The sequence below is a fragment of the Paroedura picta genome, chromosome 3 (genome assembly GCF_049243985.1).
Source record: "Paroedura picta isolate Pp20150507F chromosome 3, Ppicta_v3.0, whole genome shotgun sequence".
In the NCBI taxonomy this organism is placed as follows: domain Eukaryota; kingdom Metazoa; phylum Chordata; class Lepidosauria; order Squamata; family Gekkonidae; genus Paroedura; species Paroedura picta.
Genome location: NC_135371.1, coordinates 35,039,057 through 35,141,106, shown reverse-complemented (window position 1 = coordinate 35,141,106; position 102,050 = coordinate 35,039,057). Strand labels below are relative to the sequence as shown.

General features: G+C 43.4%; 1 protein-coding gene across 1 annotated transcript; it reads right to left on the bottom strand.

Moving 5' to 3' along the window:
• Positions 1-11,018: 11,018 nt before the first annotated feature.
• LMCD1 (LIM and cysteine rich domains 1) lies at positions 11,019-72,242 on the bottom strand. The gene is made up of 6 exons (XM_077325255.1): positions 72,067-72,242; positions 49,647-49,735; positions 36,067-36,322; positions 24,042-24,377; positions 19,920-20,135; positions 11,019-18,280 (listed from the first exon to the last, which is right to left on the bottom strand). Exons 1-6 carry the CDS (start codon positions 72,091-72,093, stop codon positions 18,122-18,124), a joined length of 1,083 nt encoding a protein of 360 aa, XP_077181370.1. The 5' UTR covers positions 72,094-72,242; the 3' UTR covers positions 11,019-18,121.
• Positions 72,243-102,050: the final 29,808 nt, after the last annotated feature.

Genomic DNA, 102,050 nt, shown 5'->3' with positions numbered 1-102,050 from the left:
GGCGACCCCTTACCACCTTTATTTAAGTTACTGCCTGAGCATCATTTTGCCTGAAAGACGATTTATAAATGCATTAAGTAGTGGGTTCAATAAAGACTCAAATATATCTTTTCCAAAACAGCCACCTCTTTTACTAAACACCAACAACTGAACACAGAACATCAGACACCATAAACTTATATACATCTGGAAGTTCCCATCAAGGCCTGTGATTGGCTCTAAGCAGACGTCTCTCATAGGTCCACTAAAGTGACAGAAATGCTAATTCTGTAAATGTAGGCAGACTGTAAGTGGGTAGACAGAAGGGATTGTGTTGGTGCCTGGCTCTTGCGGCCCTTTCTTGCATGCCCAGGGAAATGCTGGTCATCACTTTGGGGTCAGGAGGCAAATTTCCTCCAGTCCAGACTGGTCAGGGATTCTGATGGGGTTTTTTGGGGAGGGGAGAATTAGCTGGGCATGAAATTATGGTCACTGTGGGTGGACAGGTATTTGTGAGTTTCCAGCATTCTTCGTGGGCTTGGACTAGGTGACCCTGGACTCCCTTCCAACTCTGTGACTCTATGAAAGTGACTAATGGCCACCTGTGTGCTTGCAAATAGTCTACAATACCAGGTCCTGTCTTGGCGTTCCTAGTCTCTAATAGTCCCCCTAAACAACAGAATACATGGTAATTTATAAAGTATAAAAAGAGCTGTTTTTTTATACCCTACTTTTCACTACCCGAAGGAGTCCCAAAACAGCTTACAAACACCTTTCCCTTCCTCTCCACTCTGTGAGGTAGGTGAGGCTGAGAGCTCTGAGAGAACTGCTCTGAGAGAACAGTCCTAAGAGAATTGTGACTAACCCAGGGTCACCCAGCTGGTTGCTTGTGTAAAAGAGGGAAATCAAACCTGGTTCTCCAAGATTAGAGTTTGCTGCTGTTAACTACAACACCAGGCTGGCTTTCGAGATGTAGGTAGGGCTGAGAGAGCTAGCAGAACTGCTTTTTGAGAACAACCCTAATAGAACTGTGACTAGTCCAAGTTTACCCAGCTGGTGGCAAGTGGAAGAGACAAACATCAAGCCCAGTTCTCTGAATTAGTTGACCACTTTTTAACCACTACACCATGCTGGATCAAAAGTATTGTGTTATTTTTTAGGAAGTTTGAAAATGTTTGAAAATGCCAGCTTATTTATAAACTAGAAATTAAGCCCGCTGTAGAAGAAATACAGCGGGTGCTAGCGGATGGGGAGGCAGACTGTAGGAAAGAAAGGAAGAAGAGGAAAGGAGGTATGGGAGGGAGAAAGGAGGGCAAGGGGTGGTAGAAGGGATGGATAGAAGGGAGAAAGCAAGGAAGGCAGGAAGGAAGTAAAGGAGAGAGACAGGAAGCAAGTGAGAGGGAGAGACAGAGAGACACAAAGAAGATGGAGAAACAGAGGAAGTCAGGAAGTCAGAAGGAAGAAAGGAAGGCAGGCAGCGAGATAGATGGAATGGGAGGGGACAGGTGTGTGTGTGAAGGGTGGGGGGAGTCGCGAGGGGGGCGAATAGGGAGTGGGAGGTGGCAGGGGAAGAGTGTGGGGTACAGAAGGGTGTGTGCGTGGGTGTTTGGGGTGGGGAATATGGTGGGAGAGCATGGTGGGTGGGTGGCAGTGTGTGTGTGTGTGTGCGCACGCGTCTGGGTATGGGGGAAGGGGCAGCAGCGCGATCGGGCGGTGGGACCAGGTGGGTTGGGCTGTGGAGGATGAGTGTGTGTGTGCCTGGGTACGGGGAAGGGGCGGTGATGCGATCGCATGGGGGGGCAGGGGGTTGGCTGTGGAGGATGGGTGGGTGGCAGAGAGTGTGTGTGCATGCCTGGGTGCGGGGAAGGGGCGGCAGCACGATCATGCAGGGGGCGGGGGGGTTGGCTGTGGAGGATGTGTGTGTGTGTGTGTGTGCGCGCCTGGGTGCAGGGAATGGGCGGAGGCACGATCGCGCGGGGGGGCCAGGGGGGTCTGGCTGTGGAGGAGCGGCTCCTGATTGGGCCCTCCGAGTTTTTATCCCAGACATGGCCCGCCCTTTCTCCTCCTATTCCGCTCTGCAGGAGCGGTTAAAGATAATTGAGGATTCCTCACATTCTGTTAATAGATTATTTTGAATAATATCAGTGATTTTGTTCCCATGGGTTTTTTTCTTGTGAACGCAAGGACTGATGCCCACAAACGCGAGTTTCCCCATAAATGTCAGAATCCTACTGGGGGGGGGGGGCGTATTTTGTTTTGTTTGGCATATTAGGGGGGGGGAGTTAGGGGAGAAAGTTAGGAGAGTTAGAAGAGAAAGGGTAGAAATACTTGTGTTCATGGAAAAGCTGCTGTGGATTCAAGCCAATGGGTTGCAAGCTAATAGTGGTATCACCCACTAGCACAAGGAGCTTTCCTTTAATGCAAGAAGCTCTTCTGATGATTCACTGTGAGTGCCTATGACATTCGTTTTCTTCCTTATTTTATATATGCTATATATGTAATTTACATGTGTCACACGTCCTAGTTCATGCCTTCTACCACTCCAAATTGTACATTTCCAGTGTACCTCAACCCTAAACTCAGTATACACCAAAAAAAAGAGACTGCAAAGAATATGCATACAGTTCCATTCTTTGTACAGCCGCGATCCACACTATATTCTTCAGATAATTACTATCAGGGAGGAATTAAGATGTATCCCTGGAAAGATGATACCTCTATGACTGTCTATGAATGACTGGATGTGTAGAGCTGCTGGAAGAAGGTATGACCCTAGAATATAACATTTAGATTATGTAAGGTAAAGGTATCCCCTGTGCAAGCATCGCATCATGTCTGACCCTTGGGATGACACCCTCCAGCGTTTTCATGGCAGACTCAATATGGGGTGGTTTGCCAGTGCCTTCCGAAGCCATTACCGTTTACCCCCCAGCAGCAAGCTGGGTACTCATTTTACCGACCTCGGAAGGATGGAAGGCTGAGTCGACCTTGAGCCAGCTACTGGGATCGAACTCCCAGCCTCATGGACAGACAGCTTCAGACAGCATTTCTGCTGCTTACCACTCTGTGCCACAAGAGGCTCTTAGATTATGTACAATAGCCCATTATCTTCACTCCATTCTGGTGCTAGTTGTAAACTGCTAATTTTAAATGCTAGAGCAATTTTACTTTTGATTTATTAAGCCTAGCCCTTTATGAAAGTGGGCAGAAGCACTGATTCATTGCTCCATTAGTGTGTGGATATAGGAACCACCTGCTTGTGATGCCCAGTGCATGTGTTTCTATGCTCTCTGTATCTTGATTGCATGACTCCACATGCATACCATTAGGCATTAGATTGTTTGGATGTGCTCCATTTTGAATGGCTAGGACCGCCACATCTCTGATTAAAACAAAAAAAATTCGTGTCTACATTTCTTTTAAATTCAGAGCAGTAGAGTAATAATATCCAGATGTTTTGAGCAAGGCTAGTGTAGCAGATTGTTTAATACACTCCACCCTGTACTTGAATGAATTAAAGGAAATATCCCAAAGGGAGTGAGCAAAAGTTAGTGTAATACCTCTGGTGGTGCCCTGCATAGTGACTGTAGCTTTAAAGGACTGGGGTCAAGAGGACTTTACGATGATAAGGGTTGCATTTCTAATTGCCATAACATAGTACTGATGTGAGCCAACTGAGCTCATGCCAATGCTTAATTCACATAGCTGATTATCTTCCTGTATCTTTGACCAATTTAGGAATAATCAATTATATGGGGATGCAGTGTAGCAATTATATTAATAACAAGAACAAGAAAAAAGGGGAAAGCCATTTCTTTTCGTATTTCTTATGGCAAACAGTTTTGAACTGCTCACTTCTGTTGCTGGAATGGACAGTTAAATCTTTATAATTTATAATTTAAATGAAATTTACACCTAAAAAAATTATCTCTCTCATACACACACCCAATATAAGGCAGAAGGCATAACAGATAACACATGGATGTTGCATACAAAAAAAGTTTGAGAAAACATAGGAAGATATGAAATTAAAAACACAGGGGTGAAAGAGAAGGAAAGCAGAACAACATCCGAAACCAGCAAGTTAGCATCTTTATTTCATGGATTTTAAAATCCATAACCATTATAAGGATCCTGGTATTACAGCCTTCTTGCTGTACAGAAGAGGTTAAATCCAAGAGCTAAGGCCACTCAACAAATCTGTAGTTGTGCTGAGATTTCAGGTGGACACTTCCTGCTTGTCATTCATGTTCTTGATTGTATCAGCTATGGAGAAATGGCCTCCACCCAAGAATTGGCCCCAATATTCTAAGCATTGTAACTACACAGATATAAACTGGCAACTGGCAGTAAGGAAGAGGGCTGGAGGAATGAGCCATTCAGCCCCATGCACAGGACACTGAAGCTCTGGGTTATGGTAATAACATTGGCTGAAGCAGGAGGATGGTTTAACCCAGGGGTAGTCAAACTGCGGCCCTCCGGATGTCCATGGACTACAATTCCCATGAGCCCCTGCCAGAGAACGCCTAAGGAGGGTGGAGTTTGGGGAGTGAAGGGACTTCAGTAAGCAAATGAACTGACCTCAGTCACCTGGAGATTAGTTGTAATCCCTGGGGGTGTCCAGCCACCACCCAGAGGTTGGTAACCCTACCAATTACCCAGTAGTTCCCCACTTGTGTCTAGCCACCTGGGAACATTTGGAAAGAATGGGAAGTGGGTGCCATTACATTTAAAAAAAGCCCAGTCATGGGGGCAATGAAAGAAAATGGCTGCTACAGGGTGATAGCTAATGTATTTGGAGGTTTCAGCTTCTCCTCTTACAATGGAGGTGGTTGTTTCTGAATGGATGCCCCCTGCAGACACAGAGGTTCTTCTGTTTTAATTATGTTTTAATGGGATTTTATTGTTCTTATGAATTTCTGCAAACCGCCGTGAGACATTTGAGAGTGGTGGTAAACGAACGAACGAACGAACGAGTGAATAAAGCAGCTCTTGCTCTATTGAAGCAGGAAAACTGCGTTTTTCCTTTAGGGATGGAGAAGCCAATGGATGCCAGGAAATCCATCAGTGGCAGCCATGGCCCCCAAGGGGTAACCCCTCTACCTCAAAGGCAGCACCCCTTTCTATGCTGCCTTCACGTACCAATTTTGCTTGCCCACTTTGTTATGTGAGCAAAGGTACACTGTGGAAGTGCTTGTATGTGTTTTTCCAAATATTATTTTTCTTACCAGGGGTCTAATAGGCACTTAAATTCCTCTGAAATCCTCCTAAATAAACCACTGCTATGCAAGTCCTGATTTGTCACTGTATAGTTTTTCTTTCTTTGTTCACTTTTCCTGCAATCATTTTTTTTCCCTTTGAGGTTCAAAAGAGTTTTTTTTTATCTCCTCAAGCTGTCTTGCTGAGATTTCAGAGGGTAACTGTAGGGAGGATTTGCTCTGACCGAAACTCTATGAAGTACCCTTTTAATACTGGGACTCCAAGATACACTCCTAATCTCATCGCTGTTCAATAAATCATTCTGAGTCACCAAACATCAGGTGGTAAACCTAGTGCTGCTCTACCACTTAATAAAATAATATATATATATTTTAAGAAATAAGTAGTTTTTCTGTTAAGGCCCTCTTGTCTCTCTTCGTTTTAATGACCTGCGGTGAGACTTGAACCAGCTTTTTCTAAATCAGTCAATTCTTCTCTCTGTGCAATGAATCTCTCCCACATAGCACTAAAAAGAAAGGGAGGGGAGGGGGGAGAGGGGAGAGGGGGAAAAGGCCTGGTTGTAATTCCAGTCTGCGGTGGTGAATATGAAACAGATGAGGCTATTATATTTCATTCCCCTGATTAATTTAGCTGTGCCAGTTAGTTTCTTTTTTTTTTTTACTTCCCCAAACACTGTTTGCCCTGGAGCCTATCATAATACTGAACAAATCTGTTGTTTGAGTCGATGTGTTCATTTATTGCTTTTCTTTGAGAAAGAGCATGTAGAACTGAATTTTGTCCCGGGACTTAGCCAGATGCTAATAAGACCATTAAAACCCACCGTGCAATAATGCGTGGGCATAATCTACATTGACCTAGTGTGCACTGAAATGCAGACCCAGCACATGGCAGAGCTCTTATGATCCTAGACAGTTATGCATGGGTTAGCCATAGAATGTCTTCACGGAGCATGGGAAAGCAGATACTGAAGAGAGGTTAAGCAGAAGGAAGGAGGAGTCTCGTTGGCCTGATCTTCTGCCTCATGAAGAGAAACATCCATCTGAAATCCACTTCCCTCTGGATGAGTTACTTATTAATTCTATGCTAGATAAAATATGGTGCATCAGGAAGGCATGTAAGTCATTCCTCCAAAAAACTGAGATACCCTCCTTTGTTCTTAATTATTATTTTTTAAAAAGATTTGTAATTAAAAAATAATAATGGCAAGATTTTATAATGTGGAGAAAAGTCTTAAAACTACTGCCCTTGCATGTGATCCAAGAAGCATGACCTACCTTGAGTTACCAGCATACATACTGCAAAAGACACTCCCTACAGATACATCGAATGGCAACCCTGAATGAACTCATAGCACAGGTGGGAGGAGAATTTAAAGGATATGACTATCTACTGATACTTACTGCCCACTAATGTAATGGATATTAAGACTGTGTACAGATTGTCTCTGGGTCTCCTGCAGCAGGAGAGACTTCCTAATATGTTTCCCCACAGTAACCCCAGTGCTGTTTCAACGGCTTGAGAACTGTAACAGCATGACAAAGAAATAAAAAAGGTAGAACAAGAAGAAGAGTTGGTTCTTATACGCCACTTTTTTCCAGAAGGAGTCTCAAAGCTGCTTACAATCTTTCCTCTCCCTGCAACAGATACCCTGTGAGGTGGGTGAGGCTGAGAGAGCCCTGATATTACTGCTTGGTCAGAACAGCTTTATCAGTGCTGTGGTGAGCCCAAGGTCACCCAGCTGGCTGCATGTGGAGGAGGAGCGGGGAATCAAACCTGGCTCACCAGATTAGTAGTCTGTGCTCCTAACCACTACACCACGCTGGCTCTCTTGGCTTGGATCTAAAGTCTTGGCTGAATCTATATAACTGGATATTGTGCTGCTGCAGTCATTCACCTCCTGGATTTTCCCCAAGAAACTATACGAGAGCACAACACATGGTTCTTCCTTGGTTCACATGGTGTAGCCTTGCTTTCCTTGCTCCTTTTAAAAACACAGATTATGCTTCTAATGCCAGAGGGTTGCTTCTAATGCCAGTAACACAGAGAAATGAAAGAAAATGGGTTCTGAAATCATAGTGCACTGACAGGAAAAGTGGAATTCTTCAACTAAACCCTTAGTAGTTATAAATGATTTCCCCTAAATGTTCCAGAGTGTGTTACCTTCCTTTTAATTTCAGTCATTTTTGCAACAGCTATGTAACACAGGCCAATATTATTGGAGGGGAGAGGGGAATGCCTTGTTTATAGCCACACTGTGAGGTCCTGACACTGAGCAATAGGAGTGCCAATGTGGGTAAGCATTAAGATGATAGTGTTTGTACAAAGAAAAAAGGCACTGTAGAAAAATACTGTAGCAACAGCCCCTTTTCTGGAAACACTGGCAGGGGGAAATCATGCTTGTTGCCAGGAGCATAGTCTCAGATAAGGGTGGCCATCATGGAGGCCAGGAGTGTGGCTCCAGCAGCCCTGCTTGTGTGCTGACTCTCAGTAGAATGGATGGGGGAGGAACAAAGGGGAAGTAGGCATTGTGACATCAGCTGGACATCACTTCCAGCAGGAACCTAGGGGAGATGCTATTGTAGATTTCCCAGAGTATTGTGCCAGTTTGATGACAACTCTGATGAGTTTGCACCAGAAGTGACAGCATGATATTGGTGTCCTGAGCCCTTAATTCTCCCATTGGTCAACATTGAGCTAGCAACTCCAGCTGCCATTCAAGTTTTCAGGACTTCTCCATAGGTGGCCCAGGGGTGTCAGCCCACCTTCATATTCAGCTGTGTGCAGAATCAAGTGACAGATATTACTCCCTGCTCTGTGTGGCTACTGTGAAAAGCCTCTCTTGTGTAGTCAAGACATCCCAGAGACAGTGGTTGGAGATAGAGGAAACATCCTGTTTGCACAAGAGAGAAGGGCAAGTTAAAAGCATATAGCCGGTGTGGCGCTAGCTCAAGTTTATTCATTGCTACTCATGCAAGATACTGGGCAATCATACTGAAAATGGTTCCCCAACGTATAATATGGAAGAGTGGATATGGTTCCCCTTCTTCAAGCCATTAAATAAAGCTCTGGAGTTTGTTCATGAATAGCCCCTTGTATTGAGGTATTGCAAGGTGACACCTCTCATTTAAGCACCAACCAGACCACTTATCAAAGACGCTGTTATCATGCAGCTTGAGTTCACATCCTGGGATCTGATAGGAATCCCTACACTGTGGAAATATTATGCTGCAGATAGTGGTAAGTAATTCATCAGTTACAAACTACTAACTACATGCTTAACCAAACTGGTGGTGTTTTTTTCGTTTGTAAAACAATAGTTAACAGTGCTTCGCTGTTAAAATAACAGCCTAAGGGGTGGGTGGGCAGAGACTGGGCGGGGCCTGTCCGAGGCAGGGCCCAATTGGGATGCACCTCCCTCCTCCCCCCAGTCTTCCCTGTCATTTTAAAATGGTGCTGTGGCCACGAGAGAGCTCCAGGCTGCTGTGCCATTGCGATCTAACTGGAAGGGCCGGGGGGGGGGGGGGGAGAGGCAGGAGGTCTCCCTTCTTCCTCTGGCCTTCCCTGTCATTTTAAATGCTCTCCCTCTCTGCAATCCCCCCCCCCCGCCCGAGAACCACGCTAGTGCCCGCTGAATATCAGGGTGCAGTGGGCTTTATGGCTAGTTTAGTATATTTTCCTTTTATCTTTCTTCCAAGGAGCTCATTCTTCTCTCCACCATTTTATTGTCACAACTACCTGGCAAAGTAGGTTCCAGAGGCACACAGAGGGATTGGCCTGCGCAAACTTCATGACGGAGGATTTTACCCTGGGTTTCTCAGACCCTAGTTCAACACTTGAACTGCTACACTATCTTGGCTCTTCGAGTGTTACTGGAAAATAAAAGTTTTATGCTTTGAAAAACAAGTGGATTTGGAGACAGAAAACGGGTTTGGCAGATCTTGGTTCAATGGATTTTTTAAAATCTTACTTTGCTATCACACAGTGCCTTTCTCAGCCTTGTCTGTCAAAAGAAATTTGTTCTGCCTGACCCAAGGGACACAGCTGGCAACCTATCAATATGTGTATTTTATACGAAGAGCTTGATTCACTAAGCTGAAGCTATACTCAAACGCACACGTTCTGTTTTCTAAGGGCTTCTGTCTGGCTCTGCAAAGGCGTAGCCTCAGAAATAGTTAACCCCCAGAAAAGAGGTAATTTAATGCAAGCAAAAGCAGTTGGAGGCACCGGACCTAGTACAGGGCTTCACCCAAAAGAGATTTGGGTATTCCCTAAACAGCCTTTGTTTGACTGAAGTGGTGAAAAGTATGGTGAGAGATGAGGAGAGCAATTGCTTAAATTCCTCCCCTCCTATCTAACCTGTCCACATTATTAGATTTTTATGGAAGACATGTGGCAAGAGCTTCATGCTAACCAAGGAATCATTCTGTACATGACTGGTAATGCTGGTTTGTCTGTCATCCACAAAAGGTAAATACAGTACTTCTTTTTTCTAGGTGTGCTATTAAGAAAAAAAAATGCAAGAATCAGATTATTGTAGTTTATATGGAAACCTGGCCCCACCACCAGGAGTGCGGGTGCAGGAGGAATGGGGGTGGCAGCAGCTGGCCAGGCCCAGTGCTGAGCTACACTCACTCCACCGCTGCCCATCTTCCATGCCCAGCCCTGCCACCAGGAGTGCAGGTTCAAAGCTGCGCCTGCTCTGTCATGGTGGAGGGGCGGGCAGATGGACTCGTGTCCTGTCCATAATCATTTCCATTTCTCAGAGCATGCCAGAAGATGTGATTTCACATCAACAATTGTGTGTATTTCATCTTAACTGTAGGTGGTTGTATGTACCCTAATACAGAACTTTCTTTGTATGTTTTTTTAGGCGCGGGGGGTCATTTTACATTCAGGGTAGCCTGAAAGGACTGACTCTTCAGCTGCAACTCTGGTATGAAAGCCTAGCTAGAACAGGGTTGTTTACTATTGCCTCTGTTTCTCAGAAGCAAACAGCAGCTGGGAAGTGATTTGTAAATGTAACAGCTAGGTGGGTGGGCAAAAAGATACTGGCCCTGCAACCCTTTAATTGCTGGGTTCTCCACAATACGACTGCATGTTTGAAGTGTCCGCTGGCATGCATTCTCCTCCTCATAAGTATGCTGCTTCTTGAATTTTGCTGGTCATAAAATGGGAACACATGCGGAGACATATGTACATATTGTGTTCATGTGTATGGAGTAGCTGGTGGTGTTGTCTGTTGGAGTATGCAAGATCTGTAGTGAGAATGATTCAACTGAATTTGAAAATATCCTACAGGGGGCATTGGCAGAGATGTGTAGTTAGCATATTTAGATTAGGTAATCCCTGGTGTTTTTCAAATAATCTACTCCTTTGTCCTGATTGGCTCAATTGCACACTTCCTAGACCTTTGAACTAACTTCCTCCCTGATTACCTCCAGATGAAGAACTGTTATTCAGTTAAGACAGATAAGACTCTCTCTCTCTCTCCTTTATCTTTACATACTTGTTTCTGTTTTCAACAAAGTTATTTATTCTTTAAGCAGCTCCATTCCTTTGTGAACTTAAATTCTGCCAACATTATCTTTGATAATTTTACAGTAAGCATCTATTTAGAAGAGAACAAAACCCAACCACAATGCAGGATGTAAGTCTGCTAAGAATTCCATATATGAAAGTAAAAATAAGCTATACCAGATTTATCTATATGTAGCTGTGCGCCAAATAAAATATGCCTTGCATCCAACTGAAAAGTAATCAGTGCTTCTTATCCCTGTGCAGCAGGGTTTCAATGGATAAAAAAATAATGTCCCAAAAGCTTTCATTTTGAATATTTTATTTAGTGAATACTTTATATTTTATTTCTTTAAGCAGTTAGAAACATGTTCATGTCTTGTCAGTTAACACTTAAGGGGAAAAATGTTAGATATTTGTAAGTTACACAATTGAAACGTACATAACTATTATTCACATACTATACATGTTGACTTGATGGGCAGACTCTCCCAATTGCTGCTGTTCCTGTAGTTCCCCCCCCCCCCCTCTCTCCGAAATGAAGTGGGGCTTCATAAGGGAGCGGGTCTTTGAACTGTGCCCTATCAAATCAGTAAAGCAGGTTCCAATGGGAAGAATTCCTAAAGCACCATAATGTCCCAGTGACACAAGACTCAATCATGGGCCCATTCTTTGCACATGGGAAAGTGTACTTTCAATATGCTTTTGCAGCTGGATTTTCCTGTGTGGAATTCAAGTGCATTGAAAGTGCATTATCTAATGTGTGCCAAATGGACCACGTGGCTGCTGGAATATACAAGATCTGTAGTGTATATGATAATAACATAAGAATAGTTTACAGGGGAATTGGGGGAGATATGTAGTTAGCATATTTAGATTAGGAACGTCCTGATATTTTTTCAAATAATATCTTTTGGTGTCCTGAAAAGCTCTATCGGAGGCTTCCTGCTCCTTTGAGCAACTTCCTCCATAATCCCCTCCAGAACAACAGTCAGTTAGTACTAACTCTCGGTCTATCTCTTTACAAAGTTGTTTCTCTTCTCAATTGCACTATTTATTCTTTATGCAGCCAGTACTCCACTCTTCTTTTGCATATTTACACTCTGCCAACAGTGCCATTTCAAAGTAAAAAGTCCCACAACTATCAATTATTTGCATAGAACATCTCCTAATTTTGTTACCATGGCAACTTCCCTGTGATGGTACTGTACTATCATGAGCTCCTATTTCATTTGCAGGCTGTGAAAGCAATGGGATTTGCACAGTGCAACCGTATTGTTTACAATTCAGCCTGAACCACTATAAACATATCACAGCAAATCACCAATTAGTTGATTTCTTACTTCTGAAATAGAAAGGTTGGGTGGACCTCTAGGGCAGGGGAAGTCAACCTGTGGTCCTCCAGATGTTCATGGACTACAGTTCCCATAAGCCCCTGCCAGTGTTTGCTATGGACATCTGGAGCACCACAGGTTGACTACACCTGCTCTAGGGCACAATCCATCTCATTACAGAAATGAAGAGGTCAAAAGTAAATGAAGTGACTTTTTTCTGTGCAGCCAGCTGACCTTTTGTGTATGGGAAGAGACTGTGGCTCAGTAAGAGAATGCAGAAGGTCCCAAATTCAATCCCTGGGATCTCCAGTTAAAAGGGCCAGATAGTAGGTGATGTGAAAGTTTTTACACTGAAACCCTGAGAAACTTGACAGGCCAATGATCTGACTCAGTACAGAAGGCAGCTTCATGTATCCCACTGCATATATAGTGTGAAATGTGGGCTGCTGAGGACAGTACTATGACAGACATGCTTTTAACTCTCATACTGCTTCACTGTTCCTTCCTGGTGTCCTGGCTTGTTAGTCCCTGTTGCTCTAAGTAAAATAACAGAATGCGGGAGAGAAAAAAATGACCAAATCAGTGGACATCTCACTCTATACTGGACTTCTGGGGCTTTTTGAAGGCCATGGAAGGGTTTCCTGAATGGGTGGGATATATATATATATATATTTAGCAGGTGATATGATCATATATGGTCATGTCGACTCACTCCCCCATCCAAAATGGCCAATGATGGGCCTGGAGGGGGTGGGAAGGAGAGGGGTCCTGGTAAGGCATGAGCAGCTATACTTTCCAACTAGATTCAGCATGATTGCGCCACTTCTGGAGTTTCATGAAGCCTGAAGAATGTTTTAGGGGTTTCTCAACAGTCAAAAAGTTGAGAAGGCTGCTCTATACAAAGGACATTGTTGCGGGGGGGGGGGGGGGGGGAGAGAAAGGGACACATTGAATTTTATGATAAGCCTTATGAGAATGGTTAGGGCCAGTAATTTCTAAGCTTTGCAAGAATAAAAATAAATAGTCTTCTTACAAAGCTATCCACAAATATTAGTCTTGTCGGGTTTACTGCTGACAATTTAATAGTGTTATGGACATTTATTGCAGCTCTCCATCTCACCAGAGTGCAACAAACCAATTAAGCTTCAAATGCTGTTAATCAGATTGAAGCACCAGACCAGGCCCTAATTTTCCAGCAACTTGCTAGCTGCTAGCTTGATATTCTAAAATTCAGGACTTACTATGAAGCAAATACCAGATACTGAGCTTCTTCCAACTGCAATTTTCTTTCAGTAGAACAACACTTCCAGCAGTGGAGGCGAGGTCATTTTTGCTAATGCACCTTTTTCCACTGCAGGCCCCAGTTTGTTCCCATGCGGTGTGAGAGAGTTCTCCACTGCCCAAAGTGGAGTACAAGTTCAGTGTACTCCAGAAAACACAAGTTCACAAGTCCACTTTGTACTCCAAAGTGGAGTACAAGTTCAGAAAACGCCATTACATGAACTGGGCTCACTGTTTTTTTCTGATGCAACCCATTGTTTAGAAGTGCTATCAGAAAATACAGCCATCTTTATCCAATGCTACAGTGTTGGTACCCCTTGTGGAAATATTTAGAATCATGATATTAAAAGCCTTTGAGACTACTCTACTGCTCACTCCGTTCTCCAATACTGACTTCCCTGCTGTCCCCTCAGAAATTCCTATGCCCAGGGCTAGGGCTTCCCTTCTATTGCCATTTGGAATGTTGAGGTGGTAAAAATCGGGGCGATTCTTACTGAAACTAGATTGAAAGCCCATTCGTGAGAACGGGCTTTGAAAGCCCCCCCCCCCCACGCCATGGCTGCCCAGCAGACACATAGAGGCGGCATTTCCCCTGGATGCAGTGTTTCTGGCCCAGTTGGGAAGGCCTGCTTCCTCCCTCCCACACTGGCAGCGGCCTGGCCTTCCCCTGGGGCCTAGAATCACACCCGAAGCCTCTTCGAGGCCCCAGGTGTGCTTCTAGGCTTGAGGGGAAGGCCTCCTTCTTTACTCATGGTGTCCTGCCGCTTCCCTGTCGCTTTCTGTCCTGTCCTGGTGAGGGACTAGATTGTGCCCTCACTGACTGGCTAGAACTGCTGTCTGTCCTGGTGAGGGGCTTTGTGCCTTCCCATTGGCCCCTCACGCAGACTGGTCCCGCCCACTCTCAACCCTCTTAGCCCCTAATGAATTATGAAGAAGGGAAAGATGAGAAGTGGGAAACAGTCCCTCTGTTTCATAGAGGAACATAACTTTCTATGCCATACATATCCAAAAGAAAACTGAATAGCCCATTATACAGATAGAGTTAGTAGAATTCTGGCTGATATATCCCTGTTGAAGGGATATATCATCCAGAATTCTACTAACTCTATCTGCAGTCTTCTGCAGTCAGAGCTTCTTCCATTAGGAGAAATGCAACTGGTGGAAGGGCAACATTGTCCCATTCCCTGCCTTCCTCTTCACAGAAGTATTCCACACTCCATAGCATTTTGTCTATGGGACTCTAATAATGGAGCATCAGCTTCTTGAAAGTTTCGACAGCGCACAGAACCACCATCTGTTTGTAAAAGACCATCCACAGATTTGAAAACCCCCCCCCCCGGTAAAAAAAAAACTCCCTAAACAGAGTATCCATCACATTGGAGAAGGCAGTTATGCTAAAAAAAAAAAACCTTTCTTGTGCTAAGATAAATGCAGATTCTTTTTCTATAATGGAGGAACAGTCTAAACATATCATTCCACTGAAGGGGATCAGATTAGAAATCTACCGCCTCCTTTGTAGTGTGTAGATCAATTTTTCAACTTTGTTGCTATGAATGAGTTCCATGTAAGGCCTCTGGTTCAGTGAAGAATCTTTGCTTTGCCTGCAAAAGGTCCCCAGTTCAGTCCCTGCAATCTCCACTTTAAAAAGGACCAAGTAGAGGATGATATTAAAGACCTCTGTCTTAAGTTGCTGAAGACCTGCTCAGTCTGAGTAGACAATACTGATCTTGATGGATAAATGATCTGCTTCAGTAGAAGGTAAGTTCATGTATGTATCTGGTCAGGGATTAAAAAATCACTGATCTTGTGCAAATGAATGTTTTAACAGCAGAGGTATCATATCCCATAGCGAAGATTATCTATGGACCATGGAACTCATTCATAGGATCAAAGTTTAATTTGCAAGCTTATCGGGGGGGGGGGGGGAGGAAGGAAGGAAGGAAGGGAGAAGAAACCACTAGGTTAAAATTCACAGCACTCTTTTTATTAGGGCACTTTTGATACCAAGGTATTGGGTTTATATATTTTTTAAAAAGAGCTCTGTACTGATTTTATAGTGATCATCTTCACATCCTGCAAGGATTCTGTTAAATTACATATAAAATGTTCTACCATAGCAACGATCACTTGCTAAGAAGGGCTGTTTGAGTGCAAATGTCTCCTGAGAAGACAATTTCCACATATTCTATTGACTGACCAAGTTATACGCTTGTAAATGTGTTCAGGGGAACCAATTACATTTATTCATAAATGCATTTCAGTATGCAGCCTCAGGGTACAATCCTGCAGGACTTTCTCTAGTATAAAGATCACTGAAGTGAATGAGCTTGAAAAAGTGGTCGCAGGGGCCCAGTTCAACAGGGCTTGCACAGATGTGCTGGTAAGACTGCCTTATGGCCCTGATCTACCCTTGCTGGCTCTGCTGAAAGTGAATCCATGCACTACAGACCTCTTATTATTGATAATGAGTAACTGGCAGCCTTGGACTGTCACTTTTACTTTCAACCTAGAGATTCCCTAACTGAGCCAAAGCACTAAAAGTTATGTGGACCTGTCTTGTATGCAATGGCTTCCCCTATGAATATAGTTGACTTGTCTACTAGATTTTGAAAGTTGTCTAATGCTAAAATGCATGAGAAAACTTTGTGCTAGATAGGAGCTCCATGTACACTGGCACAATTTGAGAGATCTGTAACCATGCTGGAAGAATATTATGTAGTTTGAAATCTTGAGCTTTTAGACAGGGGAGATAAGGCTGGAAACACTCAATCTCATGTCAAAAACCAAACTGATGAACTCAACAGAACATCAAATTATATTGATTCTGCCCACAATTATGAAACATGTTTCTCAGGGTAACTATTACAATGAGCTAAGAAAATGGCTCCAAGTAGTCCTACCAGTATGCAATGCTTTTTACTCCTATACAACCATTTGAATACACTGGTAATGTGTTATAAATTGTCAAAAAGGTTTTCTTTTCTTTTCTTTTCTTTTAAACTAATGCATTTCAGATAGTCATAATACATTGCAGCTGAACCACTCAATATTCCCCTTTGCCAGGTACTTGCAGTTGAGCATTCTGCATTCAGAAAAGAAAATCTCGAGACCTTACAGCAAAGTACATGGAGAAAGAATGCTTTGAGATTTTTTAAAGTACATCTTAAATGTTCTATTGCTATAGATCATGAATGTCCAACGAGCTCTACATTTTTTTCTACACATTCTTTAAGCTGAGTTGGTTTGTTGAGTGGATGTTTAATCAATAACAGTCAACTTGCTATATTTATAAATCAACTTTGTTTTCCAGTTTTTCATATCCAGTAATTTTGATTCCTTTTGTATTCTTAAAGAAGCATACTAGAACCAAACACCATTTCAAGGGTTAGCAACACTGTACAGTTTCCATAACTCACAAAGGCTGTCTAGATTACCCATTATAAAAAAGCTTAAACTGGCAATTTACAAATGTGATATCAATGTAAATTATATTACTAATCTCAAGGGAAAGAACAGGAAACAGGGGATTTTAAAATTTCTATAGGTTCTGATCAAACAAGCCAATCCTTATGTGTTGGACTGTTATGAACATGACTATTTTAAGGTCAAAGTCGGTGGACAACCCGTTTCCCTAAAATCTCAGTAAGTGGGCAAGAAGCCCACCTTTGCTTTGTGTGGAATATTGTAAATAAGTAGAAAAGATGTTCATAGTTCCAGGTATACTTAATGGAAACACAGCTCTTGTCCAGGTATTTATAAATCCCCTACAGGTAGCATTAGTAAATCCATGGGGTAAACTCGGAAAGTCATACCATTGCTTCGTCTCTGGAAGAACCAGACCACAGCAAGTGGAGAAACTGACCTAATGGAGCTTCTCGAGAATTGGTATCATTTATTTCCCAACCTATCCATAACATGATCAGCTGCCTGTGGGGGGATTCTTAAAATATGAACCATTCCATTGTGCCAAGGACCAATCAGAAAACATTTTCTAGATAGCATGAGGGGATATGGTAAGAAAGGCGACTTACTATGCCTGAGATGCAGATCAAAAATGGCAAAAGAAACGACTAAAACCATCCCAGGAAAGCCAATTAAAATAAAGAGAGAAAAGGCTAACTCGATTCCCTTTTACCGTAGCCATAGCTACCGTTTTCATAAACCGGGGGCAGTGTCCATTTAGCCTGCACAGGCTAGTCTTTGTAGCGTTTTCAGATGTTAAAAGAGTTTACTGTGACAACCTACTGGAACTCAAATAGCCATCATTTGTTAACAAAAGATGAAAAGCAACTTATTGTAACAAGCAAGGAAAACCTTTGCTTGAACTCCAGGGTTCTGTATGTTTTGTTCTCTCAGGTGATCCCTAACCCATCAGTTCATGAGTGCACATCATGAGCTTGGCTGGAGTAAGGGTTTAAGCTGCAAATATAGCACTTTAATAAGGAGCAAGATCTGACAGGCAAGGAATTGAAATAATTCTACACAGCCTAGTTTAGCTTTTAAAAACCAAAACAAATAAAGATGCTGCCCCTTTAACTTGAGCCCAGTGGCTCCTAGGTTCTACTGAATGTCTCCAGAAAGGGCTACAACAATCCATTTCTTAGATTTCACACACAGCCTACCATGTGATCATTCTCCATCCAGTTTCCTGTAATTTCATGCCTGTCAATAGCCAAAGAAGTCTGAACCCCACACCGTTCCTTCCCTTATGACCCACTCCCTACCATTTTCTGGCCCATAAAATCTCTCTGAGCCAGAAAACAGACTTTGGGTTTAGAAAATACACATGCTCTTTAAAGTTGTTTGTTTTTACTGCAAGTTGTGCACAGCAAGTTGGCACCCTCCAAGACGAAGGGTTTGCCAGCAAGCAATGTCTCACACTCCAAGCAGGTAAAGTGCTTCTTATGCCAAGTGAAGCCTTCGGCTTGCTGGTAGTCCTCGGAAAAGATGATCTGTGGAAGGAAACAACTTCATCTATCATGTCTTAAACGGGCCAAGTCCATAGTACAAACAAAAAAGGAATAGTTGACAAAGAATGAACACATCATTACTATTTAGCATGGCTTAGAAAAGGAACGTGTAAACAGACACACAACAGGAACATTTTGGCCTGGTTAGTACTAAGCCACATAAAAGGTTCATATTTAAGTTTTTATAGGGTATCTTCCACAGAGCTTAAAGGTATATGAAACTCAAGCACCTTCTTAAAATGGTTACTGAAATTTAACTTCATTTCAAATTTACTGCAGTATTTGGGTTGTTTTTGTTTGTGCTATGTGCCATCAAGTTGCTTTCAACATATGGCAATCCTATCCATTAATGACCTCTAAAACATCCTATCAGTTCATAGAGTCCATCTTTTGTTGTGTCTTCCTCTTTTCTTGCTGTTTTCAATTTTTCCCAGCATTATTATTGCTTCCAGTGGGTCTTACCTTTTCATGATGTGACAAAAGAATGATAGCCTCAGTTTGTTTAGCTTCAAGGGAGAATTTAGGCTAGATTTGATCCAGAACACACTTTGGAGGTCCACAGTATCTGTTAAGCTGTTCTCCTCCAAAGCAACATGTCAAGTGGAGGTTATCTATACATAGATGCAACAAACAAAGCAGGGATCTGCCAGTATGCTCCTTGAATGGTTTAAGCCCCATGAGAAACTATTCTTGCCTCTATCAGTTATGATTCAGCTTCCTCATCTCCTCTGAATCTGCATGCATAAACATGACACTCATACAAGCTCAGTCATGAGACAGAGATGAAGTTTCATCATTTAAAACTGCAGGGATAAATCTTCCTGGTTTCTCAGCATGGAGGTCAGAGAAGTTCCTTAGTCCTTGCAAGCCATAAGTTTACCACCATATCCACATAAAACTGATCCCACCAGCTTGTGCTTTTTTTTTTTACCAAGCACCCTTCTTTTTTCAAGAAAAAGGAGCATGAGATCATCTGCTGCCAGAAGAACTGAGTATGAAACAGGAAGCACTGACATTCCCCACTCCTCTCTGAATAAAAAAAGCAAAGGAGGAAAATGTTCAAGGTTCCCCACCTTCTGATCCTTCAAACAAAGAGGAGCAGCTCATCTTGAACAACCCGTTCTAATTCCAGTCCAGTTTAAAGGGAGAGGAGGAATCCTGAAATATGGAACTGGATCCCTGCTCTGATACAAAATGGACCACGTGTGCTATCCCAAACCCCATTCCATGCTGGTCACCCATCAACTACGCTGAGGGCAAGAGAAGAAAAATCTTGTACAAACCTGTACGTCTTTTTAGCAACCACCTCTTAAGGAAGGGACTTTGAGCGTCACAAAACCACATTGATTTCCATAGTGTCTGCAAGACAGAGCTCATCCATCATGCATTTGGTTGAGGCCATGATCCAAGTAACATCTAGGAAGGCCCCTCCCCCTAAAATTCCACGTAAACAATCATTCGAATCAGCCTAGGAATTATAACGACGCTGACTGCAGTTCTGGAATAATTTTTAATAAGTATATCTTGTTTTATTGCTTTATTGCCCCAAGGTGGCTGTGCCAAGTGGGGTGGTTTTATAAATCCAATGAATTAATTAATCAAGCATCCCCAAAGATCATACCTCATCACAGGCTGCACAGCGTGGCCTAATGGTCTCACAGTAATGGCGTCCGCACCAAACAGCTCCACTGTTCCAGAAGTAGATCAGGTCGACGAGCGGTTCAGAGCACTTGGAACACACAAAGCATGCAGGATGCCACTGGTGATCATACCCTGCTCGGTCTGCATAAACCACAGGGCATTCTACGGGCACAGGATGCTTGCAGCGGTCACAAACCTAGGGAAGAGATTAAGGCCCACAAGTTATCACCATCCACACTTCTGCAGTGAACAGCTAAGCATTATTTACCTTCGGCACAGCAATACAGAAACCTCCTTATTTTTTGACAGTTCTGGTTCACAGTCACATTAGATCCCATTACTGCCTCCATATGGAGGTGCTTTTGTGGGGGCAGATGGTACCGCAGCTGACACCAGGGCTCTTGCAATAAAGTAATATGGGAAACCCTCAATAATATAGATCACCTCTATAAGCTGGTGAATGGAAAAGGTCTTATCACTGCTGGTGGACCTATCCTACTGGATTCAGCCACAGGAGAACACAAATGGCTGATGGCAATTGCCTTCCCAGCCTTTAAGAAAAGCCAAGCAGATTGAACTAGATGCTGCCATAACCAAGAGGGTATACCGGAAGTGGGTCATCCTGCAGCACACACTCTTTGATGATCTTTCTTCAGGAGGCAAAAGCTTTTTCAAGAACCCTCTTTGCCATTTGCCTAAGGATAGTCTTAAGAGGTCATCCACAGAACAGGTTTGAAAAGAGGCTAGCAACAAAGCACATGTCTCCTCCGAGGATGATGACGTTATTGAAAGTTACCTTAACCTAGACTTTGCCAACCAGGGTTTTCTGAAACCCTGTGGTTTCTTGACGGCCCTGGAAGGGTTTCCCAAATGGGTGGGAGTTAGTTTTTTATACATTCTTAAAAAATTGTTAAATATTTATTGGGTTATGTGACCATATATGGTCATGTCAACCCGCCCACCCCCTCCCAAAATGGGCAGTCATGGGTCTAGAGGCGGTGGGAAGGGGGTGGGGCCCCTAGCAGACATGTAAGCAGCTATGCTTCCCAACTATATTCTGCACGATCATGCCACTTCTGGGATTTCTTGAAGCCTCAAGAATGTTGCAGCGGTTTCTCAACAGTAAAAAAAAAAGAAGAAGTTGGGAAAGGCTGCCTTAACTCATGTACCAAGATATGATTTTTCTGGAAGAGAAGAAGAATTGGTTGTTATATGCTGCTTTTCTTTACCTGAAGGAGTCTTGAAGTGGCTTACAGTCGCCATCCTTTTCCTCTCCCCACAACAGACACCCTGTGAGGTAGGTGAGGCTGAGAGAGCCCTAATATTACTGCTTGGTCAGAACAGCTTTATCAGTGCTGTGGTGAGCCCAAGGTCACCCAGCTGGCTGCGTGTGGAAGAGGAGCATGGAGTCAAACCTGGCTTGCCAGATTAGAAGTTGGCACTCCTAACCACTACACCAAGCTGGGGTATGCAGCAGCTTACAATACATATAGATATGTCAGAATTGGAATACAGATTTGACATTCCTAATCAAGACCCAGTGAAAGTAGACAACATGCTATCCCATTGTCCAATGAACAGTAGAGGCCATATGCATCCCTTCCTTAGCAACAGACCCACTCTTTTATCAGCCTAGCCTTCTTCTGTGCAAGCCATGCTGAAATGAAGTTTTCATCTCTTCTTCAGCTCCCATTTGTTTCAATGAGATGTTTGCTGTAGAATTTTCCACTGGATTGAATCCCATGCAGTGGGGTGTGGATGCAATGTAAGCCACATGCTGACACTGTCTTGCTTGAAGACTGGATTACTGTGCTTGATTGAATTCTGTACCCTTCGACCTTGGATTGGAATGACTTTGCATCTTGCAATGTTTCCTGATTTTTGTTTACTTGGAAGAATGGCACAGGATGCTGCAACCTGATCCCAACACCTAGCCAGTTATTCCACACCGCCGGAGTCCCCAACTGTCAGACTAAACTCCCAGACTGTTGCAAGAATAAAGTGGGGAATGGACAGTTGTGTAGGATGCCCTTAGTTCTTTCAAGAAACGGCAGGATAAAATATGCTAGATGGAATTTATTTTTTCACTGCAGATTCTCTGAAGATGCTCCAATAAAATATCATTAATGTTCATGGCGTGCTTCCTGCAGAGTATCAAAATGTGTTTTAATCAATAAGAAATCCAGCAATCCCCATAAGGCTAGACATTTGTTAGAACTAACAATCAGGAACTGGGCTACTATTGTGAGACAGTAACTTTTCAATGACATTTTTTTTCCAGCATTATTATCCTGTGAAATTTTAACAGGGACGCATTCAGAGCACTACATCTGCTAAGCGATAAAAGCAACCATTAACATGGGTGACACTTTGCTAGTCTACTAAAATGTTAGTTTGTTTTGGGGGATGTCAAAACTGTGTGCGGAGCTGCCTCACAGTTTAGCTGTCTGCAGCGTCGGCACAAATGAAGCTTTTGTAATGATTTTTTGAAAGAATTTCAGTTCTCCACTGGAGCACGGAGGGAAAAAAAATAAAGCTTTAAATTCTTCTGGAGAATAACACCGCAGATATGTATTTACTTGGAAGGATGAACTCACAGTCAAAATAAACCCTCCCTGCCAACACAGTTTTTACAAATGTGGTCAGTAGAAGCCTTCTTCTTCAGCTGGTTGTATTTTTCTGCCTTTAAGCCAGAGGAAATTTTTGCTTGGACCGAGCTGTTGCTGCATTCAACAATATCTGGTATATGAGAGTGAGGTCTTCAAGTTTGAAAGACCCCCACTTTCAAATCCATGCTCCCTGGTTCCACAGAACAGGCTCCGAGGAGAACACACAAAGGTCATTTCGCTCAATGTAAAGGCGGCTGGAGAAGGGAGAGCAGTTGAGTGAGAACAGGGAGCTCCAAGGCCCGTTCCATTGTGATCCTTAACCCTGCAGTGCAGCTTCACAGGTAAAGCCAACTCCTAGGTGGAGCTGGGAGATCTCCTGGAATTTCAACTGATCTCCAGATGCTGCTCTGGACGGTGCACTTTATGGCATTATACCTTGCAGAGGTCCCTCTCCAGGCTCTTCCCCCCAATTCTCCAGGATTTTCCCAACACAGGAGTGGCAAGCCTGGGTGAAGGAGTCCAACAAAGGTGAGATAATGGCTCAGAGCTCCTCTCATTCACTTCCCAGACCCAACCTTCCCATCTTATCTTATCTCCTCAGTCTCAGCACCAAAAAGACATTTAATTCACTGGAGACCTTTTCAAATCAATTGTTAAAAAGAGGCAGAAAAAAACATACTCTCCAAGATGCCAATCTGAAGGGAAGCCAGTGGTAAGTTGCTCTGAGCGTAATCAGTCTGAGTAACTAAAGATTTACAGCTTGTGTAAAAATCTTTACTGCCAAGGGTTTCACAAGGATAGCAGGCATGCCAAATCTCAGCTTCTGCATTTTGGTGGTTTTCAGGATGGGGGAATACTATTTGGTTACTTGCCTGGGGGTGCCCACCCAAGGCAGTCAGCCAGTTCTGTTCTCACTCTTTACCCAACTGCAACAGCTCATAGTTCAAGGGTTTTCCAAAATGTTCCCTGTAAACTGCCCAGGGCTGTATGGAGAGGGCAGTATAAAAATCTAATAAAATAAATAAATAAGTGTGTGGTTCAAGTGTGCATGGAGAAATATCTCTGGCTTCCAAATACAGACCACGTGCACATGCTCGGCACTGAAGAGCATAGCAGATCAAAAACGAATCACCACATGCTGTGCCTTTCATGGCTCTATTTTCATTCAGGGATGTTTTGATGGCTGAAATGCAAAAGATGCCTCCATGGGAAATGCCTACCAACTATGTAACATATAGCTCAAAGTTTGCATTTGCAAATGGAACAGAACACCTGATTAATAATGGTGGTCTCCATAGTGGTGGAGCTTTGCCCACAGTGCTTTGGGAATCTCTCATGTGCCAGAATGCTGGTGGTTCTAGGTTCAAGGATCCTAGCTACACAAACCCAAGGCTTCTGGTTCAACAGTGAATAATCTGAGATCCAGCTTTGCATGGTTTGATATCAAGATTTACTATGGCTCTCTGTCTCCGGGGAAGTCAGTGAATACTTACATATCCCTCCCCCTTGGCAGCATTAGCCAGTGTGCCATTGGTTGAAGCTGCTTCCTTGTTTGCAGGATCGCTTTTGTCATGTTGCTTCCCTTCATCTTTGGTGGCACCTCCTTGACCTGGTAGAGCAACTTCTCCAACGCCAAGGGCCTCACTTTTATATTGCTTTACAAAGTCTTCCATCAGCTTCACCTCGTTCTCGGAAAGACCACGGCAGTGGGAAGGGTCCTGGTCGTAAACAGGAAGCTGTCTCATCATCCTCCTGCGCCGATAATAAGCTCCTTCTGTGCCAGCTACAGGCTGCATTTCTTTCGAAATGAGTTCCATGTACTGGATAGCCTAATATAAAGAAAAGAAGACGGCAGAAGACGTCACTGTAATGTAGTACATATACAACAAGCAAACATAACTCTCTTTCAACACAACTCTCATCTCATTCTGAAGGCAATGGTGCCCCTGGGACTCAGCCTATCACACAGTGAGAAATTGCCTTCTGGTATAATGTAACAGTGGCTTCAGATTTTTTCCTGCCCTCCAGCCCATGAAAACCGCATAGCCATTCTTTGGTTCATATTCAAGGTGCCGTGGCTCAGTGGTAGAATATCTGCTGGCTTACAGAAGGTCCCGAATTCAATCCCCAGTTAAAAGGACTAGAAGGTACATGATGAGAAAGACCTAAGACTCTGGAGAGCTGTTGCCAGGACATTACCAATCCTGATGGATCAGTTGTCTGATTCAGTATAAGGGAGCTTCACGTGTGTTTAGCATCATGCTTCATCCCTTGAGACACAGCCTTGAGCTTGTAGGCAGGTCATCCATCTAACCATAACTTCTTATTACATTCACATTTTGGCTCTAAATAAAAGTGGGATCTCATGTCCCCTTGAAGAGACAGTGGTTGAATGGTAAAGTTTCCCAGCCCAGATTCAACTCTTAGCATCTCCAGTTAAATGGTAAAACAGCAGGTGAAAAAGAAATGCCTCTGCCTGACACCCTGGAGGGCCACTGCCAATTAAAGTAGACAACCCTAACCAAGATATATTAATGGTCTTGTGTATATAAGGCAGCTTCATGTGGTTAGACTGAAAGCTTCTAGTTTAGTAAGTCGTCTTTCTCAGTCTTGCTAGTTTAGTAAGTCGTCTTTTCTCAGTCGCAAGGTCAAGAAGAAATTATGCTTGTTCCCATCACAAACTTTGGCTTGCTCCCAAAGTCTTAGGATCAGATGGGAATCGAACATGAAGTCGTATTCTTTGTGTTTGTGACTCAACATGATCCTGTATCCAGACACAGAGCATGCAACAGAGCTACTGCATCATAAAACTAGAGAACATTTTCTTTCTAAAAAGTGTGAGACTAACACACATTTTTCTTTTTTGCTACTCATGGCCTGTTGATGATACACCTCTCTGTGCCAGATAGGAATACTCAGTTCTGGCCTCACCCCTCCCCAGATCAGCCAACTTCATTAATATGAAGCTTGGAAAAGATCAGGAAAAATCCCAGCACACATCAGACACCACAAGAACTAAAGGCTCAGTCAAAAACGTCCATCTCTCTTATGGTTTTTGGCAGTCCTGGCTCCCAGCAAGTATTAAGTATCTGCCTGGAGACATGCTTCCTATTTATGAAAGATTACATGCTGGTAGTTGCCAATGATTTGCTGGCTACAAGCCATTCAAGGCAAGCTTGTTACAATGCTACTGGACCAGCTGCTGTACCTTAAACCTTATAGCACTTCAGTGAGATGTTAATGATTCTTGTTGAATGCCTAGAGAGGAAATTGGAAGAAAATTACCCTGGGTTCTACACTGTGTTCCATAAAGACATTTAAGCCAATATATAAGCCAGCCATTTCCTGAGGCTACACCTTTGAACCTGATGGCCACCCACGTTACTGGGAAGCCCATTTTATTACTCCAAATGCATAGCAATACTGCAATACTGTTCAACACAAAGAGAAAATGGAATCCACGTACTTCTTTTAGACCGTTGTTCTTAATCTCTGATAAGCCATTAGGTGGCAATTAACCGGCCATTGACTTTTGACGTGTAGTCAAAGAAGTGTCTTAGGACATGGCCAGTCACATCGCAAACAGAGCTTTACAAGAGGGTGTGGGCAGCAGAGTTAATTTTTTTCTGGGCCAGAATTGAAAGCACAGGGAGTTTCCCCCATTATAGCGTGAATAGTTAATAGGCAGCCAGTTGGCCATTCGCCCTTCTCTTTTAGAAAACCTGCTTCCAGCTGCATTCAATTTTATTTCCAACTTGGTCAGCATTTGCCTAACGAGCAGCGTGGCTGTTAGGTTTTCAATGTATCCTCTTGATAGGGTGGCGAATTAGTGACATGGAATACATAACACAGCCCACTAGACTTTAAAAGAAAGTCTGTTCCCCGACACATGTAGGGAACACTTGCACAGGCTAAAAATCAGTCATGGATCAAACCAACACGAGGCTCCTGTGACTGATTGGATGCAGCATTCATTCAAGATAGACATTCTGTATTACACAGATGGCAAAAAACGATCCGTGCAGATTTTCTGTTGGGGTTGTTAGAGCTGGCATGAGAGGCCAGAGACATAAATTCCCCACCGAAAGGGCTGACGTGCCTTGCAGCACAGAGACCAGATTGGATGAAGTAGAAATCCATGTCTTCCAGCAGTGCCCACTAACTTTTTGTACAGAATCTGCCTAGACCCAAAGGCCAGGGTGGGGAAATTTCATTGGGCTCTCCAGGTGACTGGTAAGATAGAACTTCATCATACCTCTCCGGGTGAATGGCAAGTGGTAACTCTACCCTAATGTACTTGATATAATGAATGTAGGACCCAATTGGGAATACTGTCGATATATTTCACAGCATTTTGGGGTTGTTTTAGGTTTTAGTAGGTATTGGGAGGCAAGCAAATCTAGCTGTAGAGATCCGTTTTGTCAGTGGAGTTTTGCTATCTCCAATGTAATAAATAACAAAATCAAAGATTAGGGCAATGCCCCCGAGAATACTTACATTATCAGGAAACAATGTTTAAAAAAAAAAAACCCCAAACTAAAAGGGAACAACAGTCTTGTGGAAGTAGCTAACCTAAACAACCCTCACTGCATACTCCTAGTATAAATTCCTCAAGTATAACCAAGAGAAAAACCATGTTCTTATTTACATTTAGATAACCACAATTTTTAACATAATCTAAAGCCTTTGGATTTGGGGTTCTGTAACTACTACAATTTTGTTCAGCATTGCATACGAAACAAAACCACATGGCAGCAAAAGCAATTGAGGTCTGCTTGCTCTCTGGCTAGTCCAAACTAAGCCAGCTTTTTCGTGGCTAATGATTTCCAGATGAACCAGGCTCTCTTATCGATATATCTCAGCTTTTATTGAACAGCAGTGGTTTTCCCTCTGCCGAGAAGAGACAGACAATCGGCCTCTGTGCGGTGAACTCCAACATTTGTGCCAATGTTTCCTGACAGTCCACCGAGGTGGCTTTTCTCCACACATTAACTGTTTCTAGTCCTTTGACTGGAGAGGGTTATCTAGTTGGATGAAAGGAATAGTAAATACTTCTTTTAAGAAGGGGGCTCTGCCATTTCCCAATGAGATAGTCTGGTCATGAAACACCTTCTGAGAGAGCTGTCTCTGGACCTGAACAATGTTGAAAGGAATGGCCAGGTGTTGGTTTTGTGCAATATCCACCTGCCGCCTCTGCTCCTGTTTTTGGAAACGCACCCACTTTGTAAGCATGGATATCTGAGCAAATGGTGACTTCAAGCTTCAGAATATTGATAGCATGCTGATGCCCCATCAACTCTATTTCTCCTTTTCAGCAATCAAGGGAGATATAAATGCTGAAATGCTTTATAATGACTAAGTGGAATGGTGAAATCACCCATTGCTGTAAATACAACACACACACACAAGCAAACATACACACACACACACACAGGGCCTACCACTTAATCCCAAATTGTACCAGTTAGATTAGTGTAAATCTCTCTTGACATTTGAAATTTACCAAGTAGACCCCAATAGCATTCTGCAGCAGAAGTAGGGGCGGCAGCAGCCATTCTGTAAGCAAACCCTCATTCATGTCCACTGGAAGACACTTAAGAGTTTCCTTATAGTATGCCAAAAGCTATGAATAAACTCATGGCAGGGATCACGAGGATGAGGTTAGTAAAAGCCAAATGAAAACAGTGATAAAAACCTAATTCCTCATATCATAGCCAGCATCTTTCAGAAGGAATGCCAAGAAATGCTGCATTTGTATACTACCTGCCTGCAGGTTTTCCCTACTTATCTAAATTTTATTTCTGCTTTCTCACTCATTTGGAAGCTTTGTTGTCCCATTTGCAGACATGTTTTTTTTTCTTGATTTATAAATCAAACCTTTCCCTGGGACAGTGCTGCTTAGCCTTATGCATAACTAAAAACAATTTTTTGTCAAATTGGGTTTTGGCAGCATATTTAACCCATCGAATTTCCGTCAAGGGACTGCCCTGCCGATTCTCTGCTGCCTCCCATCATGTTGCCTGCCTCTGTAGGGAATTATAAAAGATAAACATTGGTTTTACAGACATTCCAATTGTGTTAATGTTTATGCAAAGCGGGGGGGAAAGAGGAAATAGAAAGCTATGATCGTGTACAGCTCCAGGCTATAACCACCAGAAATCTCAACAAAAGCAATGTTTTTCCTACTATACAGAATACTTATAAATTAGGAACATGGCTTAGTTAAGTTGTTTAGCAAGGCTCATGCAGACCTAAGCAGATTTCCCCTGATATACATGATAACATAGCCTAAAATGTTGACGGTGTTATCCAAAATAGATGTATATCCTTCTAGGCTCATTGACTTAAACTTTGCTTAGGAATGTCCTGACTACAGGAAGAAACGATTGATCAAACTGAGGACTTGTTAAACTCCAGTCTGGTACATGTGAAGTCTTCACTTTTTACAGCAAAAGCTGAAAAACAAAGCCATGAACTCACTACATGACCTGTGCAATCCTAATCAGGTATATTATTTAAAAATTGATGTAAGTAAATAGGCTTACAATTCATTTCTCACAAATAGGGACCCTAAGAGGCTTATACCATTCTCCCCTAGAGTTTGGTGTAGTGGTTAAGAGTGATGGCCTCTAATCTGGAGAACCAGGTTTGTTTCCCCACTCCTTCACATGCAGCCAGCCAGCTGACATTGGTCCAGTCACAGTTCTCTCACTCAGCCTCACCTCCTTGACAGGCTGTCTGCTGTGGGGAGAGGAAGGGAAAGCAATGGTAAGCTGCTTTGAGACTCCTTTGGGTAGTGAAAAGGTTATAAAGAACCTGCTCTCTCTCTTCTTCAACTTTGTCCTCACAACAACTCTTTGAGGTAGGTTAGACAAGATTGTGTGATTGGCTCAAAGTCACCTACCAAGTTTCTATGGTACAGTTGGAATCTGGATCTCTCAGAACCTAGTCTGACACTCTAACAACTAAACAACACTGGGTTGGTTTCACAATGCACTAAAAGTAGCTATTAGTTTTATAAATAAACAAGAACTCACCCTTACTTTCTTTTCCCATCAACACTCTTTGCATGGGCTATTTAGCTACCTTTTAGCTACCTTACTTGCCTGGGGGTGCCCTCTACCTTTTATGAAGCATTATAATTTGGATTATACACATTCACCATTCAGCAATGCAAGGAATGAAAGATTCAGCCTTGACACTTGAGAACAAGGCTTGATTAAATGAATAAAATCAATGGCACTTAAAAAATACATCAGAAATTGCCCTGTCAAGTGTGGCAGAGCTACACTGCAATGTGCTGGTACAGTCTGTTTAACAACCCATGTGTCAGGAATCAAGCTGAGCCCAGCTAGCAGAGTCCGTGATAAAGACACATCCGAGATCCAACAGGTAGTTGAAAATCCAAGGAAGAACTTTATTAAACAGAGTCTATGCACAGCTAAAGCAAGTCAAGATCTCCTAAGCAAAGATCTTGTCAGTAACAAGGAACAAGAGGCATTTCAGAATGGAAATAGGGTTCTCACAATAAGGGAGGGGTACAAAGGCATTTCGGCAGGAGGGCACCAAAGGTGCTAAGGTTCACAGGCTTGCCAGATGGCCGGAATCTAATCTCTATGGTTACAGCCCAGTTGAGACTAGGCTGCCTATGCAAGGTCAAGGGAAGAGATTGATAAAGCGAAGGAAGAAGACTCCTGCTGGGAAAGTAGGGGAGTCTTGGAGCCTGAAGACAGATTTACAGGTTTACAACCCTCGAACTTGCCAGGCTTCAGGAAACGAAACTGAATCGGGGTTCATGACACCATGGCACCTTTTCTTAGTCTAGGCTTATGCCAAAACCAGATACTACTTCTATGGTCTGCCAAGACTCATCTTGGCCAGACTCCATCTTATTTCTAGTTTGAACCAAGCCACGGAATCAACATGACAGCTGCAGCCTGAGTTACATGTTGCTTTCCTGCTTCTCCCCCCCTCCCCATTGTAGTGCTGATCAAGTGGCCAGCGCAGTCAAGTTTGCCTAGAGCAGTGGTTCTCAACCTTGGGGTCAAGACCCCATTTGGGGTCGCCTGGCCCCATCCCCGGGGTCGCCAGATTGTCCACCGCAGCAGCAGTTGCGGCAGGTGGCAGTAGTATGTGAAGGCGGGTGGTGGCAGCAGAGGTGGCAGAACCATGGCTATGGCTGCCTCCATGCCGCCTTGATTGTTGTGTACATGCATGCACACACCACCTGTGCACACGCACATGGGTTTCCAGCTCCCCATTGTCTCTCTCTGCAGCGGCCCAGCCTGCCTGGAGGGTTGCACTACCGGGGACCGAATAACGCTTGACAATTTTACTGAGGCCCAGGGGGGGGTAGTCTTTTGCCGAGGGAAGTCCCCACCACCACCTGAGCCCCTGCTCCGCTTGCTTTCCCACCACCTGCTGGGGGGAGCTGCCAGCAGCAGCTGCGCAGTGCCATGCCGAAGGAGTCTGCTGGAGAGCACCAAAATTGAACCAGCAGCAGAGTGGAAGGGCAGGATCCATGGACCGGTATCAGTCCCCAGACTGGGGATTAAGGATCACTGTTCTAAAAGGTACAATTTCCTGGTATACATAGGCATTCAATCCTTTCTCTACATTACCAACCTCTTGCAAGCCTTCCCCACTCCACACGTGTCCTTGACATGTGTCATTTTGGTTATACCCCATCTCATGAAAACAGAAAATATAAAAACAAACACATGATAAACCCAAAATGTTATGAACTGGAAGAGCTAAACAAGAAAAAAAAATACCCTTGTGGACCAAGTCAGAGATGAAATTCAGGGTAAACCATGCAAGGCAAGTATGTACAGAAAATGAAAGGTTATTCGGCCATCAGTTGTCACAAAGATGATTAATAAACCAACCCATTCCCTAAGGCTCCCAGTTTGTCAGAGTGTGAAGACATTACTGCACAGCACTTACTGGGGCCATAAAAATCTGAATCCATAGCCAAGACACAGTCCCACATTTATCCCCTCCCTTTAAAAGACAGAAGGACTTCAGCTCTGACTTCAGCTTATTGAAATGATTGTGTATAAACTGAACATGCCTATCTGAAGCAACCTGGGGGATTTTCAAGCTAAAGGGGAAAAAAGGTCATGATCTGGAATATCAGCAGCTTGGGATGTTTCAAGTTCCAGATGTGATTGGGTAACCTGAAAAGCATGTAGCACAGAACCCTTTAAAAATTGTAAGGGAAACAAATCTTCAATATAATATTCTAAAAAATCATAATTCCCCTTTAAAAAAAACGGGTGTGTTGTCTTCACAACTCTGAAGCCCATACTTATGATTATAAAAAGGAAGACTTCAAGGTTAAATGAGGTGTCCTAAGAATGAATGAAGTACGCAAAATGATGAGTCACAGTCACATTACTGAAAATGCATGTCGATAAAACAGAATCACTGAGCCTTCGGGGAGGGCGGTATATAAATCTAAATAAATAAATAAAAATAAGAATCACAGTGCGGAGAACAGTCCTTTGAGGTTGACCGGAAATCTTGACTTAAATACTCACACATAGAAATGCATGAGATACCTGTGTATTTCAAAACACTGTGCTAAGTTCTAACAGATGAAGATGTTTGCTTTGGAGTACTGATATGATCATCTTAAGTTAGTTTTTAAGCTTTTGCTTGCTCTGTCATGTGAAAAAGTAGTCAGGCATCACAAGTATTTACATAGAAGTCTTCATAATCCATGGTATGGGTAAGCAGAAATCAAGACTATAACTGCTGGTAGCATTCACTATTCCCAGGCTTTGGGACAGAGATTTAGGGTCTAGGTCAGCCTTTCTCAACTTTTTTACCATTGAGAAACCCCTGAAACTTTCTTCAGGCATTGGGAAACCCCAGAAGTGGCATGATATAGAATATGATTGGGAAGCCCCTTCCCACCCCCTCCAGGCCCACCAGTGGCAATTTTGGGAGATGTGGGTGGGTAGACATGACCACATATGGCCATATCACTCAATAACTGATTAACAATAAAAACAAATATGCTAAAGTTTAATTAATTTGGGAAACCCTTCCACGGCTGTCAAGAAACCCCAGGGTTCCATGGGACCCTGGTCTAAGTGCTGTCATACAATCATTCATTCAACTCCTGAATTCTCTTGTATGAACATGAAAATCTAGATGGTAAACAAGTATGATAGCACAATATCCAGGAACATGGGGATCCAGCATCCATCAAGTGATTTCTATAGTGACAAAAAAAGAAAATCAGTCTCCAGAGCAGATTAAAGATTATTGAAGGTTATCGGGCCAATCCAGAACCAGGTTGACTATGTAACAGTGCCCCCTTTTCAAGAGTAACAGGTATGTCTGGGATTAAGACATGCTTCAGGAGTTTGACAGGTGTCCAGAGACTCATAGCTCCATTCCTTTCAGGCGACCAACTTCTATAAGCATGCAGATTTGTTGAACTGTAACTTTAGAAGGTCACTGAAAGCCACATTCAGATTATATTTTCTTATATAATATAAAGTATTTCTTATTGACCTCTACTGCCTGTTTTTAGACACTACTACATCCCTATGTTTGCTAAGGCTGGAAAATAAGCACAGGGTAAAGACCAAAATGATTAAATGGCTCTATTCTCAGAAGTCAGGTTTGCTTAACGATTTGGGGAAGGAGAGGGAGAGAGACACAGATAGAAAGAAAGCAAATAGGAAAGCAGCCGTTAGAAATAATCATTTTCCAAGGGGGAAATGAATAGAAGCAACAGTGCTGAATTAGTGACCCATCTAGTCCATGGCCTGTTTCATGCAATAGCAGGGATGCCAGTCCCAAAGTAGGACCTGGGGATTCCCCAGTTTTACAGCTCATTTCCAGGTGAGAGAGACCAGTCACCCTGGAGTAAATGGCTGCTTTGGAAGGTGGACTCCAAAGTATTATACTCCACTGAGGTCCCTCTCCGCCCCACTCCCCACCCAAAAATCTCCAGATATTTCCCAAGCCGGATCCAGCAACCCTACCTCAAAGACCCACAATACAGATTTCCTGGCAGAGAGATAGTAATGGTTCCCCATTTTACAGGTGATTACAATTCCCATTCGCTGAGTAAAGGAGACAGAGAACATTTCCGCACAAAGGGGTAAAACGCGAGTGGCTTCCTACTTGAAAACACAGGATGGTAAATCTTGCGTTTGCAGCCCTCCACACGGGAGACCCCTCCTGTGTTTTCCCTCTGCCCCATCGCGGCTGTTTCCCTCCTGATGAGGCTGAAAGCAAAACAAAATTCTCCCTCTGCTCCTTGGCTTGTCAATCACAGTAAGACACCAACCACAGCACAGCAGTTCTCTCATGGACTGGAATCTTCTCCCTCGCAGCCCCCAAATTATTTTTAAAGGCACTTCTGCAGTAATGCTGCAACACAGATGCATTTTTAATAAAAAACAACACAGCCGTGTTGCTACGGAGAAATGCCAGAATGATACAGCATTCTTCCTGTCCTTTTTGGAATTTGTGCTCTTTTGCAGTTTATTTATGTCTGGGTGGATTTCTGAGAAGCTGAACATGGTCCCTGGAACCCAAAAGCACATTTTGTGTTAATAGTTGGCTTTAAAACAGAGCGCTCAGACCCTTGTATGATTGGGAGAAGGATGCTTGATCACCCACGCCCTCCCCCTTTCCCAGCTCACTTCATACCTCCAAGAAACAGAAGCAGGCCTGTTTTTGCCTGCCCGTGTTGTGAGAAGGCTAGACAGGTAACTGAAGCCCAAAAAGATATTTTGTGTAAATGATCGGCTTAAAAGCAAAGTGCTCAAACCCCTTTATGATTAGGAGAAAGCAGCCGGATCACCTGCCTCCCCCTTTCCCAGTTTATTCCCCATCTCCAGAAAACAGAAAAGAGGTTGTGTTTTGACTGTCCAAAAAGAACGTGGGCACTTTAAAGAAGATTTTATTTCACCTTTAACAATGTAGGTTTGTGAGTGTGCTGCAACACGGACCACACCATTAAACAAAAAATTACTTGGAACAGGAAATGGAGAGGGGAGAGCGGGTGCAAAAGTGGGACAAAGCTGCCAAGACTATTATGCATTTTTGCCTCCAGTCTTATCCCTGGTTGCTCTTCGATGGGATGTGTGATTTAGGGTGGAAAATCCAGTTTTGGCGATTCCCAAAATCATGAGTTAAAAATGGCCAAATCTCGACCTGCTACTGGACAGCTTCGGGATGCAGGCGACATCATGTGGAGGTGGCTCTAAAAGCCACCAACAGTTGAAGGCTGTCCAGGAATATATTCATCGTGTAGAAATGATCAGATATTTGTTACTTCCAGTGGGCAGAGCATGCAAGAGAGCTTAACACCCAAGAAAAGGGAGAATGGGCACAATGTGAAAGGGGGGCAGTGGAGCAGAATAGGCACAGATGCCTGTATTTAGTAGGCAATAGAAGAAAAAAAGTCTCAAGCTGGCGATGGCAAAGTGATTTAATGTTCTATTGTATCACAGCTGATGGGTCTTCACCTGTTGTATTTAGTAGGCAGGAAGGCAAGATCCAGAACAGAAATCCATCAGTAATTTATTTTATTTTATTAATTACAACAATGACATTAATGTTTCTGGGCTCCTCTGCTTTTACCTTCAAACAAACATAATCCAAATTGTTCTTGGTGGTTTATCAGCGTAATTTACCATGCCGAATGTGGCTTTTTTGTCGAAAACAGTGTGTTATTCTGTATTTAGCGTCATACAAAATCTGTGGTTTGGATCCTATTAATTAATTCTGTACTCACTAAATAACCTGTTTCTGTTTTCCCTTTCTATAAAACTTCCATTTGCCCAATATCAATAGTTTTTCACAGGCTCCTGCATTAATGGAAGTTTTAGTGGAAGTGGTAATGCACCCTGAATCAGAGGCTATATGGTGTGCATGGAACTCATTCACAGGATCCAAATCCAGAGTGATTATGACAGACGTACAGTGGCCTCTTCTTCCTCTACTCTTTGCAAAATTAAACGAAATATGCAATGCACCACCACTGTGTTTCCAATTTGATCCATCCCTGCCAATGTGAGACAGGAGTGGGTCGAGAACATCCGGTCCAGGGTTGGGCTCTATTCAGATGTTACAAAAGAGGAAAGGAAGAGGAGTGGTGGCAACTCTATGTATTTCATAAGGTGTAGCATCTGCAAATGGAATAAAACAATTTTTAATCAGTCCCTCTTCTCCCTAGCCTCCAATAGCGCCCTTTCCCATAAAAAGCTGCTGGGGACTTGGGAATGCTCTAGTACAGGGGTAGTCAACCTGTGGTCCTCCAGATGTCCATGGACTACAATTCCCATGAGCCCCTGCCAGCATTTGCTGGGAATGATAGTCCATGGACATCTGGAGGACCACAGGTTGACTACCCCTGCTCTAGTATCACTCACTGTAAGGGGGAAAGAGACCTTGTGCTGGTCATGGAAGCATCAAACTGAACCCTTGTTAAGGCTTCCCTAGCATGCTTTCCAAGGAGTGCTTATGAACTTTTTGAGAAGTCCTTACCAGTTTCTGAGTGAGTCCTGGGGGAGCCCATTCATACGTAACAGTATCAAAAGTCGGATCTTTCCGAGACACTATAGGATTGGTGATAATCATGCGGTTCCTTTTATAGATGCGAACGCCGTCCCCTCCTTTCACCCGAGCAGTTAGCGAGGAATATTTTGAATCCGACAGCAAGCGGCCAATTTTCCGATCGTCTTCTGCATCCGAGCTGAGGCTGTGATCTTCCTGGCTGCATTTGCATGACTTGCATATTTTCCTGTGGGAGACAAATGAGATCATCCTTTGATATAAACCGGACCCCAACAGGCATGTGCTCTTTGGGAGGCTCCTGGATGAACTTTAGAAACCGTTGAAGGTTACAGATCAAAATGGATCATGACATCGGACAAAAAGACCCTTGTCGGCAAGAGCTGTGTCTGAAGAGGAATGTTTGTCAGCTATGGACTAATGGGATCTCCAATGAGGTGGGAACTGGAATCCGCACTGCAGAGGCCCTGGGGAAGCCATGGTACACAATGATCAAGTGTTCTTTACAAGCTTGACGGTCGGCGTGCACAAGCAGTTGTAAAAAGATGCCAAGGATTACATTAGATTAGTTTCATTGCTGCCACAAGGAACATCCTGTGCTGAATCGTTGATGCCAATTTACAGAAGCAGTTCAGGAAAGGTGTTAAAGATTGGGGGGTGGGTGGGGAGCCCAGCTGTATTTGAGATAGACTCAAAGCACGTTCATCAGAGGTGGACAATTTATACCTTGGCTTAGCTGTTCCTCAGTGTTAGCAATATTACACTTAGATGAACAAACTGAAAGATATTGAACTGCAGGAAGTAAAGCCATTCGTCAGAAGTTTCTATCACAGTGCTACCCTTCCCCCCCCCAAAAAAAACCTGTTAGTTTCTTCTGAACTTTACTCATAATATTTATGTCATACACTTTTAACAACCTGATGAGGGAGGGAGGAACAGAAAGTGATTTAGATTAATGAGTATTTTACAAATTTGCTTCCGACGGCACTACTTTAGATAGAATAAATATATAAATGCAGAACATAATTTATAATATTGCCGGGGGGGGGGGGGAATCAAGCAATGGAACCAGCAGCTCTCTATGTCAGAAAACAACAAGCAGCAAGAAGTGAAAATGGGCTATTCAGGCAAGGGAAAGAAAAGAAGGATAAAAGTTACCAGAAGGCCCAGGGCTGTATGTGTTTCCATCCGGCACTAACAGCTCAACAGATTTAATGGAGGTTCCTTGCAGAAGGGCAGAACAATTGAGCATTATTTACCTTCCGACAAGAGATACAGCGTGGCAAAGGCCTTAAACTAATTTCTAGTCAACGTAATCAAACTACATAAGACAAAGGCTGCTTTTTCCCCCCTATCCCTTCTCTACAGTTCTCTCTGTACCTTGCAGCTTTGTTTCTTAAAAGGTAATAATAGATTAACATGCACCAAGCTCTAAATTGCTGCCATTCAGAGCCTGCCATCATGCAAATAGATACAGGTGTTAGCAGAGATACATTATAACCATCAGGTTTTAATTATTTGGCAAAAAAGGAAGCCAGTTTGCTGCTTTGTGAGGTATGAAACTGTTCAGACGGTGGAAGTGACATGGGCTTGCCTGGCTCCATTTCCCTTCCGCCTACCTATATACCTCAAATCACAAAGGTGCCTACTCTGAGCAGCCTTTGATTGTGCTTATAGCATGGCCAGTCTTCCAAGCTGACTGCACTCTGTGGTAGGGTTGCCAGGTTACCTAAGGGAGGCAGGGGGGTGAGGTTGCCAGCTCTGGGGTGGGAAACTCATGGTGATTTGGAGATGGAGACTGGGGAGGACATTCATGCTCCAATAGTTTCCCTACAGGAAATGACACCTTTTGAGGGCAAATGCTATGGTATCACATCTCTCCTGAGTTCCCTTCCCTCATCCCACTGCACAAGCTGGAGCTGGCAGCTCCCCCTTCCTTACTCCCTTACTTCCTTTCCCCATGCACACCCCTGAGTGACAACTGCATTGCGGCACTGCTCTAGGATTTACCCCAAAGTCCATGGTTTGTATTGGGCAAATGCTAAAGTGTTGCCCTGAGATAGCAGTGTCTTTTCAAGGTTCATGATGGAAGTGATGCCATGACATAGATCAGGGGTAGTCAAACTGCGGCCCTCCAGATGTCCATAGACTACAATTCCCAGAAGCCCCTGCCAGCATTCGCTGGCAGGGGCTCCTGGGAATTGTAGTTCATGGACATCTGGAGGGCCGCAGTTTGACTACCCCTGACATAGATGCAACACTGTTTATCCAGACTTCTTCCTTCCCCCACATATCTCAGGGGCTGCCAGGGAACCCTTCCTCCAGAACCACACACTCTGATTGTTTGAGTGTCACACTCCACTCATGCTTTTGTGTGCAGAACATCAGTGAAAAGAACCTAATGCTTGTTTCAGATATGAATCAACTAGTGTTAAGACCAAACTATTTTAAACTGGTGAGGGGGAAAAAAACTGCCAAACCCAAACGGACATATCCTGAAACAAAATAGCCTAACTACGTCCCCTGGGGTGGAAATGGGTATTGACATGACACTTGTAGTCCTGCCCCGGGGAGCGCACCAGATGACACAGTGAGTCAGCTGGTGGAGAAGACCAATGCTGCGGCTTAGCATGGGCTGCAAAGCTGGAGGAGGGTAAGGTGCTGCCCCTGAAGCTGCCGTGGGCCAGGCTGCAACCTGCACAACCACTGTGGAGTGAGGCCCTGCCCCAGAAGCAGCCAGGGACCGGTCCACCACCCTTGCAGACACCAGGGTGCTGCCCTTGCAGCCAGAGAAGGCCAGGGCACCCCTGCCATGAGAAGTTAGGAGGGAGGGGGGAAGGAGTCTCCATGTGTATGTGTGTCTGGGAGGCAGGGGGAGGGACCAGGGAGGAGGCCAGGGAAACTAGAAAGAAGGAGGGAAAGGTGAGGCTGTGGGAAGGAGTGTGTGTATATGTGTGTGTGTGTGTGAGAGAGAGGGGGGAGGGAGAGACCAAAGAGCCCTGGAGCAGGTATGCATTCCACATATCTTTGAGAGGGTGACTGTCACTAATTTTATTTTTTCTCCACCAGTTTAGAAAGCCTTTCCACAGCCACACTAGCGATAAATGACAAAGGCCCTGGAATACCTTTAGTATTATTTTTGCCAAACCGCTCCTGACCCTGATAGCAAATAAAAAGAATGGGATTTATTAACCTCTGTTCAGATAATTGGATCAGGGAAACCAATGTCTCTCACAGAGCACAAAAATGAGCATTACAGCTTATAAATCCATAGGCAGTATATTAGAAGACTAAATTGTGAGTGGAGTATAATTACTTTGGCACCATTCCCTCTTCCCCCCTGTTGTGCCAATAAAGATCCGTCATATGGCCGTTCATCTCCAATTGGCCGATGCCACAAAAGAATGTCTGCTTTCAACCGGCCTTGCCAAAGTTCTGTTCACAAAGAGTACTAGTGTTACAGAACCAAGGGCAAATGCCTTCTTTTTAGGATTCCTGGTCTTCTCTTCCACTCCCCGAGGTATATCAAGTCAACAGTGTTATTAGGTTTCATTTATGAAGGGTTTTTTTTTATAAAACTAAACTAAAAATAGTGCACAGGGGGAAAAAATTGTAGCAAGCTGAAAAACAATTTCTATGGTTGTCCACAAATTCCATTCTACAAAAGCAATTTTTTTTTGTCCTAAATAGATTCTTAAAGGCAAAAGGGGAAGGGAGAAAGAGAGAAAGAACTGAGAGGCATAAAACTATTTGACTGGCACCAAAAGCAATCTGAAGGTTTGGGGCCTAAAGGAACACATCAAAACTATATTCGACTGCGACAAAACAAAGAGCAAGCAATATAAAAAGTGGAGAAAAACCCCACTCCTGTTAAACATTGCTTTTTATCTTAAAAATAGGCCAGATAAGGAAACTATTTGCATAGGGAAACAGAATACAATCATTCCGTAGAACTTATGGTTCACCAAACAATATAACATAACCAACAGCTCTAGCTGACAATTAAGGTTGCTGGGTACTTTCTGACATCTGGTGGGGGATGCCAGGGACTGATGAGGACAATGAGAAAGGTCTAGGCCTTGTCACCAGTGTCGCGTAGGAAATTATGCCATCCTGACAGCCATGTCTGATTGATGTTCTGGAATTTGGACAAAAAAGTCAGTTTCTATTTGAGAGTTTTTGCCCAAATACAAGTGTGTTGCCCAGATGTTACTGGTGTGATGTTACTTCCTGTGTGATGCCAGTGTCAAGGCCTGGGCCGTCTCCTTTCTCCTGATATGAGCCCCCCACTGGCCAGCTGATATGTGGCTGGGGGGAGGACCTGGCAGAGGGAGAGTTCTGCCTTCACTGGGGGTCTGGCCACCCTACTGCCAGGTCCTCCTTGGAAACTGACAGAGTAGGGGAGTGTAAGGTAGTTAACTCCAGGTCAGAATACTCATGGAGATTTGGCGGTAGAATCTGGGAAGCACAAGGACCACAACACAATACAGTCTACCCTTCAAAGCTTTTATTTTCTCTAGGGGAACTGATCCGTGTACTTTGGAAATAACAGGTAATTCCAGGGGATCCCAAGTCTTACTTGGAGGCTGGTATCCCTAAGCTTAGACTTATCACTATATACTGCCAGGCTTCATGTGGGGCCTGGAGATTTCCTGGAATGATAATGCATCTCTAGACTACAGAGATCAATTCCTCTTAAGACAATGGCATTAAACCCTAAAACAGAGTTCCTCCCCCAGGCTCCATCCCCAAATCGCCAGGCCAGAGTTGGGATCCTTATAAAAAGGCTTTATGGCAGAACCAAAAGACCCCCACTCTGAAACAGCAAGCCTATTTTGTTTTTTAGTACGGTAAGGACAAGTGGCAGTTTGGGGAAGATTTTAGACTGCTGACTTTTAAAAAATTCTGTTCTTTGTATTGTTAATTTCATCCTGATGATTTATACACACATACAGTCTAATATATAGCTGGCTTTTTGGCACCGACTGCTCTTGGGTCTCTGGTGTTGTTAATTCTAATTTTATGGGTTAATTTCTTTTTAGAGGATGGTATTTTATCCAGTTTATTAGAAGCTGCCTTTTGGAGAAGGGCAGTGTAATAAATTTGCTATATAAATTAATAAACCAAACACATGAAAGATTACTTAAAACACTAAAAGTTAAAGATCTCTCCCACTGAAACTTCAATGTCCAGAAAGTGAATATGCAAGAGTATAAAGGGGAGAGCATGCTTTTCTGACAATTAACTCGTCTAATTTTTTTCAGCTCTTCATGTTGTTGCAGTGAGGCCAGGCCTCTCACTCTGACTGCAGACCTCCCATCCACTGCCAGCTCTCCCACTAGGGAAATGAGTAGTATTGATGGCTATGGTTGCCAGGTCCCTCCGAGCAGCTGGTAGGGGATGGGGGGGCGCACTTACTGGGAGCAGAGAGGAATGTGCGGCATTTCAGCAAAATGCCTATGTAACCTGAAAGTGATGTAGGCACATTAGGAATGTAGCTGTTTGTGGGGCAAAACTCTATGGTGGAATTAACTTCTACCATAGAGTTTTTGCCCAAATCCCAAAGCACCTCCCATGCCCCTGTGTCACTTCCAGGCACGTCATATTGGGTCCTTTTTTTGAGTGGTAATCCCACCCCCTGCCAACCAGCTGGCTGGTGGCAGAGAGGTGAGCCCTGGCAGCAAAAGGCCCCCAAGTCTGGCATCCCTGTTGCTGACAGTTCTAAGATATCAGTTCTGGTAAAACCTGGAAGTGATTGCATCATGCTTGGTAACGTTTGAGAAAGCAGGGGCAAATTTAGGAGATCCTTTAGTAAAACCAAAGAACAGCAGTTTTAACTGCTATAGATTCATGAGTCCTGGCACGCAAATCTTTTCTTGCGCACAGGCAGTCCCCCCCCCACACACACACCAATCTCAAATAATTCCTCATCTACAATAATACAACTTCTAATTAGAACATGGACATTGGTACCACAGCTTGCAATAAATCCAGATCCCAACTTTGCTGGCACATACACCCAGACAACACTATCACTGTATCTAATATAAAGTACATATTCACTTGCTCATCTTCTAACATTGTATATGCCATCAAATGCCAACAATGCCCTTCAGAAGAAGGGTTGGTTTTTATACCCCGCTTTACACTATCCAAAGGAGTCTTAAAACGGCTGGCGATAGTCTTCCTTTGTCTCTCCACAATAGACACCTTGTGACGGTAGGTGGGGCTCTCCCCACCTACTCTCACAAGGTGTCTGTTGTAGGGAGAAGAGGGGAAGGAGATTGTAAGCCGCCTTGGGTGGTGAAAAGCAGGGTATAAAAACCAACTCTTCCTTTTTCTTCTTCATGCCTGGATTAGTTTATGAAGAGTGATCTTCATTTTGTGTGTTTCAGTTGTCAGCTTTTCTGATTGACTTAAATTTGACTTTTATGTAAATTGCTTTGAGAAACACTTGTTGAAAAACACCTTATATATTTTTTTCAGAGAATTACTGACCAGGGTATTAGGTGCTCTGGATTAGAGATGTTAAGAGATGGCAGTCCACTAGACTGACCAATGGCCCTTTTATTATGACAATTCTCGGGGCCTTTTTGCACGCCTTCAAAATAGCACAATGGTTGCTAATTGAAAACGCTACTGATTTGCAATAACGCACGACGTCGTAGACAATCTGCCACACACCTGAAACCAATCAGCAAAAAGCGCTTCCTTGTAGCGCTTTCAGGGGAATACCAAAAAGTGGACTCACCCTCCGGAAAGCGCTACACTCTTGCAACCAATCTGCAACACTAGTGAAAAAGACCTGTGCGTTAACATTGTTGCGGTTTCTTCAAAGTCCCTCCTCCTGAGCCTGTCCTCCAAACTTCCGGCGAAGCGATCGCCATTTTTTTTTCTCCGAGCGAGCGGGGATAAACGCACCAGCGAGCCTCTTTCTGTTTAGAGGCTTCCCTGGCTTCAGTCCTTCCCCTTTAGTCCCTAAGCACAAACCACAGAAAAGCCCGTTTGCTGAAATAAAGTCCCTTTATTTTTTACACATTAATTCAGCCGAAAATCGGTCCCGCGAGAGGGGGGGGGGGATTTTTTTTTTTCACTCGAGGCAGCTTGGCAACGATCATACGATCAAACGACAGCTCACATTAGGCAGCTGGATGGGTTTCTCCGTTGCAACGAATCTACACAGATTCGTTACAATGGGTCTGTTTTTTTTTTTAAAAAAACCTTTCTTAAAGGGAAAGGGGCTGTTTGGGAGCATGCTAACGGCTGCCCATTGGCTGCTTGACGGCCAGGGGCGGGACGAGCTTGGCAATAGTGCTTCCTTTCTAGCGATTTCTGCCGAGACCGGAAGCCTGTGGGAAACGCTACAAAACACAACTGGATTCCACTACAAAGGCAGGTATGCATAACAACGAATTCCACTATTTTAAATGGCGATTTTTCATTCAGTGACCAATTTGCAACAAAGATCCCGGTGCGTAAAGCCCCTCAGAATTCCTTTCCCTTTCAAACCACGGCAAATTTGTAATGCTCTTGGCTTGAGCAGGAGAAGCTTAGACCCAAACAAAGCATGCTTGAATTTTATATTTTTCTACTTTGCAGGTCATAAGGCAGAAATCTGAAATTTTATACATAGCTGCCACTTGCACCAACAGCAGGTAATACCATCATGGTTATTAAGAAGCGTTTCCTGGCTTGAGAGTGGCCATAATGTTGGTAAAGCCGAGCATGTGTTTTTATGTGAATAGGATGATATATTAGCACTATCACAACTAGCAAATGGAATCACAACTAGCAAATGGAATCGACATCCCAGTGACTTCAATCCAGATTGCTCCTTTTAAAAGCATTTCTGAAGCCACGTCGCAGAGTGCTCCGCAGTAAAAAATGACTTATAATTTTTAATGACATGAAACCCATCTTTTTGCCATGAGAGGATCATACTTGTGGGGAACATAGTTATTAAAGCACTAGGTTATTTATAGTTGTTGCTTGTTGCTCACAGTCAACTTTGGGGTATGTGAGTGCAGAAGTTCTCAGCCGAAGAAGAGCTGCAGCTGAAACAAGTCTATAGCACCATAGCAGTAAGCAGAACTTAAGCAACTGAAGTTGTTCACACGCATCTCTCGTTCCCTCTTTCTTCTCCTCTCTCTGTTGTCTTCCAGTTGTTAAATGTAAAGCATAATGTAAACAATTTTTAAACGAAAAAAAAATGTATTGGCACAGCAAGTAGGCTTGCCAGTCTGCAGTTGGGGCCTAGAGGTGCTACTGATCCCTACACTATAGGGCAGGGGTAGTCAACCTGTGGTCCTCCAGATGTTCATGGACTCCAATTCCCATGAGCCCCTGCCAGCCCAGAGTTAGTAACCCTAACAGAAGTGGTTATATTTTGAAGAGTAGAAAAGACCAAGAATCCAGTGGGGTTGCCAGCTCTGGATTGGGAAATACCTGGAGACTTTGGGGGTGAAGCCAGGAGTTAATGGGATTTGAGACAGGGAGGGACCTCAGAGAAGTACACTGCCATGGAGTCCACCCTCCAAATAGCCATTTCCTCTAGAGGAACTGATCTCTTTATTCTGGAGCTGAGCTGTAATTCCAGAGAATCCTCAGGTCCCACTTGGGGACTGGCACCCCTAGCACTTAAAAAAAAATCAACAAAATTTGTGGGAGCTTTTGTGCTTCACTGCTCACCTCTTCAGATACCATCTTGATTACGTTGTTTCTTATGCTGCCCAGGAGTGTCGCTATGTTGCTGGAGGAAAAGGGGGTGGGGTGGAATCTGTATACAAACAATTTATTTATTGGGATGTTTGTAGTTTAATTTTTGATACGGTGATACGAGCACTCCTGTAGAAGAACAACTCTTTTTTTTTTCTTTTGGGGAAGCTATTTCTTTTTCATGTTTCTGGGCAGGGTTACATTTATAAGTCCCAAACATATACACAAACTAAATCTATTACCGATATTCAAAATTTTCCTCTTCTCTTTTATTTGGTTTGCTTGAGGTGTACAAAGCCTGATCTCGGCCACTGACCAAAGAAGCAGACATTGAAGTGAATTTTCTGCCAGAAAAATCCTGCTGTGCCAGCTGTATCCATAATGCAGAAGTAAGGGGAAAGAGAGGTCTGTCATCTGTCACTGATCAGAAGATAGATTCAGGTAGGAAGTTGCGTTGGTCTGAAGTAGCACAACAAAATTTATGTCCAATAGCACCAACAAAGATTTATTCAAGGCATGAGCTTTCGAGTGCATGCACTCTTCCATTGTCTGAAAGTTCATACCTTGAATATTTGTTGTTCTTAATGGTGCTATTGGACTCAAATTTTACTGATCAGAAGAGTTTTCTACTAACACTTTTAATACCCCAGGATTTCATTTCTGCCTGTTCAGTAAGGTAAAGATTTGGACATTTTTCCTAAAGATGCTGAGGATTATATAATTTCCCAAATCCAGCTGTCGTTATTAAATGTGAGTTCATTCCCTCAGCTCCGTTCTATTAAATACCAAAAAATGTAAGAAGAAGGAAGAAGGGGGGAGGAGGAGGAGGAAAAGGAGAAGTTGGTTCTTATATGCCGCTTTTCTCCACCTGAAGGAGTCTCAAAGTGGTTTACAGTCGCCTTCCCTTTCCTCTCCCCACAAGAGTCACCCTGTGGGGTGGGTGAGGCTGAGAGAGCCCTGATATCACTGCTCGGTCAGAACAGCTTTTTCAGTGTTGTGGTGAGCCCAAGGTCACCCAGCTGGCTGCATGTGGGGGAGTGCAGAATCGGACCCAGCATGCCAGATTAGAGGTCCGCACTCCTAACCACTACACCAAACTGGCTCCATTAACTGGAGGAGATCCCCAGGCATAACAGAATCGTGGAACAGCAGTAACACAGAACTAGGAAATTCTGTTCATATATTTAAATCAGCCCTCAATTTTGAAACAAAATTAAGAAAAAACACAAGGACTTATTGGGAGATAACTAAACTTGGTATGCGAGCCAGCTTGTTGTAGTAGTTAAGAGCAGTGGAGAATGAGGTTTGATTCCCTACTCCTCCACTGGCTGACCTTGGGCTAGTGATAGTCTTGTTAGAGCTGTTCTCACAGAGAAGTTGCTGTCAGAGCTCTCTCAGCCTCACCTACCGCACAGGGTGTCTGTTGTGGGGAGAGGAAGTGAAGGCAATTGTAAAGCGCTTTGATTCTCCGTCGGGTAGTGAAAAACAGGGTATAAGAATCAACTCTTCTTCAGCCAGCAGATGACTTTTGCCCAGCTACAGTTCTCTCAGAGCTCTCTTAACCTTACCTTCCCCACAGGGTGTCTGTTATGGGGAGACCAAGGGTAGACGATTGTAAGCTGTTCTAGAACTTTTTCGGGTAGCAAAAAGTGTGGTACAAAAAAACTGATCTTCAGCTTTTCTCAATCACAAAGCCCTGTGATTTTCTTTAAATTCAACCTTGCCTAATGCACAAGTAGCAATAAAAAATCTCAACAATGGCATCAAAAAGTCTAGCCAACAACGTTGCCTAGAAAGTATTGGCAGATTTTAAATTTGCCAAAAGGAGCAAAGCACCAGGCTGCTTCAAAGAATAAACTAGTCTTTTTTAGAAGAGCTGTTTTTCAATATCCAGGTCTTTAGTACCTGGAGGAGTCCCAAAGTGGTTTCCAAATACCTTTATCTTCCCTCTCCCCACAACAGACACCCTATGAGCGAGGTAGCTCTAAGAAAACTAAAGTTGCCCAAGTTCAGTCAGCTGGCCGCATGTGGAGGAGTGGGGAATCAAACCTGGTTCTCCAGATCAGATGCTGCCTCTTTTTAACCACTACACCACACTGAGAAACAACTTTGTATAGAACGAGGAGGGAGAGAGTCCTGCCTGACTGTATAACTGTTGTCTTCATCCAGTCTGTTCTGGAGGCAAATAAGGAGGGAGCATGCTGAAAGGAGCAGGAAATCTCCACTGAGCTAATCAAGACATAGGAGAAGATTATTTGAAAATATCAGGAAGTTCCTAATCTAACAAGAGCTAAATATACACCTTCTTTTATACCTCCCCCCCCTTTGCAGGCTATTCTTCACAGGCTTCTGAATCGTGCACATTACAGATCTTACATACTCCAACAGATAAGGAGCCTTCTCACAGTGAGGAATCCTGGCATTTCTGGCAGGGCATGGAAAGGCATCATTGTGGGAGACAAACTACCTCCAATCAATTCAAGTGGGTAACGTGTTGGTCTGAAGCAGCAGAACAAATTTAGAATCCAGTGGCACCTTTAAGTCCAATAAAGCTTTATTCAAGGTATGAGCTTTTGTGTGCACGCACACTTCCTCAGATACCATGGCATGGAATGGAAGTAATCAGTTTATGCTTATTGGCAATGTGTGAGAGTAAATTAATATACAGCATAATGGAAAAGGTTCTAGAGATAAATAGGAAAAAACAGCCAATTGAAATTTTTGTGTATTCACTTGAGATTGCAATGCATGGGAAACATCTTGAGTTCAATAAATATGTCCACACTAAAATAATGGGCAACTTGCAATTGATTATCTAGTGCCTGTGGAGCACAAAGAGATGAAGAAGAGTTATGTACATGACTTACATCGTTTTGAAAACACAAGAGTTGAAGGAGAAGAGAAGAGAGTGCCTTTTGGTTTTCTTCCAAATGACTCTGCCTGCTAACTTTTCAAACTATTGGATGCAATGTGCACTTTAAAACATTTCAGGACTGGAGGATACAATTAAGAGAGCCTGTGTGTGTGTGTATTGTGAGGCATTCTGTGCATCAATAAGTTTATATTGCTCTGATTGGATGCAAAATACAGCTGAGGAAGTGTCCGTGCACACAGAAGCTCATACCTTGAACCAAACTTTGTTGGTCTTAAAGGTGCCGCTGGACTCTGAATCCAGTCAATATTACTCCAAAAAGAAAAAGAAAAAAAGCAGGAATGGTGCTGAATTTTACATGCATTGTGGATCACTGGTCTGAAAATGTTTTCCCACTGGAATAAAAACAAGCCACATTCACTACATACTTTATAGCTTGTGAGAATACCAGCTGGAGAGACCCATCAAGCGGCCTGAATATTTTCATTCAGGAGGGTCATTCGAGTCACTCTAAACTGTACCCTTGGGAGCGGAGGCCCAAAGAATGCGACATTTTTGAAAAATGACATAATTGCCAAAAGGCTGGTGTCCTTTGACTGGAATGTCTTAAGCACAGCCCACTATCAGAAAGAGCAAAGTCAGGGACACAGATTTATATACACTGACCTTTTGACAAAGAACAGTGTAATGACTCAAAGCACAAAAGCCACAAACTAAGGACTATGAGGTCAGTGACTAAATCCTGGAAATCTGAAAAGAAAAAGAAAACAAAAGAAATAAAAGAAAAGCCACTGTCTAAAGACAGCACAGAAAAATCTTGCTTCCATTCCGTTTGTTCAGCTGAGATAACTGTATTTATTTTAAATTTAGTGCTTCAGTGATGGCCTTGTGCGTATTTTTCAATTGCAGAAGTATGCACTACGTAAGTGCCAGCAAGTTGTAGCTGACCTATGGCAGCTCCAGCAACGGACTTTCAAAGCAAGGGAGAAGCAGAGCTGGTTTGCCATTGCCTTCCTCTGCAGAGTCTTCTTTGGTGATCTCCCTTCCAAGTACTGACCCTGCTTAGCTTCTGAGATAAGGTGAGATTGGGCTATACCATGACTCCTTTGTTCCCAATAACTACATAAAGGTAAAGGTATCCCCTGTGCAAGCACCAGGTCATGTCTGACCCTTGGGGTGACGCCTCTAGCGTTTTCATGGCAGACTCAATACGGGGTGGTTTGCCAGTGCCTTCCCCAGTCACTACCGTTTAACCCCCAGAAAGCTGGGTACTCATTTTACCGACCTCGGAAGGATGGAAGGCTGAGTCAACCCTTGAGCCGGCTGCTGGGATCAAACTCCCAGCCTCATGGGCAGCGCTTTCAGACTGCATGTCTGCTGCCTTACCACTCTGCGCCACAAGAGGCTCAATAACTACATAGGTAACTTATAAAGAGATTACAGGGAAGCCAGTATATGAACATTACAGTGTTATTAGTGGCAGAAAAGGTACCATAACAATATTAAAGTGTTATCAGCTTTTTCAAATCAATTACAGTAAGCTTAGTCTAGAAAAGTGGTTCTCAACCTGGGGGTCGGGACACCTTTAGGGGTTGAATGACCCTTTCACAGGGGTCGCGGCAGGGTGAGAAGCTCGGCTGGGGGGGGGGCGCCACCACTGTTGCCGCTCCTCCTGTGAAAGAACACTTGCATAATTTTATGGTTGGGGGTCACTACAACATGAGGAACTGTATTAAAGGGTTGCGGCATTAGGAAGGTTGAGAACCACTGGTCTAGTACAATACCTCACTGAAGACTTGCATTCCCCCCAAAGATCAATATGAATTCACATTCTTCTTTGTTATGCGACTGATATTTGGGTATAGTGGCGCTAAACTCAGCCCAAGTTATGACGGAGACAAAAGGGTGATGATTGGGGGGGGGAGGGGGTAAATACAACACATTAGGTAGTTTTTTTTTTTTTTACCTCCAAGAATGCGGTTCAAAGCCTGTGCATATCCCTCGACATTTTAAGCAAGGCACACCTCTTCCTGATTGTGGCTGGCTAATAGACATCTGTGGGAAGGAAAAGAAAGAGATAGGAAAGAATTTTTTTAAACAAAAACTGTATGTTTTATCAAGCTACACATCATTCTTCTGAAATCTCGACTTCTTTACAACTACCATCCCTTATGCTCAGAATGTGAAGGTTTAAGATTAATAATACATTGAAAGTTCATGACTCAACAATCTAGTCATAAATATTTCCACTCCCAGACTTACTATAGCTGGGAAGCAAGCGGTAAACGTCAACACAGGATCCACCCGAGTGCTCATTCTTGGCTATCTGAATCCCTAATCCCAAACTGAAAAAATAAAGCATGTGGTAGATGTTTCCTATTCTTTCAGGCCCCAATACTCTGTTCCTTTCCAGGCTATACATTTATCGAATGGCCATGTTCATTAAAATGCAGCCAAATCTAATCAATCATTGAGAGACAGTCGGCTGTGGATACACAAAAGGGAAAAGGGGGATATTCTCATATGGATGGGGTCCTACTAGGTTTTGTCTCAGCAGTCAAAAATAAATTTGGCGTTTAGAGACACAAACATAGAAAGGAGAGATTCAGCTTGGTTATATTAATGCCACATCCTTATCCATGGTTCCTCTTCTATATATTTGTGAAACAGCCTGGAGGGTGGGACATGTCCAGCTGCCCAAGTTGGAATAGGGCCAATCAGGGTCAGCCAGCAATGCTGGCTGCACCCTGATTGGCCCTGCCCCTACAGCTCCCTCCCTCCCTGGATGCTAGCCACGTTCCTCTCAGCTGTGCCAGAGACAGTGAGAGACACACAGACTGAACATGAGCCCTCATTCCCTCCGATCACTCATGCTGTGAGGGAGGCAGAGAGTGAGACACAGAGAGCTGCCCCAAGCTGCACACCAGCCCTCCTTCCCTTGCAAAAAGAACCCTTCAGAACCAAATGCCTTACCATTCCTTCATCTCAAATACATATCATACTTATACACATCAACCCAACACAAACAAGCAACCCCTCCTCCCGAGGGCAAGGCTGTTTCAGGTTGGGAAACTACAGGAGGAAGGCAGGAGTCCCTCCTCCCCCTAAACCATGGTCCTCAAACAAATTGGACCTCTGTGGCACTTCTAAGCTGAGCTGTTTATAACACATAGTTTAGGTCTTATTTCGGTTACCCTCTGGTAAGATTTGGGAATCATGGAACACACACACAATACCTCAGAAGTTACATAAGATAAAGGAATCCAAAGTGTAACTCACATCTACTTTTCCATTTCCATTTTGTTTTAAAATTTACCCAGCTTGCTGATCACATTACAGTTCACAAACATGCAAGGTGACCGAGAAAGATTTGCCTTTTTTATAATAACGAATGGCCATTTTCTGCCCATGTGCCATGCTGATAGTACAAGGCTAGACATATGGCAAAATGGAAAGCCACAAAGTAATTGGATAATTTGGGGCAGTATGTTTGAGAAACACAGCTAAGTATTTTACAGTGGTTAAGGAAATAGCTCTCATTGCGCACTACTTTGCTGTGATGAGCTACTCACAGAAAGCATTTGGATATTTTTATTTTATCTAACACACACTGAAGGAAGTGGGATAAGACAAAGTAGGGGGTTATTTCTGGTTCTTCAAGAATTTGTTTTGCTACACGATAACAAGGAGGAAACCTCATTAAGGAGACAAAGAGACTGAAACCCACTGGTGACTTGATAGACCAGCCGAGAGCATTGGGATACGTGCCACATTCGCCGACAAAGACTCAAAAGCGTTATTTGGAGAACGTGGCTCACTTCCACGGCCTTGCAGTTATGCTTTGTGGATGGTTTCCATGGCAAACGGGGAAACATGGCAAGAGAAGAACTAATAAAATGTCCTTGGAGGGACTGAGAGGCGGGGAAAGGGTTGTGATAACAGCTATGCTGTGCTTTATGCTGCTCATTCATGAGGAATGGTAGGCTGGGAATCTATCGGAAATGAGCTGGTAGGCACAGGTCAGTTTAAAGAGAGCGAGAGAGAAAAGAAAACAGAGTACTCAGTGAGCTCCCAAGTGGAACAAAATATTTGTGCTTAAAACGTTAAAAAGAAATGAAAGTGATCATTGTAAGTTAGAGTTAAGTGTAGAAGAGGGTGTCAAAACTGAAGCTGCTTTCAGTGGAACTATTATCAAGGAATAAGGCGGTGGAATTCAGACTTCGTAACAGCCTTGCCATTCCCCCGTTCAGCCATCTCAAGGAACTTCCCTAGACTTTCATTTCCAGAGGCTTGTTTCCTTAGTCTGTGCTTGAGGCCTCTTCAGCCTGTGCTCTCTTTATAACTGGCAAGTTTGCCCACTCCAGACTGGGAAATTCCTGGGGATTTTAGAATGGAGCCTGGAGAGGCCAGGGGCTGTAGAGAGGCATAATGGACATTGTGCTGGACTCTATCCTCCAAAGCAGCCATTTTCCCCAGGGGAACGGATCACTGTAGCCTGGAGATCAACTGTAATCCCAGGAGATCTCCAGGCTTTCAGTGAGACCTGTGGAGGATTTTCGGAGACCTGTGGGTTGGGTTGTGCCCATCCCTAGCCAGGAGGCAACATCAGGGGAAGGGCTCTGATTCCATGTCTGACTGTTGGCCGTCCAGAGTAACAATTTGGCTGCTATGTGAGACAGGATGCTTGAATAGATGGACCATTGGTCTGATCCAGCAGAGCCCTTCATAATATTCTATGTCACCAACCAGTAATTCTAAGATGTCTTAAGATTTGTCAAGCTTTACAAGTGCAGATATCAGCACTAGCCTTTTGTGTCTGCCACAGGTGTCTTTTTCTCAACTATAGAGCTCAGGTGAGAAACTTGGATCCCTAAAAGATCTCTTTCAGTATTACCTGCTAAAATTGATTCTCAGTTCCAAGGAAGCTGTCATCATTTAGTTTTCTTAAGAGCTGCTGCCACCACCAGAAAGTGCTTTGTTGTGTCTAGAAATATAGGTCATAGAATCTTTACACCATTCCATGGGAGCAGTATAAATAAAGCAGTAAGGGGTGCAGGGAGGGCTCAGTCCAGGATGGCGCTTTGAGCCAGCCAATTGGGCCCTCCGCTTGTCAGTCCAGGGGGAAGGGGCCAGCTGCACACAGTGATTGGCCCTTGGCCCTGGACCGCCCACCCCCCAACCTGCGCCGCCTTTGGCCGACAGTCACCATTATGCAGCTGCCCACCAATAAGGCAGGTAGGCACCCACCCTTCTCAACCCTGCCCTCTTCCCCCTTGCCACTCAACTCCACTGCTGCCGCTTCCCCACCCTTGAACACCCAGCCACCCACCCTTCTCAACCCCAACTCTTCCCCCCGCCCCCTAGCAATTCGCCCTATACTAAGATGCCTAGATCCTTTTTGCAAATGCTACTGCCCAAACAAATCTTCCCCATCCTATATTGGTGCATTTGGTTTTTCCGACCTAAATGCAGAACTTTACATTTGTCCCTATAGAACTTCATTTTATTCAGTTTAGCCCACTTCTCGACCCTATCAAGATAACTCTCTATCGGTTAATTAACCCCATAATTAATGCTGAAAAGTCTTGGAAAAGGAGGGAGGAACTGAAAAGACAAATTAAGATAAATAAGAAACCTGGATGCTATTCCTTGACTTTCTCTGACTCCACCTATGGACAAAAGTTGTTCCTAAAGCTGACGCAGTGAAATATGAGGAACAATCTTGCAGTCTGAGAATGAAAAATACCCTCAGAAATACATAATCCCTCTAGATACAGAGTTGTCAGTATGTCTACTGGAAGACAAAAAATACCTTGGAAGAAAATTAACTCTTATCAGGACAAGAGATACCTTATTTTTGGTGACTTGTATTCATAACTATCCTCATGACAACATCGTAGTTATAAGATTCACAAGAAGAAAGTCAGCCAACGCAGTTTGTTCCAAGACAAGCAGATCTGAGGTACCTTGCAGCCATCGTGACCTGAATTCTAGAACATCCAACACTGATATGCCCAACACTAACAGTACAGAAAATAGTTTAAAAGAGGCAGCTCTTCCCTTGGGGTATGCACATCCTCTTTCCTTCATCCCATTCTGGTCAAATGGGTCTGGCAACCAAGACACAGACATCAGTGTGACAGACATCAGTTCCTCTGACATTTGTGTGCGTTTAAAATTGCCATCAAGTTGACTTATGACAACCTCATAAAGGCAAGCAGCTTTTAAGGCAACTGAGAAGCAGAGATAGTTGATCATTGCCTTCTTCTGCAATCTTCCATGGAGATCTCCCACCCAAGTACTAACCAGGGCTCACCCTGCTTAGCTTAGGTGCTCTAACAAGATCAGGCTGTACCATCTTCCCTCCCCCTCTTAATTTTTAAGTCTGAAAAGGCTATTGCTACTCTCCAGCATCAAGAGTGGAGTATTGTTATTAAAAAATCTACTTCAGTTGATACCATAGTTGGACATTGTACCAAGTTGCACCTGAACTGTAATGTACTGCTACACACATGCACAAGGCTTGCACATTGGGTCTGCCTGCACCCCTGAAGGGTCGCCAACACTGACTTGAGAAGTTGCTGGAGACTGAAAGGCCATATCTGGGGAGGAGCTTCAATTTCTCCTAGACTTCATGATGCACCACTAAGCCTGCCTTCTGAACCTGCCATTTTCTCTATCGGTACAAATTCCTGCAGTCTCTCAGTTGTTATCGTGGGAGAATTCCAGCCCCTCCCTTGGAGGCTGGCAACCCTACTCCCCTCTTCCTTCATACCTGGAGCGTGATTGCTAGAAGCCCTCCAACTGTACGCGGTAATCAGGTGCTTTGATCATCCTTCCGTGCAGACATATACATGCACCAGGATTTAATTCTAAGTAAATGGACTTCAGATTTGGACATCAATTTTGTTTTGCAGAAACAGTTATACCCTGCATTTCCCCATACTTCAATGTGGTTTACAAGTTAAATTCCTAAAAGTACAATACACAACCAGAACTGCACACCACACCCTTCCTCAAAGGATTTCTTTGACAGCTAAAAACCTATTGTGTTCTGTGTATGAAGGAGGTCCCACCCAGGGACCACGGGCATATCAAATAAGCCATGTTAAAGTCTCTTGGCCTCAGACTCTTAAGTTTAAATGTGAGTTCATTTGATGTGGCTTGGAATGCTGCCTGCTTTGGTGGACTGCTCGGCAAATAAGCTCAAGGCAGCAAGTGTAGCCAACGTAGTTCATTCGATCAACATTTTACATTATCCGTAACCGGTGAATACCATGTCTTGCCATCAATGCCATTTATGACTCTTTCACATGTACTGAAAACAGAAGAACCATATTAATATTGAACATTCTATGCCTTTGCTTTACATCTATGAGAAATGCAATGGGAAAATAAAAACACCCAGTGCAAGAATCTCTTGTAAGTAGACTCAGGGGTTGGTCTGAAGCAACAGAACAAAGTTTGAGTCCAGGGGCACACAGTGTGCATGCACATGGAAGCTTATACCCAGAATTAAACTTCCTTGGTCTCAAAGGTGCCATTAGACTCAAACGTTAATCTCTTGTGAAGACAGCCCAAGAGTGAACACGGCCAGACTCAACATGCCCGATATATACCTCTCGGCAACATTTTTGATCCCTGTGTGTAAGCTTATTGGTCTGTGATGCTGGGCTGCACTGCAGCTGTTAGTTGCTAGCAGAAACAAATCCAGAATTGGACGGTGCAATGAAAGAACAATAGAGGTCTTTGTGGAATTGAGTTTTCACTGAGAGGCTAGGATTACAGACAGTGCTATGGAGCGTTCTGCTTTCTGGCACCTCCTGCTGCTAAACATACATACACCCTGCAGCCAATGAGGACCTCTCAGAAAAAGTTACTCCTCCCTTCTGGAGATGTGAATGAGCTCTTCGGATTCTACAAATATTGGCTTGAAATTGATTAAAAACTTGTTACTTGTCATGATCTTGTAGTACACCTCAATCCAGTTGAATGATCCATTGATGATGGCTTTAAGGCACTGTCAGATACGGTCACTAATCCTGCCCGACTTTTAAGATTCCCCCAGGCACATCATGTCAATGATGCTCCATAGACTCCATCATAAACCAAATGTTTATTCTTGTGTTCACTATTATACAGGCTCTTTCAAATACACCAAAAGGGTCTCACATTCTATAGGAAGTAGTTACATCATAAAAAAAGAGAGTTCTAACCACAAAAGCTTAGGCTTTTTATTTTTGGCATATGAAGGATCCAGAAAATACCTATACTTTTCTCTGTGTTGGAAATTGACAGGAAGGCCATCTCAAGAGTTTTTTTTATATATAGTGGTCGTTTTATTTGGTTTCGGTGATGAGATTGGAGAAACTTTCTAATATAAGGTGACAACAGTTTAATATTGGTAAAGCGGGACACCATTGACTGGGGGGGGTTCTTGATTTAAAATTTGGTTTATGGAGCAACAAAACTTTTCATAGAATGCATAGAACACAAAAATAGTATTGTAATATATTTTAATTTCAACATAAGTCCAATTTGCCAGGTGCCCCCAGATGTCCCTCCAAAAGTGGGATAATCTGGTCACCTTATTCTAATAGGATGATCATCCTTCTGAGTATGCTGGATCACAGGCAAGTGGCAATGCAGATTTTAGATACAGTCAATGTAAGTTTAGTCTGCACAAAACAGAAGATGAAGTAGGAACTAGAGATATGAGAAGACTGGAGACACTGAGGCCATGAGATAATTTCTCCCTCTTTGGAAGCATCCAGAAAAATACAAGTGGAAGTTTGGAGGAAAACTGAAATACCTTCTTATCAAGTTGGACAAGCCTAAGCTTTATCCATAATAAATGCATCAGTAATAGCTTAGACAGCCTATAAAATCTCTGGCATATCTACAGAGTTTGAGACATGTATACTTTTCAAGTTAGATCCAGTGACTGATGGATAAAAGGCTCGTGGATCCCTGCCCATGTTCCCCTTCTAGCAAACTTCATCCCTGGGGCTGGAATAAACTTCAGAATAATAGTCATACAATGAGGAGATGAAATCAACGTCTCTTAGGCATGGCTTGCTCACCCATTCAGCCAACAAGCATCAAGCAAGGACATACCAGCCCCACCACATGATTGCCAACTCACAAGCGTAGTATCTACATGCAGATGAAGGGTAAGTGAATGGGCTCCCCACCCTGAAAGTAAAGCCTTCCTGCCCACTGGGAGGGCACTTATGTACAGATTTCCTCTGCTCACAGAAGGCCCAATCACAAGCTGGCTAGTCTCTGGTACAGCATGCTCATACCCTCTCCTGCACATTGATTTCACAGGTGAATGTAGCATGTAAAGGGCTAAACATGCACAGGTTTTATTGGTCCTGTCTTAAAGATGGGGAACAAATAAGAGTCAGAGACCAGCAATCTGCTCAAGGACACTACTAAATAAATTAAACCCCATGTTCGCCCTAATGAGGAATAGTGGAGGCGAGGCCAGCCCAGCAACACACAGTGCTGTGCGTTGCTGGGCTAGCCCAGGCCCCACCAGTCTCCTGACTGGGAGCAGCCTCAGAAGACTGGCAGCAGCGATGCCAGAGCATTGAGCATGCCTCAGTGCGCTGGCCTGCTGCCGCTGTCCATCCACTGGTGTGGTCCCTGGAGGGCAAGACTCTACAGATGTCACATTTATGGACTTCCATTTGGGGGACCGTGCCAGTAGATGTTCCACATTAAAAAAAAACCTTTTTAAATCAAAGGAGATAGCCATAAGTTCACTGCTACTGTCACCTTAGAATTGTAATTGCCTTTTGTTAAATAGATCTGCAGTAGTGGGAGTGGGGGTGGGGACCTAATAAGCCACAGGGTTCACTTGCCTTTTCTTTTTGTCAGCGTTTTAAACAGAAAAGTGCTGTCAAGTCACATAGGATTTTAAAGCAGGAGATGAACAGAGGTGATTTGCCCTTGCCTGCCTCTACTCAGCCACCCAGTGCCTCACTGGAGGTTTCCTGCCAAAGTACTAATGAGGCCGACCCTGCTTAGCTTCCAAGATCTGACAAGATTGGCCTAGCCTGGGCTATCTTGGTCAGGGCTGAATAAATCTACCTAAATACATATTTACCGCTTCTTTCAGGAAAATATTTAGCAGTGCATTTCACTGTGCTGCTGCTAGAAGAAGCCAGCTAGCTCCCACCCCTCAGCAGAATTCCCTCGTCACATCACAATAGTTCTAAATAGGCCAAAAAAGTTTTATCTGGCAGTAAGAAGTACAGCTGGAGTTAGGAATTTAAGTAAAGCAAGGCAGATTTACGCTATAAGCTTGGTAAGGGATTTTTTTGCTGCAAAGTGTTTCAGACTGTATAAAGAAGAGCTGTTTTGTTATGTCCTACTTTTTGCTACTCAAAGGAGTCCCAAAGCTGCATACAAATACTTTTCCCGTCCTCTCTTCACAACAGATATCCTGTGACGTAGGTAGGTCTGAGGGAGCTCAGATAGAACTGCTCTGTGAAAATAGCTCTTAGAGACCTGTGACTGGTCCAAGGTCATCCAAGCTGGCTGCATGTGAAAGAGTGTGGAATCCAACCAACCAATGAGCTCTTTGCCACTAGACCATTCTGGCTAAATATTAAAGGCTCCCCTTAAGTCCCACCCCTTCAGTACAAGTAGCGGTTCCAGATGTAATTTGTGATGGCTGCACTCAGCCTTACCTCTGTTGAGCTTTCAATCAATTTTTCCTTTGTTTTTTTTAGTTAGTACATATGAACCAACACTGTTAGCAGAATGCTATAGAAAATCTTTAGGTAGATACAAAACAAGAATCCCCAACAACCCAAATCCTACTTTAACCACATTTTTAAGCATGACATAATTCTTTTATGAATGCTGCCCATCAAGGAACTGATCTTGGATTACAATTCCTATCTGAAAAGAGAGAATAATGAACAGCAGAACTGGTCTCAGACTGTTAGTGGCAGTCTCGAGGTGACAGCATGAACCTCTTGGCCTGAGCACAATTAACATTAGTTGATCTCCTAGCATTCGGAATGAACCAAAAGGCATTGTACATTCAAGGCATGTCCCATTGTCACTTTCAAACCTGCCTGTGCACCTGTCCACTCAGCCACTCAGAGAGCTGCTTTTAATTTAGATTATGTGATTGGGAAAGTGGGCTGGGGGTGGGTGGGTAGTATTTGGCTGCCACCAATGAGCAGTAACTGAAAGGAAGAAGCTTTGTGTCCTCACAGTGAGGCTTTGAGAAGCAAGGTATACAGACACGGATGACAATCTGAACACTATACAGGTGTGCAGCTGCTATTTGGGCAGCAGCTGCCTGCACATCTTTTGTCAGCAGCTGCACACTTCTCCCTGCCCTGTAGTACAACTTCTCACTGTGGAGCATCCTCCTTAGATGCTGCCAGCAACCATCTGGTCCCTTTTAGCACTGGCTTTGATCTTTCTGCTATGTGGAACGGCTGTCTTTTCAAGTGCATGCATCACAGGTCATCTTGCCACCACCAAATTTTTCTAGAGCACAGCTGATAAACAAAGCCTTGCTTATAGGACTGGGAGGGATTTTGGCCAAAAGTTTGCTTTTTTGAATGCATAAACAAAGCACCACCCTGACTGTAAAAGCCACATTAGGCACTAATTGGTGAATCAGTTTAAACACAGGAAGGAAAATGGATCGGCTACATTTATAAAAACAGTAAAGGCAGAAAGAAGAGACTTGGCAAACCTAAATCTAAAATCTGTCAGACCTGCCTTCAATCCTATGCAAGTCAGGACATTTTCTACAGTAACTGTCTGATGCCTTGATGCTAGCAACAGGAGAGCCTTGTCCAGTTTCTATCCTTGTTTGAACTCCTGTGTACAAAATGAATGCACAGAGTATACTGTTCTTGAGTTGACTTTGAGTCTAGGCACAGCAAAACAAGTCTGGATAAAATAACCAAGACCCAGCTGAAGACTTCGCCCACTGCTAGGAACAAAACCAAGGCAAATATTTGCAGTTCAAATAGTTTCAATACATAATAATCCCATTCAGTCCTGTATTTTCCCAGTCTGGCCAAAGCTGAGACCAGGGAAGAACAGCTGAAAATATTTCAGGAATAATTTAAGTAGGCCTGAAAGAAGAGTATCCTGAAAGCCCTTGGACAATTTTCTCATGTAATGCTTACTCACATTCAGCGTTTAGAAAACTGACTCGCATCAAACATACATGAAATCCGGTGTCCATTCCAATTTCTCTCATTCCCTTATAACATTACAGGAGCTAGCTCAAGCGAATATGCATATTTTACTTCCCGCGGTCAAACATCTCACATACATTATCTCGTTGTGAGATTTTAGAACAGCCCTGCACTGCAGAGCATTCCCTTACTGCAGATGATGGAGTTTAGTAACAATCCAGTTTCACCCAAAACTATGTTCCAGAAAGGCTGGAGCTGCCTTCGGGGAGGGGGGGCGGGGCGACAGTCTATTGAATGAATTAAAATGAAAACATGGATGAAGCTCCTGATGAGTGGGGGAGTGGCATCTATAGACACAGGAGACATCCGAGGTATGTTATACTGAGAGAGAACAACTCACCCAAACATCACAGCAGGGTGGGGGTTTGAGCCCAAGTCTTCCAGATCCTGCTCTGTTTCTCCAAAAGCTACATACCAGTGGTTATTTCAAACACTGCCCCCATTAGTTAGTCACATTAATTCTCAGTCGCACCACTAACTTTCTAATGCTTTTATTTTCCTAATATGAATTCTTAGACTGAGTCATGGCACACACATGTGACTGGAATTGACTAGAAAACAGCATCTCTTTGCAATGATTTCTGGGATACCATCATGCTACTGACAGATGTTTGTTGTGGATAATCTAACCATGCATAAATATGTCTGAGCAAAAATCAAATAATTAATAAATAAATAAGTTTGCATTCCTTCAGTTTGGTCTAGAGCCCAGTGTACAGACTGGGCTAACAGAGCCTTGCTTACATTTTTGACTCCCTAATTCAGAAACCACAAGATATTGTTTTCTTTCTCCCAACCCAATGAGGCACTGGCAGCGATTTGCAGATGCATTTGTGCATGCCACCCCTTCTTTCTTCCCTAAAACAGGTCTTTAAAATGGCATGTTAACATGTAAAGACACAGGGACTATCAAGTCCTACCATTGGCCCTCATTATGCTATTTCCTAGATCAGTATTATACTAGTCGTCATGAGCTTCTTGATTGGCAGGAAGAATTATTTCTTGTGCATTTGTGATTACACAACAGCAAACTTTGCTTGCTAAAAAGACATGGATTGAACTCCAACACTGGATATGACATATTTGGCCACAGATTTAAACACAGAAACTGAGTGCATGCCATCCAAGTCAATGAATTTGACAGAAGAGCAGTAAAACAGTTTAAGAAATGGTGCTGAAGAAAAAAAAAATTTTTTTACTTTGGACAGAGAAAAAGGCACCAGTATCTAAGGAAACTGTATCTAAGGGGAGGTGCCCAATTTCGGCCTCTGTTCAGCCTGACAAAGATATCACAGAGCAAAAGAGGCTTGGCAAATATCACGTGACTCCAAGAATAAATATTTGGCAGGAATCCATTCTGCAGCCACACTGTGTGAATTCATGATAAGGGGAAAAAAGAGACGGGCTTTATTAAAAAGAAGAGAGATAGCGAGCAAAAAGCTTTTTACTCCCATTGACTGGACTTGGCAAAAACTGTGTCAGAACAAGAGGTAATGGTATGACACAGGCAGTGATCTTGAGCAAGAATCCTTCCAGATTGAAGATGCCAGATATCGTTGGTGACATAGGTGTATCCATTTCTCCCTTTTCCTGGTCCATTCCAATAAGGTGCTAATAAGGTCCTAAACCATACTGGCACAGACCACTTATGAAACTAACCTGGGTGAATCTTCATGGATATATAACTGAGTTTCTTTCTAGAAGACAGTTTATATATTAGTTGTTACAGCTGGCTCACCAAAGCAGATATGTTCTTGTCATTTCTGAATGGTCCCTTCTAATGCTAGTGAGTCACACCCCAAAAAGCTGGAAGGAACAAAGGCATCTTTCTCTCTCAAGGTACTTCACAAGAGCTCTGTTCACATATTACAGGGAATTCACACACATCCTGGCCATAGCTGTGTGCATATGTAAGAAAGAACCAATGTGAATTCACACTGTAAATTAAACTGGGTACCAGTATTTGAAAAGATCCATAGTTTCAATCACACATTCATGTAACCTGAAACTTACTCATGTATAAAGAAAAATCAAGTGTTCACTGTACATGGATTGTATGCATGTCTACCATGACTTGTAAACAGGGCTTAGAAGCCAATTCATTGCATGATTAATGCAGAAAGGCTTGAAATTGACTATGATGAGCCTGGGCATGAATGGATAGCCAGGTGATGGATTGAAAAAAGGTACAGCCAGATGGCAGGACAGAAGGAATAAAATCTTCTTTGACAACTGGTGCAATTTGGGAACAACCCTAAGCAAGGCCTGCTCAGACACATCTCATTTTACTCAAGGGGACCTACTGCCAAGAAAGTGTTCTTATGATTTGCTAGGAAGTTAGATACAGCATTACCAGAGGCATACCCACTACCTGTTCCTACCTGTGAGGACACTGGGCACCTGCTTTTCCTGGGGGTCTTTTTCAACTTTTCTCTAACTATTAGGCTGCCCTCTTCCAGGGCTATATGAAGGAAGTGTCCATGTCTACCTACCCAAGCCCGGATGGATAATACTGTCATTCAAAACTGCTGGTGCCTCCCAGCCACAGGAGAATTTTATTAGCCCTCACAAATATCCTATACTATAGGCATGTCATTTCTCGCTTTTAATTATAGCTCGTTAAATCCAATTAAGTGACTCTATAAACTAATATTCTATGTGATGGAAACATAAAGTCAAATTGAAATAAAGGTGAAGCTGATATACATCCTTTTATTAGCAAATGGAATTAATTCTATAAAGATGTGCTAGATAGCTTATCAGGTACCCCTGGAATATATGAGTGCCTGGCACAGGTCTGTCTGTGTGCCCACATGTATGTGCATACATGAAACTGCATAGGCCATATGTAAAACCCCCTGGGGGGGGCAATGTTACAGCTGCTTGCCTTCCCTACAGCCTCTCAAACCCTTGTTGAAATTACAGCTGGAAACAGTCAAGGATGAAGCACCAACTTTGGAGGGGACAGTGGGAAAGTTTGATAGCCACGTAAACTTTTGAAGATTGAATGAAACAAAACAAAGAGTTGGAAAAGGATTACATGAGGGCTTTTTTTCCTTTTATATTTTGCTGACAGAATTCCTGTGCTTTTAATTCTTTAGTAGCAGTCAGGAAAACCTCTTTTGATAGACATTTCATTAGCCCAAGTAGAGATACTTTGTCATTGGAGTGGTGACTGTCCATTCCTATAGCCTCCCGTCAACCTTTTCTCTTGCAAATGCCATTTCTAAGCTGCCAGGACAAACACAGAGATCACATAACTAAACAATTAAGATAGATGACACTCAAGCTGTAAACCCAGAGCTGGACTGTGCCACTTTAGACAGCAGTTAGATGTTCACATCACTCCACAGAAGAAGAGTCCTAACCTAGCCTTCTGCGTTGGGTGTGGATTTCTTTTTAATGAATAGGGAAGTAGGAAATACAGTAGAACATAGACAATTTTATGTGGTACTATTTAGCTACAGGTTTTCTACCACAATGAGAATTGGGCTCAAGTTTTTTGCAATTTGTATCTCTGGAACCTGTGCTGCTAAGAATGACTTTTGCAGGAGGTAAGATGAAAGGAAGGAAGTCATGGCATTAAGCCAAATCTAAGTGATTGTACAGAAAGGAAGACCAAAAGCATTTAAAAGGGCATTCTCTTCTGAAGGGGTCACATTCATGCAATTAGAGTTACCTCTCCGCTAGAGCACACAAAGAAATTTTCAGTAAATTGAAGGTGTTTTTTTTTTTTTAACTTGCATGGGAGTACCAGCATACTAGCACAGGAGATAAAAGTGAAGCAGTACCGGGTAGGGAAATTTCTGAAGACTCGGGAGAGGAACCTGGGAAGGGCAGTTTTTGGGAGGGGAGACAGCTCAGCAAGGAGGTGATGCAATAAAGCCAATCTCCTGAAGATCCCCTTTTCTCTAGGGGAACGGATCCCTGTAGTCTGGAGATCAGCTGTAATTGTGGCAGAGCTCCAGGCACCACCTGGAAATTGACAATTCTAGCATGAGCCTAAAAATGCACAGGATGCACTAACCTTATGAACGTCTTTTTCTTTTGGAAGGTAAGTGCACAGAAACCAAGACACAACAAAAGTGATTAGCAATGGACTGAAACTGGAGGAACCCATTCATTCCCACCTTTGTGGTCAAGCCAAGGTAGAACACGACAGCCTCTTCCAGTTTTAACTTTCATCCACATTCCACGGATTTCAGTAAGGCTTTGCCAGCCTTATCGCTCTCCACGCAGCCCTGCAGCCACACTGTTGAATTGTGCACTGAAATACAACTGCTGAATCATCTGAAACTCGGTTTTGAGACTTGTGCAGAAAAGCTAGATTTGTTTTACTAACAAGCTTGATCCTTCCCCTTGAAGAAACGGCTTTGGGAGCAGACTTCATGTTCTTGGGTTACATCCCTGTGTCAGCGCCAAAGCGTTTTCAAGAGCGTCCAAAAGTTGCAACCAATCAAAGTTGGATCTTTGTTTTGCCTTAAGGTTCTTCATTCTACATTTAAAAACAAATGCTTCCAATGGAGCAGGCTCTACCCCTCCCACAGCTTCTCTTTCACTGACATGCTGCTTAAGACATCAACAGTAATTAAGCCCAACTCTGAGTGAACAGTCCCAATCTCAGGGCCTTGCAACAAGCCTTAATGGATTCCAGACCATTCACAGACTTGCTCCAACTGACTAGATGACATTGCCAAACCAGACTGCAAACTGACAGTAGTTTACCCCATACACTAGGAAAAAAAATAGCGCTCCTCTCACAATCCAGGAAATTAAGCAGCCATCTACTGCAAGGGTGCTTGGCCCAGACATTTGTTTGGCATTACTGAGCTAGTCAGAAAGACTGAATTAAGGACTTTGTTTTCATTAAGCAACAACATGCCTCTTCAGCCAAAGCCTGGGCTCTTTCTTGTTTGCTCATGTTGCACTTGCTCCATCTATGGTGAGGGTTGCCAGCAGGGGATGGGGGGGGGGGTTATCAGGAGTGGGAAGGAAGCCCAGATGATGCTATACCAACATGTCTGTCACTTCCATCGTGTCTTGGAAGTGATGTCATCCTGCTGCAATGTCAAGGCAATGCTCTGGTATTTGGGCAAACACTCTACGGGGAATTTGGCTTCTACCACAGACATGGCTGACATTATAATTTCATGTTCTTGCGAGGAAGGGTGGTATAGCAGCTTCATTACCAAAGGGGTTTTGCACATTTCCTCTGGAAGGTTGATTCAGAGAACAGGTGCTACACCTGTGACAGCAGAACCTCAACAAAGACAATAGAACTAGGCTTGTGCGATTCGCGCCGTGGCGGGGGGAGGGCGCTGCCGGCAGCGGCGTGACAACGGGCGCAACCACGCAGGCGCGGAAGTCTGCGCGCGCCCGGAGGGAACGGCCGCCGAATCGCACAACCCTAAACAGAACCAACAACAAAATCTACTTGGAGAACCTGAACTGGCATATGGCTTGAGGGAAAAGTGCTCCTCCAGGTTTGAGGGTCCCAGGACTTTAAACGTAAAATGAGAACATTTTGAATTGAGATCATAATAAAGCAACTAGTGAAGCCAAGCCAACAACTAATTTGCCTTTTCGGTCAATAGAATTTTACAAGGCGCCTTAAAGGACAGGTCCATACGGTGCATGTTACTGTTGGGTGTTACAAAAGCATGGCTCAATGTGGCTAGGTTGCCTAGCACTTGGCTCATACATGGCAAAGGACTCTTTGATCTTCCAAAAGCAATTCTGGATCTAACTAAAACTTCCAAACCCTTAAGCTGGTTTGATAGAGAACTCTATGCTATATAATAACGACATATCAACTTTTTCCTTCTCATCTGGATTCATTGTTAGTATTCTATAGCAGTGGTCCCAACCCCCAGTCCGGGGACTGGGACCAGTCCGTGGATCAGTCGGTACCGAGCTGCAGCTCCTCCTCATCCTTCTCCCCGGCTGCTGCTTCGGGGGCTGCGCTGCCACTCTGCCACCGGCTCACCTTTGGTACTCTCCGTCGGCCATGGCTGGGGCTCCCCCTCAGTGTGGCACTACGCAGCTACTGCTGGTAGCGCCCTCCAGTGGAGGGCGGAAAGTCAGGGGCGCCAGCGGGAAAGCAAGTGGAGCAGGGGCGCAGGTGGCAGCGGTGACGTCCCTTGGCGAAAGACTACCCCCCCCCCCGGGCCTCAGTAAAATTGTCAAGCGTTGACCAGTCCCCGGTGATAAAAAGGTTGGGGACCACTGTTCTATAGTGCCCACGCCCACAGCATCCACGTACTAGTTATCGAGAGTGGCAGCTACATTCAAAGGCTTAGAGAAATACAAAGCAGCTGGTCATCAACACATTGACTGTGAACTCTAACTCCCAACTCTAAGGTTCTGGATGATCTCACATGTCACAACTCAAATGCGGAGAGGAAAGAACAGAGCCTGTATGTGAGATGCCATATTTAAGTTCATAAGCAGACAGCTCTCCCATAGAAACAGTGCCATTTGTTTGAAAGACGAGACCACGGTCATTGGTGAAGGACTCCAGAAACCCCAAGCTATGCCATAAGTTTCCTAATGACTGTTTAAGCACTGGGAACTTCACTGCCCCAGCTCCCATGCAGGAGCACAAATCAGGAGTGGATGAGGTGCACCAGGCCAAATGCTCCCCTGTGTGGGTGCAGGAAGAGGTGGGGCAACCTGCCATGACTAAAATTCCAGCCTGCAGCCCGGCATGAAACCTCCAATGCATAAACGGTCAACAAGATTTTGTGATACTAGAAGTCATTGAAAGCTCAGATAAGAATTGTTATCATCCATCAAGACCTCAATTCGAAATCCAGGTCAAAAATAGACTGAAAGAGGTCAAAGGAAGATATGCCATTGAAGTATGCCTGGAGATTATCAACCAATACACCCTCAACTCACTTAATAAACGGGAGTTTAGAAACTAGTTTAACATTTGACTTTACAGACTCTTATCAACATTTTAGCAATAGTATCACAGATCTAACTGAACTAAATTCCTCCAGCGGGTTCGATTTAGGGACCAACTGATTTCACATTCTAACCAGCTAACTGGAGGAAATTCAGGTCATGCAAGGTACCAGCAAAGACAGCTTTCTTTTCCATTATCTTCACCATCTCCCATGCATGATCTGTCCAATTAGATCATAATCTTTTGTCAATAACATTCTAGCCGTGAGTTCTCCATTAGAGGGATCTCACATGGAACAAGAGGGCTCCAGGAAACACCCTCTTGAATGTCCTAAACCAGGGGTCACCAACCCCCGGTCCGCGGCCCAGTACTGGGCTACCAGCAACCGTATCGCCCCCCCCCCCGCTGCGAGAAGCTCGCCAGGCCCCGAGCGAAGCGGATGCTTTGCTCTCGGCCCGGCTAGCTTCTTGCTGTGAGAGTGGGGGGAAGAGGCAGGCGCGGCCTCCGGCATGCCAGCAGACACTAATGCGCACACGCGGAGCTGCTACGCATGCTTGTTAGCACCCCCTGCTGGCAAAAACACGCATGTGCAGCTATTCTGCGCGTGCTTGTTAGCGCCACCTGCTGGTGAAAACGCACATGCATGCGGCTTTCCCTCAACCCCGGAGGAGGTCCTCATCCGGTAAAAGGTTGGGGACCGCTATCCTAAACAACCCACTAATCCTGTCTGCAAGTATAGCATTAAAAACCCCAAATATCCCTGAGCAGATTGGAATCCCAATGGGATTTTAATACTTACTTCTCCTATTTCCCCAACAAGAATACGAAGTTCCCCAAATATAAGTTCTGCTATCAACTGCTTCCCAGAAAGCTGCTCAGCACAGAAAATAGTCCAGTAAATGCCCTTTAACATGTTGTGACTAAATAACCTAAAACAGTCCCATAGTATTCATGAAGGCCTGAAAATGACCACATAAGAGAGAGACTGCATGGATACCGAATTTCCCAAACTGATAGCAGCTTACAGTTTTCAACTTCCAGGTGATTGCAGGGGGTGTCACAGGATTACAAATGATCTCCAGATGACAGAGATCGGTGTCCCTGGAGAATATAGTTGCTTTGGAGGGTGAACATTATGGCATTGTGCCCCACAGAGGTCCTTTCCCCACCCAGATCTCACTCCCTAGATCCCCTCCCCTAAATCTCCAGGTATTTCCCAAGTGGGAGTTGACAACCCTGTAAATCAAGCTAAAGAACATGGTACTGGGGCGCTCACTGAAGAACTATGTGACTCACATATCTGTCTCTGGAATCAAATACTACAAATACACAGTCAAAATCTGGCCACTATCATCCAGCCAAGTTTCAATCAAACAAGACATGTGGTGTGATTGATGAAACTGCAAGATTTTATTACAAGATTTGAAGGCCAACTTTAACACCAATTTCTTGAAGAAAAAACCTGATATCAGGGTGCCGTGTTTCCATTCTAGTGAATATTTTTCCTATTCCAAACTGAACATTAATCTTTACTTAACAGAAAACAAACTGGGGTAGATCTTGCAGATTGGAGAAAATTGTCAGTCCTAGTAAACCAGTACACAACCAGATGCACAGTTAAGCTAAAGCAGACGGAACTTAAACCAAGTTAACGGAATTAAAATAAGAAATGCCAGATGGCACCTCAGCTACATTGCTGATTGAAACGTTTACAATACTCTCTTGCCTGGCACAACAGGAATAGGCACGTAAGACAACTTTTATCAGGAGATAAACAACATGCAAATTCCATTGCAAGGACCACATTGTGCTATGTTTGGCTCCGTCCCTGAGCCAAGGAAAGAACAGAAAAAGACGGCTGTAGCATGAAGTGAAGGATTATTAAAAATATAAAAGTGCTGTCTACATCCAACGGTCAACAACAACATTCCAACATTAGTAATATCTTCAGAAAAATAATTTTGCCTCTCATTCTCTGGAGCTGTACCACTTTCCATAATTAAAATGTTATTGTGAATTACTTCCTTACACGCACAATGTGTAGGTATATGTGTATACACTGCATTTGTAGATCAGGAAGCAGCCACCAGAGCACAGGGCTGTCACAGTAGACTAACTTCCACTGCATGTCCAGTGATACCTGTTAATAGGAAGGAGGCAAGAAACATCTGAGAAGTCCCAAGCCATTTTAGTCCCTCCCAACTTGCATTCTTGGCCGAAATGTCTACATTGTGTTTGAGTTTAAATGAAATCTACAATTTCTACCAAGCATAAATGAAATCTACAATTTCCACCAAGCTTAAATAAAATCTACGATTTTTATATCAGTGGACTTAGAAGGTCCACTGCAAAACTTGCATCTGGTTGTTTCCCTTAAACTGTCTCATAATTCCAAGACCTATAGAAGCAGCAGCATCAGGATTGAGTAACTAACACAGTAGGTTCAGGTGACCAACACTCTCAGGAACGACACAGGATAGCATTCTGAGAGCATTTAAAAGAGCACCATGCAACAATAGCAAGTGAACACTGAAAAGACCACCATGCAACTTTTAGTCATTCAAATCCAGACTGATGCACAATGATGAACCCCCCTGCTATTTTCCTGAACAGAAAGGAATTGACAGCTCTAGAGTTAAACAAAGGAAACTAAAAGAAGGCTCAGAATGGAAGTTTTGACACAGTTACTACAATAACCTAAACCCCACATGACAGAGGAATAGGGGATCCATAGGCCCAGGGTGACAGAATCCAGAAGCAGGTGTTCATGCCAAATCTGTGGCAGTTATGGCATGTATTTGCAATATGGGTTTGCTGAGGTCAACTGGCTTTAGGATTTCCATGGGCCTGTCATGTGCATCAGGCTGGCCAGCTCCCCATTTCTCATTCCATGGTGCTACTGGCCAGGTTATTTTAACACCACCAGAATAGTACTTCGGTTACTGAAGTTTTCAGAATATCTGGGTTATGGATGCTTCCCATTCTATTCATACAAATAAACTTGCACACCTATTCTATTACATGTCATACATCAGGTATTACATCACCAGTCTCTTTGGTAAGCAGCCGTGTCTGATCCCTTGAATCCTTACTGCCACAATCATGACACTGGTTTACCAGCCTTTTAAATATCAGATGTATAAAGTTTCCATCATCCCAGTTCCAAAACATATACAATAAGCTTTCTAGGGAAGAAGAAATCTGTATTTTGATTGCAAATCTTATTTATTTATTTATTTATTTATTTGGATTTTTATACCGCTCATTCATTGCAGCTTTACAATCCTTCCATGTCTGAAACTAGAAAGGGGATGCCAGTAAATGTGTAAGTTTTTATCATTATTATCCACCAAAGAAAAGTGCTCCAGGAAGAGAAAGTTTCAGACTTCTGAGAGGATTGTTCACAAAGTATTTCTCTTCAAAGGGCATGCCACTCATTTGGGGGGGGGGGATGACAGGAGACTGAAAATCTTTTTTGAGGAAGCTGGCCCCACATTTAGGTCCAATGAATAGTGATGGACTTGGACCCTAGGGATTTGCCTTTTATACAAATTTCCCACCAGGTTTAAATGGATAAATGCAACGACAGCAATTTCATTCAGTCAATGTTTAACATCAAAGATGACCCGTGTCTTTTGAAAGTGAAAAGACTACTTAGATCAGCAGTTGAAACACCTTCATTTCAAAAGAGCCGATTCCCCATCTTCCCTCCACATTGTACAGGAAGAATCTACAACTCTTTGTTCAGTTGCTGCACAACTATAGCTGGGTGTAATATCGAGATCAAAATATTAGGTTCATCCATGATTAGCTATGACTTACTTGTAAACTGTGGATATAAGTTTGTTTTTCTGGAGAAAACTGCCTTCACACCTCTTTGCATAAAATAGGGACAGATGGCATTGGGTAAACTTATGAAGGGAAACATTGTTTTGTACAATGCTTGTATGTTCCAGAGAAGTACCCAAAAGTTCTACTAAAGATCATGCTGGAATAGGACAGTGTTCTTTCCTTTGATTTTTGCCCTCATTCCCAGGACTGAAAGCTGCACCCGCACAACTTTTAACTCTACATTCTTCCTAACTCTACAATTATTCCATGCTCCTATTGTGTCTTCTAGGACACAAAACACTTCATACCATGTTTTTAACCAGGGTTACATGGAAGTAAATCCTACTAATCTCAGTATAAGTTAATTTCAAATTAGCACACTCAGGACCACATTCTGGAAGTAAGCGCTAACCAACAGACTGTCAGATAGAAGGTCCACAAAGTTAGCATGCTGCCTATACCATTATAATATTTCCCTTCCATCCACAGGAGCTGAGGCTTGAGGAGCTTTCAGTTCTCTGTTTGAACACATCAGACTCACCCAACTGATCTAAGAATTATTGCACCAAGGAATACTTTTCTGTCTTCTTACATAAAAGGAATAGATTCGCAAGAGTTGATTCCAGACTCTTATGTGCGTGTGCGTGCAGGTGTGTAAATCATCTGCTTTCTAACTACTGGAGCAGCATATTGGACCAGGCCCAAACACAAGGTCTAAAGCCCAGGAGGCAAAATATTGTAGATACATAAAGCAGCCTGTCAGTGAATGAACCAGATCTTCAAGAGAGCCCCCTTAATGCCTCAAAATAAAAAAGATAAAAAAACTGGAAAGTTAGCCTCTGTTTAATGGGCATCTGAAGAACTGGTTTTTTATACTCCTCTTTTCTCTACCCAAAGTGGCTCACAAACACATTTCTCTTCCCTTCCCCACAACAGACAGCCTGAGAGGTAGGTGGGCCAGAGACAGCTTCCAGAGAACAGCTCTGAGAGAACTGTGACTGGCCCAGAGTCACCCAGCTGGCTGCATGTGGAGGAATGGGGAATCAAACCCAGCTCTCCAGATTAGAGGCCACCATTTTTTAACCACTACACCACGCTGGTTCACAAAGTATACTACATATAATTTGCTTCCTGTAAATCAGTTACCCTGGGCATTATCAAAATAAAAACGAGTTCCAGGATTGCCAACTGCCTGGAGGAAGAATGTTTTGTCCCCTTTGCTGAGGTTTAATAGGCTTCTTTCTACCTGCCTGCCATGGGAAGTTCCAGTTGTCCACACATTAAGCCTCTGTTAACGTGACAGGCCATTTCTTTCTAGCCACCCTGAAAAAAACAGCCTTATTAGCTAGGGAGAGAAACTGAAAGTCGCTTTGGCATTAAGTTGGGGACGAAACACGACTCACCTTCTGAATTCCTGAAGTGACTTCCATGCCTCAGCCTTCCTCTCTCCCCCTTATTCAGAAAGAAGCGAATGCAGACTCGGCCACTAACCCCAGTCGCAGAGCGCGATAGGCGCCAGAGGACCCGCCAACTAGTCGAACTCCTAACCTGAAGGCGCTCGTGCGATGTTCCTTTAACGGGAACCCGCAACTCCCTTTAAAACCCCGGCAGCCAATCAGAGGCGGAGTGCAAACTCTGGGAGCCAATGCAAAGTGAGGCTTTCTCCGCACGCTCTTGGGTTCGTTTTAACCCTTTACGGAGAGCCATGGAGTAGCCCGGGCAAAGAGTCGCGCCACGCTCCAGCTGTGCGGGGCGTGTCCCACATCTGTCTCACTCGAGGCCAGCCGCAGCGCTGAGATTCCTTTCTGAATCGAACATCTTTTCCTTTTAAAGGATGGCGGGGAAGCATCGGAGAGTCAGTTCGCGGAATGAGGAGGTGGATGTGCGCGGGAGAGGGGTGCGGCGGTATTATTAGCCCTTTGCATCTAAAAATAAGTTCGTGTCTAAGTCGCGCTCTTTGGCCCCTGTTCTTCCCACCTTGTGCGATTCGACGTTGCTATAATATTTTTTTTTTATTTCACCAAATAAATATTTTTAAGCCATGGTAACGTGGGTTTATTTATGTAACTAGAGATGGCGATTGGAGCATTAACAACCTGGGTGAGAACTAGCTTGGACATGACACATTATTTGGGGATATTATTAAAATACTTGACATTCTTTGAGGAATGCCCATATTTAGTCCGTTGCAGCAAAAACAGTAAGGAGCCCTGTGACAGCTTAAAGATGCAAGCACCTTATTGTGGCAAGGATGCCTGGTGGGCTAGGACCTATTTTGCCAGAATCAGGATAAGTTGTCCACTTAGTACCATAGTTACAGAAAAAGAAATGTCAACTGACGATTTTTGCATTTGCCTCAATTGTATTCTACCCTTCTCTACAGTGGGGAACCAAGGCACCTTTCCCCTTGTTTTATCCATATAACAACCCTGTGTAGTTGTGAGTTCCTGCATTGTGCAGGGGGTTGGACTAGATGACCTTAACAACTCTGTGATTCTAAACTAGGCTGAGGCTATATGGCTGGGCCTAAGGTTTATGGAAGAGTCGGAATTCAAATGTGAGTTTTCTATATCCTAGTCTTTCTCAACAGGGGTCTCATGAAACCCTGGGGTTTCTCAACAGCCCTGGACGAGTTTCGCTGATTGGGTGGGAGTTAATTAACGCAAATATTTTTTAAATCTTTTTAAAGAAATGTCATTGAGTCCAATGGCACCTTTAAGACCAACAAAGATTGATTCAAGGTGTGAGTTTTCAAATACATGCACTCTTCCTCAGATAAAATGGAACAAGGATCATTATTTATTTATTACATTGATATAAGAGTACAGATATCAGGCAAAAGTAAATTAATGGCAAATTAGTAAACTGTGTCTTAAAAAATTATTGGATGATATGATTATATATAGGTATGTCGACCCACTCCCCCCCCCCCAAATAGCCAATGATGGGCATGAAGGGGGTAGAAAGGGGGGGGGGTTCCTAGTCATAAAAATCCTTGCTGGCCAAGGCTTATCACACATGGTAGTGACTGGAGTCCAGAGAGGTAAGTACTCTCATTTTAGCTTAACTGAGTTGCAGGGGGCAACGGAGTGATGGATGCCTATCCCAGCCCAGCAGAGTAGGCTGCTGGCCCTTTGTGGGGTGATGGATCGTGTTGTCACATCTGGTGGGAGTGTCTAGGGATGTCACCTCTGGTGACACGTGACTTCTGGGGTTGTGGCAGGGAAGTGTGTCTTGAGAAAGGCTGCTGTAATCACTACACCACACTGGCTCCCATCTCTCTCCAGATCACGAGATGTCTGCAGTACAGTAGACCTGTCACCTTCCTTCATCTGATGGTGAACTTTGTGCAGGGTTGCCAGGTCATTCCCCCCCCCCACACACACACACACACAGCAGCCACCAGTGGGAGATGATGGGGTGGGGTTGCAAGATCCAGGTTGGGGAACTCCTGGAGATTTACGGATGGATCCTGGGGACAGCAGAGACCTCAGTGGGGTACAACACCATTGAATCCACCCTCCAAAGCAGCCATTTTCTCCAGGGGAACTGATCTCTGTAGTCTGGAGATTAGCTGTAATTTCAGGGGATCCCCAGGTCCCACCTGGGGGCTGGCATACCTAATTTTGTGTGGCTATAGGTTCCATGAATTCCATGAATGCTTCTGCCACAGTAGATGTGTTAATCTTTACCACATAGTTTTATGCTGATCTATGACACTAATAGAGCCTCTTGTGGCGCAGAGTGGTAAGGCAGCGACATTCAGTCTGAAAGCTCTGCCCAAGAGGCTGGGAGTTCAAACCCAGCAGCCGGCTCAAGGTTGACAGCCTTCCATCCTTCCGAGGTCGGTAAAATGAGTACCCAGCTTGCTGCTGGGGTGTAAACGGTAATGACTGGGGAAGGCACTGGCAAACCACCCTGTATTGAGTCTGCCATGAAAATGCTGGAGGGTGTCACCCCAAGGGTCAGACATGACCCAGTGCTTGCACAGGGGATACTTTTACCTTTATGACACTAATAAAGATCTGACTACCTCATGGTTCTTTGCTGTTTGGCAAGCTGTAGCCATCTTGAACACTTTTGTTATATTTCTGCCCTTGCACCTATTGTCATGAGCCTTGAGGCAGATGAGGTAAGGGGAATGATATAACTATTTGCAATAAATGAATATTAAATACATCCTTTAAATGAAAATGCCCCATGCCACAATTGTCCTTTCAAATACTGACTTCTGACATCACATCTGGACGTCAGAAGGAGATCATGCAAGCTCTGAGTTTGGGGGTGGGGGGCAACTGTAGCTTTATTGCACTTAAAGCGGACAAAATAGTAAAGCCGCATGAACAGACACATTAAAGAGGAATTGTTTTGATAATTTTATTTAATAAATCAACAGGATTTTATTTGGGAAGGGGAGAATTTTAAGAAGTACAATCTTATCTGATTTTCTATAATGGGGTGACTGTTTTCAGCAACAAAATCTAGGGATGCTGACCACCAGGTGGAACCTTGGTATCCCTCAGAATAAAGTTCAAATTTGATCCATCGCCCTCCCTTGAAACTTTTCTAAAAGGAATGCTGTGACTTTAGAACAACACAGAGAGCCCTACTCATTACTGTTTCAGTTGCATTTTCCCCCTTTTTCAATATTTTCTGGGGGGTTTTCTTTGCAGGTTTCAGAGCACAGCAGAGAATGGGGGCATAATTAATTTGACCTTATTGCCAGCTCTGGGTTGGGAAATACCTGTATACTTTCAGGGTACACCTGGAAGTTGGCAAGTTTTGGGGTGGAAGTATAAAGCCCACCCTTCAAAGCAGCCATTTTCTACAGGGAAACTGATCTTTTTAGTCTGGAGATGATCTGCAATTAGTTTGTTTCTTGCCGACACATCACGAGTGCCTTATGAAGTCCTACGCCAAATCTGCCATTTCCAATTATTAATACCGTGTTATGTCTTCATTAAATTTCTTCCACATGTTCTTGGGGGCAGGGGAACATAAAACAATTCTTGTCTACAAGAATTTAAATGGAACCAAGACCAGTTTTCTTTCATAGGTGGAAGGCTAAAGTACAATCAACAGTACAATCAAGGACTAAGGAGTTCAAATTACCATCTGCTCAACCACTAAGATTGTTAGATCAGTGGTCCCCAACCTTTTTATCACCGGGGACTGGTCAACGCTTGACAATTTTACTGAAGCCCGGGGGGGGGGGTCGTCTTTTGCTGAGGGACGCTGCCTGAGCCCCTGTTCCGCTTGCTTTCCCACCGGCGCCCCTGACTTCCCGCCGCCCATTGGGGGATGCTGCCAGCAGCAGCTGTGCAGCACCACACTGAGGGGGAGCCCCAGCCATGGCGGCCGCCAGAGAGCACCAAAGGTGAGCCGGTGGTAGAGTGGCAGGGCAGCCCCTGAGGAAGCAGCCAGGAAGGAGAACGAGGAAGAGCTGCAGCCCAGTACCGACTGATCCACGAACCGGTCCCGGTCCCCGGACTAGGGGTTGGGGACCGCTGTGTTAGATGAACCAGCCATTCCCTTATTACCTAACCTATCTCACGGGTGTGGGGTTGGAGTACAAAGACAGAGCAAGACATCTTCTATGCCACTTTGTGCTTCTTCGAGTAAAAGCAGGATATAATGGGATCAAGATTAATCATACTGCATAGTTTGCATTCTAAGACACATTTCAGATCACGTTGATGGAGCACATTCCTCCGACTGACTTCTTACTCTACGGTAATGCCATGGAAGGATTCAGGATGCTGCCAAGTAAAATGAGCTTTAAAATTGACATCATTCATGGCATTACAGGTTTGAATCCTCCTTGGATTGTATGTGTGTGTGTGTGTGTAACTTTAATATGCCTCTAAAATAATAGTCTGTGTTTAATGGGTGATCAGCAATTTGCTGGTACTCCTTGGGATTTTTAACCCAGAATTAGCAAGGAAGTAATCTAGTCTCCTGCCCGCCATTCTTTATCTTGTTCAGTGGACATAACTATGATAAGTTTTGTTTTCCCTGGTGTACAAGTAGGGCAGTCTTGTGGTTTCAATGGACTTTGACACAAATCAATGCACAGAATTGTATTGTTGCTTTAAGTGGAAGACTAAAGACCTCTGAGAAACCCTAAGAACAAATGCATTTTATAGGCAGGAACCATGGGGAGGGGGAATTTGGAATAAAGAATGGTGGATAATGGACATTTCATGTGGGAATGATAAAATAGCACTCCTGTTGCAGAAGCAGCAGCGAGAGACGTGGGGAAAGCAGAGATGGTCTGTCCCCACACCACTTGCTGCTGGTGCTGCCTGTAGAATTCCTCCCCCTCCCCCCTTATAATTCAGTGGTGAAATCCAGGTTTGAATCCACTCCACCCCACAACATAGGTCATCTAGCAGTAAAACACTGAAGATCTAATTAAGTACTGTTCAGTATTCCATTACTTTGTCCATCAAACTGTAAGGGCACTATTGGCCAGCAATGACCTTCTCTCATTCATGGTCAGTCCCCATAGCTGGCACCAACTAATGGAGCAACTATGCTCATATTTGCCTTTATACATAAATATATGCACAAGATGTTTACTCATAGTTCAGCACACAGGAAGGAAAAATAAGAAACAAAATATCTTATATGATTTGTCATACCTATGACATAGGTATGACAAATCAAATAAGATATTTACTTTCTTATTCTTCCTTTCTGTGAGCTGAACTATGAGTAAACATATTTCCTATACTTTTATTAAAATTTGGTCGTGCTAGCCAAATCAAGCTTTAATTTGCCCAGAATATATATATACAGCCCTGTCTATATACATTAACAATCCCAGTAGTAATTTTTATTTATTTATTCCCTCTCTGTTTTTTTTAGCTGCTGCACTCTTTTTATATAATTTGGTGTTACCTTTTTAAATAATTATTATATTTTACTCACTATTTACTGAGTCTTGCCGCTATTGAATGTTCTATGTGAATGTTCAAAATGTTATATGTAAACTGCTCAGAGCCGTAGGGAAGGGTGGTATAAAAATATAAATAAATAAATAAATAAATAAATAAATAAATAAATAAATAAATATTGGTAGGTAGTTTTATTTGTTATTTGCCATCAAGAGATTGTTTTTTTGATGGATGATGAAGGTGGCTGTGATATGACTGGTACTTCTGATTCCTAACTCAATGTCCCTCTGTGACACATTTACAAACATGTTGCAGTCATGTGCATTTTGAGGTGTAGGTATGCACCTTATAAAGGTAAAAAGGTAAAGGTATCCCCTGTGCAAGCACCGAGTCATGTCTGACCCTTAGGGTGACGCCCTCTAGCATTTTCTTGGCAGACTCAATCCGGGGTGGTTTGCCAGTGCCTTCCCCAGTCATTACCGTTTACCCCCCAGCAAGCAAGCTGGGTACTCATTTTACCGACCTCGGAAGGATGGAAGGCTGAGTCAACCTTGAGCCGGCTGCTGGGATTGAACTCCCAGCTTCATGGGCAGAGCTTCAGACTGCATGTCTGCTGCCTTACCACTCTGCGCCACAAGAGGCTCTTGCACCTTATATGTACACCTAAAATTGAAGTGCACAAAACAATCCTTCATTTTCGATGTTCTATTATCTTTGAATTAAGTACATTATATTTATGAAAGTATTTTAAGATAGCCATGAGACCAGTTGTAGAATAGTAGTCTACAAATAAATCAAATGCCAGCTATACATGTATTACACACCGAAGCATTCAGACCGTACTTAGTAGTCTCTTAAGAACTGCCGCAAGTTATGTAATTTGGCTGCCAGCTAAATTGATTGGATTTCAGTCTTCTGGGACTCTTTCCCAAGTTTCCTTGTCTCCGCTATCAGTTAGATGAGAGAGTAGTTAGCTTTATCGATACTTGTCAACGCCTTTGGTTAAAATGAGCTGACATTAAAATCCCCATTTCAAAATAAAGGGAGGTGCTCTGACAACTGGCAGGCAGAAGTGTAAGAGGCCATAGTGAATTGTGAGAAAGGATTAACAAACAAAACTGGGTTTTGAAAAGGCAACAGCTATTGTACCAGAAGCAAACAAAACCAGTAAAGAGTCTAATGAACACATTTGTGTTAGAAACGGAGAGAAAGTCAACAGAGAAATCTGAAGGCCATTAAGACACCCGGCCTGTGTGATGGGCAGGATTCCAAACTATGCTTTGTCTGTCTGACTCTGACTAATAAGTCTGTATTATGCCCGTCTGCATGCGATGAAGAGACAAAATCGTTTTCTGACTAAACACAGATCATCTCTGTAGAAGTCATGCTTTGGGAATGGATGTGACAAACTGAAGAGGGGAAAGGGGCTTAATTACTGGAAAGGGTACAGAAGGGAGATCATCTACTTCCTCTACGTTTCATAAGCCATCAAAGCACAGTTGCCTAAGGTCTGTTCACGGCTCAGTAAAGCTGCACTGAATCCTCTGCGATAAAAGAAATAAAATGGTGGCAAGAGAGTAAATCAGAACTAAAGAGCTGGAATTGGAAACAGCATCTTAACTAAACAAGATTCCTTTCATATTCCGGCAAATGCTGAGGAAATAAAAGCCTAGACTTGGTGTCTCCTTTATATTCTTTTACGGTTCTTTTAAATAAGGTTTGTCATTGCTGGAGTTTTGAAAAGTTGCAGGTTCTCTAGTTTTCCTCATTTATTTCACTATAGTGTAATGGTTAAAAAGTTGGAATGGGGGGGTGAGACTAGAAATGTAAAATTTATTTACATTTTGAACATTCTTCAGGGGGAAACATAAACGTATGTAACGCTTACTTTCTTATCAAACATAAGGTTATGTTCCTGCTTTGACAACTTAGCATATAAAATGATACTGTGTGGCATATCAACGGAATGCAAAAATATAAGTATACATGCCTTTGTTTTCTATGACAGAAAATTGTGAGTGCACCCAAAATGAGGGAGAGCCTCAAATTGCTTCTCCCATTGTTATTTTAGCTCAAAGATCTTCACTTTAAAGATCCCAAGGAGAAAGCAAGCAGCCATCCACAAGCAAAAAGAAACACTTAATACTTATATTATGAGGACCATAGCATTCTCAGGGCACAGAACTTCATTTTGGATTTGTGATAAATATGTGGTATGCATAAGAATTCTCATTCTCTAGAGTTTCATACACATATCTTCCTGTTGCACATTTTCTTTAAAAGCCTTTTATTCATTGCAAAATTTGTGTTTTCTGAGAGGGGAAAGTGGGCAGAGAACAAGGATTCTCGCCCCTTATTTAGATGTTCCACATAAGGGGCGAGAATCCTTGTCAGTAGATTATTTTTCAGTTAGACCTTCATATCTCTAAAGGAAAGCCAGGTTCAAATATTTGCTCACAATGAAAAGCTCACAGGGGGACCATGATCATTTTGAGTCAATGAAATAGAGAAAAGCAGAACTATAGAAAAGCAGAAATAGAGAAAAGCAGAACTATATAGACCATTTCTGCACTGGAGGCTCCTCACTGAGCTACAAGTTGAAGTTTGAGCTGGAGCAGGTTGACTCCCTCTTCCATTTGGCCCAGTGCACCTCATCTGCCACAGGTTTGTGCTCTCACACAGGAGCCAGTGCAGCAAAGTTTTCAGTGCGGAAATAATCATCTATGTGTGTTATTCTGAACTCCTTGGGGCAGGATGGAGTAAAAAGGCCCAAATAACTGAATCAAGAAAGCCAAATAGCAGAGATCCATGAATTGCATAGTGGGATGTCATAATTTTTTTTTGAAAAAGGTTTATTTAATGTACAACTGATACCTGTTATAGAATTATAACCTGTTTGAGTTATATCCAATATAGAAAATCGGCAGAAAGAACCATTTTATGACCTTTTATGACCTATATCTATAATCTTATATAATAATAATATAATATAAATCTCTATCATATCTCCTTTTGGCCCCATGTACATAACTATGATTGCACCCAGGGTCTGCAGAGGAATACATGTGCACTCTTTGCTACCAGTATTCTGGCAGCAAGTTAACACTGAGATAGTATCAGTCTGAATTTTATGTGTTTTCAGTAGAAGTTATTTTTTAAAAGATATTTTCAGAAAAAGAAAACATTGCAACATAGCCATGGTAACACTCCTAACACCCACCAGTCACAACATGGAATGCCAATGACAATGTTGCATGGGAGGAGCCAATTTGCACAAAGCAGGAGCATCTCAGCTCCCGGACATCACCATGCCTTCCCACATGCATTGAGCAGAACCTGGCAGAAACAGACTCCCATCAGTGTGTGGCCAGCCAATGTGAGCACTATAACTTATGCACTCCAAACATTCCTGCACGTGAAGTTCAAAATCCCTGTACAATGCACAAACCAGGCTATTAACAATACTTTTGTACAGATAAAAACTCACTTAAAAAGAACACACAAGGAGTATTTACAACCTTCTAAATGAGGGAAACAGAACAGACGGCAAGGAAGTTAAGAATGAGGAATTGTGGAATAGAAACAACAACAACAAAATCATGTTTTTGCATTCCAGTCCAGACAAAATAGAGCAAGAAAAAAACAGGACTAGAACATGCACCCCACACTCCATAGATTTCTATGGCATTCGGCAGTGATAAAGTTTACCTTCTGGATGCACCATCACAGAAAATCAGCACAGCCATTTTTGAAGAGTCCATCGATTGTAGAAGAATCTTTCTAAGTCCATCGATTGTAGAAGAAGAAGAAGAGTTGGTTCTTATATGCCGCTTTTCTCTACCCGAAGGAGGCTCAAAGCGGCTTACAATTGCCTTCCCATTCCTCTCCCCACAACAGACACCCTGTGAGGTGAGTGAGGCTGGGAGAGCCCTGACATTATTGCTCAGTCAGAACAGCTTTATCAGAGCTGCGGCGAGCCCAAGGTCACCCAGCTGGCTGCATGTGGGGGAGCGCAGAATTGAACCCGGCATGCCAGATTAGAAGTCCGCACTCCTAACCACTACACCAAACTGGCTCTCTTAGAATACTTAGAAGAGTGTAGCTCTGCTTAGGATGGCACTGTAACAGTTCTATCCTAGGCATAGTGGCTAAACCCATGGCTTTAATCTGGAGTAATTCTGCATTGGATTATTGTACTACCAGTATCCTAAAGCTTCCCAGATGGCATTAATGGAGCACAAGATTGCACTACTAGCTGTGCTCATAGTACTTATTGCTCTGCAGGAAATTAAATTTAGGAAGATGAAACTGCTACTAAAAAGAGGATTTTACACCTTTCTTTTGAATCATCAGGTTTTTGCATTACTCTTTTCTTGGCAAACAGACATTTACAGCACATCATGCTGCGGATTAATTTGCCTTGGTCCCATTAACTCCAAACGAAGCATGAGGCACACCTGGTTTATAGCAAACTGAATTAGCCAATCAGGAAGGGGCATCAGGTTGCTTTATTCAGCTGTTCTCTCTCACCTACAGCATTTAGCTGTGGCTGACCCTCCCTGCCTCGCTCCCTCCCTCCCTCAGAGCAGCAGATTAACTGGCTGCTATATTTAGGGTCAACTAGGATTTGGGGGGAATTTCACAAAACCCTTTTTTAACCTGCGATGTGCTGTCTCTGTGGGGAGGGCTCCCCCCCCCATTTATCTCCTCTCTGGGAGATTATTAATCTGTCCCTAGTTTCAGGGACTTGCTTGGAGGCATTAAAGGAGGCTGTGGTTAGGCTACTCTTGAGAAAACCAATCCTGGATCTATCTGACCCAGCCAACTACCACTTGGTTTTGCATTTGCCATTTCTAGGTAAAGTGGTTGAGCGTGCAGTTGCAGAACACTTAAAGAGTTTCCTGGAAGAAACATTGGTACTTGATCTATTCCAATCTGGCTTCCAGTTTGGCCATGGGGAGGAGACAGCTCTGGCCACCCTCACGGATGGTCTCCAGAGACAGTTGGACAGAGGTGGGTCCAATGCTGCTGCTTTTACTGAATTTAACAGCAGCATTCAACCAGCACCTAGCTGATGTGGAGACTCAAGAAGGTTCAACACTTTAAATGGCTCAATCCTTAAATGCAATCTTTTCTTCACAGTCAGGGCCGGAAGGTGATGCTAGGGGAGAGAGCCTCCCAGTGGCAGACCGTGGTATGTGGGAGCCCACAGGGAGTCACTGTCTGTCCAATGCTGTTCAGTATGTGCCTCCTCACCCAACTGGTCTGGAGTTTCAGGCTGGGGTGTCATCAATACCCTGGTAACACCCAGCTATATCTGCTGATGGACAGCCCACACTCTCAGTCTCTTTGGCCAAATGTCTGGGGGCCATGGTGGAGTGGCTCAAGCAGAACTGGACGGGTTTCCCAAATGGGTGGAGTTAATTCATATATATAAAGGTAAAGGTATCCCCACAATGAGCCTCTTGTGGCACAGAGTGGTAAGGCAGCCGTCTGAAAGCTTTGCCCATGAGGCTGGGAGTTCAATCCCTTAAAGCAGTGGTCCCCAACCTTTCTGAGGCTGGGGACCGGCAGGGCATTGGGCCGCGCCCGCAGGTTTGCAACCTGGGAAGTTTTTTACTGCGGGGGGGGCGGGGAGAGGGAGCCGCGGCCCGCAGGTTGGGGACCACTGCCTTAAAGGTATCCCTTGTGCAAGCACTGAGTCATGTCTGACCCTTGGGGTGACGCCCTCTAGCGTTTTCATGGCAGACTCAATACAGGGTGGTTTGCCAGTGCCTTCCCCAGTCATTACCGTTTACCCCCAGCAAGCTGGGTACTCATTTTACCGACCTCAGAAGGATGGAAGGCTGAGTCAACCTTGAGCCGGCTGCTGGGATTGAACTCCCAGCCTCATGGGCAGACAGCTTCAGACAGCATTTCTGCTGCCTTACCACTCTGCGCCACAAGAGGCTCTTAATCCACTCCCAAAACGGCCAATGATGGACTTGGAGGGTTTGGGAAGGGGAGGAGTCTAAGGTGAGTGTGTACACAGCTATGCTTCTCAGCAATATTCTGCATGATTGCGCCACTTCTGGGGTTTCATAAAATGACCATAAGGCAGAGACAGAGTAAACCAAGGCAGAGAGACGGCAAACATCAAACATGATTTTGACATGTGGTATATATTATTTGACACCCACCCCCCTCCTCTGAGAAGGATTCAGCTTTTATGTAAATCGGTTTTAAAATTTGAGACGACTGAAGATGGCGCCATAAGGAAGCTGGACTTCTGTTCAGCTCTTAAGCCATGCCGAGGGTCAGGAGCTTCTGCACCTGGCTGACCTGAGCAGATACGCAAATCTGCTCACCGGTCGCCCCAGGAACCGGGAACGGCATCCTGAGGGTCCTACAGATCCGTGGGGAGATACCGAACTCCCCGGATTAATAGCGGCCTGAGCTCAAGGTCACGATGGCGTCTTTGTCACAAACAACTTTACAAGCTTGAAACGACCAGCTGACCTTACATTCTTCCCAGACCATCATTTACCAGATCGACAGGAGCAGAAGCTGACAGAAGCTGGAATCTGCAACAGTAAGAATTGAAAGCTTTCTGGCTTTTCTCTCTCTTCTCCCACAAGCTCTTCCCTCCCCTCCCCCTCAACCAATTCACAAGCGAATTCCTTCTTTCGCGGAGTGAGAGACTCCCAGCTAATTATACCCATTAACCAAACAAAGAGAGTGTTTTGAAGATTTATTGGTGAAAGTTCAGTGGGGGAATTTGACTTGATACGGAGATCGACAAACTGATAATTTGGGATCGCTCGTGCTCCCGCGAGACCTCACGAGACTTTCTGTTTATAGTTTGTGACTGCCTAGAACTATGGAAGAACTAACTAAGGCACAACTTTTCCATTTGTTATGCAAAGGAAACTCAAAGATACTGAAAGCAGTCAATAAGCTGGAAAAGGAAATTCGTGGGACTAAGGGGGAGCTTTTGGATGGAGTCTATGGTCCGGAGAGACCAGCTGATGACGTAGCTCAGCTAACAACAAATCAAGTGAAACTTCAATGTCTGGAAGTTAATCAACTGGAGGGAGAGAGTGCCAGAGATGTAAAAACTCAAAGTACCTTTGAAGAACCTGGGAAAACAGATTCAAGGAAGGAAAGCACCAAAAACCTGGAAGTCTATTCAGAGCAGGAAATGATTTGGATCAGCAAAATAAAAAGAGTCTATTCAAAAGCAACAGCAACTAGGAAGCTATCAGGAGATATCCCTGTGCGACCAGAGGAAGAGATCCAGATTGACAAAGGATTCAGAGCCTCCTCAAAGGCGACTACAAGCAAGAATCAAGTAAGAGATTTCTTTGGCCCTGACAGAAGGACAATCAGAAACACTCTACTATGGAAAAAAGCACAATTTCACTTTCTGCGTCCACCCGAAAGATGAGTAGAACAATGAAGTATTTTCCTGGCTTCCTGGGAAAGACAGTAGCAGTAATCTTTAGGACAGATCCAATATATGAAGGGAACTGACTTTATATCATCTAAGACAATAATAGAATATATCCTTATAATAGATTATACCCTCCTATGTATCAACAACTGTTTTGTTAAGAAAGATGGTAATAACTCCTAGATCAGGATTAATATGCGATGGGAATTGAATATGTATGTCAATATGAATGCTAAAAGAGGAGGACAAACCATATTTCATAGGTATTAACAAGACGGCAGTAGTAATTCTTGGGTCAGGGCCAATTTATGAAGGAGACTGACCTAATATCATTTAAGATAATAACAGAATGTATTCTTATAACAGATCATACTCTCATATGAATTAACAATCACTTGGCTAAGAAAAATGGTAAAAACTTCTAGATTAGGAATAATATGTGATGGGAACTGAATATCTATGTTAAAAGAGATGGCAAACCATATCAGCTGGTCGCTTTTTCTTCACAATTTTTCTGTAAATGCTTTATAATAATAAACAATAAAATTATTTAAAAAAATAAAATTCAGAATTTTAAAATGTCTAGTTTTTATTATATTTATTTACTTTGTATTTCTACTTGGTGTGATCCACCCTGAGCTTTCGGGATGTGCAGAATGTAAACGTATAAATTAAATGACAAATGAATTAAATAGGCCTGGTTATAAAACTGGCTGGTCCACAAGAGGTTGGCAGGAATAGGGCGGGTTGCTCAGGACAGGTAGGGCTAAAGGGCAAGCACCCTGAGACAACAGGCATGATCAGGAGTGGGTGATTGCATGATCGCATGCATTGCAGGTGGGAGCACCATGAAGCAGTGCCCTGGTGCTGAACAGCATCTTTGAACCTGCTAGGAGCCTTGCAGCCCATCAGGGGAGAGAGATGAAGGTGGGAACCTCTGTGTCCAGGCAGGAATAAGCAAGGCTATTGGAACTGGCTCAGTTTGGGGCCAGGACTAATCTGTTCTAAAGGCAGACCAAGTGGCTGCATAGTGTATCCTGCCCTCATAATTGTCAGCTTAATGAAATAAGCAGACATGTGGATCAGCCACTTAAATAATTTTAAATAAATACATGTTGAACCTATGTTTTCTTGTATCATGTAATCTTGTGAGGGGTGAGGATGGGGCAAGTGTGTTCCTTCATAATTATTCACTGACGTGGAAAACACATTTGTATAGTTGTTTTTGTTTTCCCCCACCTACCTTTTGTAAAAGAGAAATTACAATGTCGAGAAATCTTGTCAGAGGTCAATACAGATAATTCTGTTCCAGCAAGCTCCCAAATAAATGAAAATAAACCAGGGAAAGGGCTGGAAGAACACTATTTGTTTTAAAACCCAACAATTAAATCTAGCCATCTGCTTTCTTATTGATTCCCAATAAAGCAAAGCAAGTGCTCTTCATGTGTCAATTTTACTCATGATTATTGGTGCCTAATTATATTTGTGCACTTTAATATAAAGGCAATATTGCCACAGGTGCTAACAGGAAGGATATGCAGAAAATGAGTGTCAGATCCTGTGCTAGGTCCTTTGTCATTTTGAAAACGTGACTTGGATTATTTAGCATAGCAACTGAAGCTGCTTAGGAAACCCAACAAATAATCATTTCCTTTACTTTTAAAAAGAAATACATTTCTGTTTTTAATCTCTCTCTCCCCCACACCCCTCACCAGGCAGATAACTTGTCCCCAATTTAAGACAGATAGGTTAAAGTAGCCCTAACTGAACGGTAACTTACAGGTCCATTCCGCACGAGTTAAAAGTAGCAGAAGTCTTACAAATGGTAAACGCTACAAATTTGACGTTCTGCATGACGTCGTACACAATATGCAACACTCCTGCAACACTAGAGCTAAAATCGCTTCGTTGTAGCGATTTCCGGGGAATCCAGAAAAGTGGATTCACCCTCAGAAAATCGCTACACTCCTGCCAACAACCTGCAACACTTGCGGAAAAGACCTGTGCATTCTCAATGTAGTGGTTGCAACAAAGTCCCTCCCCCTGGCTCTCTCCTCCGAACTTCTGGCGAAGCGATCACCATTTTTTTTCCTCGGAGCGAGCGGGGAAAGCAATGAACCAGCGAGGCTTGTTTCACCCAGTGAGGCTTCTCCGGCTACAGTCCCTCCACAGAAGTGCTTTAAAGCTTCCCTAAGTCCCCAAGCATAACACAGCCCCCTGTTTGCCAATTCCCTTTAATTTCAGCCAAAAATCGCGCCCGTGCGCGGGGGGGGGGGGTTCACTCGGGGGAGCGTGGTAACGATGACTCGCCAGCTCACACGCCAGCTATATGGGTATCTACATTAGGAAGAATCAAGGCATATTCGTTGAAACGTGTGTGTGTGTTTTAAACCTGTGCTTAAAGGGAAAGGGGCTTTTCGGGAGCATGATAACAACTGCCCATTGGCTGTTCATTTGATTGACGGCCAGGGGCGGGAACAAGCACAGAAAAAAAATCGCTTTCTTTCTAGCGATTCCTGCAAGACCGGAAACCTGTGGGGAACTAATGAAACGCTACTGGATTCCACTACAAATGCAGGTATGCGGAACGCCGAGATTCCACTATTTAAAATACCGTTATTGCTTTGTGAAAGCAATTGGCAACATTGGTCCTTGTGCTGAATGGGCCACAATTTCATTTGTACAGTGAGCACAGAGAACAAAATCTGTAAAACTAAGTGGATTTCTGCACCTGTTAAATGTAGCATCATGCCAGTCGAATGTAGGCATTATATTCTGGCCCCTTCACATGACGTCGCCCACATCCAGCTTCTGGCCAGCTGACAGCTTGCTACATCCTCCATTTTAAAGCACTTTTTTGGGAATCGCATAAAGTGGATTCACTACCCTAAAAAGCGCTAGTGTCCAAAGACCAACCAACAGGCAACCAGCAGAAGGAAAGTATGTATCATCCCACCCTTGCACCTGCCTTCCTCTTGCAGGGACGGGAATTTCTTTTTAAGAATGGTGACATGTCTGGAGCAATGAGTAGGTGGTCATGTGTTTAGGCAATGCTAGAAATAAAAGACCTTGAATGGAGACAAACATGGTGGGGGGAGGCAGCGGGGAGGGTGGCCCGAGCAGTGAATAAAGACAAATAAATATTTATTTGTGGCACAAAGTGTGTCTTTTGAAATCTATGATTCCATGCATAGGCACTGCAATGGATAAGTTTGAATTTAAAAAAAATTAGCAGGCATCGTGGACCTTTAAACTGCTTCAAAATATGGGGGAAGGGTATTGGTTGCCTGGATTGATTGACAGATGGAAGTGTGACATATATAAGGCACCTTGCTCTCTTCCGACTTTTCCAGCAGCGGATGAGGAGGGTACGATGTGTTAAAAGATGGCAAACAAAGGCGAGAGAAGAAAAAAAATGAGGAGGGCCTGATAGGCATGATATTATTTCATGCTTTGCCATTCCGTGGGTGTAACGCTATTTTAGCTAATGTGCAAAAACCCCTTAATTCCCCCAACCAAGCTCCCTACCTCCTCCCCCCAAAAAACACCTTAGCTAATTTGAAGGGGAGGGGGAATCTTCCAGTTCTGCAGGATGAGGCATAGTTTAGCTTTCCTGATTGATTTGCTCTGGTTTTATTCTTTTTCATTTATAGACCAGCTTTCTTGCTGAGATTTAGGGTTTATCGTCCTTTTTTAAAAAGTCCAATTAGACTACATGGACTTTTAATAAACAGTGTAGGATTACAAAAGTGAGAAACAGTATGAACAACATAAACAACAGTTAAAACAACCCTCAAAAAATTCTAACCAGTGTCACCAAGTAATTTATAAAAAGAAATAGGAATTGAAAGAAATTGCAAACCATGAATGATCTTATATTCTAATAGTGATGTTTGATTATTTTTGCATACTTAAATCTGGAGTTGTGAACAGGCAAGGCAGATCTTTCTACGCACCTGAAAACGGTTTGCAGAAAAATGTGAAATCTAAAAAAACACTAAACTAGGCAGCTTAAAATAGCAAAAATAATAAAAGGAGCATCTGCAGCTTATAAAATAAAATAACAGATTCCCTCAGTGGTTATTGTTAGGTAATAATTATATCCCAAACTTGCTTATGTGAGTAAAAGGCTGGGGGGGGGGGTGGAAGCAAGGCTCCTTCCAGGACTATTCTAGACTTCAAGAAAGGGATCCTTGGGGCCAAGCCTGACAAGGGTTGCCAGCTTCAGATTGGGAAATTCCTAAAGATAGAGTCCAAGCAGGTCAGAATTGGGGAAGGGAGAGGATATAATGCCACAGAGTCCATCCTCCAAAATAGTCATTTTCTCCAATGACACACATCTCTGTCATCTAGAGTTCAGCTGGAATTCTGGGAGATCACCCACATCAGGTTTATTTATTTATTTATTTATTTATTTTATTTATCATACTTCTATACCGCCCTCCCCGGAGGCCCAGGGCGGTTTACATTATAACAGAGAACCATACATAAAACAGCCTGTAGAACATGTACATCGATAACCAACAATTGCAACCAAACACAACACAGTATAACAGTAAACAATCGTAATACAAACAGGTCCAGGGCTTGTTGATGGGATTCTGAGGGGGTGGGGGGGAAGCAGGGGCCCTTGGTCGCTGTAGATTATGTCTGGTCTCGGCCAAATGCATGGTTGCCTATCACTGAGTAAAGCAAGGTCCTGGCATTCATCTGTATCCTTCTCCCTCCTCTGCTGCCCTGATGGCCCACCAGCCGAACAAGATTTGAGTCCAATGACACCTTTTAAGACCAAGGGCCATTTCCCACGGCTTAAAAATAGCACAATGGTTGCTAATTGAAAACGCTACTAATTTGGCATTACCCACGACGTTGTAGACAATCTGCAACACTCCTGAAACCGATCAGCAATAAGCGCTTCGTTTTAGCGCTTTCAGGGGAATCCAGAAAAGTGGATTCACCCTCCGGATAGCGATACACTCCTGCAACCAATCTGCAACACTAGCGCTAAAGACCTGTGCGTTACCATTGTTGCTGGTTCTTCAAAGCCCCTCCCCCTGGCTCTCTTCTCCAAACTTCCGGCGAAGCGATCGCCATTTTTTTTTCTCGGAGCGAGCGGGGATAAACGCACCGGCGAGCCTCTTTCTGTTTAGAGGCTTCCCTGGCTTCATTCCTTCACCTTTAGTCACTAAGCACAAACCACTTAAAAGCCCGTTTGCTGGAATAAAGTCCCTTTATTTTTTACACATAAATTCAGCCGAAAATCGAGCCCGTGAGAAGGGGGGGGGGAATTTTTTTTTATCACTCGAGGCAGCGTGCAAACGATCATACAATCAAACGACAGCTCACATTAGGCAGCTGGATGGGTCTCTCCGTAGCAAAGAATCTACACAGATTCGTTGCTATGGGTCTGTTTTTTTTTTTAAAAACCTTTCTTAAAGGGAAAGGGGCTGTTTGGGAGCATGCTAACGGCTGCCCATTGGCTGCTTGACGGCCAGGGGCGGGACGAGCTTGGCAATAGCGCTTCCTTTCTAGCGATTTCTGCCGAGACCGGAAGCCTGTGGGAAACGCTAAAAAACGCAACTGATTCCACTACAAAGCCAGGTGTGCAAAACGACGAATTCCACTATTTTAAATGGCGATTTTTCATTCCGCAAACAATTTGCAACAAAGATCCCCGTGCGAAAAGGCCCCAACAATGTTGAATAAAACTTTGTTGGTCATAAAGGTGCCAGTGGACTCAAATTTTGTTCTGCTACTTCAGACCAACATGGCTATCCACCCAAATCTGTCCACCAGCTGGTACAAGCAAAACATTTCTGTTCATTCAGGGTATGTAGCACTTGCCTCTTTATTCATCCCAGCGTGTCCTCTCTTGCATTCTACTGGATACTACCATACACACAGTCCTAGGAAATGGAATAGCACGGACAAGCAGGACTTCCCCCCCACCCCCATAAAAATCACATGAATACTGACTCACATGATCAGTCCATCAAGTTGTCTACTCAAGACACACAGTGGCTTTCTAGGGTGTTACAGAGAAGTCTTTCACATCACTTGATACTTCTTCCCAGATGTCAGGTTTTCAACTAGGGACCTTTGGCATACTAAGCAGAGTCTCTTCCATGGAACCATAGCCCCTCTTCTCAGAAAGTCCTCTAAAAGCCATTGAAATGGAAGGTAGGCACACAGGGCACTAAAATACAGCTCAGAACAATCCTGTTCCTCATGAACTTCTTATGGGCATATTGGATGGTGCTGAGCAACAATTGCTGCCCCATCCCCATCCCCAGTTGCTGCTTGAGAATCTAAAAACAGACATCAGAACAACCATGATACACAGAAGAAATTCTGATTGGATATTAGGTTCTTTTTTAATTTGGACACAGTCTTGAGGTTAATAAATGTTCACATTCTGGCATTTTTTGGTCTATGTTTACATACCATTACATACTTTAAAAAATACTTACGGTTGTGACCATAATTCATCTCACAAAGGTCCAGACATGGTTACATTGCATATAAGGGAAATGGAATGTTATCTGTACTTGCACGGGCAGTTCTTGCTCAACAAGAATCCATTCAACAAGTTTAAGCTGAAGAAACAGATATTTATCTTTGTGACTTGCTTGTTCATAGGCTTTTTGCAGGGGTTAGCAAATAATCATGCACACTGCTACTTAGATGGGAAAGACTCGCAGACAGCCAGTGGGAGGTGAGAGATCTTTTGCCAAAGTAGGAAACTCAGCCTCCCTAATGTCAGTATTTATAGGAGAGAATTATATGAAATGCAGTCCTAAATAGAGTTACAGCCTGCTCGGCCCATTGACTTCAATGGACTTAGAAGGATGTTAGAGATAATGTGGTTATTATCCCCCCATGCCAGTGCTGGCATATGTGACCCCATGGAAACAACTGATATTAAAGTATACATATCAAAAACATTTTGTGGAAAAATAGATGCAGGCCAAGATTGTCCATAATGAAATACCAAAAACAAAAAGAGCCACAGTATATAGTTAATATAGAATCAAACAACCCACCAGGAATGGGGAAGGCAAAATTACAATGAATAAGACAACACAAAGAGAAAACTTTTTCCAGACAATATTGTTGTTTACAGAATGGTTATCAGCAATGGCAAATCATACAATAAAAGTTATAAATAATGATGGCTTGAATCTAAAATTAAAATTCAGTATAAGAAGAGTTGGTTTTTATACACTTTCTGAAGGATTCTCAAAGGGGCTTAAAACCACCTTCCATTCCTGTTCCCGCAACAGACACCTGGTGAGGTGGGTGAGGCTGCTCAGTCAGAACAGCATTATCAGGGCTGTGATGAGATCACCCAGCTGGCTGCATAGGGAGGCGCGTGGAATCAAACCCAGCATGCCAGATTAGAAGCTGCTGCTCTTAGCCACTACCCCATGCTGGCTGGGACACTTTCTCTTATTTGAAACTTGACAGTGAAATCACATTTCTGGCTGTAACTTCATTATTCTTATGTTATAGCTTTTAGTGGCTTGGTTTTATGTGGTGGCTTTGTATTGCAAGTTTTATGATTTTATTACGCTCCTTTACTTTGTGAGCTGCCTTGAGCAGGTCTGCAGAGATGCACTGTATATTTCTCAGAAGGAAGGAAGGAAATGTACTTGTTCATGAATAGAGTGGGCTTTAAAAGATTGTTTTGAATTTTCTTACCCTATTTGTAAAGCAACTCCACATACGTATTGTACTCACTGTAATGCATCTAGTGAAACCAGCAAGCATGCTCACTTTGGGAATATGGATGATCTTCAATAAATTCCTGGGCTGGTAGCAGTCATCATCTAAGGAACTGGTACAGAACAAATGCATTGCCTGTACATAGGTACAGCACCTCCAAAACTAATGGTGCTCAAAAATCCACACAACTCTTCCAGTGATCCAACAGGGCAGCTTTCCCCATCTAAGCCCCTTTCTGCATACCTCCCATTTTACCAGAGATTTCAAAAGTGATGTCCAAGGAAAGTTGATAAATTGATAAGGAAATCCTCAGGCATGATTAATCCTCGACTGGTGTTAATTTCTTAACACAGAGCTAAAACTGAATGAACAGGATTATTTGATCAAGGGTATTCCATGGCTATCCAATGCAACTAAAAAGGATACTTGACCACAGCTGTATACAAGCAAAACATGTTGGCAGGAGTATGTATCCAGCATAGTGCTTTAAGACTCCATCCTACAACTCAGAACAAGCAAATCTTTGAAATGGATATGTACAGTATGTATTGGTTAATTATAGTCTGCATACCAGCTGACTGTATCAATTATTTAGAAACTGAGTTTTGAGGGGGGGGGGAGCAGGACTGCAAGGACTGGGGGGGTCAGGTTTAGAACAAAGGGGGGCACAACACAGAGCTTAGAATGAAATGGTTAGAATAAATGGATGCATCAGGAAGAGAAGCATGTTTGTATTTTTGCAAAGAAGTTGAGAAGAAACTAGATTCAATTAAAAGCTGTTTACAGAGGTGCTTAAGCTGCAACAGGGACTGTGAGGCAAGATAGGACTTGACAGTGTGTGTGGGGGGGATTCCCCAAGACCGTTTATGCACTGGAGGTTTCATGCTGGGCTGCAGGCTGGAGTTTTATTTGTGGTATGTTGCCCCACCTCTTCCTGCATCCACACGGGGGAGTATTTGGCCCAGTGCGCATCATCTGCCCCCAATTTTTGCTCCTGCACAGGAAGTTCCCAGTGTGTAAATGGTCCAACTGAGTGTATTCGCTTTGCACTCTTTTCTGGAAATAAAAGCCTATCAAAATTTTCCATATGCAGGAGATTCAGAGTGGGTTCATGATTCAAACAAACTGAGTAACTGCTTAGGATGCCAAATCATAACTCCATTTTCCTTACACCTCAGATCTGTGTGGCTGCCACTAGTCCAAAGCAGAATCCAGAGATGCTGGCTCTGGAGTTTGCCTTTGACCTAGCTTGCGTGACACAGGAGGAGAGCACTTGCGGTCGCATAATGCCCTGATCCAGCTCTGAGGAGTTTATACCCAAACACAAAAGGAAACTGCATTTCTGGCTAGCCTCCAAGCTAATATGAGTCTGCAGCTAGCAATCCTTTCTGTTCTTGCTGCTACAGCCTCATATCTCTAGTGAGCAGGGCATTCACTGCCCTGATTACCTACAATGAATGTGAATAGAGAAACCACTGTCTTTCTGGGGGATGAAAAGTAAAAGAAAAGGCAGCTGGAAGTTCTGGAGACCCTCCAGTGAACCAATTTTTCTCAGTGCTGACTACACAGTTTACTCTCTGGACACATCTAAGCTTCTAAAAGCCATGTAAATAGCCATTTCTTTCTGGAAGCCAGCCCTGCTTTGGTTTTGGGGAACTTTTTGTCACATGCCATATGAAGTACTGATAGCTGCTATAGCATTGTGGCTAATGATCCATCCTAAGCTGGTCTACTCAGCTGAGCTTTCTTCCAGGAAATACAATAAAATCAGAGTCCAGTAGCACCTTTAAGACCAACAAAGATTTATTCAGGACGTGAGCTTTTGAGTGCAAGCACTCTTCATCAGACTATGATCTTCTTACATGACAGGGAATATAACTTTGTTGGTCTTAAAGGTGCTACTGGACTCTGATTTTATTGTGCTACTTCAGACCCACACGGCTTTGTATCTTTCCAGGAAATAGTTCTTAGAATTGCAATGCAGGAGACTAACCTCGGAAGCAGGAACTTCCTGGTTTGAATCCCAAGTCTCTCATGATCTCATTAAGCAGCCTTAAACAAAATGCTGTCTTTCAGACCTTTGATTATATACAATATATGGGGACTAGGGTTGCCAGTGGAGGATGGGAGGAATTTACTAGGAGTACATTGCTGATGTTACACAGGAACTGGCATCAATACACTGTGATATTGCTGCAACATTCTGGTATTTAGGCAAAAGCTCTGGGAAAAAAATCCGTGAACAAAATGCAGCCATAAACGACATGCTGTCTTTCAGCACTTTCTTCATCAGCAATATGGGGACTAGGATTGCCAGGTCCCTCCCAGCAACGGGCAAAGAATGGGGGCCTTACCAGGAGAAAAAGAAAGGCCTGGGCCATGGCCCTGGTATTACACAGGAAGTGAAACCACCACATGTGACTTGGGTATCTGGGCAAAACCTCAATGATAAAAATGGCTTCTATCACAGAGTTTTGGCCGAAATATCAGAATGTTACCCAACTGTTATTGATATGATGTCACTTCCTGTGTGATGTTAGCAATGTGGCTGATTGGCAGCAGGGAGCAGGGCCTCCACGGGGGGGGGGGGGAGGCAAGCAAACCTACTTAGGGGACAATAATACAGACCTACTACCTTTATGGGGTTGTAAGTTTTACAACTCTGTATAGTATGTGAAGAACTTTGAACACACAAAAGTTCCTTACAAATGTTGACACACATTACTAAGTGGATACCTATGAGAATTCTGGGGAAGGGAACATTCCATTTCTGCACTGACTGCCAGCTCTGGCTTTGCTCTTTTGTCAGCTTCCATTTCTCCTCTCCTTTGGCCCAGGGTAAGATATCTTTAATATGCTCTTTAATATCTACATGATGTTACTGGGAGACACCATTAGGAGGTTTGGGCTGTAGTGTCACCAATATGCAGATGAGGAAGCTGATGTTCTGGAACAGTGCTTGGAGTTGGTGATGGGCTGGATGAGACTGAAGAAACTGAAACTTAATAGTCACAAAGACCAATTATGCGCTGTAGGTTTCATGCTGTGCTGCAGGCTGGAGTTTTAGTCATGGCAGGTTGCCCCCACCTCTTTCTGCACCCACAAGGGGGAGCAGGTGTACTTCATCCACCACCGATTTGTGCTCCTGCACAGGAGCTGGGGCAGTGAAGTTCCCAGTACATAAATGGTCAAAGAGGCACACGAGGGACTTGAGATCTTCCCTATTTTTGGATGGGGTTACACTCTCCTTAAAAAGCCAGGTTCACACTTTGGAAACGCTGACCTTAGAAAATTTGGAAATGATCACTTTAGATAGTTAGGTCATTACTGGGGTTCACTAGAGTGCTCTCGCCCATGTATTCCTGGATCACTCTGATCTAGCCACAGTTATCTGACTCTCAGTTACATCTAGACTGGACTATTACCATGTGCTTTACGTGGGGTTACTGTGGGTGGGCAGGTAGACTGCTGGTCAGATCCAGTTATTGAATGTATGTATTTTATCAGAATTTACAATGTAAGCTATCTTGAGTTTCTATAGCAGACTTTCCTCAACCAGGGTTTTGTGAAACCCTGGAGTTTCTTGAAGGCCCTAGAAAGGTTTCCTGGATGGATGGGAGTTAATTAATGTTTATATATATATATTTTTTAATGTGCTGAACATTTATTGGGTGATATGACCATGTTGAAAAGCAAACAAATTGCAGCAAGTAGGAATGGCCCAGTGTATGTCTCGCCATCAACTATTGATGAATTTTACTTTGCCTCACATATGTTTTCAACAATTTAATAAGGAGATGACTGCAGACCTTTCATCTAGAAGGTTTCTCTTTTGTAACTGATAAAGGAGATGTACTTCAATGAGCACTATAGCACTCTAATCCTCCCCACCTTTGTCGTATTGCCCCAGTCGTTCCTATGGCCTGGCTTACTATTTGCTTATATTAGGTTGTTTTCCAGAAGAAATTAATGATGTAGTACCTCAATCCCAGCATTTAAACTGCCATGTGCCTGAGCAGTGAATATGAATCAGCACCATTGTTGGAAAGGCAAGCAATGTGACTGCTACCTAGAGCCCTTTCTCTTCTTCACAGACAGGAGAACAAATGGTGTTTACATGCTGTGATATTTCAGTAGGCAAATGCTCCCAAGTCTCAGTAAATCCTTCTCGCTTAAGTGCTTACTTGTAAAATCAAGAAAACAATTACAGTCTTAGAAGTGAGTAGCTTTGTCCTTAGAGATTTGCCTCCATTTGCCAAATAATCTCGAAGGGTTCTGATACATGCCCTCCCTTCTATATGAAAAGTGCTTGACACTGGGCTCTGTGGGTCATTTGTGCTGCAGAGCAGATGGGGCTATAAAGGTATATCTTTTCTCAGTCAGACACCCTTCCCCTGCAACAAAAACAGAGAAGTAAGACAGCTTTAAAAGGACATTGTATCAAGGCTGCAATTTTGAGGTGCCAAATCAGAAGTTAGAATTAAAATCACAAATTGCAAAGAAAGGAAGACTTGTCAGAGAAGCAATTACAAGGTGATTACAAGGTCGGATGGGAATGGCACCACAATCATGTTTTAAACTGATTTGTTCCTTCCCACATTTAATTATAGTGTTCGGTGTGCAAGTGTAAAGCTCAGTTAGTAAGCAGCACTTTGAAGCATGGCAGAGGGGAGAACTCTATAATCTCAGCACCTACCATGACATTTTTGTTGGCTTGTTTCTCTTTAAGGTTTATATACATGATTCAATACTTCTACATGAAGTACTCTCCTGTTTGGCCTCTCTCTGGGTGATTCCATACCAGTGCTGCCACTCTGGGGCGTGACTTTATGTTTATTTATGTGATTTATATACCACCCTTCTGAAGAAGTTGAGGGCAGTGTACAACTATAGGAACAATAATTATCCTCTGTTCAGGTTTGTCAGGGTTCTCATCTCCAAATCTTGTTGCTCTGTCTCTTGATTTAATCAAATCCCACCCATTTTTTGCTCAAATGGGAGTCTCAATCTAACTACCCATTTGTCCTTGCAAATTTGCCCCAGCACTCCTGTGTTAAATTGCTCTCAATCAGGACTGAATTCCAAAATTGCCAATCCATGAGTCTTCTCAGCTAGGGCTGAAATCACACTCAACTCAACTGGTTTTGTAATCTTTTGATGTTTTTTGAAAGTTGTTTTGATGTTATAGTCTGCATGATGTTTCGTGTAAGTTATAATGTTCTGTGGAAACCGCCCAGAGCTGCAAAGAAATGGGCGGTATAGAAATCTAAATAAATAAATAAACTCAGTCAAGGCAGAAATCTGACTCTCCACTCAGCATCCTAATTAATCAGATTGCCTGGAGCAGGCTGTCTCTCAAGGCTGTATGTTTCTGTGAAGAATTAACCCTTCACAGTCTTTTATCTGTTTGTGCAGCACTTCTAAGCTTTTAAAAGTGCAATCCATCACAGCATCATTATTCTGAAACTCAATTTTTTTTTAGTGACAAATGTGCTGCTGCTCTATTTACATATGAAGCCGGCTCCGAAATAATTTGAGCTTTTTGTTAAACTTTCTCTCAGCAAACAGCAGCATTAAGTCTCCATTGTTCATTTGTATACATTTGTCCATGGCCACTTGGGTAAAAGATGCCTTAGTTTAAAGCCTGTGCTCATTTGAAACTGACATCAGTTATTCAAGCCAAGGAAGAAAACAAATTAGGTCATCCTTTTCAACATAATTATATTGCCTTGAATTATGTCACTACAAACAAAGATCTTGTTCTTTTTAAGTACCATCTAGGATTTGGTGGTAATGATTTAATCCTAGGTATGTCACTGACCGTTTATTCACTGGAGGTTTCATGCTGGGCTGCAGGCTGGAGCTTTAGTCATGGCAGGTTGCCCCACCTCTTCCTGCACCCACACGGGGGAGCATTTGGCCTGGTGCACCTCATCCACCCCCTATTTGTGCTCCTGCATGGGAGCTGGGGCAGTGAAGTTCCCTGTGTATAAACGGTCACTCCCTGTGCCAAGGTCTTTGCCAGATGTCTGCTTTATCAATGGTCGCCTTGAAATTATGTAGGTGAAACCTAGCTCCAGTGGTATCAGTGACATGACTCTTGTTGGCTTCAATAGAGCTCATATGTTACTGGGCAGATTTATCTCTATTCATCTGCTTAGCTTAATGTTAAACTTGTTCATTACTGTGTTGTTATGCTTTTTTTTTAAAAAAGAGTGACGGCCCATTAATCTTGCCGTGACTCCCACTCAGAGGCTGTCTGCTAATTTGATTTAGGACCCCATGCGTCTCTAGTCATGTCACTTTAAAATATATCCTCTCTTAGTTCAACAATGCTTAGAGAAGCACTCGGGCTGAATTGGCATCAGAATGGAGAGTTTATTACAACACCTCCCTCTGAAAGGAACGTCTGGCTGGGAAGCTGGGGACATTTGAAAATCACACTGTTTTTGCAAGTGTAAGGGATTTGAAAAGAAAAGAAAATAGAGGTATTAGCTTTAGCCCATAGAAATTATTCACACTCAAATCACCGTCTGGTTTGATTCATGTCCGGGATGTTAGTCGTGAACTGGGCAGCCATCAATCAGAGATCTGATGCATCGGAACAAGTTTGGATGTATCACATTTGCAGTTCCACAGTTTGCTTGAACAAAGTTTGAATCCAATGGCACCTTTAATACCAACAAAGTTTTATTTGCTTGCTTAGATTGCTTTCACCTGGCCACAGTCACCTATCTGCTGTCATAATTCCAAGTGGTTGTTGTGGTTTGTTTTTTTTTAAAAATTAGTAAAAAGGCAGCAAAAATCAGTTTGATTAGTTGTGAGTTGTGACTTACACAGATAGCGTACACTATTTTTTGCACCTGCACAGTCAACTTGGCACCAGGTTTCAAGAGGGGAATCACAAGACCTGGTTGAAAGATTAGTTGGGTCCTTGGGAACATATATGCTAAATACCTTAAGGCTGAGGTTTGTGGAGGGGGGGGGGGGTTCTTCAAAGGAGTAAAATTCCATAGTCTGCTTTCTAAAGTGAGACATAAGTGATCAGTAGACTTCAGCCACACTTGTTTGTCTCCCGTATTGCTACATTTTAAACACAATTATGCTGTAATATAATATTACCTTTTGAAGAATTATTCGTCGAACTAGAGTGTTAAGATTGTTACTAATACCAGTTCTGAATGAAAATTGACAAATTGCATTGTAAAATATTCATTTGATTTTGCCACGGGAGAAAATACTTTTGAAAATGGTTAACCTGGCCAGGGATATTTTATTTTTGGAATTAAAGAAGACTTCTCTTATTGACCCCCTGGAAGCTTGTAATTCTACTGCCTCCACAACTGGCATTAAAGGCCTGAACACTTGTTACTATATTGTCATGTTCTACTTATTGTTTCTAGTGGCTGGAGTTACTGATGCAGGTCCTAAGATCCATGTGGTAAATAGTTCTAGATATTTCTGCCAGGAGTTGCTACAAAGATGCTGGAATTTTGGGATTCCTAAGGTAATAATGATATGTGCTTTGCCCTACGTAATATATTAAAGGTTACTATCACATAAAAGTTACAAATCATGAGAGGGAATCCCTAGGATAATGTTGTTGAATACCACTGCTTTGACAAACAAAAACTTCCAAACCAAACAGACTAGGGCAGCTGTCCCCAACCCCTGGTCTGCAACCCAGTACCAGTCCGTGGATCAGTCGGTACCAGGCCATGGCTCCTCCTTGTCCTTATCCCCGGTTGCTGCCTCAGGGGCTGCCCTGCCACTCTGCTGCTGGCTCACCTTTGGTGCTCTCCAGCGGCTGCCATGGCTGGGGCTCCCCCTCAGAGTGATACTGCGCAGCTGCTGCGGGCAGCACCCCCCAGCAGGCGGCGGGAAGTCAGGGGTGCCAGTGGGAAAGCAAGTGGAGCAGGGGCTCTGGCGACAGCGAGATTCCTCAGCAAAAGACTACTCCCCCCCCCCGGGCCTCAGTAAAATTGTCAAGCGCTGACCGTTCCCCAGTGCTAAAAAGGTTGGGGACCACTGGACTAGGGAACCAAAAAGACTGAAGGAGAAAAAAACAAACCTCTTTGTTGAATTATCACTATCAATTAAAAAGCTAAAATGATAATTCTACACGCAGGTTTTTTTCCTTTAAATTTTTTGGTTACCGTACCACCATGGTTTTGACCCTGTTGCACTTGGGCTGCTTAAATCCTACGGAACTAACTGGGATTTTAAGCAGCTTTTGTGAAGGGGTGCAGCCAGTGTTGGTAGCTGTTGTTTTATGAATAGACAACTGTTTGAGCAGAACAAAAACACTCTGTGTGTTAAGTTAGAGCTGCCTAGAGACTGTAGTCTGCAGTTTTATATGACCATTTCCTTTAAGCAGTCAATAAAAACAGCAGTTCCTATAGAAACAGCTTCTTTATCACATTAGAGGGACAAAATGCTCTATTTTACAGACACTACTACCAATTAGTACTGCCATTTTTTTTAAGTGCAACATTTTACCAAGGATCTCTTAGTAAACAACTGATATACATAAAAAATGGAGCTTGAGATATAGATCAACATAGCCAGTTTATCCACATAGCACATGTAGAATGTGCTATGGAGCCCACAATTTCAGGGGTTCCCCCCAAAGGGCCAGTGCTGAGGGTAGGAAAATAAGGAAGCCAGCAGGACTACAAACTTTCTACAGTGGCTGATAGGGGACAATATAAAAAGACAGTTTGTCCTGCATTACTGACTTCAGCTTCTGATTGGATGTGGTAGCTGAGGGGTAGAGATACTTACTCTTGCTTTGCATGGGAAATTTCAGAGGCATCACCCTTTTTTCCTCTTTTTCCTTTGCCTTCCTTCCCAGCCCCCAGCTCCTGCCTGCCTGCACACACACACACATTTATGATCCATACTGTCCTTGGGATCAATAACAACAGCCTCTAATTGACCACCCACATCCCAGGTGCCTTCCTTGCTGCCAGAAGCCTCTGTCTCCTTATGAGCAAGTGTCTTCCTTCATATTCTTCTCTCATAGTACTCTGTTCTCTATTCCAGTAGTAAGTACCAACAGCTACTTTGCATCTAGGGACTGAACAAAAATTGTATGCTCTAGTGCTGGGGATTGAGGGCAGGATAAATGCCTCCCCCCCCCCCCAACCCCAGGCATTTGTTTGGATGATCACTGTTTGTGCTGAACAATTTCCTTTAAATGTCCTTTTGTCCATCATTTCCCACTGAATCAGCAGAAGAAAGTGTAGTAGAATGGATAGTATAGAGTTAAATGGGATGTGATTAGGAGTGGAGGAAAACTCAACAAAAACAACCAGGCAACTAGTCACAA

Excerpts from the sequence above, each read along its gene's own strand:
- LMCD1 (XM_077325255.1), bottom strand. The coding sequence starts at position 72,093 with ATGGAAGTCACTTCAGGAATTCAGAAG. Across the intron at positions 24,378-36,066 it reads CAGGACTCACTCAGAAACTG|GCTATCCAGTACATGGAACT; the intron begins GTAAGGACTTCT and ends TCTTTATATTAG. Across the intron at positions 20,136-24,041 it reads CTGCCAAGGGGGAGGGATAT|GTTTGTGACCGCTGCAAGCA; the intron begins GTAAGTATTCAC and ends TCTCTTCCCTAG.